Below are 121,896 nucleotides of genomic sequence, written 5' to 3'. Positions count from 1 at the left end.
TTTAAGCAGGAAAAGACCATCGTCCTTTCCTTGCCTCAGAGGAGCAGCTGTCCCATACACCCCAGAGGCCCATGCCCAACAGGAGACTGTACGGCCACAGCAGAGGTGTTAGTGCCAGGGGTCAGAGGGGCCTGGGGCTGTGTTGGAGGGCTGGAGGGCTGCGTAAAAGGAGGGGTTTAGAGCAAGACCATCTAATGTCTCCTGGACCACAGCTAAACGGAGGGACATTATTGCTCAGGATTGTATACAGTTGTGCCTGCAGCCCTAAGCTACAACTGGTTACTTTGGGGAGACACCAGCCCAAACCGCTCCGGTTAGTCACAGCCTTTCTGCGGGACGAGCGCTCGGGCAGCCACATTGCAGTAAAATACTGAGGGAAAACAGCACACGCAAACGCGGATCTCACGGTTCAGGGCACGCTATCTCAGTGCCTTCGCTGTGAATTGAACGGCTCAGCCGAACACCGGCTTCACAGCGCGCAGGGGACAGGAAGGCGACGGCCGGGGACGTGCAGGACTCGGGCCGCCTCCCGCCGTGCCCCGCGCGGAGCACGCTGGGAGCTGTAGTCCCGCGGCCGCACGGCCCCCTTCCCCCTCCGCCCCGCGTTCGCCCGAGGGACGCGGCGGCTGCGCTGGACCCCTTCCCCCGCCCGCGGTTCCCCCCACCCCGGGCAGCCCTTCTCGCCCTAACGCGGCATGCAGCGGCTGCTGCGGCTGCTTCTCCCCGCGCTTTCCCCACGGCGGGCGGCGGCGGCCCGCTCCCTCCTTGCTCGGCGGGTCCCGCGCCTCATGGCGGTGCGGCCGGCGGCGGAAGGGGGCGGCGGGGACCCTTTCCGCGCAGCCGGCGCGACCAGGGAGCACGGTGAGGAGGCGGCAGCGGGTGGGCGTTGCGCGTGGGGGGAAGGGAGCTGGCGCTTGCGAGGCCCCCCGCCCGCCTCCCCCGCCAGTTACCCCGCAGGCGCCCGCAGCCGGCGGGGGAGGCGGGCGCGGGGCCTCGCAGACCCGGGCGCATCCGTAAGCATCTGACCTGGCTGAATACTAAATCTGCCGTTTCTTTTTCCAGAGTTTGGGTGGTGTTTTTTGTTTTGTTTTGGTTTTTTTTTGAATCTTTTTCAGTTCTCTATGTGAACACTCCTGCCAGCACCGGGAGTTCAACATGCCTGGAGAGTTAAGACCATCTATTTCTACAGCAGGTTTCAGTTAAATTTTGTCTCCAAAGGATTCATTCCTTATTAAACATATGAACGTAAACATATTAACACAAACATATTAAACAGGGAGCAGTGCCTGGAGACCTGATCTCATTGTGATCTCTGGTGTGTAGGTGTCAAATAACAGAAGATTATTCTATCTGAAAACTATTATCTGAGTAGGGAGAGAAGAGGGCTGGGAAAGGAGTGCAATCAAATATGGTTTATTGCACCTTATTTTTGTATTTTATGAGCTAGGTTTATAATATTTTTTTTTTTCTGCTGGAACAGATTACTTAAATACTAGTGAAGGTGAGCAGCCACTTAAACAAATACAAATACAGGAATAATGTATATACCTGTTCATATATGAAATTCAGGCTAATATAATTAAGCATGCGTTTAAGAAAAAAGAGTTTATCCTATAACAGCTTGGTGGCCAAGGAGTTCCTATGGAAGGCAGTTTGGTTACTTACGTCTCAGATTATCAGCATTATGTCAGGAATTTTGAAAAATCTAGTTTTCAGGTTGATCTAGTGACTAGAACACAATTCTTGAATTTTGTTGCTGATTCCTTTAATAAACATGTCAGAAAAGATGAGGGATGGAGTTTCTTTGCTTGAGGCACAACCTGTAGAATTTAGAAACAGCACCAGTTCAGTTCAGCTAATTGATTTGGGAAGGGACATTGTTAATCACTAGGTGTGCCTTTGCTATGCCCATCTGTTATTGTGAGCAGATAGAATTTTTCGTAGTGTCACAAGTATGTTGCTTTTTGAGCAGACACAGCAAAGAAAACGTGTAATCTGCAATCTATACCCCTCAGATTTATGCAAGTCCTTGTTCTGCAGCTGGTGCTACCTTAACAAATCCCTTTTGCTCCCCGCTGGTAGTGATTCTGCATTTCTGAATCTTGTTAACTTTCAGCCCCAAACTGACCTACTCATTTGTCAGTTTCATGGATTTCTGACTTGTCCTTCACTTTGAGATCTCTTTGAAGGAAGGATTGTTGTTTTCTGCATGCTTGTGGATCACCAGCAACAATCTGTTTTGTGTGAGCTTTATTTTAATCTATATGTTAAATAATAATTTTGTTATTGCTTTAACATCTGTTTGTTGTAGGTAGTTCTTTGGTGTCTACAGTGGGAACAAGCAACAAATCTAAATACTTTGTTTCTTTTTAATAGCCTCTGGGATAAAGTTAGGTGTCAAACCACAACCAGGGAGTGATTTATGCCTCCCTACTTTAGACTGCAGTGAACTAGCGTTTAATCAGGTTGTTCTTTTACTTATCTTCCCTAGCATAAAGTGATATATGCAAGTAACATTCCACAGGGTGATAATAAACCAGACTGGGTCTGTAATATTGATTTTATACATGTAGTGTAGCTTTGCATGCCACAAGAACATAATATGCACTTTTGCTGCCAAATTTTCCCCTTGGGCCAGATTTGGACTATCTGCACTGGTCACAAGAGGAGCTTTGAAAGCGCGTTGTCTGTAGTAATGAGCTGTCCTGGGATAAACTGCAATTCTGACATAAGGCTTCTTCCACTACAGTAATCCCATTGTGGAGTTGTCCCAAAAGCATATTGCTGGATGCCTGGTTATGTGCACATGTTTTGCTGCTAGAGAAGATTTTACTTTTTCATTTTTTAAGGTATAACTTAATATGCAGATATTAGAGTTTACTGATGCAGAAACATGAAGCAGGCATAAGGAAATGACTCATGCTTAGTTAGTACTCTTGGGGAAAAAGACATTTTAAAAATCTTGTTAGTGGAGATTATTCTGTCACTGGTATTACTCTGAGATAGAACTTCATGCATGTCTTTTTACATGCAAGATGAGTTTGGATTTATATTGATTCCTTCTTTAGCTTAAATACTAAAAATCAGGTTTTAGAACCAGAAGTTCAGATCATTGCTGTCTATAACATGTTATACTGTGTGGGAGATGCAGGAGTAGAATAATCATCTCATTCCTGAATGATATAGTCAGCTGAGAACTCTTTGTTATATGTGGAGTGATAGGATTCCCTTCCTGCTCCTTCATGCCTCATTTTTAGTGTGTTTACATTGGAATTAATTTGCCAATGTTTGTCTGGACTGAATTTCCTGTGCCATTACTGTTATTTAAAGTGAACTTTACACGATGTCTGAAGACTTTGTTTTTTTATACTAGGTTATAAGTATCCTTTTTTTTGCACATAATTGGGTTTACTTAGAACCGAACAAGGCCATAAGTTATTACATATAGAAGGCTGAACTCCCTTTTTTTACTGTTTCACGTAAAGCATTAAAGTATTTTTGCTGATATGTTGACAAGGAAGAAGAGCAGCATTCTTAAGGGAGTTGTATGTCAATATTTATTTGCTGATAATTAGAGAAATGTATACTTAGTATATTGCTTGCGTATAATGTCTCTTAGCTGTTTGTATCAAAAACTAAGACCCGGTGTGTTATTTTAAAGATATTACAGATGGGCTGGAAAATGTACAACAAAAGAAAATCTTTAAAGAGAATAAGAAAAAGGCACAACAGAGAGAAGAGCCATGTCCTGCAGATTCGGTAGACTTTCTGATGGCAGAAATGCCATTTGTCGACACAGATATTGAAGATGAATTCATTAGTAAGTATATTGAACAGAAGTAGTATGGAAGCATAGACACATCATGTACTCGGTTCTTGGTCCTGCATGTTGTCATGTCCGAGCGGGCTGTGCACACGGAACAAGAGTCTCCCTGCAAACAGGATCCTGTCCAGAGCCTCTCTTATTAGTACTCAATCCTGGAAATACTTGATCATATTAAAAATTTATCATTTTGTGATCCATTGCAGCAATGAGTCACAGAATAAAGACATCTTGTATGTCAATTCACATTACTGTATGTGAGCTTGTCAAGTGATGGCTTTTATGAGCTGTCTTCCAATATGTGTATTCCCAGCATGGGGCTAGAAGTGCATCTCTAATTGGACGTGATGTCTGCAGCCTGGTCAGCTTATGGGTATGTATCAGGCCACGTGGAGGGAGAGGGTCTGTAAAGGCTTGAGGAGATAAGCTGGGAGAAAAATAATATATGGTGCAAATGAAGAATTGAGAACACACATTTTTCTTTTGCTATGTTGGAAGGGGTCTTTGGGAAAGGAGGAAGTAGAGAGTAGATCTGGCTTGGATTAAACTTTCTTCTGGGCTGGGTTTGGTCCTTAAACTATAGGTTGGCTAGTCCTAGTCCAATACAACCTTTTCCTTTAATAATCGTGTATATTAACTTGTTTTATATCTCAAAATGCAGTGTGCATGGGATTTTTGAAACTTAGTATTGGCTCTTTTTCTCTAAAGTCACATCCATGTTCAAGTGCAGACAATTGCAGGCCTATTCCACTACAGTGTGAGTCGGCTAAATGAAATACAGTTTGGAAGCTGCGTGTCTATGTTAGCAGTTTATAAGCCCTGCTTAGAGGTGTAGGTGTATGGTACTCCACTTGTGTGACTACATTAATTCAGGTTGGCGTAGGAACCCAATCAGTCAGTTCAGAGCATGGGCAGATCAGGTGACTGGGAAGACATGCTCCAGTCAGTTGACTGAAGTCCAGCTCCTGTTGGCTTGATATTAAGTGTATCTTTGTTTTGATTGGTCTGTATGCTGGAACTATTTTTTTTTCTCTTCAGTGCATGCAACCTCTGAAATAAATATAAAAAAGAAAAGAAAGAGGACTACTGGAAGGGAACTTGAAGAAGGCAGTGAGAGAAAGAAGAAGAAAAAACAGTATCAGCCAAATTATTTCATTTCTCTTCCAATTACTAATCCAGAGGTGATATTCTTTATTATACTAATTTGCTATAACCAGAATTACTTCAACAGCTGCATGTGTTTATAAGAAGAACAGTGTTTGATCTTGAGCAAAATTTTTTTTTTCAGATATTTTTAAAGAAATATTAGCAGCCTATTCAAAGAGTAACTTTATTTTATGTAACATTTTTGTGAATAAAATTGCTTATCTGGACAAGACTAGAGGAAAAATGTTTATCTCTTTATTCAGTTTGTCAGTCCTATGGATTTCACATTATTTTGGCTGAAGCTGGCTTAAATTTCCCCTCTGTGCTGTTCCAGTATTGCTTATTTTGTCATTCACTTAGAATAAGGGAGAGAGACACTCCCATTTAATTTAATAAGAAAATCCCTAGCAATATTTTTAGCTGTCCTTATAGATAGGAATTTAAATTTGATTCTGTTGCTGTTTTAACTGGGCAGTTTGTAGTTTAACATTTTCCAGTAAACTTGATCATCTTATTTAAAATTCAAACAACCTATTGTTTTAGGTGTTTTTCAAATGGATTCAAGAAGTGCAGAGAGCTCTTTAAGAAGTATTTTCTTGTAGTTAGCATGTGTTGTCTCATTTAGACAGTGAACAAGAATGATTTCTTACATGCTGTGGGGTGTCTCTGGTATGGCTTTGATACCTTTTGTGTCTGCAAACAAGGAAAGCAGGCGCATTATGTTTAAGAAGTAAAACACAACAGTTTACCACCATTTCCAAACTAGGGTTTTTTTTTTTAATACCAGGAACTATCTTCGGTGAATTTTAACTCATCCTACATCTGTACCATCTGTTCTCTGTGAAAGTCAAAGACTAAGAGAATCTGAAATGAAAATAAACCAAAGTAGGTTTGAAAATTACGGTGCAATCTTTGATTCTTCAAAACATACTATGTGAAGAAGAGATTGTAGAGACTGGTTTTATAAGATCCAGGATAGCCTGACATGAAAAGTTGTGGGAGATCTTTTGTGCCATCACTCTGAAATATCTTTTCTTCCTGTCTGTTCCATGATTTAACAAGTGCAAGAATAATGTAGGAGTTATATAATCTGATAATTGAGAATTCCTGCTCACAGATGTTTGATGTTGAATGGCTGGTTGAGTGGAAAAGTCTTAACTATGCATGCTTTTTTATATGTCATGCATCTATTCTTATATCATTTACAGAGGTGAAGAAACAACTATATTAAATCTCAGAGCATTTGGGAATTCCAGTACTTCGCTAGAAAGTTTTGTTTATACTTGCCTTAGATGTAGAGTTGTTCTGAACGTAGAAAATACACGTTGGAATTTGTATAGGCAACATTAGCCAAAATTTAGAGTTAAGACACCTGGTTTCTTGATAGCCAGAGGGAATCTGGTAATTACTGGTAGTATTTCAGTTAGTGATGAGAGACCTTTCTTCTTCTGAGGATCTGATTTTATTCCAGTGAAGTGTTTTAGGCGTTAGTACTCTTTCTTCATATTTTATGTAGCATTTTAAGCTTTACACAGAGAACCAGTTTGTAATAAGGGATATCTCTGGAACATTTAATGAACTGTTCATCTTGGAAATTAAACTGTTTTCTTATTTTCAGCTTAAGTACGTTTTGAATCTTCAGAAATAAAATGTGGTGTTCCATTAATTTTGAATTTATATTGAACTTTGCATTATTACTTGTGCAAAAAATAGATGGATGATTATTGTTGTATCTTTTTCTGGTAATTTTTTTTTAAGTTATGTTTCATCTGATGTGTTATCACTTCATAGGTTAGCCTTTCAGGGTCCTCCAGTCTTGATTATAATTATAATTAATCTGTTAAATGTTTAAAGCTTACAGTCTTTATATTCACTTGCTAGTAGTATCATTGCAATGAGCAAAACTAAGTTATTTTATCACTCTTCAGAATAACATATTCCAAGTAATGGGAGAGGGGACCTTGAAATCAGTATTTGAGGCCTTATTTTGGAGCACTTTTAAAAATAATCTGAGGGGGGAATTGTTGAGTATGACCTGCCTTCAGACATTTCTTTTAGTTAAGTTAGGAAATCTCAAGTTAAAAGAAATAGTCAGCATAATAGCAGTTGAAATGTAACACAAAACTTTGTAAGGTAATGTAAATAACAGGTTAAAGAGCAATTTAAAGTTTTTATTTATGCAGTGGGTCATAACTAGTTATACAGAGATGGAGGAACAGTCCTGGTTCACTTAATTAAAATTCAGTGCACTCAACTGTTAATTGCACGTTAGATTTATTGAAGAAAACAGAATGAATCTGAAGTTATATTATGCATTGTGATGGCACAAACACACAGCTGTTGTGTTATGTTTTGATCACATAACTTCTGGGAAGACATATTAGAAATAAATTCCTGAAATTCACAAAAATGTACTTGAAAACTTTTTTTCTTCTTTCCAAATGGTGTAGATTGTGTAGAATATTGTTACTTAGCCAGAGAGAGAGAACGTGCTCAATCTTCTTTCTATTTTGCCTTTATCAAAAAGGCAGCTCATTTCATACTTTCCTGGTGGGTTCAGCAATAGCTTGTCTCTGGAACTGCTAACTGGCCACCTTTGGAATTAATCCTGTTCCAAAGGTATGTTATTCATTAAGTTTTTAGTTTGGTTTTCTAAAGGAGCTTATGCAGGTGTGAGCCTGCCTATCTGTTTGACTTGTTATAACCCCATTGGGTTTTTGTGGGTTTTGAACCTGCTGTGGGTTTTCAACCTGTTGTCCAAATTTGGATGAAAAATTGACATCTCGGAGGTACTAATTTCCTACAATTTTTGTGGAATTGGTGCTTGCGTAAAAGAAAAAACCTTGAAAGAACATGCTTGTGCAGAAGACACTAGTGTGAGTGTGCCAATTACCTATTCTTGTAGACCTGCCAGCTGACGAATGGATGTCTGCATGTTTGTTAGCCAGTCAACCCCTTATAGCGGAAAATCAGCCACAGCATGTGTTGCTTCTTGCTCAGGCCAGAACTGAACTATATGAGGGAACTGGAGGTAGTTTAGGACATGAGCAGGAAGGGACTCAGAAGTGCTACTGAAGGAAACTGTATGGGTAAGGGGATGTGAGGTATTGGCTGCGAATCTGAATGCTGAATAACATTGACATTTTTCAGAGCTAGGATGGTCTTACTGCTATGATTAACACAGTACCACACCTGTCTTCTGTGTTCTGAAGGGAATGTATACTTATGTTTATTTTTTTTTGCCAGCTCTCGGGTGCAAGTTAAATTTAGAAGCAATAGTTGAAAATGGAATAAAATTGTAATTCATATGATAGGTGATTTAATTTTTTTAGTTTGGTGTATTTTTTTTTTTACTTTACGGGGATAACTGCATTTTTTAGTTTATGAAGTTATATAATTATGCAGTCAATACACTGTACTTATCAGGGATTTTGTTTACCAGTTTTTTACTCAAATGGAAACATTTTGGATACAATTTATAAAGCATGTAGAACCGTACAAATAATTTTCAAGGAAGAAAATTAATTCAAATAATTTTAAAGAAAAAGACTGATGAAGTTAGAACTGTATACATGTGGTATGGAAATTCATTAAAATATGTTTGAAGAGAGTGTATAAATTATATCTCTCTATTGGACAGTGTTATCAGAATTGTAAATCAGATGTCTCTACAAATTATTTACTGACTATTCCAGTTTTGTATGTGCCCAATCCTGCAAAGATCTCTTTTCTTTTTGCAGACACTTGTCTGCACATAGCAACATACAAGTTTAGCAGAGAGGGCAGAAAAAGCCCCTTGAAGAAGCCTCTCATTTGGACTACTGGCAGTGTAAAACTGGATGATCTTAATCTGCTTCAGGAATTTATCCTACCTATGGAAGCAAATGTCCAGTGATTTATTAATCACTCCATTCGTACCCACTTTGGGTTTACTCGGGTCAATTAGCACAGCTTTGTCAGAGGATAAAACTTTCTTCTGCTAGAATGGTTTTTACATAAACGTTTGATTTCAGTTTGTGTGCTTTCTTGTTCACTTGCATGATGGGATACAGTAATTGTAATGGCTAACTGTTGTTTCTGTGTCTGTCTTTCTTCCCAGATTACAAGCAGTATTCAGGCTGTCCAAGATGCAATAATACAAAAGGATCAAAGGCTTTCTAAAGCAATGGTTCGCTCTGGCTCGTTGCATGTCACCATGTTAGTGATGCATTTATCCAATGAAAAAGAAATTAGTGTGTAGGTATTTGATGTTAAATTAAATATATACAAGTATTTTTGCTGGAGGAGTTAATAAAAAGACTAGAAGGGGTAACCGATGCTTGATTTTTGTCATCCCTAAGTCATTAGCGTTACTGAACATTTAATTCATATTGTTCTTAAAACGCTAATCTTAATAGCAGCCATTTTCATAGTTTATGGTACGTCATGAGCTCTGAACAAAGTATGCTTTTTTCTTTTGCATTTTTCATACTGTATGGTAAACTTGCATGCACAAATCTCTTGTTTGCTGAAGTAATTATTTCAAAACAAGGTTTTGATATAGTGTACACTAAACAGATTGACAGGGGAATTTTCAGAATTTCATAGCTTAGCAAATATTATAAGCCAAACTAGTAATAGTCACTGAAAGACTAATGAAAGAAACCTTAGCTCCAAGCTAATCCTTGTGCAGTTACAGTTTTTTAATGTCCCTAAATTAATTCATTATACTCAAAATTTAAGTACACTAAAAGAGAGGTGGCTATTAGGCCTTATCAAAGTATAATTTTTATATTGCTTCAGTGATATAGCTGATTTTTTTGATCATATATAAGGTAGAAAATGTGTGGAAAGGCATACGTATTATACAATGATGTGTCTAAGTGTTAGATGTGACTGCTTTATACAAAGGTAGTTCTTTGGTGGGTTTGACTGTTTATCACATGCTGTACTGCTATCTAACAAGCCTACTTGAAGGTACAAGTTCAATGGTTAATATGTAGATGTGCAGAGTTCTAAGTCTATCTATACAGATGTAATTTATGAATGTTCAGAGTAATTCGTGTGTCTAGCTGTAATTTGGACTTGAAATGAAAACATACATTCTGTGTCATAGTCCTGCTTTACACAGGCTTTCTCGACAGTTTCTATTTAGATGTGGTGCCCAATGGGCTGCATATGTGATGTCTCTATATTTGCACATTATAATTGCAGAATTGAGGTTGCAAACACTTTGGTAAGTGTAACAGAGTATTATGTAAAATGCTGATAAATGGCCTGCTGGCATTATATGGGCATCTGGGAATCCTCCATTGCTTATGTGTCAGTTTTGTAGTGAATTGCTAATGAATCAAAATTCATCAGATCCTTATAATTCTGTGAAAGAAAAGCGTCACTCATCTCCCCCAGATGAGTTCTTTCAGGGGTCCTCTGTCATGTGTCTTACTGTTTTTCTCTACAGTGTTAGCAGGCATGCGGTCCATGTATTGAATTATCTAGATCAAATAATGGATAAGTGCAGTGAGACATTGCTTTGGTTGTGGTAATACAGTTACAAAATAATGTGTCTAATAAGTGTGTGTTGAATAATATTTTCCCCCAGTAGGTTTGGCTGTTAAAGTGCAGATTGCTCATAAGAAAGCGAGAATCCAAGACAGAATGTAGGAATCATTTGGTAGTCAAGGGTGTGCATCTAATAAGTAGAAGTATTTTGGCTAAAAACATTTAACACACCTAAACAGAATGCGGCATCAGTATATCTAAATCAATTGCCCTGCTTGTTTTTTACACTTGTTTCCTTGAATGCTATATCCTTGAGGCCTCTACACTTACCTCTCCTGTGAGGATGTGAGTCTGTCAGCATCCTCGTCTCCAGTAGTCTGATCTAAACGGAGAGAAACAGATAGCCAGGAACAGAGACTAGAAAGGAAAGCAAAGGATACTAGATCTGCTGGACTCCCTCTCCTCTCCATGTGCCTTTTGTCTCCTGGGGTAGGCACACCAGCTTCCTCTTGCCCTGGTTGACGAGCAAACTGTGGTAGCACCTGAAAATCGGTGAGAACAACCACTGACTGTGTGCGCAAGATTTTTTTTAAAAAAGGGTTTGAAGCATGAACTTTTTAAAAAGGGAATGTGAGAGGACATCTTAAAGGCAAGTATGCCTCCTCATCAGTATTTTTAGGTCCTAAACTGCATATCAAAACAAATATTCCCAAACTCAGTTATCTTCTGCTACTCCTTGAGCTCCTTCTCAGCTCTCACTGTCTGTCACCTAAGCACTTACTTACGGAGTTCTTCTCTGCCTCTCCCAGCAGAACTCCACAGTCCAGGCACCCAGGAGCTGTCCTCTAGTCAGAAGCAGCTTCCCCAGTGATTCACCCCTTCCCTGGCCAGATGCCTCCTACAGGTATCTAGCTCAGCTATCCTCAGGTATTCTAGATTGCATTTTCTATTATATGGGATTCTTATTTTTTTTTTTTTCATAACTGATGTTTTCTGTTTAATCTTTTGGGAGAACTTGAAGAGTAAAAAGTTGAATTTGCCTGTCTTTGCTTCACCGATTTTTGATAGCAGGTTAATGGAAAGAAACCAAGATCTAGGCTGGCAAAAGAACCTGTGTGTAATGCAGGGTGATAGTAATCACTCAAACAAAGTGCAGTTAGTCAACTGGGCATCTGAAAGTTCACATATCCTTAGGTTTGGATCCATTAAGTTACTTGGATATCTACAGTTTTTCTACTGTGTTTGCACAATAGTGCCTCTGTCTATACAGAAATGAAATGTGTTGAACGCTATTTGAAGTCAAAGCGCGTGATAAGAATGTGCTAAACATAACATTCAATACAGCACAAAGCCCTTTGTATGGTATTTTAGTACATACAGCTTTCACCCCGAAAATGGAAGATCTGTATTCTAAGGGAACCCAGACCTGCAATTCCAGTGCGAGTTTCCTGACTGATGGTCTAGCCTTCGTGAATGCACTTTACATCTCTTTTTGTAGGACTATATGAAATCAAGAATGTGAGATTTTAAAAACCATAAAGAAAGAAAGCAAGCGAGAGTCATGACAGCACTCCCTTCAAGCAAAGGGGTTGTAGTCCATGCTAACTGTGTGCATGTCATACATGGGATCAGGTACTAGAAATCAGGATGTCTGCCTTCGCAGTAAATGCCTTCATTACCAGGCTATAGTGTCAAGTTCTTCTTCCTTATCTGTCAGACTGTGAATCTAACCTTTTCATTATAAATATGAGAGCTGAAAGGATTCAGTCAGGTGTTTTTTGCAAGGTTGCTTTTTCGAACAAGTAATCAAAATTAACAATTCAGAAATTTCTAAAAAGAAACTATATCAATTTTAAGTGCTATAATATTTACATTACAATATAGAAAAAAATAGATGCTGCTTCTATAATCCTAGTTTGTATTCACTTAGAATATGCTGTTTAAGTCTTTTTTTTTTATTTCCTTTCTCCACTTTGGAGCAAAATGCTTGTAAACTTTTTTGTTATCCCTGTGGGTTAGTTGCACTGAGTGTAACTACTATTTGGCATCGTAAATACTGTTTGTTATGGAGTAACAAGAAAACATCACTGTTGAGTTTGTTGCTATTGACTTCAGTGGAAATGTTTGTTCTTGTGCATTATTCTTAGAAAGCAATTTTTAGATGTTATAAAGTGATTGAAAGAATACGAAAATACAAAATATGCTACAGTGAGATGACAGCTATTTTTCTAAATAATTTAGCGTCTACAAGATTATATATAAAAGAAAAAGGAGAACTAAATCTTCAGTGAGCAGTGCTAAACTGAAAACACACTGCACTGTTTGAATTGACCTTTTATAGACCTCATCAGGTAGAAGTGAGCTGGTCAGTGAGTTCTGCAGCACACCCTACAGTATGGAAGTATAAATCTTTGTTCAGCTGGGGAACAGCGTTTTCCATGGCTCTCTGTTTACCAGTTCTCAGAAGCAAAAAATCCAGAGATGGGTTTTAGGTATGTGCATGATTCACTACTTGAAAGCCTGCTGCAGTCTTTGACACAGTGTATTTGAAATATCTGTGCTTGTTTTGGAACAATTTCCAGGTTCATGTCAGTAAATAAATCTACACATGATTACTTGTGAGGTAATCTGACAGGTATAATAAGTATTAGATGGTGTTTTTGAAATGTCTTGAAGTATAGCACATACAGAAGACATAGGAACAGGCTTATCTAATGGTGATAAAAGGGTAGGTAAGTGGCAGAGACTATGCTCAAAGAAAAGTATTTTTGCCAAGGAACAAGTAATGGCACTGTTGTTTAAAGTGGTTATATAGGAGCTAAAGTACTTCTAGGTTGTAGATTAAAGCAGTATAAAAAAAAAACCACCAGAGGACTATATCAATCAATATTTTGTCATGTAATCAGCCTTAACGTCTTAACCTGGCCTAGGTTTCAATTAAATGCATGGTTCTCATCAAGAGTCCATCTTGTTAGACACAACAGAAATGTGTGTAGAGTTGTTGTAATTGTACGTGCTTAAAGAATATAATTTAGCCTGCTTTAGAAATCATGGCAATGGCTTTCATCCAGCTAGGACAGATAAAGTAAAATAAACTCTCTTGAGAGTTTTTAACCTGTCACTGCCATCTAGCGTTTGTAAAGTCAACATTGGTACAGTGAAAAGTTTAAATTCAGTTTTATTGAGTAGAATTAAAAACTGTGAGCATGTGAGAGATCCTTTAGAAGACACTAAGAATGATTATATAGTTTTTGTTTAGCATGTGTATCTCTTCAAATGCAAGTCAAAACAAATATTTCATGTAATCATACATGCATTTAATATGGCTAATTAAAATGATTATTAAAAGGTTACTAGGTTTGCTCCTGTTTCTTAAATTACATGTAGATTATGTGTGCATGCTACTTATCTCTTAATGAAAGTAAGCATCAATTTAGATAGTACTTCTATAACAGTTCTCAATGAACTTAACAGTAATTTCCATGTAATTTTATCATTATATATATATACACTATCACTTCTGTTTATAATATTAAGTAACACTCTGTAGTAACTTTGAATGAAGTAGAATCTTCGAGTGTTCAGTTTAGCTATCAGGAGATGAAAAAAGTGAATTTAAGAACTGAAAACCAAATGCTTCCGAGTAAGCATCTTATTTAAATGGAATGCATGGAGTAACAGAGACACTATCACCTTAATATCTAGTCAGTTTGAAGACTGAGATAAACTCTTCTGAGAAGTTACACCTGCTGCTAGGTCTGCCTTATTATTTCTGTGGTTTTACAGCAGGGTGTATGAACCAATTTACCTTTGTAAAATGGTAATAATAATATTGACTGCATTGATAGGAAGTAGTGCAAAAGTACCTGAGTAGATAATAAATTGATACTAATAAAGCTTTGTGAGATTTTTGGATAGAATGATTAATAGCAATGTAAACAGTATTAATATATTTGGCTTTTACATAGGTATTTTCTTTCCTCTTGACAGGGCAGTTGGTGCTCTTTCAGACAGCAAGGATTTTGTAGATGATCTCCTGAAAGGAAAAACTGTGGATTTGTCTTTTCAAGGAATTGACCACTTCAAAAATGAAGTTGGATTTGTGAAGTTGGCAGAAAATGATCATACAACTATACTTACGGAAATAGCAGGTACAACTCGTCAATCTAGTTTAAGTGCTTTAAGGACTTTTTTGACAACCTAGATGAGAATGGAGCACAAAGATAAGTTGATGCTAACTTAGTCAACATTAATTTACCTTTAACAACTGCAGAGGCTACATGACAAATTTCCCAGCATAGTTCAAAAGGATATTAATGATTACAGACAGTACTGTTCTCTGATGTCTTTTTATTTAGTATATGTAAAAAATGTAGTGCAGGTTTGTAGATGGATGTACAGACTCTGTTGTACCTTGTTTTGGTCCAAGTACTGTATGCTGTTTCTCAGCTGATATTTATACCCCTTTCCATTTGTATATTGATACTGACTGACTTTTAAGAACTGTATCTTTGATGCAACTTACCTGACTTGCAAAGTTACATAGTTCTCTCCTTTGTGCTCATGCTGAGTAGAGCACTGAGAGACAGTGACGTTCTTTCCTCTTCTGTGGTCTGGGGAGTCTTTAAGTTTTGTGTTTTCTATATGTTATACATATCACTCTTAAATCTCAGTGAATTAACTGTAACTTACCACTCCCACATGTATAAGTGCATATACACACACACATATATGCATAGGTATATATATGTACTTTATACATACACTTTGATATATGTATAAAGTAAAATCTGGACTTTCTCTGCACCCCTGGAGGGTAAGGGGAATTCAGGAGAAAGACATGACTCATCTGGCAGAGGAATGGAGTTGGATTCCATGCTGCTTTAGCCTGAAATTTGTTTTGGAACAGTTGTGGAACCATCTGTGGCTTGTTCAATGTTAATTGCCTTCCTTTAGCAATTAGGAAGTTACTGAAAGAAGTGGCAGGTACATGCTACTATGCATATGCACCCACATGTTCACTTCAAGAGCAAAACTCTTGAGTTCTGTCTTAACAGTGGAGCTAAGGCCTTTGCCTTTGCCAGTCAGATAAAATGCATCCAAGGGTACAGTTCAAGTCAGTAAGAATATATAAATTAAAAGGAGTATAAATATCAGCTGAGAAACAGCAGTCAGTACCTAGACCAAAAGAAGGTAGAGTGGAGTTTTTTATCTGTCTGTGAGTCTATACTTAAACTATGTTGTTTACAGATATTAAATAAAAATTCTCAGAGAACAGTACTGTCTGTAATTCATTGGTGTCCTTTAAAACTATCCCGGCAATTCCAACTATTCCTTGTAAAGACTCTTTAAAAGAGTTTTTCAGTATTGATGAATTATCTTTTGTGCTCTGAGGAATGTGAGGTCACACCATTTTTTAATAGTGCAATAACCCATATAGGACATTTTGCAGAGTAGCAAAGACTGTTGCTGTCACGCTACCTCTTCTCAGCCCAGTACAGAGAAAAAAATGGAAAAAGTCTGTATTAATACAGTGCTTTCTCTAGCAATTCATTAGTTTAATTTCTGAAGTGCCTTTAGAAAATGCTTAGTATTTTTTAACTTATATTTTAAAAAAAGGTTGACTAGAAGACTGTGAGCTTTTCAGCTTACCAAATTGCTGATGCTGTTATTGGCTATGCTTTATTATTTAAGCAGCGCTTGATAGAGAAGTATTTCTAATATTCAGTATGGTAGAAATTGAACAGTACTTACAGTTCCAGCGAGGCTTTGGTTGTCAAATAATCCCATAATTATTTCAAAGATTGAGTCTACCAAGTATTTCTTCAGTCCTTTGCATGATATGCTTCCTTATCCTTGTCTTTGAGTTAGTCTTTAGATTTCTTTTAAAGGTGACTGAATATTGTATTATAAATAGTGATGTAATTCATAAACTGTGTTCCCTTTTAATTCCTCTTGTGAAAGGAGATGAATGGTTTCTGTTAGTGACAGTAACTTTTGATTTTGAGAAGTTTATATTTAATTATTAAGAACTCCAAAATAATTGAAGTCGCTAGACATGGAGAGCCAAATATCTTTTAGCTACAGAAAATAAAGGAGTTTGTTACGAGTGGTTTTCTACACATCTTAGACTAGTAAACCAGATTTTGATCAGAATTAGACAAGTAAAAGATGAGATCAGATTTTGACCTTTGTTTTTCAGTTTGACAGTCCTTCCTAGTAGACAAACTCATAGTACAATCAAATTTAACAAACAAGCAACCTACGTTTTCTTTGTAAAGCATAACTACTGATACTCACCGGTCAGCATTCTTTGCTTATATTAGAACTACAGCTGTATATTAATTATTTTCACTTAACACTGCTGTTTAGTAAAAATGCTTCTTATTTCAGTGCTTAATTTTGCCAACCCAATGGATCATTTCTTCGTCTTAGGCCTTTCTTACAGTCTCTAGACTTATACAGTGATGTTTGTTTCATCTGGATTTAGTTCTGAAACAGGGTAGGGAGCTGAACATTACCAGAAGAAAGTGATAAAATGACTGAAAATGTTTAATGGGTATGACTTCAGGATATGCTGTCTTAACATTTCTTACTGACTGTCATAACTGTAACTGCTGAGTTGCTGCTGATTTCAGAGTATCTTTTTGTGCCTTCTTGGAAGTGCTAATATTATTTCATAACGGGTAATGTATAATTCGTGAAAGCAAATTCAGTTTTTGTATTGATGCTTGTGTCAGGAAAAAAAAAGTTTTTAGGTCTGTAATTATGTAACACTGAAGATTATACAAGTTACAAAAGTTAGCTTAGTTACATATTCAATTAGTGGAAAGGCCAGGTATGTGTACGAAGAAAATGAATACACTAAATAGTTCCTACGCATGTCTTCATTAGATTAAATTGCAAAGAACTTAATATAAGTAACCTGATAGAAATAGATAATTTCTTATTACACAGATGTCCTTCAGGCAGTGCAGTTTGGAATATGAAATAATATTAAACAAAAGAATCCAGGTGAACTCTTCAGAACTGATGAGGTGCACAGAGAGTTGTTAGGATTCTCCTCCCTCCCCCAAGCATATCACGGTGTATAATTCCTTTAATGTAAGAGTACACTTACAGAGTTAATTGCAACACAGTTTAGTTTGCATGCAGATTTTGCAAAACATGAGCAGACAGTCTTCTAAGGGCCAAACCTCCTACTGAAGGTGTTGCATTTTGGGGAAAAGACCATCTAGTACTTTCTGGGCTGTACTTGACACAATAAATATGCCTTCTAATGTAAAGAATCATATTAGCAGAAACGTGCCGTTGAGTTTATTTTCTCTAATAGATCTCAAATATTAAATCGAAACAGGCTGTATGTCAAAATTATACCTAGTGTTCCTGCTCTGTGGATAGTATCCTGAATACATAATTTTAGAGACAGCTGCAAGAGAAAATGTTGGAAACTCTTTTCTGCTGGGCTACTATTGTCAGGATCTGTGTGAAGATTGCTGTCAGCTCTTCATATATACTGCTGTGAGGTTATACATGTTTGACAGAAATTAATTGTCACAAGTTTATTCTGGCTCCTCATACAGCTTGCCTGTGGTATAACTTGTGTCCCTAGAAAACTGCAATTTTAAAACTGAAGCTGGCAGAAAGAAAAAAAATACACAGTATTGCTTGCAGGATGTTAATCATTCTGTTGTTGTACATGGAACAGTAAAGAGAGATCACTTCTGTAGCTGGTTTGATTTTTTGCAAGACGTAAGTTTAGTTTCTTACAGAATTACTGTTTTGCTACTTCAAGATTCTGTTTGGTTTCTGCTATGCTTTAAGATGAATTTTGACTTCATGTGTTATTTTGTGGTCTACATGGATGTTGAAGGAGAAATATTGGTAACACAAACAATAGAAAATATATGAAGTTGAATTAGCTTCTTGTAAGAGCACATTTAGTTCCATAAATTATATGGAAATTTGTTTGATACCAGTAACATCTGAATGTGGTACAGCATTATAATGATAAGTGCATGTCTGCTAATACCAATGTAAATATAAGTTTGCCAGAGACAAAAGTTCAGGAAAAGCAGAGCTAATATGGATCTTCTGTTTGTTGTCATTTGATAGTTATTTCCCAACAATCCATTAAAAGACATAAGCATCATATAATTATCTACCAGGAATAGTGTTAAACGGTTATGACAGAAATTTGAGGAGTATTTTAATCACTCTTTGTCCAAGTCTTTAGAAATCCTGAGCTAAAAGTGATGTATACACTTACAGTGATTTTTAAAGAACTCTTCATTTCTGTTGCTTTGCTACACTACAGAATATTTGAAGTACTAAGTGAATTTGGAAAAGGTAATGAATTGTTTGGCTTCAATTTTCATTTTGATAATTATGTTGTAAATGGTATTTGAAGCTGACAGAATTGAATAAGTGAATCTTGTTTTTCACCTGCAGGATTTGCAGGTTTTGGTTTTATGGATGAATGATGCGCATGTTATGGTCTGACCATGAGGGGGAGCTTGTACTTCATGAACAAAAAAGTTACTCTTCTGTTTATGGAGATAACTATTTCATTTGCTTTTGGTCTTTTGTTTTTAAGAAATGTTGATTTGTTGGGTTAAATATTTTAATACAGTTTGGACTGCACTAGACAGACATGTAGTACACCTAACTAGTCACTTCCTTTAACTTTAGTTTTATATACATGATATTTAGTCTAATCTCACCAAATTGTTTTTCCTAACAGTCTGTACTAGAGAGAGAAAAATGGGAAGTGAGTTATACTGCCCATCATCTTTTCTAGGTACATTACAGCTTTACTCAAGCATAAGCTGGCATTGCCACCATACCAAAGCAGCCTGGCCCCTTTTGTTGTGCTGGGGATTTGTGCAGCCACATGGTGAATTCAGCTGTGGTTAAATTAATATTTTTATCTTTGCCAGTTAATTTTTAACCTATTCAGTTTGCCAGTGCAGTTTACTGTATAGCTACATGACTGTTGGCACAAAAGATAGGAGCAGTGGCAGACATGGGGCTGGAAAGGAACAGTCTGTTTTGGCAAGGATGGTGGTTTATGAGCTTCTTTAAAGATTATGAAACCACACGTTTAGCATCTATTTTAGGGCAAGTTACTTGCCCTGACTTCAGAGAGCTAGGGAAATGGTTTAATTCAGTTAATTTAGTTCACTTTAGTTCCAGATGGCTGAAGCTAAGATAAATGTATTTTACCTCTTGTCAGTTATTCGTAAGTCGTCTCACATGATGGAAAAATTGAGAACTCAAAACTGTTGTAATTTTCCATTAAAACAACTGATTTGTACAAAGTGAACAAAAAGCTGCTAGTCCAAATCCATAACAGTTGCATTGAAAATGTACTGCTGTGATGTTGGATTTTCTTCTAGTCCATGTGCCATTAGTTATAGTTCCTACTAATATGTGTAGCAGAAATTTATTGGACTGTGTAGAAACTTGGCTCATCCACAGCAAGAAAAGCATGCTCTAAAGTTGAAAGTGGCGATGTTCTGCTGTCTCAAGAATGTAATTATCTATGTCAGTAAATATCACACACTGTATTGTGTGATGAATATAACCAGTAGAAAAAAAAACCCCAACAATTCTTTTGTTGATTTCATTACAAGAGCCAAGACATTTACCTGCTGATAGTACTTACCTACACGAAGGACTGATTCCAATAGACCTGAGCATTGTTCATGCCTTTTGATATTATGTAGTTTTCTGCATGCAACCTCTTCTAATTCAGCTTTGTGCTACATTACAGTTTTTTTCATTTTAGGCCCCTTGACTAAACAAATGCTGACAACAGGGACAAACGTTTTGGTAAAAAATGAACAGCCACTGTTAAGGCCTAGTATAACACTAGTTAGTTTCATGAGTTTGTGCTTCCAACAGGTAATAGTTACTAAATGCAGTTTGCTCTGGAGCTCAACGTCTTACTAGTTGCATGGGGATATTAAATGCTGTGCTATTGACGAACCTCTTAGCTCACCTTTTTTGTGTGTCACATGACAAGTAGAAGAGGCTAAAGTAGAAATGCAAGAGCTGGGACAGGGGCCTGGCTCTGGGGCACTGTATTGCAGTGTCTCTCCTGCCCTTTGACTCTACTACTCTTCACACAGGGTCTTAAAATTTTGATCAGCTGCGTGGAAGGAGTCAGATAGAATCTTTACAATTTGCTAAGAAAAATGTGATCTGGCTGCATAATGGCATTTTCAGCAAGGTACAGAGAGGGCAGATACAAGGGGAAGAATAAGGGTTTAATAGAAAGGAAGTCAGGGTAGCAGGAATAAGTAGAGGATCTGTTTGTAAGGCAAGGATAAAATACATCTTACAGGAGGATTTTCGCATTTACAGACCGGGTAATCTTTAATTTGCTGTTGTGTAGTCAGGTGGGACTGGAAGCAAAGTTTTAAATTGTTGCAAGGGAGGGAGACTAAAACATTTTCAGTTTGTCACAGTATTTTATCTTTGCACCTTGATGTTTATTATGGTTTTTATTCTCACTGTTGTTTTGTGTTGCACGCCTGGCTCTGAATCTGCCATTTAATTTCTCCTTGATTGCTTATTATGAGATGTGTTTGATTGTTAACATTCCACTGTACAGAACACATGATGATCTGGTTAAAGGCTGCTGAGCACTGCTGTATTATTAACTGAAACTGGACATGCTGTTCACTATGTTCATTGCCTTCATTCCTATAAAACACCCATTAGTGATCTCCACATTTGTTCCTTAATGCTAAAAATGTAAATGATGGTTCTCTGAAAGCAAGGACGGCAAATGCTTTTAGATTTTAGCTTATATTCTTCTTCACGTTGTGCTGCCAAACACTGAATAACAATAAGTTTGATAAATACCTCATTAAAATGAAGCAATAAGATATGTTTTTTGTGGTTTAAAAGAAGGTACTCTCACCCACTTCTTTTTGTGATTGTGACGAACTTTTAGGAAGTATTGGAATGGATTAAAGCCAGTAAAAGAACCGAGTTTCGTCAAAAAGTCCTACCTACATTTCTATTTCAGTCGAGCACTTTGAGCCTTCACATTATCATTGTCTGTCTTGTAAGGCTTACCTTACATGTTGGCATCTGTGTACAAAGTGGGGATTGCTTGGTCCTGCTGCTCCTTGGATCCTGCTTTATGAATGAGCACGTCTTTCTTGTAGATACGTGTATGCCAATGGAGAGAAACAGAACAACCCACACATTCTGCTCATATGTGTTTGAAATAACCACATAGCTCACTGATACGTGATAGTGGTATGGTACACTGACAACTCACTGTAGAAAAGCCTAAGTAATATATAACCAAGCAGCAGTGGAAGAACCATTGGGAAATTGGCTTGACTCTGGTTTACCTTTTGGCACAGTGTAAAGCTGACTGTTTGCAGAGAAATGCTAGTACTGATGGGGAGGAAAAATAGCCTCATTTCATATGGAAAGATGAGAAGCAAGACCTTTCATTTTCTTACATCCTGGGGTTAAAAATCACTAGCACATGAGGTAGTGACTAACCCTGGTTTAGCCACCATTTTTTTTCATCAGAGGTTGGGGTTGCTGAGATGTTCAGGAGTCAGTAGTTTTTATCAGGCAGCAGTGAGGGACGCTCCTCAGAGCGATACTATCCTTCATAACGGTCTTAACTGTAGGATGGTAGGGAGTTTAGTGCTTGATGCAGCCTTTGATTATATATTCCAAGCATAACATGATATCTAAAATATTTTTTTTTAATTTGTGATGCTCACCTCTGGTGACATATAGTTGAGTTACAGTTAAAAAAAACAACTAAGGACTTAAAAATTTTAACATGACTCAACATGTTAGTTATAATTGTAAGTTATCTATGCTTAGCTTGTCTTCAGCTTCAAGTGTAAAGTCAAAAAATTTTCAATAAAGAGGCAGAATACTGTTTCTAAATTCCAAACTGTTTTGTTGGGGCCCGCGCGAGGAAGGAACTACAGCACGCCAATATGGTGCTCCAGTAGCTTCTTTATTTTGGTTAACACACACTTTTATAACCTACATACTCTCTTATGTAACGGTCACACACTAAGCTATTGGCTACAAGTATTGTCCATAATCTGGCTGCGTGCCACCTCTACTGTTCTAATTGGATACTTACTATAAACTTAAGCAAGCCACATCCCTATGCTTTCTTGCTATCTCATGCTGTTACATAACAGTGTACTGGTATGTTCTCTCTATAACTTTCCCACAGTCCAGGCCCCTACATCTCCCCCTTTCTTTCTTAATATAAATGGCAATGGTTCTTGATATCATTCCCGGCAAAACCTTTTATAGTACAGAATACCAATACAAAATGAATAGCAATACTTGCGCCAAGCCTTTCGCTAGGCTGGCTATCCACCCTCCAATTCCCAGACCACCCAACCAGTTCATCCAAAAAACCCATGATGTTCTCGCATCTTCTGTTCTGGATTCAGATTCTGGAGTCACGGCCAGATGATACGTGCAAGGCAATGATCACACCTCCTCAAGGCCTCTGGTGTTAGAGTTGTCTGGTCCTGTAGCGTCGGCTGGTTCATCTAGCCACGGCTTCACCCATTTGGCTGGAACCCATTGGCAGTTATTTCCTGTGGAGACATAAGCATACCCTCTGCCCCAGGTTATTAATTGCTTTGGCCCTTCCCAAGTGCCTGATTCTGGGATAAATACCCTTACTGGTACGTTTGTATTACTGAAGTCTTTTTGATTTCCCTGCCCGTGAGCTACGGCAGGTGGTGTTTGCGAGTTCTGCTTAGGGTTTAGCCAATTTAATACAAACAATGTTTTATGTAGTGCATCCTGTGGTCCCATCTCCCCCTGTTTTCGAATAATTTCTAAATGCTCTTTTAATGTGCGATGCGCACGTTCCACAATTGCCTGCCCTGTAAAATTATATAGAATACCGTGTACATGTGTAATACCCTATTTCTGCATAAATTCTGCAAGCAATTCAGATCGATAGGCAGGGCCATTATCAGTCTTAATTTGTTCTGGCTGGCCCATTACTGCAATAGCTTGCAACAGATGTTTTTTAACAGCCTTAGCTGTCATGGAGGTCAGGGCTGTAGCCCACATGTGACCGGAGCAGGTGTCAATTGATACATGGATATATTTGAGTCAGCCAAAGGCAGCATATTCGGTGATGTCTGTTTGCCAGATCTGTCTGGGTTGGAGTCCCTGGGGATTTGCTCCCGCAGTCTGTAACACAGGTATTCTAGCACAATCGGGGCAAGAAGCTATAATCGCCCTTGCATCAGTCTTTGTCAATTGGAATTGCGATCGCAATGCTGCTGCAGATTGGTGAAAAAATTGATGAGATTGTCGAGCCTCTGTTAATTTTGCCTGTGGGGATTCTGAAGGAAGGTGTCTTTGTTATCAAAGCATCCACCAGAGTGATTTAGCAGGGGCTCTGAATTCTTTGTCCAAGCCCCGTGCATCATTTTCTTCTCCCAGGTCTTGTGGATACTGAAGTAGGAGGTATTCACAATCCGGCAGGTGTCCACTTCCGGATTGTTTCCTCTTTGTGCTTTAGCTCTGCCGGAGTAAGTTCCAGTTCTGCTGGAGGAGCTTCCTGCTTCTCGATAGCCTGTCCGAGAGCCTCTAACCCGCCAGATATCGCCTGCGAGGCTTCATTGTAAGCGAGTTGCCGCGATGTTTCACTAGCTCCTCCATCTAGCCTCTCCATTCTTTTCAATAGTTCCTGCATTTGCTGTTCTTGTCGCTGCAGCAACTCTCGCAAAGGCGCGTTACTGTCCGCTTCAGGAGCGGCGTCTGACTCATTTGTTTCTACTTCCATGGGGAGGGGTACAGTTTCAGGATTCACCGGTGGCCGTTTGCCTCCGTCAGCCTCTGGAGGGGGTACCGAGACCCCAGATGTCACCTCCGGCCCCACTGCATAAGGCATTAACGGGGCTAACGGGGCTGTTGATTCTCCACCCCAAAACTCTTCCTCAATCGCAGGGTAAACAGCTGGCACCGAGCCAGCGGGGGGGGGAAGGGGGGGGCGGTGGAGGGCGCCGAACCGGCGGGGGGAGGGGGGGGGGGGGCGTATCGGAAAGTTCTCGTAGGGAGGGGCTGCCTCTACAGGGTACGCCGGTAACTGCTCTTTTTCTTCTGGTATTAGTGCTTTTTTGAGAGCGGATCGCACTTTCGCCTCAGAGGACATAGCCTCCAGCATATCCCTCACTTTCTTCCAAGATTTAATTAGCTTTCTAGCCTTTTTATCTCCCACCGTGACTAATTTCAAAAGTTCTTGTCCTAGATCGTCCCAGCAAGCTGCAGAAAACAACTGATCGGTGGTTTTTAGAAAACCTCTTTGCTGTCCCCATTCCAGCAAAGTTTCTACTTCTTTCTTTTTATCTTAATCTCAGTTTGCGCGGCTATCTGCAGAATACATTCCATCTCCGCCTTTTCCAGTGCAGATACTGCACCCTCCATCTGCCGTTAATCACGTAGACCTACAATTCCCCGTCTCTCTCGGACGGCCTCCTGCCTCTCTCGGACAGCTTCCCCGCCTCTCTCGGACGGCTTCCCTGTCTATCTCGGACGGCTTCCCTGTCTATCTCGGACGGCCTCCCGCCTCTCTCGGACGGCTTCCCCGTCTCTCTCGGACGGCCTCCCGTCTCTCTCGGACGGCTTCCCTGTCTATCTCGGACGGCCTCCCGCCTCTCTCGGACGGCTTCCCCGTCTCTCTCGGACGGCCTCCCGTCTCTCTCGGACGGCTTCCCTGTCTATCTCGGACGGCCTCCCGTCTCTCTCGGACGGCTTCCCCGTCTCTCTCGGACGGCCTCCCGTCTCTCTCGGACGGCTTCCCTGTCTATCTCGGACGGCCTCCCGCCTCTCTCGGACGGCTTCCCCGTCTCTCTCGGACGGCCTCCCGTCTCTCTCGGACGGCTTCCCTGTCTATCTCGGACGGCCTCCCGCCTCTCTCGGACGGCTTCCCCGTCTCTCTCGGACGGCCTCCCGTCTCTCTCGGACAGCCCGGCTTACCTCTGCCGGCACAGCAGTCACCCTCGTGTCTTTCGTCTGGTCCCCCTTCTCCGATGCAACGATCACGTCGGGGTCACCATAATGTTGGGGCCCGCGTGAGGAAGGAACTACAGCACGCCAATATGGTGCTCTAGTAGCTTCTTTATTTTGGTTAACACACACTTTTATAACCTACATACTCTCTTATGTAACGGTCACACACTAAGCTATTGGCTACAAGTATTGTCCATAATCTGGCTGCGTGCCACCTCTACTGTTCTAATTGGATACTTACTATAAACTTAAGCAAGCCACATCCCTATGCTTTCTTGCTATCTCATGCTGTTACATAACAGTGTACTGGTATGTTCTCTCTATAACTTTCCCACGGTCCAGGCCCCTACACCGTTTAATTGAGGGAACATGGTTTAGAGACAAGCAGAAATTAATAGACTGGAAGAAAATGTACATACATAACAGTTTTCCATATCTAATGAATTTTTGGAAGAGAAGATGCCATTTGTATTACAGAATATGGCTCCATGTGCAGTTTTTCTATGAAACATTCTGTATTGATCTGGTTGTTGAATTTTTGAGCCTTTCCAGTATATAGCTGTTCTGGGTAAGTTTCATATATCACATTTCAAATCTTAATTATGTGGAAACAGTTGTGTAATGGATTCAGCTGCATCCAATGTAAGAGAGGCAGATGTCATTCAGTAATTTTGACATTATAAAAATAATTCTTGTCACCGTCCTCTAATTTCTTTCAGTTCAGGCAATCCCCATCTTAAACTTTAGAGTTCGTGTATTTACTAAATCTTCAAATCCACTTTCATGCTATCCCATAAGCCTGGAACTTTCTCTTGCCCACAGCATCCATGCTTACTTGCCCATTCCTTTTAAAACCCTTCTTGTGGTCACTTCTTCAAAGAGCTGCATGGATATAAATAGCATTACATTGTCTTTTAACTTTCCTGTGCTCTCAGGAAAACATTTCCCTTTGTTTCTTTTTTTCCCCTGTCCATCTACTCAGATTTCTTTCTGTTTTCATTATCTTTGAAGAAGGAAACATTGTGCTAATTATGTTCGTAAGTCACCTTAACCAGTAAAATGTCACACTTCCCCTAAGTGTCAAATACTGCAAAACTGGGGCTATCTGTAGTACCAACAAATGTGGCCAGTCTCTTGAGCCCGTGACATTAAAGCCTATGCCATGACAAAGCTGCGTGAGAAGTCTGATGACCATGAAAACATGTGTAGACACACATACATGCATGTAAATCTATTAAATTTAAAACTGTAATCTCTCTCTGAAGTTATGCTTTCTTTCCTCTGACCCAGTTTTTCAATATGTTTTTTCTTGATTAGAATTGCCAGGTGTGAAAAAAGATGAATTTAGAAAGATAAGTAGAGGCAGACCCTGAACGAAGCTATGTAGCACAAAATGAAGACACGCAGGCCATGTGGTTGCTGTTCAGCAGTGTGAAGTGTAGGTGCCCTACAGTAACGCACATTTATGGTGCCATATGATCAGTCTACCCTGTTGAAAACACTGGGCTTCAAATCCTGTGATCAGATGCACATTGGGAAACCACTGGTCTGACACTAAGCTCTTACTGGAGTTGAGGGGACACTCTTAGAAGTGCAAATCTTCACCAGTACAGATCTTAATTGCAGAGTGGGAGGTAAGACACTGCTTGGCATAAGACATGATGGCAGAAAGATTTTGAGCTTTTAGGGGAGAAAAAAGACTACAACCCACAAGCCTGAGTCAGAATATCATAGGGTAGCGTAAACCTGGTTTTGATAAGACTAATCGTTTTCTGGAACATCAAAGTCAATGAGTCCCCAAATGATGCAGTTCAGAGAACCAAACAAAGGAACCAGAAAATGGCTTTGGTACAGATAATTTCAGTTTTAAATAAATGTAACAGAAAATAAGCAGGCCGTTGGATGCATGGAAATACGTATACACCATAACTAAATGACTTAATTTGAACTTTCATATCCCAGTTTCAAGAAGCAGCAAACACTTATTTGTAGTCTTCTGTTTTGCTATGTTGATTGTTGTTCAGCAGCATTTGTGTGCACAGCTGCACAATAGCTTAGTGGGGATTCGGTGTAAATTTAGAAATGTTTCCCGCAGACCCAATTTAAAATAATACAAGTAGGTAAGCTGTACTTATGTATAGATACATAGCTCTAACTATATAGTAGTCTATAGATCTAGATACATAGACGTATACATTTAGATACATAGATCTATATAGCAGTTATGCTTGTATATACATACATGGAGCAAGGGGGGCAGAGAGAGAATGGGCACACACTGAAACACAGGAAGGTCCCTCTAAACATCAAGAAACACTTTTTTACTGTGAGAGTGACCGAGCACTGGCACAGGTTGCCCAGGGAGGTTGTGGGGTCTCCCTCCTTGGAGATATGCAAAACCCATCCAGACATAGTCCTGGGCAACTGGCTCCAGGTGGCCCTGCTTGAGCAAGAGGGTTCAACCGGATGACCTCTGGAGGTGCCTTTCCGCCTCAGCCATTCTGGTAGGTTATTTTCAGCATCTGTCATAGTAATATGACCTCTATTACCTTTGTGTAAATGATTCGCAAGCTTTAATCTGGTTGTCCTTTCAGCATCCTGTGAGTTAGAATAAAAGATGGGGCTAATTCTTTTTTTGTAAAACGCGTCAGCATCATGTAAGTGGGGAGTGAAGGCTGAAGGAGAATTTTCAAGTGGGCCTGTTTTAAGAGATGGCATTTTGGTCTTTGACTTCCTTGGCTTATTTCAAAATCCCAACTTTAGTTGCATAGACTGTGGAGCCTAAGGTTATAAATCATATGCAGCAGAGAAAGAGAAGTGAATTTTGATCTCCAGGTCCCAAGTGAATACTCTGAGCTTCTTCTAGAACTTTTCTGTTGCAAAGTAATGCATAAACTTGTAAAATCTCTTAAGTGTGATTTCAGAGTAGCTCGCTTAAATAGTTACTATGGAAAACAAAAAATGGTAAGAGTAAGGACTCTGGAATGACATGTCACAGGAGCGTGAACTGGCAGACTGATGCTAGCCAGCTTTATATGCCTATAGTCCTCTTCCTTGGGCCTTCCATATTTTTTTTTTCAGCCAGCTGTGCTGTTCACTTCCCAGTGTAATGTGTTTTCTTCCAGGTGGGAGAATAAAGCACTGGATCTGTCTCTTACAGCTGAACTATCAAGCCAAAAAATAATACACTTAAATGCAAATACATCGTTATGGTAAGGGTTGATTAAATTCATGTGATAGGATTGATTTTATTTTTTTTTCCCCTATTTTGATTTTAGTTCAAGGATAGTATGAGTCAGCTAGAGCTACAGCAGTGAAAAATTGGAAGTTGTATTTGCAAAGGGAAAAAAAAGATTTTGCAGTTTTTCTGTTTTTCAGTAATAGAAATATTCTACTTCCTGGTATTTTTGCCACAGGTTATGTCCATTTTATCTAAACTTTTTTTCAAAACTGTAACAGAAGTTTTTCGTGTAGAGTATTTCAGCTAGAAGAAATATAGAACATAATTCAAAAGTATACTGAAATTATTTCCAATAAAGGAAACATTACATTGGGCAGATGAGTTGGGAAATAGTAAACTAGGTCAGTGTAGTAGAGTTGCTTTGGCCTGGGCTGTAGACAGATAAAAGTGTACATTAAAAATGGGAAATTGGCTTGGAAGGCAACAGTGAAGCTTAAAAAACCGAACAAAACTAATCAGCATACCTGATCTGTTCTCTAATTCTGCCATGTAAATCCGGTGCCAGAACTTATAGCTTTCAATTTCAGATTTCTTTTGGTCTGAGTGGGAGATTACCCAAATACAGGTAGTAGAACTCGCCACAGAGTAGTGTTGTTGAAGACAGACAATTCTGTTACATACTCAGAGTTTTCATGAAGTTTCCAAAACTTCCAGTGAGAATAACTCGTGAACAGTTTTAATGTCAAATTCCTGTTTTGATAGCAAAAGCAGACAGCATGGACAGCTTCTTAATTGCCATTATTTTAGTAAAGCCAAATTTGTGACCTATATTAACTGCAAATATAAGACCATTTTCACATGAAATAGTATGTACCTTTGAAGTTAACTCGAAATCTCTCTGCCTTTTGGTACTCATCATCTTTTTTTTCCATGTGGAGCAGCTGTGACTCATATTACAGTTGAAAGCACATTTTTAAGCTTTCTATCATGTAATATCTTTGTACCTATACATTTTTCTCCCCCCTCAGAGACTATGAGGAAGATATTTCAAGAAAAGGGCATCTTGGCAGGAGAAAAAAGAGCTTTTAAACCACATTTGACCTTCATGAAGTTGTCAAAATCAACACAGCTACGTAAGCAGGTGAGCTCGCATTTCACATAGCTCAGCAGCAATCTAGAAAGTTTAATTTGGAGACGAACAAAGGAGTTGCTTATGCTATAGCATCATACTTTGTAACCAGCTGAAGAGGTAAGACTTGAAAATACTGATTATTTTTAGAAAAAATAATTAGTACATCTACCATATCAACTGTAGTCTTGTACTGTAAGTTACCACTCTTGATATTCTCAGTACACTAATATCATGGTCTGTTTTCTTTTGTGAAACTATGCAAGACCAAAGGATGAAAGTACTTGTTCAAAATTACAGAATTATTATTAGGGTGTAGATTATATGCATGCAGTTTATTTGGATAGTTTTGTTTTGTTACTGTATAGGAGAAAATAAGGAAATAAACAATGGAATTTATATTTGGATTATGCATAATATGCAGACTGTCACTTCCCTCTATTGAATATGCTTTGTCAAATTTCAGAGTAGCGATGAAACACATCTGTATTCTCTCTTGCAGGCAGTTATTTCTTACCTATTTATTAGCTTTTTTGACAAAGTACAGAAATACATAAAAGTAGGTTGTACCTGTGATGATAAATATATAGAAGCAATACTACAATACTAGCATATCTAATTTTCTATTTCATAGTAATTTAACAGTAATACTGTGTTATTTAACATAAGGTATATCTCCATAAATTTTTTTTGCTGACATTTTATAGAATGTTTTATGTGATCCTTTAATACTGACCAGGAAAATAATTTCCAGAAAAGAGTATATTTTTAAGTAAGAATTGTAGTACATAATATAAATATTTTATTTTTTTACCTTAATAGGAAGCATTAAAGAAAAATACTTTAAAATTTCATTAAAAATAACTCTAAAAAATGCTGAAGGTGCATATTTTAATTAAGTAGTATTGTGAAATCAGTTGGAAGAAGGCAGTGAGATTTGTGATACATCAAGAAACTTCAAAGGCACACATATTTGCTCTGAAACACAAATAAGGACTTGTCCGCAGGTTGTAGGTGGTATATTATAGCTGTTAAATTTGTAACCTCACATAAGCTTTTGCTTGTATTAACAGTTGTTTTTAAAACACTCATTTTAAAAATCCATAGCTCTCCTAGCATATCAGCAGTTCAGTAATTCAACTCTTTGGATAAAACATCTGAGACAATCAGGGTGGTTTTTTTGCCATTTTGGTTTTTGGTTGGTTTTGGCTGCTTCTTTTGTTTACATTTATCTACCTTGCATGAGCTATTAGCCAGGATGCATACTTTCTGTGCTCTGATATCCACTGCTGCTGACAGAACCAGGTCAATGTCATTCCAAATCATCTTCTTTAGTCCTCCATAATGCTGGATAATGCATATGGTTCTAAAGATACACTGTATAGAAAGATACTATGTATTAAAATCTGTAAATTTTTGTCTGTCAATCCACTGTCAGGCGTAAGCATTGGTCTTTACTATAATTTTTTGTTTCATTGTGTCCGTGCATTTAGTGAGATGGTTTCATGCATTTACTGAAAACAATAAATAAAAACATGAAAGGAATAACTATTTTGTGGTACATTTTAATATAATGTCTAATTGCATTTTCAGATCATACAACAGTATGAAAAATGAGAAAGGAGGAGTGGATGAAGATTACATAAGAAAGCATGTAAAAGAGCAAATAGAACTAAAGTAGCTGAGTATAGTTCACAGCTATAGCTTTACAACTACATTAATATTTTTTAAAATGTAAGTTTCCTTGTTTGAAGCAATATTCTGCTAAGCCACTCTCCTCATAATGACATCTAAATTCCACAAAAGTTATCTTTTGGGAAGAAAAAAATCTGGTTTTCAAACCTTGATATAGCTACAGGCATTTTTGAAATGCACATATTGTGCATATTTTAACTTTCCCAATTGTTGCTGATATTTACAAAGCAAGGAGTTTGAGAATTCAAAATTAATAAAGATCTCAAGAAATCAGCTTTCCACTTGGAAGGCACAGCATTAAGCTAAAAATGGCAAATGTAAAAAACTTGGAAACAGACATTAGTAAAGGATAAAAATGTGAGATAGAGAAGAGCTATCTGGGTTATTGTACCGCCCTTCAGCTTATCAGGCTGAAGAACGAACTTACCTACTCAGAAGTGGGAGCAACTCGTTCTTCACGTTTAGTTGGACAATTCTGAGATCAAATGTGCCACTGAAAACTTCCCCAGAATAAGGAGATACAGTGTGCCTCTAGGTGTCCTTGTGGAAGGAGATAGAGAGATATAATTTACCTGCAGATATTTAGCGGTTTCCACAATCGATTGGATGATAAGAATCTTGGGGTAGTATCAATATCTTCTATACAAAGAACCTAATGAAACACAATGAAAGAAGCAACTGGAGTTTTGCACTTGAAGCTAGCATTTCTATTCGTGCTAGGTTGCCACAGGTCAGTCACAACCCCTCTGTTTTTCATTCATCCAGACTGCTGTTTATTTCAGGACATGTTGTGAGGCACACTTCATAAATGCTGTATGACATTTGGAGATCCTTTGATACCTAGTGCTGCCAGGACTGCAAATACTGTGAAATGGATTTCATAAGTAGATGACGACTGACAGCTAAATTGCTCTGATGGCATCTGCTATCCTCAGCCTAGATTGTGGTTGACAAGAAAAAATGCCCAAAATATAATTTATGAATATTTAATATATTATATTCTTCTGTACAGTATATCTTTAGAATGCTGTACGTATAAAAGTAAAAGAGAATGTATTAGTGAGAAAAATCCGTTTATATTTACAACACTTGCAAGTGTTGTACAAGGCCTGATTCACTGTTACCATTCAACTTCAATGGTAACATCATCATGTTGCTAGATATTATTTTGCAGACAGTATTATTATGATTGCACTGGAAATAGCAGTAACTGCATGATTCAGTAATTTATTCTTGTAATTTTTAATGTAAATTATGTTAAACTTTTGCCACTATCCTAGTTTCATATAGACATAACATAAGGTACTTATTTTGTAATAATAATAATGATTTCTGCATCATAAAGGAGGAAATTCTACACTGAATTAAACCCAAAGTAGTGTCTCCAAATTCAAATCTTTTTGATGTGCAGTCACATTCATCTTTTTGCTATCTTCAGTTAGATATACCAGATAAGATGTTTAATAGTGATAATTATGAAGGTAATTACTTTTTTCATATGTAAATTTTCTCTCAATTTATGTAACATTAATATTTTTGGCTTCTTGAAATCAAATATAGCTGAAGAGAGATGTAGTATATCTGCTGATGTCTTTTATTAGCCATACTGTAAGCAGTTACAGCAAATTCTGGGAGTCAGACAATAAGCTATCTAATGTCTCTTCTGTCTTACTTAGGTAAAGAATCTCAGGCACTTATCTCGTTGCAGGAAAGGTTATTACTTCTATAGTACTTACATATAATGTCTCCTGCTTCATTAATTTGTTAATGAATTTTTGTTGCATATACATACATCAAATACTGTGTTCAGTAAAGATCCTGTGCATGACAAGAGAAGTGAAAGGGAATCCTCGCCTTTTGGTGTTATTCATTTAATATTTTTTTACTCACTACTCGAAAATAGAATATAAAATGTGAATTTCTGTCTTACATCCCTAGTATAGTTTCCAGTTTCCTAGTTTTGTAATTTTGTTTTTATTTATACCCATATGGTACAGACACATAAGTCGTACTATATAGGACCTTATGAGAAGAGGGTGATTCTCAGTAAAACCAAAGCACTTCCCCTGTTCATCAGTTCCTGCTGATTCTGACCTCCAGCATTCCTTGTATAATAACTCCTGGGATCTCTGGCATTTTAGTCAGAAATGCTGGTGTAAGAAAAGGCTCAGAGCTCATTAAATCCCTCTATTTCCATTTATCAGTCTCCACATCAGTGGTTTGTATTGTGACAACTGTTACTTGCTGGTGTGGGAGTCTCAGGCATACACTTATTTGGCATTTTCATGCTGATCCTAAAATGGCTGAAATGATCACTTTGGCACAATATAAAACAATAAACACTTTGCTTTCACAGTCTTATGAAACCAGCAGAAATGTTTTGTGATTTTTCTACAGTATTTTTTTTAATCTGAAGATCTAACAACAGGGGCAGAAAATGCACAAAGTGGGTGACCCAACAGCTGGAAGACATTCTTGGAATCTCTTCTTTTAGTCTTCCTGCTTTCATATCATACACCGTATTGCAGAGATACGTAACTATAGTACTTGTTTTAAACAAGAAGAAGAAGAAGAAAGGACATACACTATAGACAGTTTTTTACGAGCTAAATGTAGTGTGAGGTGTTTGTCATAGTGATTGTTCTTTAAATTACCAAACTCTCCTACTGAACATGGTAGATGCGATGCAATCCATGCTTTTTACACATGCCCTTGTTACAGAACTGAGGCTGCAGAAGGCAGCACCTCTTTTTGCATGAACTCTTCTAAGTCTACATGTGGATCATCAAGGTCTAGGCAAAGAAACTTTTCCACAACAGACTTGCATTTTTCCATCCGATCTCCTTTTGAAGGATGATCAGTACGTTTGATAGCTTTTCCATTGCGAATCAGTTCTGACACTTCCACTCCCCTTTCAATAATTTTGGCTGGCATTCCTGCTAATGCAGCGATGTTGGCAGCATGACTAACAGTGGACATGCCCTGTTTGATCTGGTAGAAAAATATCAGCTCATCTCCATCTTGATGGGTCTCCATGGTCAGGTACTCCAGAAGAGGTGTGTCAGGCAGGAGTTCTAGCTGCATTAAACTGTGAAAATTAGTGGAGACAAAGACCTGCGGACACTGGGTTCCTCGACTGATCCAGTACCTCAGGACAGCAGCCAGAAGGGACAGGCCATCCAGTGTATTGGTCCCTTTACCAAACTCATCAATAAGTACCAAGGACCTCTCTGTGGCATTGTTTACTGCCTTGGCAACCTGGTTAAGATCAATCATGAAAGTAGAGAGCCCTACAGAGACTGATTCCCTACTGTGGATTCTTGTGTAAATCCCATCAATTACTCCAATCTCTGCCTCTGCTGCAGGGACGTAACTGCCGATTAAAGCCATGAATACTATAAGACCTACTTGCTTTAAGTAGACGCTCTTTCCAGATGAGTTGGGCCCTGTGATGATCTTTATTCGTCTGGTAGCCTCACCACTGTTCACGGGATTGGCCACAAAAGTCTTTGCGCATAGTTCCATAAGCGGATGTCTTCCATCCTTGATGTGGAAGCCATGGCGGTGAGTAAAGCGTGGCCGGCAGTAAGCATTCTCCCTGGCCATCACTGCCAAAGCTAGCAGCACATCTAGGTGTGCAGTATACTTGATCACGGTGTTAAGCACTTCAGACTTCTCCAAGATCTTTGTCTGCAGTTGGTGCATAATAAGTGTTTCCTGGTCCCTGATCTCACAGTGCAAGTCACCCAGCAGGGTGTCTAGCTCCTTAGTCCTAGCACTTCTGTAGTGCAGTTTATCCTCTGACAAGAACATGAAGTCCAAGCCTTCGATTTCGAAGTCACTCTTATCCACCATTGTTGGTAGCCGTGGAATGGAGAGAAGGAACCCAATCAAAGGAATGTAGATCACACAACAGGAGGGAATATGATCGTCCAAGGTATCCAATTCTTTTCGAGCTACTTCTGTAAGGAAGTCTGACAGTCCCATCAGCTTTCGTTTCTTCTCATCAATGGTGGGGTCCACATTGGGTCTAACAGTGAAGCGGTGCTCTGAGGTGCTGCCTTCAAAGTCCACCACTTTGCTGATTAGACTAGCAATGTAGTGCAGATCATCAGTGAAGACACGCGAAATAGTCTGAAAGAGTTCAATAGCGTTGGGCAGAGAACGACATGTGTCTCTAAGGCACATTGCACTGCACACTGTCTTATAGAGTGCTTGCCAGTCACTAACTTTTGTGTGGGAAAGAGTCATTCTTTTTAGAATAAGAGGCACATTTTTAATATTCTTGAGACAACCTTGAAGAGTGAGGACTGTTTCATGGTTCTGAGCCAACAGGAAGAATTGGATAACATCTAGCCGTTTGTTCAGCTCTGTCAGGTTCCGAGTAGGTCGTGTGAGCCACAGCCTCAGCAATTTTTCTCCCCATTTGCACCTGCAACGGTTTAAAATTCCATATAAACTGAATCCTTCTTTTAATCCACTGGACAGCTTGTACACAGAAGGATGGATATCACTTTTAAATATCTGCAGGACACAATAAGTGTCTTGGTCCATATTCACAATATCTGACAGCACAAACTTTTTAAAGGCCAAAATAGGAACTGCAATAGTGCTTTCTTCGAGCTCAACTCCAACCCTTCTCCTATCTAGAAACTTAAGGAGTCCTCCTAGGGCTCGAATCATGAGTGGGCTCTCAAAAGGAATGATTGAGGACAAGTAGAGAATTTTCTCTGTTGCAGTCATATGAGATGGGATAAATGGAAATTGCCTAGATAGGATCCGTTGCTTGCTGACCTCTAGGCCAAAATCTATGTTAGGAAACAGGACAATTTCTGGTTTTCCTATATCTTTATCACCAAGAGTGGCTGTTAGGTTGGCCAGGAATGTGGCAATATTCTGGTCCTGTTTTGCACTGGTCACTATGCATCGAGGATTAACTTCCCCAATCACTTTTTGCAGTAGCTTGAGGTCTTCATTGTCAGGTATGTCAGGCATGAAGTAGACTGAGCAATCTTCTGTATCATAATAAGTAATTGCAAGCTGCCCTGCATACCACAGAACAGACATGTGTGTCTCAGAGCACTCTTGGTCCTCTTGTTCGGGCCTAAGCGGTGGTGGCAAGGCACAACTTGTGGCTGATGGGGCACTCATTCTGTTGGAGAAAGATATTTTTATCCACAAGTCATCCAAAAAGTCCTGAGAAGTAACTGTAATTGACAACAACAGGTTAACACTCACTCTTCCAACCCTGGAGAAACTAAGATGCTACCAGGCATTAAAGATACATGTTACCTGTTCAAGTGAAAAGATGCAGCCAGTAACTACAGCCGCCATCTTGCTTCCAAGCAAGGTGTAACTGAGCTAACTACCAGCAATGTTGGAATAGTTTTACAGTTTTTATTTGTATCCTTTATTTTAGTAAGTATATATGTATGCCTGAATACCCATAAATGTTATGGGTGTATGTACATGTATATACACGTACAAAATCATCCTCGGAGGTACGGGGCACCCATGTGCACTGACCACAGCTCCTCACAACAATGCAGCCACATAAACTGGGCATCGTTTCAGGGTTGTACCCCGGTATTTATGCAGCACCATCACATACTACCAGTTTCTATACAAGTACATAATGTACTGCTGCAGGGATCAACCATACCAAACAGTTTCCCCTACAGAGTCCCCAGTTGCTGACAGCAACCCACTCCTCTTCCACTTCTTCCCCCCTCTATTCACCCTCCTCACCACAGACGGGCAGCTCGTCTCGGCTGCTGCGTCCCCTTGCAGCCCAAAAGTTTTATCTCGACCCCCTTCCCCTCCCTCCCCGGGCAGGTGCTCCGCGCTCCCCGCGCTCGTGCCTCCCCGCCGCCGGGTCCTGTCAGGAAGGCGCCGCGCTGTGGCGCTGATCCCCGTCCCGGCAGCCAGGCCGCGGCCGCCATCCCTCCCCTGCCGCGCTCCCGTTAGCCGCCCGGGCCGCTCCCGCTGCCGGGGCCCACGGCAGCCCTCTCCCGGCAGCAAGTCTCTGCCGTCATTCGGGGAACAGACCCACAACCTCCCTCGCGGCCTCCCGGCTGAGTGGGAGCCCCTCTCTCCTGGGGGCTTAAGCTCCTCCCGCCAGCCCCTGCCCCGTCCCCGGGAGCGGCTCTCTACCTCCCTCCCGCCCTGAGGGGAGGGAGAGGAGGCGGCTGGAAGAAGCCTCCTGAGCAGCCCAGCCCGCTGGCCGGCAAGGGATGCCATGCATCAGCTCACACGTAGCATCTCCATGGCCTGCCTCTGCACCACCTGCCAGTGCTCCGGCAGGACCTGTGGCCATCCCTGCCCACTGCCAGGCTCCCCGCTGCCAGGCTGCCCACCGCTCACCTCTTTCACCCGTTGTGGCTTCTGCAGATTGAATAACGAGCTACTTCGAGCAACTGTAAATGAATCTGCATATGCAGCCCTCACCTTCGGAGAGCTGCATGTGTGGTGCTGGGAGTTGGGCATTTTGGCTGTGGGGGTCTGGTACATGGAAACTGAAGCTGCTTGCAGGAGGGTGTTGGGCCCCTCGCTTTGCAGCCAAGTTAAGGCCTGTCACCACTTGAGCCTTCCTGCCCCTGGTCCCACGAAGGGGCAAAGGGGCAAACGCTGCCTGGCTGCCTGCTGACAGTAGCCACGGGGACTCCATGCAGCTGCAGGGTTTAACTGCGGGCTGGGGACGGCAGGCTGCACCTTCCCTGCCTGCATACAGAGGAGGCACAGACAGAGAGTTAACAGACATGACGAGGCAACCAAGTGCTGTCTCCTTGGTGCCCCGCCAGTCTTGCAAGAGTTCCACATGCAACACCTCTCCAGGGCTGCCTTACACAGCCATGTCCCTTTACAGGCATCCACTCATTACAGTGCTTCCTCAAGAGGCAGGTGTCTTCCTCCTCCCCTTCCAGCACCAAATGCTTCAAAATGGCCTCTCAAGTATTCTTGTTTCTCACCCTCCCCCAGTTATAGCATATATCTGTAATCAGCATCTATAACTTTCCCATGTGCTAACAACTCCTCTCTTTCCTCTCTAGTGCTCCAGACCCTTTCAGTTAAGAAATGAACCGTGACCTTCCCATGCACCTGCATTGTTTCATCTTTTCACATGTCATTACAAACAGTGCTCCAGAAATTGCTGCAAGTTACTAAAAATATCATAGTTTTCCCATGGCTGCTTTTCCAAATATCTTTCAGTAGTGCATCACAAGCATAACTCATTTCCTGAGCATTCAACATTTGATTCACACCTTACTAATCTGTTTTTGACAAGCAACATCCCACCTCTTGTAAACACTATTTTTTGATTGGAGCCTGAAGTGGTGGTTTTGATCTTTTCCTCATTTCATTCCACAAGTACTCAAGGCTTCACATTTTGACAAGTGTTCTCCTGGCTGGGAAGGTCTTTTTTTTATTACTGATTGATGTCTAAATGTATTTCAAAGAAATGTCAGCCAAAAAGCAAAGAATGATGATTTAATTTCAAAATAACCTTAGTACATGAGGACTAATCTAGCCATGGAATATCAAATTTTAAATAGTGAGAGTGAGGCTGCAATAAATGTAGATTTCCAAGGAGGTCGTGTGCCCGAAATGAAAGGCATCCGCCACTAGATGTCATCGCTTCAGAGATTAAGAAAACAGAAAGGCCAACCGTATCCTGGGCTGCATCAAAAGCAGCGTGGCCAGCAGGTCGAGGCAGGTGATTCTGCCCCTCTACTCCGCTCTCGTGAGACCCCACCTGGAGTACTGCGTCCAGCTCTGGGGGCCCCAACATAAGAAGGACATGGAGGTGTTGGAGCGAGTCCAGAGGAGGGCCACAAAGATGATCAGAGGGCTGGAGCACCTCTCCTATGAAGAGAGGCTGAGAGAGTTGGGGCTGTTCAGCCTGGAGAAGAGAAGGCTCCGGGGAGACCTTACAGCAGCCTTCCAGTATCTGAAAGGGGCCTACAGGAAAGCAGGAGAGGGACTTTTTACAAGGGCATGTAGTGACAGGACAAGGGGGAACAGTTTTAAACTGAAAGAGGGTAGATTTAGATTAGATATTAGGAAGAAATTCTTTACTGTGAGAGTGGTGAGACACTGGAACAGGTTGCCTAGAGAAGTTGTGGATGCCCCCTCTGTGGCAGTGTTTAAGGCCAGGTTGGATGGGGCTTTGAGCAACCTGGTCTAGTGGAAAAGTGTCCCTGCCCGTGGCAGGGGAGTTGGACCTAGGTGATCTTTAAGGTCCCTTCCAACCCAAACCATTCTATGATTCTATGATTTCTGACCTTCACTAAATTTAGGGCACCGAAAGTCTAATTCAGTACAGGGGACCAAAAGTTTCTAAATTTAGAATTTAGAGAACCAAATGTGCAGGTACTTCCTCAAGCAAAGTGCTTCTGAAGTCAATAATTTTGTACCTGAGTAAAAGCTCAGTAGACATACCAGCACTGAGCCCATCTTGCATATGAGTAATTGTGAATGAAGCACCAGAAGAAATGCGTGAGTTTGAGATACAAACCTGACCAATACAGGGTAACGGAGACAGTAGCAAGAGCCAAAGCTGGTCAGCCACACAGACTGATAAGGGCATGTGGGGATGTTTATTTCAGTAGGACCTTGTCAAATGGGATGGTAAGGGAAAGGGGCAAGCCATAAACAAAATATACACAGACACAAACCTGTCAAACATAAGACAAAACCTAGAAACAAACCTCATCAGTCACATTAATTGATGGGCTATCAAGAAACCTCAGGCAAACCGGGACTTTGCAACTGTTGGGGATGTAAAACTGAGGGTCCAGGGTGTTGGGGAGGTTAGTGGGACTGTGCAAACGAATGTGGGGTGTGCAAGGGAAGGGGATGGGGAGGAACAAAGGAGAAGTGGACAGAATAGGGTGTAAAAGGGGCTGGTCCTGTGTAAAATGGTGCTGGTGGGCATGCTTGTCTGAGACAGTGTGCTGGGTGCTGGCTGTTGGGGGCAAATGTCTGTATCTTCCCCAAACTGAGGGTGTGCGAGGGGTGCGGGTGTTCACTACCAAACCTCAAGCTGGACCAGCCGGCAAGCGGGGGACCCAGGGGGTGGATAAGGGGGCCTGGGATATAGGCAGCAATGCCAGGCAGACAGAGGGGCCATGATGGTGCTTGGGGGATGCACAAATGCCTTCTTTGCCTCAGTCTTTAATGTCAAGACCAGTTGTTCTCAGGAGACTTGGCCCCCAGAGCCTGAAGTTAGGGACGGGGGGCTGTGTGAACCCCCCGTAATCCAGGAGGAGATGGTTAGTGACCTGCTGTGCCAATTGGACACCCACAAGGCTATGGGTCCGGAAGGGATTCATCCCAGAGTAATGAAGGAACTGGCAAATGAACTTGCCAAACCACTCTCGATTATCTACCGGCAGTCCTGGTTAACTGGAGAAGTGCCAGCTGACTGGAAATTAGCAAATGTAACGCCCATCTACAAGAAGGGTCGGAAGGATGATCCAGGGAACTATAGGCCTGTCAGCCTGACCTCGGTGCCAGGCAAGGTGATGGAACAGATCATCCTGAGTGCCATTACATGGCACATGCAGGACAATCGGGGCATCAGGGCCAGCCAACATGGATTCATGAAAGGCAGGTCCTGCTTGACCAACCTGATCTCCTTCTATGACAGTGTGACCTGCTTAGTAGATGAGGGCAGGGCTGTGGATGTAGTCTATCTAGACTTCAGTAAGGCATTTCACACTGTCTCCCACAGCATCCTCCTAGACAAACTGGCTGCCCGGGGCTTGGATGTGTGGACTCTTCAATGGGTTAAAAACTGGCTGGATGGCTGAGCCCAGAGAGTGGTGGTGAATGGGGCAAAGTCCAACTGGCGGCCGGTCACTAGCGGTGTTCCCCAGGGCTCAGTTCTGGGGCCGGTGCTGTTCAATATCTTTATAGATGATGTAGACGTAGGGATTGAGTGCACCCTCAGTAAATTTGCAGATGACACCAAGCTGGGTGGCAGTGTCAATCTGCTGGAGGGTAGGAAGGCCCTACAGAGGGATCTGGACAGGTTAGATAGATGGGCCGAGACCAACGGCATGAGGTTCAACAAGAACAAGTGCCGGGTCTTACACTTTGGCCACAACAACCCCATACAGCGCTACAGGCTGGGGGAAGAGTGGTTAGAAAGCGGCCCGGCGGAAAGAGACCTGGGGGTGCTGATCGACAGCTGGCTAAACATGAGCCAGCAGTGTGCCCAGGTGGCCAAGAAGGCCAATGGCATCCTGGCCTCTATTAAGAATAGTGTAGCCAGCCGGTCTAGGGAAGTGATCGTCCCTCTCTACTCGGCACTGGTGAGGCTGCACCTTGAATACTGTGTCCAGTTCTGGGCCCCGCACTTCAAGAAAGATGTTGAGCTGTTGGAGTGAGTCCAGAGGAGGGCGACCAAGCTGGTGAAGGGTCTGGAGGGTCTGACCTACGAGGAATGGCTGAGGGAGCTGCGGTTGTTTAGCCTGGAGAAGAGGAGGCTCCGAGGTGACCTTATTGCAGTCTACAACTCCCTGAAGGGGGTTGTCGTGAAGTGGGAGTCGGCCTCTTCTCCCAGGCAACTAGCGATAGGACAAGAGGACATAGCCTCAAGCTGCGCCAGGGGAGGTTCAGGTTGGACATTAGGAAGCATTTCTTCTCAGAAGGGGTCATTAGACATTGGAACAGGCTGCCCAGGGAGATGGTGGAGTCAGCATCTCTGGATGTGTTTAAGAAAAGACTGGACATGTCACTTAGTGCCATGGTCTAGTTGACAGGGTGGTGTCAGGGCAACGGTTGGACTCGATGATCCCAGAGGTCTCTTCCAACCTGATTGATTCGGTGATTCTGTGAAATGTGTGTGTGCTGGTGAACCTGGAGAGAGTCATGTGCACACCTGCACTAGAGACCACCTGTGTCTGCTGGGGGCTGTCCATGCTTGTGTCTCATGTGAGCCATGTATGTAGGTGCTGTTGAAGGCAGCGTCTTGTCGGTCGCAGCCTGTGCAGCTGGCCATGTCCATGTCCTCTGAGCACGTTTATGTGTCTCTAGGATGTGAAAGCAGCAGGTACATCCATCAGAGACCCTCGGTCCCCAGGGCACCGGGCTGGGCTCTAGCAGTTGGGCAGTAGGGAGCCCTGGGCTGGAGCTGCTGGAGGCAGCAGTCGCTCCTAACATCCCTTAGCATCTAGTAATGATTTTTAAAAAGCAAACAGCATTATTCTGAAGATTGAAGGAGAAAATATTGACTTTCTACAGAGATAATCTGTTTTTATTGAAAATACAATGGAATGAGAAGCCCTAAAATAACTACTGAAATGAGCTTTTCTGAAAACAGCCTAATAGAATATTTATGATGTTCCACTTTGTATATGCAAAACTACATAATGATACTGATATTATAAATTACTGTAAGTTTTTAGATTTACTGAGACAAAAAGCCTAGTACTAGTTAAATACCACCACATTTTCATGTTTGGTGATTTTAAAGACCCAGAAAACTGCCCTTGACAAACATTTGAGATTCTTCCTTGTAGTAACATGCCCAGTGATGACAGCAAGAATAATTTCCAGTTAACATGTTTCATGAAGACTGTTGCAAACCATTGGAAGTTAAAGCAGTTGTAGCATTGTGTATGTTCATTTGTTCCTACAGGACTGAAGAGGGAGGGGTAGAAAGGAGGTGTAATGACACTTTTATTTCCTTGTTTAAGTTCTGCAGCAGACAGTGCTTAACTAAAACAGAAGATTTGGCACATTATTGTTTCAGTATTCTTTTTACATCTTGAAGTAGTTTTCCATCCTAATTATACCTCTGATTGATTAAAATGAAAACTATATGAATTAAATACGAAAATTCAGTCTTCTAGTAGAATGCCTAATTGAATTTTATGTTGCTATTTAAAGGTGAAAAAAATTGACTCAAGCCTGTATGAAGATTTTAAAAGTCATTATTTTGGAGATGAAATCCTGCACCGCCTAGATCTTTGCTCCATGTTGAAAAAAAAGCAACCAAATGGTTACTACTACTGTGAGTCCTCTATTGTTTTTGGTAAGTACATCTTCATTTTCCTCTTATATCAATTGTGTTTATAAGTTATATGCCTGAAAAGCAATTTTTTCTGGAATTTATGTTAGGCAATTCTTGGAATAATATCCGTGGAGTCTGACTGAAGTCTGTCCTTCAGTTCTGGCTCTCCAGGAACCTCTGCAATGCTTCTTGCTGACAGCTAAAGTTTATGTTCAACTGTCTGTCCCCAGAATCCCATTCCATTTCTCATCCTAAAACAAGTGTTGAAGATAAATGAGATGTATCGCTCTCCTGAGTTGCTCATCTCTCTGTTGACTATCAAGACAGCCTGTGTGACTAAGTTAGATTAGATGTGGTAATTATAGATGATTAAAGCTAAGTGAAATGTCTCTGGTTTGGCAGAGATGTGACCTTACTTGGACTACATTCATATACAGAGAGAATTTCAGTGGTACAACGGATTTCTTAATAACTGTTCAGAATACCATCAAGACTTTAAACATTGTACAGACGCCTTGCCTACATCATTACAGTGCTAGAAATCACAGTGGTGTCCTCCTGCTTTTTCTGAACAGAAGCTTCATATCCCTATGATTAATATTCCAGGCTTGTCTTCTCGTTTGTGCCACAAGTCGTGTATAGCTGGAACTTCAGGTGGTACACACAGAAGGTCTATGGACTGAGAGACTATGGGATGATTAAGGGAGTGGAACATCTCCCTTATGAGGAGAGGCTGAGGGAGCTGGGTCTCTTTAGCTTAGAGAAGAGGAGACTGAGGGGTGACCTCATTAATGTTTATAAATATGTAAAGGGCAAGTGTCAAGAGGATGGAGCCAGGCTCTTCTCAGTGACATCCCTTGACAGGACAAGGGGCAATGGGTGCAAGCTGGAGCACAGGAGGTTCCACTTAAATTTGAGGAAAAACTTCTTTACTGTAAGGGTGACTGAACACTGGAACAGGCTGCCCAGAGAGGTTGTGGAGTCTCCTTCTCTGGAGACATTCAAAACCCGCCTGGACGCGTTCCTGTGTGATATGGTCTAGGCAATCCTGCCCCGGCAGGGGGATTGGACTAGATGATCTTTTGAGGTCCCTTCCAATCCCTAACATTCTGTGATTCTGTGATTCTGTGATAATGGCTTGTACAATAAACCTTTCTGTGATGGTTAATTCCCAGTGGCTGATAGTGGATCTTGGGGCTGCTGTTAGTCATATTAAGAACATGAGTTAAAACATTCTAAGTGGAATAACTAGAGAATGTTGGGGTTTTTTTCTTAAATGCAGTCACCCCTTTAAATCTAGGGATGTATTGTGTGATGTGTTGGGAATATCTTTAAAAATACCATTCCTGCACCTTCAGATCTTTGAGAAATTATGACATGGAAGACTGTCAAGTAGTAATACAGCAAAAGACAAAGCTTTTTATATTAATTGCTTTTTCACCTGTCCTAATTAGGCTGATTCTTTATACATGTCGTGTTAGAGGTGAGTCTCAAAATACAGGTTTATGGCAGGGAACAGGTCATGGTCTTTGGAGGTCAGTTTATATTTTTTCTTCTCTGTACTGCTACAGCTTGGTTTTTATGTTTTGGGGATTTTTTTTTTCTTACTGCAGTCATGTGAAAGGTTGAATGCAGTAGTGTTGGAAGACGTGGGATACTGAAATTCATACTAAAAGTTCCTGTGAAGACTTAACTTTGTCTTTATTCTTTAGAAATAGAAATCTAGGAATAGAGCAAAACTCTGGCTTGTTGTCAATGAGCAATAGCTCCATCTCAACCAGAATATGGACAGTCTTAATAAATCTTAGTAAAGCAGTCTTAACTTTGACCTACTTAAGGAAAAGAGAACATCTGTTCTTGTATGGAACCTCTAATAACAGGAAAGAAATATGAAAAATCTTTTACAAGTAGCCTCAGCAATAAAATGCTTACTTAAAGACTCTGATAAATTTGTTCTCATATACCTTGCAACATTTTCCAGATTCCTGGTAGTAAGCAGAAATATTAAAAAAAAAGTGAACAAAAATCATTCCAACAAGCAAATTATTCAGTGGATCTAGTGTTTCCCACTCCGAAGCATACTAGCCTTAGTAATGAAAATATTCATGACCAAGGAATGATCATATCCTCAGAAAGAAAGAACAAAACATGAAACATCAGGGAAATCGTCCAAGACCGTTGCCATCCCAACTAGCTGAAAAGAAACATCTTCACTGGAATCTTTTCTCGTATGGACAATTTTAAAGGAAAGCCCTGTCTTCATCCTTAAGTAGTACGGAGTCTCAAAAAGATGAAGGTTCTATTTGTTATGAAGATACATCCTTAAGGACTAAGAAATCTTGAAAAGATGAAAACTTCTGTTTGTTATGAAGATACACTGTTAAGGACTAAGAAATCTCAAGAAGATGAAGACTTTATGAAGGCACTGTGTCCATCCCAAATTCTGCAAAACCTTTAAAGTTATGATGAGCATAAAATAAAAGGAAAACTTCTGATCCAGGCACCTCTTCTAGTTGAGCTAATTTTAATGGAAACATCCCACTTTCAAAGGCTTATAATTGACAGCAATACATGTGAATAATGCATTATATGCAATTTTTCCTAAGTGCACACTGTTTCTTTCATCATCATAAAAACTATACCTGGTTAATAGGCAGGTTATACTTGGTGCCTCATCCGCTGTTTTTCAGCCGCTTTTCAAGATCTGGATTGTTTCATTCTTAATGCTGTAAAACTAAAACTACGTTGGAGACAAAGAGTGTTCATTAACAGTTAGTACTACTAAATTCCTGTTGTTTGGACTAGCTTTACACAAATACCGCTATTAGAAGTTAGGGCTGGTTCCAGGATTCTGTGTAGGGCTTTGGTGATGATTTGGTTTCTGCCTTGTGGTAACTTGTTTCCCTATGCTGCAGCATTGCTGGTGGAAGTGCCCAATGGTCTTGAGGACTGTTTTGAGGAAATGATTAAATACTTACATAATACTTTAAACATGTCAGGCACTTTGCCAATGCTAATTGCTGTTAATGTTTTTGTTTGCACTTTTATTTAGCTTAGGTAGACTGTTACAAAACACATCAAAAGCAGTACAGAGGAAAAAATGTGTAGGATGCCTGTTTAAATTAGTGACAACACTATTGCAAAATCCAGACCAGTCAAAATTAAAGTGAGATATATTTATACATATCTATCTATTATCTAACTGTTTAAATATATTATCATATTTATTACCTTGTGTTATGCATGTCTCGTAGTTATGTTTATATCTGTGTACATAACTATACATTTAATGTCTTCTGTACATGTTTGTACATTCAAATATTATTTATGTGCATCCAAATGCTTAGAGAAGGAGAAATCACAAGATTATTTAACATGGTATAAAATTCTTCTTTTGGGTGAAATTGAGGGTCCACTATTCACAAATATACTTCAGAATATTTTGGAATATGTATCTGATTAAGGAATTTGGCAAATATCTCATTACCTATAAAAGCTGTTTAGTAGAACATTTGGTAGGTATTGACAATATTTTTTCAAAACATTTATTTAAATCTCTCATCTTGAACTTGTTACTGACATCTCAGAATGCTAAAATGAGACAGTCTTTCAGCTGTGTTTTGAGTACGAGTCCCATTAACTGGCTTATAACAGCAGTCAATCAACTGGTATTCAAAGCAAGAATCAGATGCTTGTTTGGCATTAACTCAATCCTGGTGTGACAATGCGTAAAGCATTTACGGGAAGTATCATTTTCACAATCCAAACAGAATTCTCCTCTGAATTATTTTTTCAGGAGTACTACATCTGGCTTTCTCTAACCATAGCATTTGAATGGATGTTCTTCACTGATACCACATTAAGAAAGTATAGTATTATTATCCCCACTTTTCTCAGTCCTATATGGACATAGATGCATCTTGCCCAAATACATGCATTTAATTTTTCTGGCTCTGTACATGTTAATATATATTTATCTAAAACCAATAGGAGAAGGAAAACAGCTACATTGGAACAGAGTTTAAATGACTTATTATTTAATTTCAGAGAGAAAAAACTGTATTTAATGAATTTTGAAAAACTCATTTTAAATTTTTTTAAAATGTGATACAAATAGGGTTTTTAGTAACTATAGGTAGCTAGGACATTAAAATAAACACAGGAGGGAGTTAATGCAGTTCCATCAATACATCAGAAACAGTGAAAATTGAAAATTACTTAATACAGACAAAACACTGTATCCAGCTCTAGTTCTTTCTACATGTACATGTACTCAAGCAGTTATCTTTTTTTCCTTGAATTGCACAGAAAATAAAAAAAAACAGTGTTTACATTTTGTTACCTAGAGTTTGGGTCAGGCTTGAGTGTTATGCATATAATAAGATGAAAAGATCTAACATGGGATCAAAACTAATGTTAGAAACAGAAATCCATACACAACAAAGAATTGCATGCTACCATGTCTAATAAGTGCCACAACACATACCAGCTTGGTAGCTGCGCATTTTAAAAGCATGTTTAAAAATATGTGAAGCATAAAAGCTTGATATGAATAAAGGCAGAGGGGAAGCACCTGCTGAGCTGCAGCAATATGCGCAGCAGGTAAACAGGCTTTGACAATACGTTACAGAGCAGCATCCACTATCTTCAGCAGAGCGTACAGACATCTGCACCAGAAGAGTTCTCTACATCTGCATGCCAGCCCCACAGGGTATGTATCCAGGAGTTAAAATTTGATGTGACAGTGACAATAATGTTGAAGCTCCATCCTCAAAGTAGAGTTCAGTTTATTCTTTAAAGAAAACAGAACAGCAAGCCAACAAAGTGTCCTTCTTCAGACTACCCGCCTCATGGCAGCTGTTGTATGTCACCTCAAATCCCAAAGAAGACCAGTGAATGCTGGAATGAGTTGAGCTTCTCAACATACACTCCTTCACTGGAAGGATTGGTCAGTTCTTTGTATCATGGTGAAGATGTTCAATACACCCTCTGACCACGAAAGGGAGCATTACGTAAATCTTCTTACATTACATATGCCTTTAGCATTAAGTATATAACTTAAATATTTTCAGGATCCAGTCATGAAGATTTTTGTAGACTTGTTTCAAAGAATATTTGTTTATAGTATTATAAACAAATAAGATGAGATTATATACACATTAAAGAAGTTATCACATGCCAAGCTGTATTCAGCCTGTAAACGGTGATAAGGTTCTCCTGAGTGGCTAGTAAGGAGAAGCTTCTATATCAGGCTTCCCTTGTGCTATCTCTGAGGTAGAAAAAGTTCAAGAAGTCTGTTCCTTGGTGGAAAGCACCACCAGGTTACTATTACTTTCTGCACAAATGAACTCATATATCCAGAATGTGTGCCAAGTTGGAGGTTAAAGTGCTATTACAGTCCCCTTAACCCTTGCAATCTAGCAGTAGCAGTATGGAAACTGAAATATGAGACTACAAACATTAGACTCTTCTCAGTGCTGCCCAGTGACAGGAAAAGGGGCAACAGGCACAAATTGTAACATGAGAAGTTCCATTTAAATATGAGAAAAAACTTCTTTACTTTGAGGGTGACAGAGCACTGTAACAGGCTGCCCAGGGAGGTTGTGGAGTCTCCTTCTCTGGAGATATTCAAAACGTGCCTGCACGTGACCCTGTGCAAAGTACTAATACAAAAGACAAAGTTATACTTAGCCCATAGAACAGTGGCAAGTCCCTCCAGGGATAGCAACCAGGGAGAGGAGGGGAGCAAAGCACACCCCCATCCCCCAGCAGCTTTCCCATTTATAGTGAACGTGATGTTAATGTTACAGGATACACCTGTGGGCCAGCCTGAGTCAGCTGCCCTGGCTTTCACTGCTCATGGCCCTGATCACCATACCATGGCTGGCCACAAACTGAAACAAAGTGTAACAGAAAATTGATTCTATAATTTTATCCCCACAAAACAAGGACAGACTATTAGTATAGCATTTTTTGTAATGAGACAGCATTTTTATGTTAATTTTGTAATACCAGTTATAACTTAAAAGCTATATTGATACATTCTATGTGTGGATAAGGAGGAGAACAAGCTGACTGAGAGGGCAATAACCAATGTAAACATGGTTTGAAAGTGGAAATTTTCATTTTAGAATAATACTTCATTGTTTTGAGGGCAAATTCTAATGTCCCCAACTTTGGGCTTTAATGTTGGCAAATGTTTAACAAGTTTTCATTAGAAAGTGACAGGGAGCTTTAAAGACAGGAACATGATGTTTAGAATTCTATCATGCATCTCCTAATACTGAAAGTAAGTAAAACCTTCTCATCACCACTTGTGTTTTGTGGTTCCGTGATTATGAGGCAAGTAGTATTTGCTTTATTGTACAGGGTAATTTTTGCATTTTTCTTTAAAACATACCATAATGTAATTCTATTCTAAAGGCTATTGTCCCTTTTATTTTTCAACAAAAAGATGTTTGAAGTAGTGATGTGTTTTCATGCCAGAGCTTTTATCAGTAGTTGAAAATAAGTGAAAATAAGATTTTCCACAAATTACTTCCAAAAATATCTGCAGACAATAGAATAAAACTGATGAAGTAATTCTGACAGGAAAGCACATAAGCATATTTGACATCGGTAAGAATGTGAATCATGACTGAAAATTTAGCTGAGTATATAAAAAAGGCAGAATTGATTTTTCAGAACATAGTGTGCTATAAAATACAATTTAATAACTTCCAGCAGCTTTTTTCTATCTTAAGTATTTTTGATTTACAGACATTTTCCCTCAGGCAGACTGTTGTGTCCAAACAACTAATTTATTCCTAAATTTAATATACTATGAATACACTGAAAATATGTAAACCATTTATTTCAATATAAGTTAATTGCAAAAAGTAAGCAGACCACCTAGGAGGTGAGGAATAAATTAAATATGTAATATTCTTTCATTGAATAGATCAGTAAAAGATAATTACTTTTTATTCTTAAAATTTTCCTAGCTAGGATGTTGCTTTTGTTGATATATATTTATTGTATAGTCTTAACATCAAACGGAAGCTATGCTTGATTTACCATTATTGAATTAAGCTCTTCTGCAGTTCCTGTGAGGAGTGTTTTTTTAGTAGTTTGAAGGACATGGAGTGAAAGGAAAACCAGTTTTCCATTGTTCAATGTCACCATTTTTCACTTGTTGATGGTTAGTGTAGCTTATTCAGTGTGCTGCATGGTTACAGAGAGAGTCTGCTATGCTTCCTACCTAATCCCTGTGAGGTATTCTAAAATAAGACATGGTTGCAGATCCGTAGAGATCACTACTTCAGGAATAATACAAATACTGACATAAAAATATAGTTGTTGATGAAAAGGGCTTGTTTTGCTTAATACCACAACTTACATTTCTCTTTCAGAACAGTACTCAGCCACGAATAGAAAACAGATGATAATTTCATTTCCAGTAGTTTTCTTATTCTAGACTGTACATAAAATATTTTTGAAGCCCCTAGTACTTGTAAAAGTAGTTTCTTTTCAGTGGAAATCATTTCAAAACACAATGTGACAGATTTTAAAGAAGCATTGTCGATGTGGCATATAGTGTCATTGTCTCCTAGAAAACAGCAATGCGCTGTTTCTTATGGAAGCAGTAGAATGTAAGAGCAAGATTACATCAACCACAAGCTAGAACATGACATTATTGTCTTACAGTAGCCTGCCAGATTACTTGAATTTTTAATCTGTTCTTAAACACATCAGCAAGGGCCATCACAGTACCTGCTGAATACATAGTATGCGATCTTGTGTTTTTCAAATGGAGATCAAATATTTAAGATCTGAATTAAGATTTAATGACAGGAGAGAAATCTGAACCACCCCTCTGTTTATAGGCAGTTACACAGATCTGTTAGGTATGAATGGTTGGAGGGTGTCACTCATGCTGTATAGAGAACTTCCCAGGAGGGTGCAACATACAATTCATGAACACGTTGCTTTATTACATAGGTGAAGAGTTTCTGTTTCTTCTTATGAAGTTTGTCTGAGTTTGCATGTGGGCCCTTATTTGTCAGTCATCCAGCTGGGGACAGTCCAGCACTGAGCTTAATCCCTCTGCCCCACAGCTTGAAAATTTACCAGAGGATGTGGGTTAGAATAGAACCACTGTAGGCAGAATGGTGCCAGACCTTACCATTTACAGATGATGATAATAAATGGCTGAGCAATGCATAAGTAATAACTTTTTTACACTGCCTTTCATGCTATGTGAACCTTCCTCATCTGTTCCATTGCAAGATTAAATATGTTAACCACTCATGACAAACTCTCTGATATTGCTTTAGTGGTTTAAGGTACCCTGCTTGCTTGTGCTGTGCCACAGACAAGGAACGCTTGGGATCAAGTGGAGATGATAATGCTTAATCATAGAGTCATAGAATGGTTTGGGTTGGAAGGGACCTTAAAGATCATCTAGTTCCAACCCCCCTGCTGCAGGCAGGGACACCTTTCCTCTAGACCAGATTGCTCAAAGCCTCATGCAACCTGGACTTAAACACTTCCAGGGAGGGTTTAATGAAGCTGTTCTTCCTACTTCTCAAGTGTTGGCTGCCGTCTCTAGGCTGATGGTGTAGTGTTTAAGAATGTACTGATTTCTACACAAGCATCGGTAGGTCAGGAGACTTACATAGCCAAAGCTGTGGTACCAGGCCTAGGTCAACCATGCATACATACTTATTAGATGTACTTATAGACACCTGAAGTTAGGCTTCCAATTTTTAAGTTTCTAAACCTGCCTACACTGTATTTTCTGAGTCTGTGTGGATTCACATTGCTGCCATTCCGAGTAGATACCTGGGGGTATGCGGTTGGCACAGTGCTGAGCTTGACAGCCTGAGTTGGCCCCACAGACTCTGTTCACCTGGATTTGACTGAGCTATGAGTACAGGAAAAGTGACCTCCTCTTGTCCTCTCTGGACTGCATGGTTTTACTTCAGGTAAATAGCTTGATTCCTGAAGTGCTGAGACACACAGTTGACCCTTTGGCATATACTTTTAAAACGCTCTGCTATAACTTCATGTTTTGCAAAGAACAGATTTGTCTTAAAAAATTCTGAGTAACCATCCACAGCCTACAGATTACAGCAGAAAGTAATTGCTGACTGAAGACTGTTTTAAAAACCTTTTACCTTTGAAATCACTCATTTAAGGAAACAGTGAAAATGCCACAATTGTATTTTAATACACTGTTTCCATAGCTTGTTTCTTTTTTTAAAATGCTTGTTACTTTGAATCAGAAACCTTAGATACTGAACTTTATTGCTTTAGTTAAGAGAACAAACAAAAGGCTTTCTTACACATAAAACTGTTCCTAATTAAATACATTTGGAAAGTGGGTCAAGCTGAACAGGAACAAAGCACTCTTTTCTGAAATAAGAGTGTTCACACATGGAATTATTCAGAAACAGCTCTTAGTACTTTAAAATTCCCATCCAGTGTTAATCTATCTTATCTTTCAAATGCAGGCAAGCCCTATAGTCTTCCTTCCCCATTCCTACCTATTGTGTTGCAAGCACAGAACACATTGGATGTTAAAAATTTGCATCACTTGATTAGGATGTTATACAACCTTTGGCAGAAGATGAGACTTGTTAGGGTATCTTTAATATCAGAAATGTTATTTTTAATACTGTACTGCAGTTGCATTGGATTGATGTGAAGATATAATTTTCAGGATGGAACCTTTGCTTCTTTATAGATTTTTTTTTTGTCAAGACATATATAACCATTCTTTGGTGAAAAAATATACTAGGAAGAGTTAATATAAAATTAAAGAGCAAAAGAAAATTACATGGTTGTCAGGATATGACCATATAAACACATGGAAGCAAGTGAAAGCAATCATTGTTTTACCTGGCAAATATACGTACTTATGGATGTACTCTTTTAGAAGCATATGTTGAATTCTTTGTGATCTTTATTATTGGTGAATTCCATTTTCCATACATTGTAAATTCCTTTCCTGATGTATTACCCAAGATGCAGAGATGCAAATCTCCAAATATCTCAGTTACCATCCATAATCCAGATCAGCTGTTACCTCAGTTATTTACATCTTCCAATTGTCTTGCAGTTATCTAGTCAGAGCTTCTCATATATTTTTTCTTTTCAGAAATATACAAATATCTGGTTTATCTTTCTTCATCATTCTTTACCTGTATTGCTTTGATTGTACTTAGTGGTTATTTATATTATTTGGGATAGCTTTTCTTAATTTTGAAGAACACAAAACACATAAAGGCATACTGTTTTTCCAAATGGAGTTTAAAATTCTTTCTACATAGGCATAACAAACACATATTTCAAAGTTGGTTTTGTTTAGCCCGCACCCAGGGCTAAACAATAAGCAGTTGTTCTATCATCCAATGTCCCCTCCCCAACCAAGAAAAGGAATAGGGAAAAGGAGGGAGACTCATGGGTTGAAATTTGAACAGATTTAATAAAATAAGAAAACCAATATCAATACTAATACAAAAGACACAAAGTTATACTTAGCCCACAGAGTGGTGGCAAGTTGCTCTAGGGGGTCACAACTGTTGAGAAGAAAGGAGAATGAAAGAAGGGAGAAGAAAGCAGAACAAAGAGCCCCCCATCCCTAGGAAGCTTTCCCATTTATAGTGAACGTGACGTTAATGTTACAGAATACACACGTGGGCCAGCCTGGGTCAGCTGCCCTGGCTTTCACTGCTAAGGGCCTTGATCACCATACCACAGCTGGCCACAAACTGAAACAAAATGTAACGGAAAAGTGATTCTATAGATTTTATCCCGACGAAACCTGGACAAAAGTAAACTTAATAATAAACCTTTGAAATACAGATGTGTAAATCCTAATGCCTTAGTTATTTTTAAACTATTGTAAGTAATTTCCTGATAAAGAATCATCTGTATTTTTACTGCTTCTCTGTATCATGGGGCCTTTTTTGGCTTATACTACCAATTTTCACCATGATGCTGTAATTATTCAGGTTGCTTATGAGGAATAAGGGCTAGGAGGTTTTAAAAATTGAGTTCTTTATGATTGTTTGCCCTTTCAATAATTAAACTCTCCAATCACTTTCAGTCCTTTTCTTCACTTCTTTCTCAGTTTGGGACTTCAGTGGTACAGGGCCAGGGGTGGTGAGGCTTACATAATGAAATTCTAAGGAAAAGAACATTATTCTGGGAGTACTGCTCTGTAGTAGGGTAGATTTAAAGGTAAGAATTATACAGCAGAGTGCAATAGTCAAGTACAAAATATTTTTGAGTATTTGAATATTTTTGAGCTTCTACTTAGCATCACTTTTGTCTAGACTCTAGAGGAGTTGCAATGGTCAAACACATGGAATTAGTCAGCTGCATAAAGTTTGTCTTTTGTAGTGGTAGCTATTCTGACTATTGCTTTTTTGTTTGAACACTTTTGTCTTTATTGGTTTATTTAATTTAATGGAAGAATCTGTAAGGGGTTGTATTCTGTTACATTCATACATTTTTTCAATGTAAATTTACATTTGTGCAAATTCAAATGTCCATCAGTGTGATTATATTAATAACTTCATGCTCTTCATGCAATTATAGTAGGAATTCTCTCTACAGACCCTCTCTTACAGGCTGCTTTCCAAACAGATTTTGGTCCACAGTCCTGGTCCACAGTCTTTTGCACCATGAAATATAACACATGGACTGAATGTATGTTATCTACCTGACTGAAAAGTGCGTTTGATAGGGGTATTATGTTGACAAGTCCTGCTGTTTTGTATTGAAGGAGGGGTCTGTTATATGTCTTTGTGCAATAACAAAAATTACAAGTCAAAGAAAGGTTTTAGGTGGATATCTTTTGTAGGAATTTGGCCCCAGAATGAGATGCCTCCATTTCCAATTGTGTGCAGAGTTCAGTTTCTCAGAGTCACGAGATTGCAGGCTGAATGGAGTGCTGCATTGAACAAGCCAGTGGGAAACACCCAAGAACGAACTGTGTCAACATCTCTCTGTCTTTCTTTGATTTTTGAGTTAGGTATCTCACCCTACTGGGATCCAAAGCCCTGTATCCTCTCCTGATGATACATGGGTACTTAAATCAGGTTTTGCTTTTTTATTTTAAGGAGGAAATACTTACTACATATATAGTTTTGTTACAATTCCCACTCAGATTGGACATCTGGGCTTTTTTCTTCTCCCAGCTTGGGGGAATTCAAGCCCCTGAAGGCTGGAAAAGCCACAGCTGGCAGCTTAGCATGGAAGCTGAACAACGCACCTATGTTCTTCAAGGAGCTTCTCCAGAGTAGCAAAGAATTCAGATCTCATAGGGCCAAAGAATGAACCCACCCTGCCCCAAGTCAGACTCCATAATCCTGTTACTGTTTCTTGGAATATCTAGTTTTATGGAGGGCACAGGCACAATGTTAAAATGCCCATTGGACTGTTAATCTTGTGGCTGATTTAGGAAAGTAGAGTATGTGGTTTTTTATTCAGTTTTTGGATGCAGACAGATCACTTCTGTCTAAATGCTCTGTTTGGTGCTTGTCTTTTTTTAGTATTCATTAGAGACTATCAGTATATAGGGTTGATACATACATATATATATGTCTCTGTGTGTGTGTTTGCATGTTTGTGTATATGCACATGCACGCATGTCTACATAGCATAACTCCTGGTATTTACTGTGAGGTAATGCAAAACGTTCCTTTTAAGCAGCTTTTTTCTTGCTGGAAACCTTTTAATCAATTTAGCCACAGAAGTGGGTGGTGTTCCCATGGAGGAGGTTAAGAAAAAGCACACCAGAAAAGCACTGAATATGTATGGTTTTGGACAGCCTTTGATTATGGGACTTGTATGGTACCTTGACATATATCAAAGCTGCTTCCTACCAGTTGCACAGTAGGTTCCCCATGATAGGCTTTGGACTGAGTACAGCCCAGATGTTCTTTTTTTCATGTATTGTAAGCACATGATTCATTGACATGTTCCTTTTCTTTGGAAACATTTTGGAGAGTCTTATACCTACAGACATGTTTATGAATGTCCATTTAAGGGAGCATCTTTTTTGATTGTTGCATGTTGTTACTATCTTTTGTATGTGAGCTTATTTTTCAAGTTATGCTGTCTTTTGCAGTTTTACGTAAAAGCTTCGTTAGCACTTAAATTGAAAGTTCATGTTTAACATTGTAATTAAAATAAATAAATCCTATTTTATCAATTAGTATAAAACAGCAATATAAAAATCAGGGCAGATACTGAAGGAGTAACCAGTGATTTCTGCTATCTCCAAAACATATTTATCATTGCTAAGGATGAAAACAAATGTCTCTTTCCCTTCTCTAGGAGGGAAACACTGTTGTAGTTTGTACAGTACACAGAAGTTTTATGGAAATAAATAGAATCCAGAGCAAACAAAGGAAACCATTTTACTTCTTTTAAAGCCTGTTTATACATGAGTACATTTTGTGAAGAAGTATTTTTCAATACATTGAGGAAAGGAGAAAGAATTTGTTATTTTGCTTAGTAGATATTGTATCCTCTCCTTGTTCTGACAGCAAATGCAGAATCACATTCCCCTTTTTTTTTTTTTGACCTTTATAAATATCACTATGTCCTTGGAGTAAAGAAATATGTAGGAATGACCACTCAATTACTTATGTCGTTGTCGGTTAGTATAGGCATCTCAGCCAAAGCTCCCAATTCTTTAATTCCTTTTTAAGACTGAATGTATTTTTCTCAAAATGATATAATTTTTGTATAAATAGAATAGGTGTTTATATATGAAACTAAAATTCCAGAACACACTTCCCTCATAGTTATAAATCTTAAAAACTGAGATTGAAAGACAATAAGCATGTTTCTAGATGAAGATACAATCAAGTCTTCTATGTGTAGTGGTAGATGGCTTTTTTTTGAGAACCTTCCAGTAAATTACTCCTAGCTGTTAGCTCACTTTTGACTCCACAGACTTTGAGATTATGCACTTTCAGTGTTACCAACTTTATATTAAATAGATACCACTTCTACATCTTTTTATAGAGATGTGATAGAAAATCATAATGCACAAGCTTTGCCTCACTTGTTCTTACTTTACTTTTTACTTTTTCCAGGTATACATAACATTCAGATTAAATGTTGTCTATACTCTTATACATAATGACATACAAAATAGCTTATTGTTTTGAGTTTATTTGAAAATGCATGTATTTTAATTTTAAATCTGTAAGTATATTCTGTTAATGTTTGAGTCTCTTGGGTAAGTAGTATAATTAGGTTTACATTATTTTAATTAACTCTAATATTTTATCTCATCTGCAATTGGAGGCCATTGGAAAATTGGCAGAACCATTTGTTTAAATCAATATTAAAATTAGGAGGCTGTTGATCTGTAGCAAAGGAATGGCTGCGTTCCAGCAGAAGTTTCTGGTAACATTGGGGGAAGACGTAATTTTTGAGTTACTTAGGTTTTTCTGAGAAGAATGTATGAAGGGAATAACAAGAATCTGTGTATGACTAACCAAAAGGAGTTTAGTTCACAGTCATCTGAGAAAGAAAAAGCTGGCTGGCATTCCCAGTTCTTTCCTTTCTATTTAGAGTGAGTTTTCTGCTTTGGTCTCATGAAAACCTTGGAGCAGAATACTGTAAGAAATGAGTCAGTGTTACTGCCTGTCCTGATCTTTTAGTAGAAACTATCTGGCACTTCTCTTCATGATGATGAATCTGATAGATTCACACACAGGCAGCCGTGGCAGTGTAATACCTATTAGTTAAAATTAAACCAACAGTTATCCAACTAGCAATCCTTCGGCAAGGTGTTTGTGCTGTGTTGGTAGACCATATGCTAAAGGGTCACCTGCAAGTGTTAAATGCAGATTATTCAGTACACTTGCTGCAAAGATATATTAATAATGAATGCATTTTTTGTGCCTGTTTGTGAGAATGAACATTTCAAATTCCATGCTGTTTTTCCCTTCCTTTTCATAGTTCAAATTAAAACAGCAAGAAAAAATTGTAAAAGGAAAGGAACAGCTTTTTAAAATTACAGTCAATAAGTCATAGCTAGACTAAATGTTTACGATATTCTAGGATACGTGGGCTAGATCCTGAAATATTTTGCATTGCCCCATTTCTGTCTTTTTAGGAAGGACTGAGAGCAAAGTTGTTCCTGAAATAAGTTTGTTTTAACCAGTATACTCAGAGTAGACCTTAACAGTTCAGCACATTTGCTATCTGCAAAAGATTGTACTCCGTATATCAGTTTTAACTGGTGTAGATATGGGCTTAAGCTGTACATATTGCTTTAAATTACATTGTGCATCTCAGATGAAAGCCATGGTGCTACACATGAATCAGATAAAAAAATTCAAACAAAGGGTCCATACTTGATTTCTGTTTGAAATTCAAGGTGGAGACTGCTGAATTTCTGAAAAATAGCTGTCAAACCTGCATAAAGTATAAAGCCAGAGATGGTTCCATAGTCCAGCCTGACCTCTGCTGTAGCGTGGGCTGTTAGCCCACCTGGCCCTTTGCTTAGATGAATGAGTTTAGGTAGGCTGAAAAGATGATGCTCCTATGGAGTCTGGCAGGTGCGTGGTGCAGATATGGAACAAGGATGGTTTGCTTGCTGCCAGTGGTCAAAGCCCTGGCAATTGTGGAGAATTAACTGCTTGGAAGATGAAGCTGCTTTCTCCTCTCATTAGCGTGGAGGAAGCTAGAATTCCTCTGGGCATCAGTCTTGGTCACCAGTCTGACTTGATGCGTGCTTCATGTGTGTGTGCCAGTCAAGTACTTAAAATTGAGGATTCTCTGTACTGAACCTGGTCACAGGTCAGAGCATCCTTCTCTCTTCCTGCGCCATTCACAGACCTTCTTCCCACTCTGGCTGATCTTTTCGAAGGACTGTTGGCTGTGAAAGAAAAGGACGTATTTAAGGATATGTTCAAATCTAGAGATTCCTTTTCTGGAAAGCTAGAGGAGAAATTTGCTGGTCAATATCTTTATAGATGATCTAGATGTAGGGATTGAGTGCACCCTCAGCAAATTTACAGATGACGCCAAGCTGGGTGGCAGTGTCCATCTGCTGGAGGGTAGGAAGGCCCTACAGAGGGATCTGGACAGGTTAGATAGATGGGCCGAGACCAACGGCATGAGGTTCAACAAGAACAAGTGCCGAGTCTTACACTTTGGCCACAACAACCCCATGCAGCGCTACAGGCTGGGGGAAGAGTGGTTAGAAAGCAGCCTGGTGGAAAGAGACCTGGGGGTGCTGATTGACAGCCAGCTAAACATGAGCCAGCAGTGTGCCCAGGTGGCCAAGAAGGCCAATGGCATCCTGGCCTCTATTAGGAATAGTGTAGCCAGCCGGTCTAGGGAAGTGATCGTCCGTCTGTACTCAGTGAGGCCGCACCTTAAATACTGTGTCCAGTTCTGGGCCCCACACTTCAAGAAAGATGTTGAGCTGTTGGAGTGAGTCCAGAGGAGGGCAACCAAGCGGGTCTGGAGGGTCTGACCTACGAGGAACGGCTGAGGGAGCTGGGGTTGTTTAGCCTGGAGAAGAGGAGGCTCCGAGGTGACCTTATTGCAGTCTACAACTACCTGAAGGGAGGTTGTAGTGAAGTGGGAGTCGGCCTCTTCTTGCGGGCAACTAGTGATAGGACAAGAGGACACATCTTCAGGCTTCGCCAGGGGAGGTTCAGGTTGGACATTAGGAAGAATTTCTTTACAGAAAGGGTTATTAGACATTGGAATGGGCTGCCCAGGGAGATGGTGGAGTCACCATCTCTGGATGTGTTTAAGAAAAGACTGGAAATGGCACTTAGTGTCATGGTCTAGTTGACAGGGTGGTGTCAGGGCAACGGTTGGACTCGATGATCCCTGAGGTCTCTTCCAACCTGGTTGGTTGATTCTGTGAAATGTGTTATTTAAAATGAAATGGAGTCAGGGGTTAATCCTTTTCTTTCATAATATTTTTTTTCTTTATAATCTGAACAAACAGATTGGTTAAGGTGTGGTCCTTGGTTAGCTGTACAGTTTACTAAAGCAAATGACAAAACACAGGCAGATTTCAGTGAACCATATTAAGGTGCAGCACTCTAGCAAGTGCTATCAGCTGACAACATCAAGACTTTACTAATTGTGTTTTTTAAAAAAAAGTTTTACATGGATTCCTTTGCTGACTTTACTCTACTTTCCTTTTTTCCTCCCATGAATCATGAAAAGCCTTTGATACAATCTTAAAAACATAGCTGTAATGCACAGTAACTAGCATTGGTCCCTTCATTTCTGTTCTTTAATGCTAAGTATTTATTTGCACAGCACCAAATACCACGTTCTCACTGGCATGACAATAATATGGCAAAAGACTGAAAAATTACCTCAAACGCTGGGGTTTTTTTCTCACTAGAGTCAGCAGAAATACCCTATTACTACTGATTTCAAGAACTTCAAAGAGCATAGGGCATCTGTCTATTCAACATTGACTTTCTCTTCAGACTGTAAAAATACGTATTTAAGGAGCCTTCTGCTGTTGTACTGTCAAGCACCTCTTGAATAAATGAAAGTTTTGTAGAAAGGACTACCTTAATCTCAACTCTGTCCTGACTTGCATTCTTACCAGTAGCTTTAACAAGCAGGAGAAAAGGAATTTTGTAATATTCTCAGAAAATTAACAAATCTGGGCTCTGGAGCTCCAAATGTAGAAGACTGGGGAAAAGTTGCAATACTGAGGAATGTTGCAACAGGAATGGAAAGGGGGCTGTAATCAGGGCCTCCGTGTGCAGCCTTATGCCAGCTAAATTTTGAGCACATTCAGTGGGCCTATTTATATGTGTGTTCCAAATCCCAGAAGAATTCTAGTATAGAATGATAATGAAGAACAATACATCAGCAATAAAATACTGACTGGGGTCAGCGGCATTAGCAGATCTGACACACAAAACTGTGGGACAGTTTCACTGACTTTCTTGACAAATTTTGAAGGGAAAGAGTATTAGTAGTCACCATTTATTTCAAGGTTTTTTTTTCTTTTTTAAAAATGTTATTCAATTTGCTTGCTCTAGTGGAAAAATAATTTTGATTTTTTTAAAAAGAATTGTTCTTAAAGGCTGTGCACAACCCTCAGTGTTTCAGAAAGCAAGTTTTAACATAATGTCATTGTTAATATATGTACATTGCAAAAAATATCTCACTGTGCTGTGTTCATATTGCATTTTATTTTAAATGTAAAAATCTGTCATGTTTGAATGGAGAACAAGGGAAGGAAGTACAAGAACAGACCTCGAACTGCTTTTTCTTGATAGCCAAGTTTTCCTGTTCATCAAAAGAAGCATTTAAAAAAGCTAAATGTAATCAGGAAAGTAAAGAAAATATTCAAAACAACATTTGGGCAAAAAATAGAAGTCCTCTTAAAAAAAAGGCGAACAGTTTAGTGATAATTTGTTGGAAATTAAGGTCTACCAATTTAGATATAAGAACATAGTTATTAGAGCCTTGCCACTGCCACATCTTTCTCTTGTTTAATTTATATACACATAAGAAAAAAATTATCATTGTTTTACTATAGCAAATAAGTTGAAAGTAAGGGAAAGTTTTTATGTTCTCCTTAAAACTTTTTTGGTGTCCTCACAGTCAGGTTAACTCTCAGTAAACCATCATTGGACAATGACAGCTGTCTGTAGCTACTTACCACTTGGCAGAATCATTGAGAGACTGCCAGGCTCTGAACATAACTCTTTTCAAGCCTCATTATCTCAGCTTTTCAGTTCTCCTTTGAAATTTTAGAAGGAAAAAGTATATAAGTACCAACATTTTTGCCTTGACTTAAATTGCACTGTTTTTTCACACCTGGCATTTAATAATTTGTATTAAGCTAAGAGATTCAATTTCTTCTTGTCATTTTGGAGGGGTCTTCCCCTACAATAACTAATGTATCCTTCAGTTTCTGGTCCCCCTGCTTTTATACATTCATTAATCTTTCTTTTCCACAACAGCAGGAACTAGCTGAATATTGAATTAAATGAAAGCTTGATAGGTCTCAGAGGCCTAGGCTTGTAAGGTGAACCTTGGGAAGACCCTGAAGCCTGAGATGTACTTTGCCCCAGCTTTTCACGTTGTCATTGTCTGAGGATGTATCTACAAATCTCATATGTCAAGGGGGACACATTCTCATATGCTGGCATCCACTGTGAAGTCCATCTCGTACACTCACCCTCAGTCAGGCAAAATCACTGCAGGAATAGATGGGATACCTCAGGACATACACACCACAGATTGACACGTCCACTCTGCAAAGAAGGATGCCGTGAGTACTCTGCAGAGCTTGAATATATTTTGGGTTTTCACCCAGAGGTGCTGTATGGCTTAATCTAAACACAGCTCTGAATGCATTCCTGAGGGTAAACAGTCTGGACAGTTGGCAGATTTGGTGTTGAGCCTCACCCTGAGGTTGCACTTAAAATAGAAGGCAGGCGTGTCGGTGGCTGGCGTCCCAGCCTTTGCTGAAAAGGTACAGTGCGTTCAGCAAACGGAACTCACAGAAACAGTGACGTACAGTGAATAGGAGCAAGATTCTCTCTCTAGAAGGCAGTGTTGTAAAACACATTAGTGGTGAGATTTCCCTGGAAGTATTTCAATGTGGTTTTAAAAAGCATAGCTAAAATAGGCTCTTCTGTTTTAGAATGCAAATGCCAACTCAGTATCATTTTTTGATTTATAATACATATTTCTAGGAATATTCTTAAGCCATTGAAGAATAAGAAAATAATATACTTTAAAATTAAATTTGTCTAATCATTTAAGCTTTTTCTCCAGAAAAATTGAATGGGAAGTGTTTTCAGAAGGACACAATTGAAAATTTGATAGAATTACACATTACATTACAAACCAAGTATCAGAAATAAATGGGAGCACAGTCTGCACTGTCAAACACAGCAGAAAAATGTTTGCATTTTGGGAAGTCCAACAGATGATTTGTTTATCCCTAGTTTTTCTTCTAGGTGGGGATTGTAATTCTAATTTGGTAGGTGCTCCCAAAACAACACTTAGAGGGATACACTGTCTTCTGCACTCTTCTGTGTGTGTGTATGCATGTTTATATACCTAGGCTTGGGAACAGCTTAAGTTCTGAGTGCAGAAATACTTTTAAGTTGAAATGCAGATCAGCTTTTCTTCCTCACCCACTTTTTACATAATTTGTACCACAAGCATCATCTAAAAAAAGCTTTGCTAGTTTCCTTCTGGGCCAGCTGAACAGTATTCAGGAGCATTAAGAAGGCTGAAACTGCCTCTGCTTAGAATGAATACCTTTTAGTTTCTCTTAGTCTTTGTCTGCTCTGAAGAGAGACACTTTCCAAGGTTCAAAATTGTAATTTCTGCTTGGTGGAGGCCAGTAGTTCTGTTTGCTGGTTTTGCACCAGTCTCTCTTGGCCGATCTAGGCAACAACCCTTGATAAAGGATGGCACCTTGCCATCCCTTACGTGGAAAAATTCTACCCCTCAGCTTCAGTCCCAAGGTGCCCTCCAGCTTCCCTGCCTCCCAACAAAATGCATACCAGTGTCTCCTGGGGCTTGTTCATTTTTGATACTACTTTGCCTGTTTAGGCCTTGTATGGCTAGACTTGCAATGATTCTATATCCCGTCACACTTACGTGCCTGAAACAGCTGAAATCTTTGCCGCTCTGCTATAACTTCTGTCAAAATGTACTTTGTGTGTCTCACCAGAATTTCAAGAGATGTCAAAACAGAACAAACTACAGGCCTTGAGATAGCAAAGCACTGAAAATGTGATCAGGCCCACCTTTGTCATGGAATATATGCCCAAATACTTAAGATGGAACGTATGCCGCTGGGGAGGTTTCAATTGACTTCATGGTCCCTACCCTCATCTTGCAAGTTAGAGCACGTACACTGATCTGGCCAGTGTTAGAAGGCCAAGGTCCTCCTTGAATCCTCTGTTTCTTTTCTGCATCTGGATTTGTGCTTATGTGCTTTGTTAGTTTTGGCTAAGAGATGGCTTGTAGATGGATGAAAGAGGTCTGTCACTGGTTGTGACTATTCCAGAACTGCTTAATAGAGTATTGTCAGCCTGACATCCATGGATTGCCAGGACTGCTTAGAAAGCAACCAGTAAGAACTATGGTTATTGCATGTTTTAATAGAAGGATGCTTGGTTTTAAGTACAAGAGGACTTTGTGCTTCTTATGCTGCTTTGTAAAACATGCTTGTCAAAAGATGACAGCACCAGGAGTTTTGTATTTATTTAGGTACTACGTAGATGTGATCTGTCTATTATGGAAAGAGATTATGCCTACATAAGACTGAAAAATACATGTTATTTTTTGGTGTATTACTTGAACATTTCTGATTTTTTTTAACTTTTCCTGGTGGAGAATATTTAGTTTCTTGCCTAAAATGTTGCCTGTGTTCTTGTTTTGATCCTGAGCAGAATGAAGGATACTGCTCACTCTTGGAAATAGTCTCTCTGTGCTTCTATGACTCGCTTCACATATGCCCTGTAGTATTCATGTTTAATTCACTTATGTTGTAGAATATGGGTCATGTTCTTTTCTTTTTGCTCTTGGTTAGGCTGACAGCATCTGCTCAAGTGAGGCAACTGCACAGCTGAAATGAATTTCTATGAATATAGAACTTAATAGCTGTTACAGTTATTTTTAAAACTTGTATACCATCCTGATTTTTTGTTTCTGCTACTGGAAGATAATAATTCTTAAAACAGTAAATGATTTAATTATGGCTAATAACAGAGTAGTAATGGAAAAGAATTAAAAATATTACGACCTGGCAACCTTATTTTAATGCATTTTAGTTTTGGAATGGTACTTACCTTAAAGACAATTCTATTTTCATAAGAAACAATGCCTTGCAAATATGTTAAATATATTACACTTGTTCTTCTCAGATAAGCTGACTTATCTCTGTAAGAAATATGAAATATTCATAGAATTCTCCAGTCTGAGATTCGTACATGTAGGAAAACAAACATATAATGTCGTGAATCAAATAGTAGTTTGAATATGAAGCACTAGACATTTTTGTGGAGAATTTCTGCCACTGATTAAATTACTGGTTTTCTGGAAAGCGTGTCATACTAACTAGAACACTTAAAAAGTGCAGGTTAATAGTAGCAGAATTCATACCCTCGTGTTGTGGTAAATGGATTCTTTTTCCAACTGTAAATATTAGTCTTTAGAATATGAACAAGAATATACAAAAAAAGTAATCTAAGCCTCATCATTTATTTTATCGGTGTGATAAGGAAAAAAAGTGCATGCTTTATCCATCCTTCATATTAATATAAAATGTTAAGAATAATTGCTATCACAGGCTCTCTTTTATATTCAATGGCTACTCAAAATGTGTCAGTGACTGCAGGTATTACCAGAGAAGGTGTGCAAGATTAGGTCTTTTAATAGAAAGTATTTATGGATTTGGTTTCTTCTGATTTTTTTTTCACATTCTGAATGTAAAAAGATTACTTTCAAAAGCAAAGTGACTGCAGCCATGAAAGTCTGCTTTTCCAGTGCACACAGATGATCTTGTCAGTGAAACACCATGGTTTTCCTGGATCTCCTGGACAGGAAATTGTGTTCAGACTTTCTAGACTATAGTCCCACAATTTCTGTGTATACCTGCATTCCTTCATCATTAGCCTAATGATAGAAGGCTTGTGGGATCATGCTTTGCGTATGAGTATGTGCGTGTGTTATCTGTACATTACAACAATAATTTGTTGGCAAATTTCTGGTTAATTCAACAGATGTAGAAGTCTCAAAATATTAAGTATCTACATACTAGCGGAAATACACATCCAGATAGGAGAGAGAGATTTTATTAATTCCTGCAATGAAGGAAAAATCGTAGAATGACCTCAACTTGTAAGAAACACAGGGCATCCAGGGACTGTTGTCATTACGAATGGCTTACAGTGGGTCAGTCTTCAATATGAGTTCCTTGGACACCAAAGAGCTAGTTCTCAGCCACGTAGCTGACATACATTCTTTGTCGTCACAAACAACAGTTTGTGATGACAGCTCTTTGCAGTGAAAGCTGGGATATTTACAATATACTTACCCTGCAACAATGCTTTGATAGCTAACAGTGTGTGAGCACCCCGACAGTGTTTGTCTAATTCCTTTAAAAATTCAATGCACCACAGGACAAAGGAGGTAGGAGGCTGGGCGGTTTTGGTTCTGGTGAACGCGGGAATACTTAAACAAAATATATGTCTTTCATTTGGTTTTATTTACATACTTTGGCTGTATAGACTCAGTTTGCCAAAGCCATAGAGGCTGTGCTCCTTTACTATCCTGTCTCGCTGTGTATGCCAAACTTTCGCTCTTAAGTGTTTTATTACTTATTTACTTTCAAGTAATTAATGACTGTGACTGAGTAATGTTGGGACTAGTACTAATCCCTGTAGGCCTGCCTTTGATTATTTTTCATCTTTCATCACTGACTTACTCTTTACTGATGTTGCATCTCATTAAGTTTTTTATTACCTTAGAAAAGCCTCAGTTTATGATGTCCACCAGGTGACCTTCATCACCTACACTTGTGATACGTACCCTGCTGAGAAGGCAGGCTAGTAACCTGGAGGGAAGGTGACCAGCTCTATTCCTACCGAGGCTGGTAGCAAATCCCCACCGAACTGAGAGGAATAATCCCAGTTTGTTTCTCAGCATCTCTTGCTAGGGCTGCTGCTCCTCCAGCTGCTCAAACAGCTTTTTTTCCTTGCTTGGTCTTACTCATTTTTGCTTCTGAAGGAAAGAAGGAGAGCCCATTTATTAAGTATAAATACTTAATATATTTACTTAATATATCCTTAACCACATTTTCTCCCCTTTCTCAGCACACTTTTGTGGAGAGAAGCTGTGGTGGCTGAGGACACGCAGCCACACTTTTTAAACGCCCGGTGCTTTATTTACGGCGGCCAACTTGTGCCTATTTTTTTAAATGTCCTTTAACATAAAGACGAGAAGAGGAAGATCGGGCAATTCTCTTTAAGACAAATTGCGTGGCAGGGAGGAAGGTGCAGGGTGCGAGTGGCGGTGCCCGGACCCCCGTCCCCCCCCGGGCCGGGGCCGGGGCTGCCGGGGCGGGGCGGGGCGGGGCCTGCCGCTCACGGCCGGGCGCCCGCTCGCTCCCACAGCGGAATAAGCAATTTCTTCACGGCTACAGTCTGATCTGCAGCTTTCGCTTGAGGTGCGCGCAGAGAGGAGGAGAAGGAGGAAGAGGAAAAGGAAGCGGTAGATGCCATGGGCCAGCTCTGCTGCTTCCCTTTCGCCAGGGGGGAGGAAAAAAACAGTAAGTGGGCAGCGGCGCCGCGGGCAGTGCCGGGCTGTGCCGCCCCGGGGGGCAGAGCTGCGGGGGCGGGCGGGCGTTCCTCGGCCCTGTGCTGTCCTTTCGGAAAATTAACCGATTGCTTTTTAGAGGAAGGATGCGGATAGGTGGAGGCGAATTGGGCAACGTTTCTACTAAGTAGATTAAGATTTCTTCGTAACAGAGATAAGTAATTATGTCTGATCTTGTTTATGAGCATTCTAGCAGTCCGTTTCTCTATGCAAATGTAGCCGAAGTATTTTAATTTTCCTTTTTAGCAAGTGTGATTTAGAGTAAGAGATGATAAAAGGCTGAAAAGCAAGTGGGATTTTAGGGAGTGCAATTTAGAGTAAGAGATGAGAAGGTTGTGCTGTTGATAGCATACACGTTAATGGTAATACTCATTAGCAACAGATACAAAGAGTGGAGATTTTCTTGGTGGCAATGTGGACAGGTGATGAAGGAAATCATCAGTTCATTCTCCATTTGGGTGTTGGTTGGATGTGTAGTTTTAAGCTGACTGAGGGAATAGCTGCACTTCATGTATCCATCTGGTAGTGTCTGGAGTGACTATCAAGTATGTTTCTCTGGCTTTGCTTTTAGTTGAGGGAATCTAAGTTGAATAAGAGGAAGCAGTTCTGATTGCCTCATCCTTTGGTGCGCCGAGTCAAACTAGCAAATTTGACTGGAATGTTGTTTCTGTTAAATTATGTGCTGAAAATGATGTTTGTCCTAAGTTTGGTTACACAATAAAATATTTACTCTTGACTTCTTGCTCAGTGAAATATTTTCAACCTTTCTTCTAGAAGATGCAGCCAAATTTCTGTCACACTGTCTCTGAAATCAGTTTTAACTAAAGTCACACAATTCATTAGCTGTAGGCTAGAAAAATCCAGTTTTCTGATCTGGTTTCTATTTCATTCTTGTTACTCAGGAAGCTGTCTAAGCATAAATAAAATCAGAGTTTATACCATCAATTAAAACATAAATGTGTGCACCAATAGTGCAAGAAATCTAGAAGATAGCCTCAAGAAAATGAGTTGGCTGTTTTAAAGCGTTTTTCCTTTAGAGGTCATGGTATGAGGATAAACGCTGTAAATTTTGCCTGGGCAAAATGGTTAGGAATATTTTGTATTTCAAAACTCTTTTTTTATCACATAGCCAGTACAGACTGTCTTTATGTGAAAAGCAAGTAGCTAGTGCATCTCACATCTAATATATAGAATAGATGGAGACAGGCAGCAAATACAAATTGTTTTTAAGATTGTTCTGTTTACACAGAGCAAAAGGTACAAAAAAGCGATAGATACTTCTGTGTCCTGCTTCTTCTGATCCCCTCACTTCACTGCTTTTCGACTTTTCTTGTGTCATTACCTGTCGTGCACCAGCTTTCTTCATATGTGCTCCTGTGAGCGAATGGAACATATAGTGAATATAAAATTTAGCATGGCGTAACCTGGAACTGCTTGTAGTCAAACAAATCATTCGGGAGATGTTCTTGTGTACAAAGTCACAAAGGCTTTTGAAAAAGGTGGGCTTTTGGCATGTAGCAACTGAAAGGTGTGGCACAAACCCCCGAGAATGAGGAAGGGACAAAAAAAGATAGTTATAGGACGATGGGAATCTGAAGCAAGGAGATGTGGCTATGGATGAGGTAAGAGGGCGGTGTCTGAAATGAGGAGGAAAAAATAGATGCAGCACTGTTTTACCATTGTTTGTGGGGGAGTAAGATAGACTGAGGCATCTTAAAAAGGGAAGGATGAAGGAAGTATGTGACGAGTGTGGTGCCTATGATTGGCTTTTCCCTCAGTCCAGCACAGTCTGGAGAAATGAGAGAGAAGAGAAAGGGCTTTCCCTTCCACTGGTCCCTTGGCCTCCCTTCCTCGCTCCTGCCACACCGGGGTCTACCTCTGGGCGGTGGGAGGAAGCACTGCGGCGCGTGGCCGCCTACCTGGCGTGGCCGTGCCCCAGCTAGACGGGCGGTTTGAAGCTGGGCGCATGGAACAGGCAGGAGGGAATGACTTTCACATTCATTTGTCATCTCGCTGTGATATTATCATGGTGGCCTTTAGACTAATTGTGTTGGGAAATTAACCTGGGCTTTTTATTGCCACTAAATTATCCTGGTTAGCAAACATGCAGGTGCAAATCACGATCATGTGATTGTTGCATATGGGAAACAAAAGGTACATTAAATAAAGGCAAGCACTGGCAGTAAACAGCAGCTCACCATGCTACTTGACTCACTTCAGTCACAGTGAAGATCACAGAATCACAGAATCAACCAGGTTGGAAGAGACCTCAGGGATCATCGAGTCCAACCGTTGCCCTTGCACTACCCTGTCAACTAGACCATGGCACTAAGTGCCATGTCCAGTCTTTTCTTAAACACATCCGGAGAGGGTGACTCCACCACCTCCCTGGGCAGCCCATTCCAATGTCTAATAACCCTTTCTGTAAAGAAATTCTTCCTGATGTCCAACCTGAACCTCCCCTGGTGAAGCTTGAGGCTGTGTCCTCTTGTCCTATCGCTAGTTGCCTGGGAGAAGAGGCCGACTCCCACTTCACTACAACCTCCCTTCAGGTAGTTGTAGACTGCAATAAGGTCACCTCTGAGCCTCCTCTTCTCCAGGCTAAACAACCCCAGCTCCCTCAGCCGTTCCTCGTAGGTCAGACCCTCCAGACCCGCTTGGTTGCCCTCCTCTGGACTCACTCCAACAGCTCAACATCTTTCTTGAAGTGCGGGGCCCAGAACTGGACACAGTATTCAAGGTGCGGCCTCACCAGTGCCGAGTAGAGAGGGACGATCACTTCCCTAGACTGGCTGGCTACACTATTCCTAATAGAGGCCAGGATGCCATTGGCCTTCTTGGCCACCTGGGCACACTGCTGGCTCATGTTTAGCCAGCTGTCGATCAGCACCCCCAGGTCTCTTTCCGCCAGGCCGCTTTCTAACCACTCTTCCCCCAGCCTGTAGCGCTGCATGGGGTTGTTGTGGCCGAAGTGTAAGACTCGGCACTTGTTCTTGTTGAACCTCATGCCGTTGGTCTCGGCCCATCTATCTAACCTGTCCAAATCCCTCTGTAGGGCCTTCCTACCCTCCAGCAGATGGACACTGCCACCCAACTTGGTGTCATCTGTAAATTTACTGAGGGTGCACTCAATCCCTACGTCTAGATCATCTATAAAGATATTGAACAGCACCAGCCCCAGAACTGAGCCCTGGGGAACACCGGTAGTGACCGGCCGCCAGCTGGACTTTGCCCCATTCACCACCACTCTCTGGGCTCGGCCATCCAGCCAGTTTTTAACCCATTTAAGAGTCCACCCATCCAAGCCCCGGGCAGCCAGTTTGTCCAGGAGGATGCTGTGGGAGACAGTGTCAAATGCCACTGATGACAATGTCCAAGCTTTATTATGGTCTTCCTATAAGTTTTGTTTCAGCTGAGGTGCCTCAAGTTAGACACAGCTGACAAATGCCTGTTATTGAATTGCTGAGAGTTCATTACTTAGTAAGGAAATGTTTCCATTTCATATATAGTGTAGTTTCAAAAGGTGTGAACTATATTATCTGGTACTGTTACATAGTACCTATTTGTGCTGAGTGAGGTGAAAGCTCACTGCTTTCATGGCATGCTTTTTAAATCTGAGTTTAGATCTGTTTCACATCAGCTCTGAATTGAATTTAGCTTCAACCCATTGCCTAATCTGTATTGCTTAAAAAGTAAAAAAGAGAAATTTAACCTTAGAAATTAAGAGATGCATATGACTGAAATGCACCAAAGTACTGACAAATGGAAGCTGAGTCGTTTTATTAAGTTTGAAGAGCCACTTGCTTACATCTTGTATCCACACATGGTACCTATTTCACATTCCTCTCTATTCTCTTCAAATACAGGTGTAACCTTGGAAAACACTTAGCCAAATTTTATGGTTATGGTAAGATCATAAGAGTGGTTGTTCTGGACCAGATTTAAGATCCCTCTCCCCAGTATCATAGGCACAGGGTGCCTAATAAAACCATTGGAAAAGGGCAAGCCTAAGAAGGTGTTTCTTCAAAATACAGCTCCAGTGCTGCAGCAGTTCAAGGCTTATGGACTTCGTGGAGTAGCATCTTTGACAATGAAAAGTCTTTAATAAATTTTCTTCCAAGAATTTTTCCAGTCACCTCTTGAATCCACGTAAACTTTTAGTAATCTGTACTATCTTCTAGAAAGGAGCTTTACAGCTTAAGTACATATTTTGTGAAGAACCTTATTATCCATGCCAACAAATACAATTTGGTTCACTGAGTACTACCTAAACAGTTTTTCTGCCACACTTGATAGAAATCAATTCCGAGAATGTTCTCTGGAGAACAAAGAGCTGGGGTGTTCTACAGAGAAGGGAAAGAAAGTATCTATCCTGACCACTGGTTGTGGGACAGAGATATAAGTAAAGCATGAATAGCAGCTGTTATAACTTAGGCATTTAGCACCTTCACAACCTATTCTTTCGGTTGTCTCAGTGAACAATCATGTAACCACTCTAAGGCTGGGGAGCTTTCTACAGGGATGCAGACACCTGACTCAGCATCTCCAAATGCTGCTTTTATGTATATTCATCTATGCATCTTATGTCGAGTCCTTTACCAGACAACCCTTTTTAAATAACCAGTGGCTTAACTAGTTTTTTCTTCATTTTTAAGTAAATAAAATGAGACCATATTGATATTATTACCCTGATCTTGCACAGGAGATCCCTCAGTTTCCTATGAATTTGAAGGCAGTTATGCTTGTGAATGGAAATAATTGTTTTAGAGGTTACATAAATTTTGATTAAAATTTAGGAAGACTTTTTTTTCTAAATTAAAAGTATTCGGGTGAAAGTTTGTTTATTTAAAAAACAATGTTAAATTCCAGTGAATTTGGTGGGTGTTTCACAATTTGGCTTGCTATGTTTAAGGAGAGGCTTTTGAAAGAGTATACATTCCAAAAAAAACCCTAGCGTATAGTCTAATAATTCTTCATAATTCTGAGATCATGAAGGAATTCCCTGTACGATAACCCTGGAGTTAGACCTGGTATTGATTTGCTTATGTCAATGCTCAATAAGTTTTTTTAATTTTGGAAATGATCTCAAATGATCTTTGACTACTTTTTGAAATTATCTTATTGGAAGCTTATTTCTGGTCTGAAGTTGTTTGTTCATTTTGATTTGATAGCGGGACACTTTTTAATGTGGTGTAAAAAAAGCATTTTGCAAGATAAGTATCATTACAGTTCATTTCAGCTGTATATGTGTTAGTCCATTTGCCACCTGGTTCCAGATAGAAAACCAAGGATTTCAGTCTTTGTTATACTGGCCAGAAATTGTTAAAAAAGGCTGTTGAATACTGAATGCATACAAAATTACCAGGTCAGACAATTAGTGATGTGAAATAAGGCTGGTCATATCAAAGTAGATCATGAGATTTGTTTGCATTCGAAAAGATTTGATTCACAACTTGTGAGGACAGAGCGTACCAACATGAGCACTCTTACATGTTTTGATTTATTGAGATTAAGCACCTAATTCGTTGTTTGATAGCTATTATACACCATTACTTATGGAGCATATTGAATATAACACATGCAGGAACCAGGCAAGCTCCAGCACACAGCCAGGCCAGCGGCACTCAGTTCGGATCTTTCTCTATTGGGCCTGACCAAAAATTGCCCAGCTGTATCAAACTAGGGACTGGTTTTTGAGGGTAAAGGAAAGTTCAGTGAATGAAATGCAACTATTTTATTTAGGTCTTAAACTGATTTTGAAAATCCTGAAAGTTATATTTGCAAATCAATGACTTGGTCAAATTTGCAGTTTCTTATAAGTTATCGTGAATTATTTTGCATTTGTACTATAGCCACATAAAAGATGCATTGTCTGGCGCTCTGTCATGAGAGACAGGACAGGTTTGCCTACCACAAATATTAAGTCAATCCTCATTGTTAAACAGCCCTTGTACATTTGCCAGGCTGTCTTAACTAGTTTCCAGTATTGATAGCTCCCTGTCGTGCAGGTTGTCTGTCCTTTTTTTTTTTTTTTTTTTTTGAGGTTTTAGCTCTTAGTTGCTTAAAGTGGTACCTGCTCTGGTACTATAAAGACACTACCCTTTCCCTTCTTCTTCCCTAAATGTGAAAACACACACTTATCAGCTGAGCTGGGTGAGTCCTACACACTGTTCTCTCATGCTTATATTCTTTCCTGTCTTGCCAGTCTCCCTGTGTAATGTTTCTTCACTCCTACGCATACATTCACTCATACGCACAAGATATACACAGACAACGAAGTGCATGATGTGGGTGAAAAATAGCTTGAAGGAAAGGTGCATTCCTCAAAATGACATTTTGAATAACAGCTAGGTGTAACTTGTCTTTTTCCCTCATAGAACTTCGAGTGCCTTTGATTAGGTTGCTAATATTGCTTCCATTCTCTATTGGAAGAAAAGAAAGAAAATTTAGTGGTCCCAAGCAAAACTGAATGTTCAATATTTACCATGTCAAAGTTGAAACTTAGATACAAGTCTTTCTCCTCCTGCAACCAACAGCGTTAGGTTTGATGACCAAGGCAATAAGCCTAACCAAGGCCTGATGACAGCCAAGACTGTCGTTACTGTTTGTGAATCGTGAGTATCTCTACTTGTATGTCCATTCTTGGGACTGACGTTGGCTGATGAAAATAATCCCTCAGTAATGAGGCTAGACTGCTAGAAGAATTATACACACCAGTGAAGACAAAGAGAAAGCAGAGATTTAAGGAAAATCTTGGAGAGAAAATAAGGGGGTTAGATGAACTGTTAAGTTCAGCTTCATTGCAGAGTATCCAGGAGGGGATGATAGAAGAACAGGCTTTTAAATAGGAAGAAGGAGATTTTAAAAAGCCTTCAGCAGTGGATGCCTATTTGTGGCTTCAAAAAATGAAGAAATATAGTAATCTTGAAGTAAAGAGAATAAAAATAATGGTGACTGTGAAACTGGGGAGTTTTTGAAATGATGTTAGATGTATGCATATGCCTTAGGCGATCATTTTTGAAATTAAAATGTCTCTACTTTTTTGGTTTGTTTTTTTTTTTTTTTATTAATAACTGCTTTTAGAAAATAGTCCTTCATAGTATGAGCACATATTTCTGAACTTCCTCCGGTGTCTGATCTATAGTCATTTCAGATGTATTTGACTTTTAATCGAAAAGTGAAATTCAATTTTTTTTTCTCCCTTTATGTTTAATACAGACATATGTAAGTCCAAATTTAAATCCTATCAGCATATATGGCCCGTGGAAAGCAATTAAATTAGCTTACTGAATTTGATTTTTGTACCAGTTTTTATTTGGATATAAGGAATTTTTAAGCACAGAATCATTTTTAAAACTAGGGTACATTTTACTATTTCACGAGTATGCAGCAGACTGTCTTGCTCTATAATCTATTAGATTGCTGATGTTAGGCTCCCTTCCACCTTCCTGGCAGGATGTTTTGTGTAAAATGAATTGCAACTAGAAATTTTGGAGATGAATCAAGTCAAATGTGATTGCCTTGCTATTAAGTTATGTTACTGATGGGGAGAAAAAGCAGCAGTGTTTACTACATAATTTATTTAGAGATATGGCAGAACTGCTTTTTTCTTGAAAGGAAACATGAGCAAAGACAGGGAGGTCTTTGGTTCATAACCAAAAAATGTCCAAGTTAATTTGTAACTGTTCTAAAATAGTGAAAATTGTCAATTCGATTAAAAGTCTAATCTTGATGTAACATGCACTTCTGTATGAAATGAAGACGTATGTAGGGCTGAAGGCATTACTTGGGAGTACTTTGGACCATATTGATCCATAACTACTGTACACTGAGAAACTTGAGCAAAGCCCTTAACCAAACCTGTTTGTATTAAAGGACTTGAAGTCCCATGAGAAGTTAGGAAGAGATTTCATTTCAGTTCAGTTGTAGCAAGCAGAAGACCAAGACTAGCTAAATGGTATCGATGACTAGTTTCATGATAGGACAGGTACCGACACTTCTTCTTGACTGCACTAGGAGAAGATGAGAAAGAAAAAGAGTAATAAAAAAAGTTCAGAAGACCCTGATGAGAAACTTTGAAATGGAGATGAGGTTGCTAAAATTGACTCCATGTTGATGGAGTTGGAACTTTACTAAGCTTAATGATCACTTTTCAAAAAGTATGTTAGCAGAGAACCAGCCTCCAGTGATTTGTGACTGCGTAGCAAGATGAGAACTACCCAGGTCCCTGAGTGCAGCCTGCTGTTACTACAATATATTTGTTGTTTTCTGTTTTCCACCAATGCTGCTGGGAGCTGATTGCAGAAAATGTCTGCGCTGATGGTTAAGACCCTCTTAAAACTTCCCTCCTGGATATTTTTGTGGGCAGTTTGTTCCTGTCTGTTGCATCTAGACTGTCCATTAGCTCAAGGGTAAATAGCTTAATGTCCATCTTACGATCAGCATAATTGCCAAACCATTGCTTTGTGTAGGTAGAAAAAATAAGGACCTTTTCGGCTATCAGATGAGACAATATTTTGCAGAAGTGTTTGCATAGTTTCCTCCTATATTGAAATTGCATTTATTTTCCATATTGAGGCCAAGTGCACCATCCTGTATTGGCATGCTGCTATTACTTTACTAACAGTACCTCTGCAACTGTATTGGATCCCAAACACAATGGGAGAGAGAAAATTATATCTATCATTTATATCCATTTAAATGAATGGCAGAGGGGGCATAAGATAACTCTTGTCCATTGATTTGACCTTCACTACGATCACAGTCCTCATAGTACCCGCTATGTGGGAGTTGTGTGATCTTTGGCGTGCCTGCCTCCCTGACAAGACTATCAAGGTGAAAACTGGTCGTGCTTTTGGTAACCCTGCCCGTGCTTTGTGGTGGGCTGCTACAAGCTGCCTTCTTTCATAGTGAGTTCTAGCGAGAAATATGTGATCATACACAGTACTAATTAACCTCACTTGTTACAGATAAATGTTGATAGAAACAAAGTTACTATGTGGGAAGTTGTTAAATAAGCAAAACAATAATGGCTCTATGGCCATAAAACCCATCCTCTTCTAGATTGAAAAGTGCAGACAGAAGAGGCTGCTGATCCCATGCAGTCGTTGCTGCCACAGTTCCCGGTCATGCACACCGTGCCCTGGTGGTGCACGCTGTGTACACTGATCCAGAGCAGAGCAGGTTGTGTGAGCACTCCTTTAATGCAGAATCACGCTAGTGAGGTTAAACTCTTCTCCATCACTGGCTGACTAAGCTGGCTAATTTTGCTTGAAGTGAATTAAGAAATTCCCAGAAGCCCTGTGGCAGATGATGGTAAGCATCACCTAGCCACAATAACTTCTTCCACTGTATGACTGGACCTAGTAAAGAATATCTGTTGCTTCAGAAGTGCGTGGGCTCAGTCTTGTGAAGTGCTGAGCAGCCTCGATCCTGGGAAGAATTAGCAGTGCAAGGGGAAAGGATATTGACCAGAACAGGTTGGTTATGGTGTCTTTCTCAACGGACTACATTAGTAACATTTATATTGAGATAAAGTAAAACTGTACTACTTCCTTGGTGCAATGAAAGAGATTTTACTGTCTAAAGTAATAAGCTCTGGTTTTGTGCAGATTGACCCACTGATACTTGTGGATCAAACATCAAATCATGTAGACATCAGATGGGTCAGCCTTCCCACTAAGTTCAGGATTCTCAGGACAGTGAAATGGTGTCTCTGCACCTACCCTGGACTCAGAGAGAACAAGCAGGACCCATCGGGTTATAGTCCGATGCTTTTCAAGAACTGCAGCAAGAATAGTTGGAAGGTCGAATCTCTGAGAGGTGTATGGACTATGTATCTCCCTTTTGCCATCCCTCCCAGTTGTATTGCCTCATAGGGCTGCTGCCCCACAGGATACAGTGCTGTAGTTCTCATTGGTTGGCTAACTTCCAAGGTCCTGTAGCGTTTATCATGCTTGTATTTCACAAGAAGTTTATCTTCATATTTGTATGCTTCCCCATCCTTTTCTGACCTGCAAAACCATAATTCCCTGTGAATTCCAGAAATGAGTTTATTGACAAAGAAGTGATAGTTAGATAATGGCAGTCTGGGAATGTTAAGAGCCATGGAAGAAAATGAAACAACTGATGTAAGTGTACACCTCATTCCTGCTGTGAAGGGCATTGTATGAGCCATTTGTTGATTTTTAGGAGAAAGTCCATTTAATTGTACCAGAGTAGATTCTTCACTGTTTAGTCATGTTAGTATCACAGAGGATAACTCTGTTATGGGATTTTTCATTGAGCAAAGATGAGAGACAATATGAAAATTGTTTTGTTTACAGCTGAAGGCGTCTTTGCAGATTATGGGAACTGAGCCTGTGATCTCAGTGAGCCCATGCAAAGGTCACCACTGCTGGAACTATGCAGCACGCTTGTCAAACTAACAGAGGCTGCTGGTTGAGGGGGGTTGTGAAAAATGCACTATTAGTGATACTATGGTTATGCAATTCTTTCTGGGTGGAAATAAAACACAGTAAGAGATGATGATCAGTACCATGCAGTATTTCTGCTATCACTGTAAAGGAAAGAAAAAAAAAATACTCCTCTGTCAAGGAGAGGGACCTTCCTTAAAATATTTATTTTACTGCACGTTGATGCAATGAATTATTTCTGTCATTTGTTTTCTTGCTTTTGCTCTCTATTTTAAAATTTATGGCCAAGTAACTTTTTAATACGCTTTGCTACAAGGTCAGGCAGTCCACGTGGAGAAATAATGTACTGGAAGCTTGCTTATGTGGAGAAGTTTCTAACTGTGACATTAGCCAGACATTTTATTCGTTGTTTGCGGAAGGTACTTCATTCAAAGAACCACATGAATAAAAGAGCAGATTCCAAAGGAAAAGTAGTATTTTCTTGATCTCCTTACTGAGCACACTGATGCTCCCTCAATTAAATTGATTGGCAAATGTTTGGGGAGACAAGAAGCTTCAGTAGATACAGAATTGAGCCCTGTATTTCTTAGGTTATATAGATAGCAGTTTAAATTCCATCCCCCATAGGTCATTTCCTTGCCCTGTTAGGAGGGGGGAAAAGGCCCAAGAATATTTCCAAAACGTTCTGTATGGCACTTTAGGAAAAAGGAAGCTTTACGATGATTTGGAATATGAGGAAGTTCTGCTGAAATAGCCCTGGGCATTTCTGCGGGCCACCAGCTGCAGTGGCAGATTACAGTTGAAGATTGCATTTAATATTCCAAATTGTGCTGCTTCTTGGTTCAAAAAACCAAACAGTAGTACAGACCAAAGAACGGTGAGTACCATTTCTCATGGGGCCAAATCTTTCAAATGCAATCAGTTTGTTTTGTAAATCTCCAGCATAAAGTTAGAGGAAAAACTTGAATAGAAATGAATAACTCTTTTTAAATGTACTGTAATGGGTAATAGCTTTTCGTCTTTTGTAAAGGGGAAATAATTGGCAGTTAACTATTGTCTATCAATTTGCAACATAACATAAATAAGAATACATGTTGCTTTTGGCCAAGAATTTATTTCTGTATAATAAAAATTATATTTTTCTGGTCGCGATAAAATCTCTGAAAATTCAGTTTCCAATGTACAGGAACTGAACTGAGAATTTTAATAATGGTTATATTAATTAAAAAGAATAATTTAAATAATAATTTACCATTTAGATACTGCAGTGCTTGGAAACTGTCTAAAAGGACACTTCAGTTGGAATATTCAATTAGAAGCAAGCTAATGGTGCTTAAGGATTTCTACTAAACACACAAGTAAAACCATGAAAGTGAGACAGATTATCTGGGGCACGAATCAAGCAGTACTGAAAATGTCAAGTGAAACCCTTAGCAGCAGTAAGCAGGAGTAGTGCTGATTTATACCAACCGAGGACCCGCCTGCCAAGTGTCGTGGCTGTGACAGTCCGCTGGCAGTCCTGGAGTCAAGGGCTGCAGCGAGATGGATGAGAATATCAGCTAGCCCATTTAAAAGCAGACCTTCTATAAATAATATCAGAGAGATTGGTTCAAATGGCAAGCCAACAAATTGCCAGTTCCATCTGGAATCCTCTTTGTAAGTATGTACATAGCAAGGGAAGGAGCCTGGCTAACAGACTGTTCTTGCAGCCCTGAGCATTAGAAATCAGGCTGGTAGTCTGTTCCCATGGCTCTTGCAGGAGACTTCCAAAATAATTTTTTAAAGCAACAGTGAACCTGGAAGGAAAATAAGATCACACTTAAATTTTCTGCTTTACACTAGTTTGCTTAAGCAGTGTGTCTGCTGCTGTCCCATATCCTTTTGGGTTTGAAAGGGAGAATAAATGGCAAAAGACAAAGTAAACATACATAAACATGTCTTGGATGAACTGAAGAAAGTAACTTCACTGATTGTCCTGTATGCAGATGTTCCACTGAAGAGGAGGAAGTGTTGGATTAGGTTCTATGTATTAGATTATATTATTGTTCTATGATTTCTCATACTTTTATAAGTATGCAGGTTAAATATTATTGCTCATTAGTGGAAAATATGTTTTGTATTCACCCCATATATACCTCAATATGAGATATTCTGTATTTTAAGCTGTTGAGATGATTTAAAGGTTATCTTAGTAACACCATTGCCACAGCAAAAGGAAGACTGGGTTCTCAGAGGAACTCTGCTTGCTTTACCCTAGCACACTATTGAATAAGACGAAGGCTACAACATTATGTTTTTATTGATTTCCAAAGGGTAAATTACAGGCCGTTGCTATCAGATAATATTAAAAGCTGCCCTATATTCCCAGTGAACAACATCCAAATACCTTATTCTGTATAATGGAAATCCTCTTAGTACTGTTTCTCATATTCATATTCATTATTATATACTCGTTTCTCAGTTTACTGAGTTTTATGTATTACTCTGGCACGGTGCCTCTCAACTCACTGTATAAATTGCGCCACTTGTTACTCACCAAACAGTAGAAGGAGCAGCGTGGTTTTCTGAAGTGCTGTAAGACCTACTCTGAAAAGTAGAAAGCATTGGAAAGTCTAAATATTTAGAGTTATTAATTTTACCTTTCAGTTTCCTTACTTCTGGAGATTAAATCAGCACTACAGCAGTAGGATTTCATTGCAGTGCAAGAGGAAATGGAAATTGTGTTGTTCCCATAGCTTTACTGGAGTCAGGAGCCAAATCCTGTCCTCTGGCACACGGGTTACTCCAGCGACTACTGCATTACTCTCTGAAACTGTTCTTAGTTCATATTTCTGTTTTCATTTGTGCTGGGCTGCTTTAGAATTACGAGTCAAAACCTCTGCCAGTAGAAATCCACAGAAGTAGCTGTTTCATTAATATGGAATTTGGCTCAATGTTCTTCTCAGCTTTGCTACCTACAGACACAGCCCGGCACTGCAGACCACTCTGCGTGTCCTGGGCTCCTGTGTACTACACGAAGGAGTGTCTGGGGATGCGCCTGGGCGCGGAGACTGCCTGGCCCACGCTCATCAGTCATTACTGTGGACCCTGGCATAGTTCTGGCCCTGGCAAAAGGGCACCTTCTGCAGCAACTCCTGGGCACTGGTTAGGAGTTAGCACCAACCCAAGTCCAGCCCCAGCAGGCCATTTCTGAGGCTAGCAGAGCTGGATAGGATGGACCTGAGCTGCTCTGTGCTAACTGGCCTCGTAGCCAAAGAACAAGTACCGGCATTGTGGAGCTCACCTGTGTAAACATAGCCTGGTACCTCTGAATGAAACACTGGGTTTCAGAGATGCTCTTCATGTTACTGTGAGGACAGGCATCTTGTCTAATGTCAACATAGAACCTAAGTTGAATTTTCCTTCTTCGCTCAAAAGCGGTGTGTGAGCAAATCCATGTTACAGCCAAATAAGAAGCGTGACATGCTAAACATGAAATACCATTCTCTGTTACTATATGTGAACAGCTACCCCAGTTTAGATGATAGTCATTTGCTTCAACCTGTTGTATTGCTGTATGACAAGTCCTATGGTAACCTAATCCCTGTGAGTTTAGACTGGAGCCGCTCACAATGTAGAAACTGTAACATATGGGAAAAAAATCTATTACAGAAATAGAATAGTCAGACTGGGAGTGGGAAAGTGCTACACAACCAAAATGTGGTAGTTGTCTACCTCTTCCTAACTTGATGTTTTAAATGTGCTTTCTTCTCTTTTACTGTCTTATTTGTGATGCTTAATGCTAGCCGAGTGCTTTGTTTTCTAATGGACAGTGGTATTCCTGGAAGCAGGTAGGCATGTTTTAACCTTTATTGCAGAAACCATTAAAATTAAAAAAATATATAAAATTAGTCTGCACAGCCTCTCTTAAAGATACCATATAATTAAGAAAGAGAAAATAAGTAATTTTATTTTGTTTCATTAAAGGTCTCTAGAAATCAAAATCTGGACAAATAATCAGGCTCAAATTTGACATTACTTTACTGACCTGGAATGATCAGGAGGCTGTACTCAGTCCTCTTTGAAAAAGGAAGATAAACAGGTTTCATCTATGGAAAACGTTCACCACTAGGAAGGAAAAAAAACCCCACCCAAGCGCTATCTGTTTTTTGCCTCCAGCAAGATAATGTGCCACCAGACCTACAACTTGTTAGCAGAAATGGCTTGCATGCAGTGCTAGCTGAATCTGCACTGGGAAGATCAGTGTAACTTTCGTCCTAGAAGCTCAAGAGGCACAATCATGGAGCAGAGGAGGAGGAAGTTTGGAGGAAGGGTTACATTTTCAAAAGAAGATGATGCTCCAAATGCAAAGTAGGAGCCCAGGCTGCACTTCCAGAAAATGCCTGGGGAGCCGCGGAGCTCCATCCCGGGGACAGCCCATGTGCTCCGAGAGTAGGAACTGGCTAGTTTTGAAAAAAGAGAAGCTATAAAGCCAGAAGGCAGGAGGAGGAACTGGTTAACCTGATTAAGCAACTGTTAAGATAGCATGGGATTACTTGTATTGCATCATGCGAAATAAGAACAAAAGAGAACATTTTGTATATATTTCAGGGAAGCTTCCTGTCAATGACAGATGCTGGGCTGCAGAGAGTCTCTACGTTTTGCAATGTTGTGACCAAGATTTTCAGATTAATGCGGACAAACAAAGAAAACAAGGCAAACAAACGTCCTTAGTCCAGTGAGGGTTTGTCCTTTAGATGACACTGGTCTGTTATTATTTGTGGAATTATTATAGGCAAAGTGGAAAATAAGATATTTTGAAAAGTACTGTAGTGAGGCATACTGGCACCTTGTTCAGCAGCTGATTATTGCTGGTTTCGTAGCGTTTCATAGCTAATAATTTTTGCTGTTCCTAAAATTTGAGTGATTCTGTTTCCATAAGCTTGAACTGCAGAATTGATGGAAAGGACTGAGATTTAGAGGAATTTGGGGTATAGGAGAAGGGTCGTATATGCTATGGAAGTTAGCATGGAGAAAGGGCTAGGAAATTAGCCTGCCTTAACAAAAGGAAAATGGAATGGAAGCCACAAACATTGTTTAAAATTTAGATGCCTTCCATTGATAAACATTTGACTACACATTAATCCTTGGGCCTTAAATAGCTAAAAATGCGCTGTACCAGTGATGGATTTGGCACTGCCAAACTTTTACAGTAGTTGGTGCTTTTAGACTTGTAATTCTGATGTTAGCATACACAGCTGAGCTTTTGTCAGGCTCCTGACTCTGCCTGTAACTCTCATGAACCTTAGGGATTGCTGTCCTGAATTGGTATAGAGAAAACTCACTCTTTATTAGATATCTCCCCTCGATGCCAATGCCCAAAAATCTCAAAATCCACCATTAACTTGATTTTTTCTGCTGATGACTTAACCCCTTTGAATATCTGCCAGTCCCAGGTGAGCTTCATCTGAGCGCTTGCTGAGTTTCCTGTGAGTTAAAATCCTCAGGCATGGATAATTCATTTGCTCTCGCTAGGAAACTTGTATCCCTTTGCTAAGAGGAGAAATGTCTTATGCCATGGTCTATTATTGTGTTACTCATTCTGTTTCACATCATAGCAATAATTTTTAAATGGCATTTTATTCAATTTTCCACTTTAGCACAAAGTGCAAGGATTGAACAAAACCCTATTATCAGGCATGTTTTCTGCAGCATTTACTGTGGCTGAGGAGAATCAGCAAATGAGTAACATTTTTTGCTGTCTTAAAAATCCATTATCATCCAGTATAGCCCAATGCAATCAAAAAGGTTTTCCTTTCTTCCTCTCTTCTCTCAGCTCCCCTTTTACTTTTCACATATGCATTGTTAATAGAATGTGAGAGGTTTTTCCAGCACAAAATGAAAAGTTTATTCTTGTAGTTGTACAAAATACAACCTGTGACTAAGGTGATTCTAGTGATTGAAAGCCCTCCTAAAGTTTGGGATTACCTTTCTCTTGTTAAAATGAAATTTGGTGTAGTGTTTGCATATTTTGAAACACTGTCAATCCTCTGATTTAATGAAATAAATGTTACTTTCTGTTGATCCCACCTGTGTGCCCTATTCGCACATTGTGTGTGTTCTCTGTTATAATTAGACTGAAATATTTGGAAGGAGGGCCAGGTATAATAAGGACAGAGGGCTTGGTATAATGCAGCCCAGATCATAGAGGCATTGCTTGTAACGCCTGCTTCAGCACAAGTGAATAATAATACTAACTCAATTTCAAAAGAAGCGCATAGTTTTCCTTTGAAAGATTAATTTCATTCCCTTAGTCCTTTTCTAGCCATAATCTCTATAGAAGGCGTAAAATAAGAAGAGATAACAGGATTAAACTTTGGATAAAAACACATCATGTGGTAAGGTGTGTCCAAGTATAAGCTCCTACATGAGCAACAGAATGGCTGGATCGACATGGTGCTGCACCCAGGCTGTGACGACAGGCTAATTCTCAAATGCTCCAGGCTCCTGCTTCTGGTCCCCATGTGGTAACAGTGCATAACCCTCTGATGTGTAGCTATACCTGCATTCTTGGAGTTAAAAACACTTTGCATTGTGCCATGCAACTATCGTATATGTTTACCCATCTTGGGAAATCTTAAAATCATGAATGATACAATTTGCTCTTAAGGGGCATCGTTGCCCATCTCATTCCTTCTCCTCATCCTTAATGAACTTTTCTTGGCCCAAATATACAAGTGGAAGAACTTTCCTGTGTGGAAAACATAAAGGCAAAGGGAACTATGGAATCAAATGCATCGCTCTTTAGCTGAAGTGAAGAAAATATACCTGCTTTTGATTTCACGGTTGGTTCTGAATGTAGTGAAGAGAAATGCAAAAACTGTTTTTGGCATGAATATCTAACCTTTATTCCCTTACTCTGAGTTGGAGAAAGACCGAGAAAAACATTACTTTAAAATACGAGGGGATGAAGAAACAAAGATGAAACTCCAAATTAGAACTGTTTAGCCTGATGATAGAAATGAAGCACCAGAAGGCCAGCTGGCATAAATAAGCAGTTTTCCATTGATGTTAATGGGACAGAATTAGAATTATTAGGATGCTGAAGAGGAAGGGATGGAATTGTAAATACTGTGTAGGTAGACATAACAAAATTTGCAAATGGAAAAATGAGTGAAAAGATAAGAGAACCATCAATTTTAAGGCATGGTAATGAGCAATCCATTATGGTACAGAGTGTAAGTTGCTAAAAGTTGTGAGGATTAGTTCAGTTTTTGGAGTAGCAGATGTATTTTTCTGGATTGATTTCATTGAAGTGCTACTAGAATAGGCTTTGACTCACTGAGTTTGAGGAAGCAGAAATATTGGGGAAGAGAGAGATGTTGTTTTGCTAGAGTGCAGTGTAAGAGCTGTAGGGAATTACTGTCATGAAAGAAGTGTTGCTATTAGGTAGGGAAATGTTGGTTATGTTCCTAAGGAGTTTTATGTTGTTTCACAAAGAAAATGGTTTTACAACTATTTGATGTTTAGCATAAGAAGAATGTGAAAGTAAGGCCCACAGGTTTAAACAAATAATCAGGACTCAGTTATTCCTGATTTCTAATGGTGAAGCAGACTCAAGAATGATGTTAATTTTGATTACTAGGTGCTTGTTCATCAACTTAAGTTATATGCACTATTCATAAAGGAAATAGGATGGGAAAAAAAGTGTGTTGTCCTCTAGTATTATTCTTTCATTTTTTCTTGTCCTACATTATAGTCTGCGTATTTTATGTGAAGGATTGATTGCATTAAATTTAGTTTTATGACATGGTGGTGTTTCAGTTTTTTTTCATCCACAGATTTCATCAAGTGATCTTTCTTTACACTATGCTCTAGCAACAATTTTTAGATTCCTGTGAATTAGATTAAGTGAACTGTAGTCATACCTTCAGCATTCTTAACTCTTTAACTGCAGCTACTCTGATTTCATATGGCTGAGGTGACCAAAAACCCCATGACACAGAGCGATTTAGTATGACCAAACATGTGTCTGAATTTGTTTCTTATCTTATCTGAATATTTTTCTTTGGACATCAAGATTCACTGTTCTTGCAAGTGAGTATATTTGGGCTTTTAGAGAGAGATTAAAGTTGAGGAAAAAGATCCTGAGCAGTAATTTTATGGGTTCAGAGAGGTCTAAACTTTTATGAACTAATCTTTACAAGTGTCAAAAATAAATTTTGTATTTACAAATCTTTCATAAACCTATATGTGATAGAGAGTGAACACTTATACAGCTACATCTCTACAAAATCAGAGTGAAAACTTATGTCAAATTATAGCTTTAAAAAAACATTTAAAGTGGAGGTTATGTGGCAAACAAAAGGGAGAGAAGAAAGAATAATTCTAAATACATTACTTAAGACAAAATATATCATAGATAAAGGGGATTAAGATAGGAAATGCCATGATAAGTACTTAATGATTTTTTTTTTTAATGACATTCAAATTGACTTAAGGGTGTTATGTTAGTTTTCCCAAAGCTGTTAACAAATTTGGTCAGATTCTGTAGGCTTGATCCATGAAATGAGAGACATCAACAATACTACTCTTATGTTCAAAAATACATAACTTCATGGTTTGCCCAAGAAGCTGATGAAGTGTGTTCTGTTCCTTTATGCAAGATTCTGGGGAAATTTATTAGACCCATCTATTTTGACAACCTTAGAAGGTACTTACACTACCAGTTGAAGCCTATGTAAGGTGCTCCTAACCTTCTTCCACTAAATTTAGGGTCTAATTAAGTATGATTACAGAGATGTTACAAACACTTTGCAAATGACATTTTTTCATAAAATTGCACCTTATTACAGTATTTTATGGACACTGTTGGACATCCTCTTGAACTGCAATTATACTTACATCTTAATCTTTTTTGGACAAGATTTCATCTTCCTTTTGCAGTTCAAATAGTATGCATCTGTGTTTCACAACTCATGTTACTGCAATTGAAATAATTAAATGAAAGTGCATGTTGATTAAAATTTGACTTTTCTCTCCATAATTTACAAATACATTCAAAATTGCTTTTCCTGAGGAATGACACATGCTATGTGAGAGACTGTTTGATAGCATGAGTTCGTATGGAGTAATTTTCTGAGCTCAGGAGCAACAACACAGGATCAGCTTGTTAAGATTCACTTATTAACACTTGTTGAACATCTGTCTTAGTGCAAAAAAGGTTGCTTTTTTTAGTCTGCGTGACAGTAGCATGAAGAAATCTCAGCCAAAATAGTGTCCCATTGGAAGCTGTATAGTAACAGATGAATCCTAAAGAAATGAAATTGAAGTTCACAGAGAATATAAGAAAGATAGGAAACAGTAACAAGAGGTGAATGTATATTAAATCACTTCCCTCATCACACTTGTGAGTAAATGTTCCATTTTCATGGTTGACTGGTCCATAAGCAGGGACTTCTAGGATTTGGCAGCACATTTGGACTTTCGCCATTAAAATCTGTGTATATCCTATTTTGGTTAGCTGCTGCATTTCTTGGCCTACACCCCCCTCAGTGTAGTGACCTAGCTGGGTGATTTTCTGCCTTCAAGACCATCCAGCTCAGTCTGTGGTCACTGGCAACCAAGCTTGATGGGAGAGCAACCTACGCTGTCTCCCACGTGCGTTACATTCTCAGTATTATTTCTGGAGGGCCACTGAAGATGAGGGAGTGCTGGGTCTGACCTGTTCCAGAACTCAGCTTTTCCCTGGGAAGCCGGGAAGCCTGATCTCTCTCTCTCGGGCTCCGAAAACAGCAGGAGGTTCCCCTGTGGCTGCGTCCTGAAGGGACGAGGAAGTCTCCCGCTCTCCACACTAGCCCTGCTGGCTCCTGCTCACTGTTTCCCTTGAGCTGCTAGCACCAGACAGCGCTGTGGATGGACAAGTGGGGTGAATAATTCTGCCTGGATGTGTGCTATCGCAATCTGCCCGGATATTTTGGTTCTCCTGTTGTCAGCGTGCACGGTGGATGTTCCTGTGGTTATGTAAAACCACTTTTGTGACTTGGGCTGTTTTCTCTACCTGAGTATCGGTGAGAAAATTGAGTAAAACTCACAGCTTTTTAAGCCACCTTTTTTCCTTCAGCCATTGTGTTATCTTTGTTTCCTGTTACACTAGGCTTATAAATTCATTAAGTTTAAGCATTAAACTATGTAAAGGGAGTCAGGAAATTTCTCTGTCAGCACATCTCTTTTAATAGGAAAATAAAACCAAGATATTTAACAGAACTCCCGGTATGCCAGGAGGCTCACATCCTTCAGTGCTCATAGAAGGAAGAGTAGGTTTAGCAGAACACATCCTGTTTCTCCACTTACGGTTAGAAGTGGTCAGAAATTTATATCACTGAGCTTCAAAGGGTTTTTTCTGAATCAAAACAAACTTTTGTCACATTTGCCAAGCCTCCAGCTTGAAGGGAGCTGCAGGTATTCCTGCTGTCATCACTGAAACTGGCAAGAGCACCATTTTCCCGGGATAGCTGCTACACCCTTAATTTCCTCTTCACTAGAAATTCTATTTTTGTTGGGTTTATTCCATGGTGGGCCAAATCAAATAAAAAAATCTTTCCAGCAAACTAGAAACCCGTGTATTCAGCATGAAGGACAGGTTGGTATTGCCTGTATTGCCTTTTTAGACAGTCCTGTATTTACAGAACAAGATATGTAAAACTGAAGAAGTTTGTTAGATTTCCAAGAGGGCTAAGCTATACATGCTGCTTAACATCAGGTGGGAACATCCAGCAACACAAATATCATCAACATCATGTCATAATGAAATTATAACCTCACCCTTCCTCTCAGTGCCTTATTTGTGCCAGTTCCTTAAGTGACCACTTGAGACGTTTCATGGAAGTCCTTCCTAATTAACGAGGAGATGTTCAGAGTTGTGACTTTCCTGTCAATGCTTATTGTGTTGATTAGATATGGGCACATGCTCATGTTTGTGTTCATTACTTCAAAACCATGATCTTGAATGTGCTGGCTCATTCACAGTCTGTTGCAAAGAAGGAAAGCATACGGTCTGGTGGCTGGTTATAGCTTGTTTTCAATTTATTATGGACTGTAGACTTGCTGTCTTTGCAGGGAAAGGGGAGATGGTGTTTCTCTAATGCTATAGTTCTGATAATATATATGACCTACCAAATTTCTCTGCAAATCCTCAGTAAAGAAAATGTTCAACACATTTGTCTGATGCATAGGATGTTGCAGTTCAGTATGTAGGTGTGGGAACCTCATCCAATTCCCGTGGAAGTCAATGAGATTTAATTTAATTTTCCATCAGATTCTGTAGACACAAAGGTCTAATGTAGCAAAAACTAGATGTTTCCACAGGCTGTAGCTAGGCATGGCAGCCTTGCAATAGTCTACATCTTCCTGGGTGTTGTGAGTATAAATGATGTCTTCACTCTTAGGTTTTTTCCTGATAACATAGAGGTAGTGAACCATGATAAAGGCACAACCATTGATGTCACAAACTGTATGAATTCACACGCTGACATCTGTATGGAATTTGTTTTATTGGCCTTTGTTTTCTTCAACCCCACCATTTTCAGAAATAATTGATAGTAATCTGTTGAAGGTTTCTTAGTCCATCAATAGTTAGGGTAGTTGTCTCCTTCCTTCCAGTCCCACTCTACTGCACACCAGCAAAGCTTTTGCCCATGTATGGAGGGGGTAATAATCAGTTATCTTATAGTGAGGGATTATTATGAGTGGGAGCCACTGAGGAGTCACCTGTAGAAAGGTAGTCTTGTGGTGAAAGCTTTGTGTGTATGGAACAGCGACTTGGCTCGCCCTGCTGGTGTCAGTGAGAGGCACAGTGTAAGCAGAAAAATGAAGTTTTCCAGCATTCAGAAGGAATTTCTTAACAATTAGTTTTTGAAAGATTGCCTGAGTCCCTTGTTTCTAGATTTTGTAAAAACAGTATTAGAAACCTGATGAACCACAGGGTAGAGAGAGGCATGTCTGTTAGCACAGCCCTCCCCAGGGCTGTAACCTTTGCTGCCAGAATACAGGCTTCCCAGCTGGTCTCAGTCACCTATGCAAAATACCAAGGGTCTCTTTTATAATTTTCCCATGTTGGCATTATTTTGTTGTGATGAAAGGTTGTTGGAAGAAAAAACAAAACCCAGTGTGTTGAGGCCATGAGGCAAGGATTGCAGAACATTGTCTTGGAGTGTAGCTGGTAAAAGGTTGTAAAACTGGCTTTTCCTGTAAAGGGGATCCACTATTGGTTCCTTCAATTACATCTCTCTCAAAAAATGGACTGGTAGTATAAACAAGAGACGGATCCAAGTAACTTTCCTGCCTCTCTCCAAATCTGAGATATTCACATGGACTCTAAACCAGGCTGTGTCAGGACCATGAAAATGCTGTACCAGGACCATGCAATCTAGTTTGTTACAATGCAATATTTCAAAACCCAGATCACAGTCTTGTAAAGTGTAAGGGGGTATAGACTTGGAGAGTAAACCTAGCCCAGCAGAGAGATAGAGCAGTGAATTTGAATCCAAACTTGTACGTGGTTGCAGGGATCTGGTTCATGTCCATAACTGCTAGCAGCACACTGTGGGATCATAAAGCCCCTTTTGAATAATTCTGTGCCATTGATAGTTCCCTTTTGTAAAAAATGGTGGTCATTTCAGGACAATGGGTATGCTTCAGTTTCCGTAATAAAAATCACTGCTTAGCATGGATGCATTGAGATACATTCACAGAGTATGAATTTGTTTTCATCTTTTGAAAATTATAGAAGAGAATTCTAGGATAAACAAAATGAAAGGTTTTTTCATTTTTATTCTGAGCCACATGCAGGAGAAGGCAGTGGAAGTTTTTTATTCACAGGCACAGAAATAAAGTAGTGGCACAGTGCATACTGAGAGGCACAGCATAGATGCAAATACAGTGTGCGTGGTATGTCTGTTCTCTTTTCAGAACAGAGTTTACAAACAAAGCAATTCTGAATTTTTAAACCTCCCTTTTAAATCTAAAACATTCATATCTACAATGACTTTTTACTGGTATTCTGATAATTCCAATAATGTAGGACAGTCTACACAAAGAAGCATTTGCCTGCTGCAAAGGAATTGTATACATGTAAGAAGCAGGCAAGCAGGAGATGCAGCATGGAGAGAGAGAGATAAACAGGATGTATATGTGTGTTAAATATTCAAGTAAATATAGATGATCAATACCTGTTATTATTACATGACCTATTTCTTTTTGTCAACAGCCATGAATAGGAATGATACAATAGCTTACAACTGCCTTGCCAATGAACCTCAGCACTGCACAGACACTCGCACAACTGCTATTTAGGGAGTCTGAGAATATAAACAGAGCAAGAGTGAATCATATAGCCCCATGTGCCGGTCCACCGAGGTGGCCGGACGGATAAATCCAAGGCTGCTCTTCATACAGGAATGTGCACGCATTCGCGTTCACACGTCGGTCAGATCCCGTGCATGCTCGCTCCAGACTGTTGGTGAGCCAACAGTCTCAAAATATTAAAAACAAACAAATAACAACCCCAAAACATTCTTCTGTAGCTATATAAACTGTACTTTTAAAAGGCTCATTTTAAGTAATATGACTTTTTTCATGCTTGAGAAATTACTTGCACAGTGAGCTAATTAATCTGAAGTTTTAAATGCAATAGTAGATATATCAATTTTATACATATATATGTAAATGAGAACTGTTTTGCAGAAAATATTTATGAGAGAAGAGCCTTGTCCTTTTTTAGACTGTAAGAATGATACATAATGTACTACAAGTAAAAGTACAGTCTGAGTAAATATAATCCCTACTGTTTTGTGGTATCTGGAAACCTCTGTGACTGATTAGTCATATTCTGCATATTAAGTACTATAGGGTCAAGTGTCAGAGTGGCTGAGCACCGTATTTCCCATTCATTTTGTTCAGAGTTGTGTGGACAGATCATTAGAGCTGTGTAACACTAGCAATTGTGAAAAATAAGAAATGCTCAAACTGGAAACCACAGTGTTATTTTTTTCTGGTGAATAAATAGACTAGGACAACCAAAGCATTTTATCGAGCATCTTTAATAAAAGCAAAGGAAATTTGGAATCAAAGGGCTGCGTTCAAAAGAGCATGTGGGATCAATTCGTAAAAGCTGGGAGGAGATGCTGCTCATATATATCAGGTCTCCTGAGAGATAAGAGCCTGAATTAAGTCCCTTCTCTAAGTAAGTTAAAGGATAGACATAAACCCAGGATTTACAGATAGGGAAGGAACATGGTAAGCAGTGGTCCAGAGAGCGTGGAGTATGTAGCTGTTTGAATGGTTTTCGGAATAGTGCCTGTGCCTCCCTCGGTCTCGCGTATTAACCTAAAATGTTTCTTCTTGGAAATGCTAAACCTGTTTTTAATGTTTTCTCTTATTTTTTTAATTTTGTTTTAACCAAAACTATTCCCATAGCTGCCTTTTAAAGATTTCTTAGAGTATTTTTCCAAACTTTTTCCAAAATGTAATGAAACGCTTTACTGAGGTCTAGTCTCAGCTGGAGAGTGCAGTTCTTCCTTCCCCACAGTAACAGTGCTGTGGAGGCCCAGAACTGGAAGAGTTTGGTTTGTCTCGTCGTTCCAGAGCGGATTGCTCATATTAACAGCTAATAAAGGCTCTGCCTCTGAAAATGAAGAATTTTGTTTACCTCTACCTCTCCCCCTCGAAACCCCATATAAGTTATGTTTTATCAGTGAAATCACTCCCAGGTTGTGCAATCCACTAGGAAGAGTAATAAAAGTCTTTTATAGCTATAATCTGTATGTGCTAGCAAACTTGAATAAATTTACATATATGAAAAAGAACAACTTTAGGTAATTGAACAGTACAGAGCTTTGTGCTGAGGCCATACAATAGTATCTCTTTTCACCAGAAGTGTGTGACTAAGCAGCCTCTTATTACTGGCTGCAGAATGCTAACTCCAGAAAAGGACATTAAAAGTATGGCCTTTAAATATAGATGGAGAGAAACTGTTATTTACCTAGTGCAAGAAATTGCAAAGTGGCAAATGACATGGCCAGTGGAAATGGGACAATAAAATCTGCTTTTCCTGGATTACATTGTTCGTAAGAGGAGGATGCTGCAGTAGGCTAAATAGTTTATTATGAAAATGATTCATGGAAAAGTACAATTTTAAAATACATATAATGTTGTAGGAGCATCCTCACTATGTATACAGTTATTTCATTGTATATGTTTATTCATGTGACCTCTTAACAAAACAGGGAATCATTTTATCAGCAGGTATCTAAGAATAGACTGCTGGAGCTTGCATTCCTTCGATGTCAGAGCTTTACGTTAGAAGACAGAAGAGAGACAGGGAGGGAGTATATGGGTTTTCCAAGTTTTACGCTTTGTTTGGAAAAAAATTTCTAACCTATGCTTAGAGTATTTTAATAATTTTGCCCTCTCGGGGATTTTAGATTTATTAAGCAAAATCACAAAACAGGGGTAGCTAAATTTAAGAATGCTGCTAAAATGTAAATTTGTGTGCAATGTTTTTCATCTTTGCACAGATGGCACAGGTGAGTGTTGGCCAGAAGAAATTAAATTTGCACGCTTGCTCTTCTAAGCTGAGTGGGTGCTCATAGTGTTAGCCAGTGGCTTTTACTGGAGTGTTACAATAAAGATGAGCAGTGAAATATTTTCGGTCTGATATACTGTATACATCTTCATGAAACACTTTTGATTCAGAGCTTGAGGAGGGAGAAATTACTTTTTACAATCAGGAAGAGGCAGCTGATAACTTAAAACCCATCTCAGCCAGAGGCTCCTGATACAATTACAGCTCCTATCTTTCCGTGGCAATGAATTCCTTCTCTTGTCTGTTGTGACACGTAGGTGAAAAGCACACAGCAGAGCCAGATGATGCAGAGCTGGTGAGCCTCAGCAAAAGGCTGGTGGAGAACGCGGTGCTGAAGGCTGTACAGCAATATTTAGAAGAAACGCAAAACAAAACCAGACAGACTGATGGAAGCCCCGTGAAAACTGAAGAAGCAGCAAGCGGCAGTAAGAATGAGAGCGACGGTGATAACAGCAAGTGAGCACTGTGCAAAAAGCCCGGGAGCAAATATCCCACCGAGAATAACCACAAAAACATGTCCCAGCTCCCTGCTGAAATTTGCTAAGTGGTGCTGGGTGACAGGCACTCTGCTTTGTGAGTCTCTTATCAAAAGTTTGTTCTGAATCGAAGGACACTGTCTACTGGTTTAATAAGTGCTTGCACTGCTGAGAATCTGTTGAATGCTGGGAGGGATGGACGGTGGAAAAAAGACAAGAATGGTGAAGCAGGTGGCTCCAGTCTTCACTGACTCTTGATACCAAGAGTCCCTTCCTTGCTTTTGAAGAGAAACTGAACCCTTTGCGTTTGCCTTTCGGATTGTCATGAACGACCATGGAAGAGGCCTTGCCATAAGTGGAAGCGATGCCCTTCGCCTGAGCGTCTGGCACTGCCGCAGGGCTGCTTACTCCATGTGAGAGCACGTGCTGTTTCCTAGTCAACAGCAGTCAATCCCAAGCTAAAAATTACCACTACAGATATTCATCGCAGATACTATTACACAGTATGTAATATGGCAGGAGTTTCTTTTAAATGTGACACTGTACTGTTCTTTACTTTTTGGTAGCATTTGTTGATGTAAATTATATTTTTTTGACAAAGTACCTTTTTATAAAAAATCAATATGGGCAAAAGGCTGAGTATTTAATACTGCCCAAACCAGATATAATCTCTTTATCTCCATGCGTTAATGATTCTAAATGACATTAGTTGTTATAAAATGTATTATATTGTTCTTTTCCTCTAGGAAAGAGCCATGAAGCAGACTTAGTAAAGGAAGCTTTGCACAGAGAAACACAGGCCCTGTTATCCAGACTGAATCAGCTAAAGGAGCTATTATCCAGTCCTGACATCCGCAGGAAAATTAGCAAAGAGCTGTTCGAAGATAGGCACAACTCTAACAGTAAATGGAAAAGTTGTATTGACTCTGGATCTCCAAATGCATGATAGTAAATTGCCATGATGTAAAATCTCATCGGGTTGTTTAACGACAAAATTTCTTCAAGAAATTTTCCTTTCTGTTTCTTTTTTTTTACTGAAAATATGAATGGGTGTAAATGACTCATGAGGAATCATGCTGAAATACTTGCACAGGAGGAGTATATTTCATAATGATGAAGTATAGCCACTCTTCAGCACTGCTTTGAAACAGGCTTGAATGTGCAGGTATATGTCATGACTCCAAAGTGGAAACATACTGTTTTCAAATAAAACTGAGCAAACACTGTGCCCTTCCTTTATCATTGCAAATAAGTCAGATTTTTCTCATAGATCCCTTCCTTAGCAATGATATACAAATATTAAAAAATGGATGCTTTTAAGTACTTTAAAATGTATATTTGAAAAAAAAAAAAACTTTTAATTATCTGCCTTTTGGATATGTACTGGCATTTTGGGTTAGCACTGTTTTTTTTTTTTTTTTTTAAACAGCACTTGAATGCTTGTATAGATGCTGACTTGTTGTTTCTGCTGATGTTTACACTAACGCAAGAATGTTTTAAATTTCAGAATGAAATTCAGGCTCCACTGATCTCAATGGCAGGCACTCATTGGCTTTAATGGAGTCAGGATGCTGCAATTAAGATTTCTCGTTAAAATAATAATATTCCTTGGGATAATATTTGCCTTTTTACTTTTGTAGAACTGTGTTTTTGTCTTTTGTTTTTGATGTTTCCTCCATCTCTACATTCTGCTGCCTGAGGGGGAGTGTCAGTTTGCTCTCATTGTTCCCTCCACACACCTGCAAAATTCACTGAAGCTTTGGATGTACAACAATGAAGGTGTAGGTCCAATATTTGCGTTTTTTATAAGCACTGTTTAAAATTGCCTCTGATAATAAAAGCTATATAATATATGTTGTGATTGGTATCAGAATTGTGCTGTTAGAACAGCTGTGTGCATATTCTTCATTGGTCTCAAGCACTGGTCATTTATCTCATGCGTCAGAGCTTATTTTTTTTTCCTCATTTGAAAAATAACGGTATATTCTGAAATGCATCTCATACATGCCATGTTCACAATAAAGTGTTTTTTCCTTTGCACTCTATGTATGTTTTCACCTGTCTCCAAATCGACTTTAATAAAATGAAGTACTTGCAAGTAACAGGATTGACAGAAACAGTGCTTGTGTGAGTCATGCCATTAAGTTAACTACGGGTGTTGTGCCAAGATACTGATCTAGAGCTTAGGTGCTGAAATCATGTGTAGAAATCCATGCAGATAAGCTAGTCCCAAGTCATTATTGTTTTACATGGTGAAATGCTAGGGATTAATTTGTATTCTGGGCAGCGTGGGTTTAGAAGGAAGTATTAGTACAACTTCCTAGAGGTCCATATCCACTGTTCAACATCAAAAATTGAGTTTGAGTTTAATGAGTAATCTCAAATTTGCTCCAGAATAATAAAAAAAATTTCTTCTAAGGAGAGAAGTTTCTTTGTCATATCAAACATTACTGAGTACTAGTTCATTCAGAGATAGCTATTCATATGGTATCAAGCAGTTTAAATCCAGCTTACAAATGACAACACAAAAACAGACAATATCAGCTATGAAAACAGCTGAATCTCAGGTTGTCATCTATCTATCCTCCATACAAGTCATTACCATGATTCAGTGCCTTTTTATGTCGTTCAGCTTGTAACAGTCATTATTCTCAAGTTTCAAGTAAAACTGTAGAAATTAATCACTGAATTTATGTCCAGACACTTTGATAGGTGACCTGGTTATTAGAGACTCTGCTCATTCACAGTTCTTAGGGATGGCATCAAGAGTAGCAGCTCTGAGAAAATAAAGTATAGGGAACTTAATGGCCTGAACATCGGCAGCTAGTGTCGTCTGAGATGCTGTAGAGTGGGCCTGGCATGGATCTGGCACATACGACACAAACCCTATAGGAGACGTGTTCTTCTGTATCAGGAACTGTGGGTTAGAGGATACCCCAGGGCCTCTAAAAAGATACTGGATACCTATGTTTAAGCAACTAAAACCCATCTTTGATTTTCAGATGTTTTGACCCATGAAAGTCAACAGAGCTTCTGTTTCTAAACCATTCACATTCTTTTAAAATGCCAACTATAGCCTTTATTTCTGGTTTTGACAAGATACCACTATTAGTTTACTTGAAATTGAAAACAAAATAGGGTAAAAAATCCTGCATCTGGATTCATTCTCTTATGACAAGCCACCTTCTTGCTTTCCCTATTTTTTTTTTCCCACTGGTAGTGAAGCCTGGCTGCCGAGTTAAAGCATAAATCTCTTGTATGGAGCTGTGAGATGAGCACTGCAGAATGCAGATACATAGAGACAGAACCTAATATAGGCAGGTGTGAAGCTCTGAGCTGCACACACCAGAACAAACATGTTGCCTTCCTCACACTCATAAATCATTTTCAGACAATAATTCTGTTTTTTAATTAGGCGTTTCTTTGGGGGAATGTCTTGAGGTAGTGATGCACAGGTTGTTCCGGGAAAGTGGTGGCATTTCGAAACATGGTACAAGCTTGTCCGTGTTTTGTTTTTAGTTCTGCATTCTAGCTTGCTCATACTCAAGAGTATTTCTACACTGCTGTTTGTAGAGATGTTTGTGACAGGCTTAAAAGCAGTAGCTCAGCTTCCAGGACTAGGCTAGCTGGAAGTCTTTGGACTGCTGTGACCTGCTGAGAAACTGTTCCTGACCTCTACCCTTGGTCTAGGCGTAGAGCACAAATGTTGCAGAAGCCATACATTTGATACCTGAGCAGTCCTTGCCATAACTTGTCTGCAGTGTTGAGCTGTGCATCAGAGGTTTTTAAGAGTTGACAGAGTAACCAGAGAGATCAGTAAATCCGTGTGAGTCCTGACCAACACACCAATTCTCTGATGTAGGGAGAGAGACTGTTGTAAAAACCAATGTCTCCAAGCATGGGTGAACATGGCATAAGGATGCTCAGTCTGGTAGCTAGATAGTAATGCAGCAGATGAATGTGCATCAAGATCTTTGTGAAAAGGAAACTAGTGTTTCTGTGTTGACTGAAAGTGATATAAATCTAAAAAGAATTGGAACTTAAGGTCAGGTTCAGACACTGTATCCAGATATACAGATACTGGGACCCACACTGGATAATGCCCTACTGAAGTAAGTATGATGCTTTGAGTGGTAAAATACTACTTCATGGCAAGGTTATACAATCTGGAAGTTAGGATTCAAGAGGCTTCATGTTCTGTATTTATAGAAGTTTCTGATTATGACTGTGCACCCTTTTCTGTGTGCTATTTTAGCCTAAAGGCCATGTGAGTGTGTCATGGATCAGAGAGTGTCAGCCGTGCTTCATTCTGGTGACAAGAATGATACTGTGTCATTTTTATGTCAGTCTAGACATGACTCATATATTCTTGTTAGAATGCTGATTTTATAAAAGTCTTGAGAGATATCCTACACATTTATGTAGTCAGCAAGCAGGAAAAATGGAAGAGCAAAGCCACTGCCCTCAGTAGAGCTTGTAAGTTGAAGTCTAGTAAAAACACACATTTACTTTTAAAATTCAGCTATGTCTGAGAATACGCTCGTGAAATGAAGTGTAAACTGAAACTTTTTCACTGCAGATGAAATACTACCTGCAGAGCCAGCTGCAGCCCTGGGGAGGCCAGGGAGGAATCTGGTTGCCTCAGGTGGAGCCTGGTAGCCAGACACCTGAGAGTTGCTTCACTTTGTTTTTGCATAATCTTTCTCAAAGCAGTCTTTTGTCTGTGAATGCCCTCTCCCTCTGTTCAGCTGTTAATGGCATATTGTCTTGGCCTGAGAAAGTGAGGGACTGAATCGGTACTGTAGCTTTCAGCTGTTTCCATCCCTTTGGAGGAGGGGGGAAGTTGTCACTGCAATCCCAAAGAGGCTGATGTCTTTGCAGAGACACCTCTGGTCTCACTCAAACTGCCGGAGGTCAGAGGGCCTGCATGGCTGTTCGCTGAAGCCTTCACCTAGAGATGACTACTGTCTGCTCCTGAGGCAGCAGAGATGGCCCAAAACCACTGGACAAAAGCAGTTCCCGAGGGACGCACCCTCCCAGAACCGAGATGGTGAGTGGGTCAGCTGCATGATTAGCAGGCAGTTGGATAAAGTAAGTGTTGTTTTAGCTTTATGAAAGTTGTTCTAAGTCATGGTCATGTGGTAATTTAGTTTGTGAAAACCTTTTGGAATTTTGATTCTTCGGTAAGTTTTCACACAGTGATAAGGGGTAATCTGTGAAACTGATGAAGGTGCATTTGCTTTCAAAGAGCTCATTAGTGCCGTACCATAATGTTCTATAGAAATGCTTTGCACTTTTTATTTCAGTATCAAAATCATTACAATGACCTAGTTTCAGAGGCAAGGAGTCACAGTGTTCTTATGGGAAAGGAAACTGTTTGAACCCTGGAAATAGGCGCACTTTAATGCTGACACGTGTTTTACTCTGCTGTTCCTTTGATCAATACAGTTTCTGTATAAGCAAGTTCTTAGCGTGCACTCATCTTCTTATTTATATTCTCCTCACGTTAAGTCTTTATAATGAGAACATTTGTACTGAATGAAAGTCAGTCCTGAGAGACGGCTGGGCTGAGAAGTAAAACGCACTCATGGTGGAGCGATGATTAGAACAGTACATAGGAAAACAAAAAGTGATATGCCTGCCATGCCTGGCATAGCAGAAGGGGCACTCTGGCATTGATAAGCAAATATTTCTGCAGCGAGAGGCTGGAGTTTGACTGCTGCATTCTGGTGTCCGCTCCCATTGCTGTTTACGTGCTTTGTTTAGTGACTCTTGGACACAAAATGCATTAGCAGAGACGTGGAACTGTTTCTTTCAAGGGACTCTCCTCATTGCTGGAAAATAAAGCCCCCTTTTGCTCTTGGTGATTAAGGATTAAACCAATCAAAAATGCAGAATTAGGGTGGTTAAAAGGAGTTGATTAAGAAACACTACCTGGGGATTTCAGCAGAAGCTTATTTGAAGTAAAAGGAGTTTTTCAGATAAGAAAGACAGAGATGTTTTGAGGTCAGGATTGACTCTAGAGATTCTGGTGGGGGTTTTTAAGCAAAATTATGATTTGAATTAAAAGTCAGGGAAAGCATAGCACTTTCAGAATCCTTTTCATTTTTAATTCTTTCTTTTCCGCAGCCATACAGAGAACTTCAGACATGGAAACAGTCAGAAGAGAAGAAGAAAACATGCTGATATGATTTAACTTCAGTCATAACTCAGACAACCAAAATCTAACAGAAAAACAAAGCCCAGAAGAACTGCCAGCAGCTACTGATAAACGTTCAAAAGTAGCTGCCAGTGTAAAAAAGATGTAATAAATGTTTAGAAGAATAAAGGATGAAATGAAGCAAAACGATAGTGTTCTCTGCATCTGGTCAGTCAAATGGTGCACACCTGTGTTTGTCACTCAGCGGTACTGCACAGGCAAATGTCCCGTTTCCCCGTCACATTTTCCAACCAAATACATCCTAGAGGGAAGGCTGGACAAGCATGTGGCTGTGAATACCGCTCTAGCAGAGCACTGATGTGAAGCGCTACAAGAGATATTGCAGGATAGAGGCTAAGTGAAGGCAGAGTCAAGGCAAAGCTCAGGGAGATGATCTCCAGAGGAGCAGGAAGAAGCAAAGAAACAAAGCATGCATATGAAGCTACTTTTGCTAATGTATTTTGTCGTTGTGTAGGTCCACTGAACTTCTGTGTCTAGAAATCAAATGGGACTAAGTAGTTAAATCCTTAAGTGAGCACAGAAAGCTACAGAAATTAATTGCAAATAATCTTAAATTCTGGGGTATGCATCCCGCCAGCCAGCGGAGCGGAGTGGGAAACAAACCTCCCTCCTCCAAAAACAAATGGGTGACAGAATCCTTGCAAATGGCTGAGTGCGATGGCTGCAGCATTGAGCTGCTGGCTGCCTTGCTTTATGCTTGTGAAGTACAGGAAATTGGAATACAAATCATGGGTAAGAGGAAATGAAATGCCTGTTCTTTGTACAGGTAACGTCAGCAAACTTATTTAGGTTAATTACAAAAAAAAAGATCCACTGCAAAACCAGGCAGAATCATCAAGCAAATATGATAACTAGATAAATTAAAAGCTGCTTTACCATTATGCTCTAAAATGAGACATATCACTGCACTGGGGTGGATACTTTTGTTTGTAGAACGATTGCTAAGAAGGGAATATGTGGAGAATGGCTAAAATAACATCCTAAATTAATAATCTGCAAAAGTAAGGAAGACGCTTCAAAAGTGAAGGTGCAAAAAGGTAAAAGCAGATTAATTTTTTAGTAAATCCAGATATTTTTGTCTTCACCCTTCCCGGCAAAACTTCAAGTGCAGGACAGGTCTCTAGTATGTATAGCTCCATTATACTTAAACCATTAAAAAATGTGTTAATCAAGGAAACACATAACTGAAACTGCTTTTAGTGGTAGATGTAGCAGACACATAGGAATAGATTCATTGCTCATCAAGCTAATATTTATTGTAAACTACCTGGCATTTTTGTTGCATATGTATTCTGTAATTTTCCATGTAGACATAGTAATAATTTTTCTAGAAATACAGGAAAGGCACTGAAATACAGAGGACACCCACTTAATTTGTGCCTTAAAAGAAGATTATAAAAAAGGAAATGAAGTTACATACTTTTTTGAGAGACTGGAAATTAACTTAATTAGTTACATTCTAGACACTTTCTGCATTTTCAGTATATGAGGATTTATTACTTTCAAAATAACACAGACTAAGTACATGTTACTGGACATAATTGGATTTAGTGAGTGACACAAAAGACATGCTCAGAGAAGCCACAGATCAAGTTGTGTCATTTTTTCTTGTTTCTATCCTATAACTTCAGACTATTGGAAGACCACTTTCTTCTGTGGTAACTGCGGAGATACTCCTTCATAATTACTTATTAAGCTTCTGCATTTTTTACTAGTGTAGCATTTCTGGACCATCAATGCAAATTAATAATTTATATACATTAATAATTTACACTAGGGAGTCTGATGGAGTAACAGAGGCTGAAGGCTATGGGATCAAAGGGAAGGAGGATCTTCTCTGTAGTCAATGAAGTCACTAGGGTCATGAAGAGAGACTAAAAGACCATTTATGGGGAGTCTCCTGTCTTTGTGGAGAGGAGCAATGTACTCTACCAAGCCGAGTGAACAATCTATACCCACCAGCACAAGAAAACCTGGGATGTGAAGGTGAACACAAGTAGGTCCTACCTCAAAGCATGTTATGGCCTCTCTTTCAGGTCAGTTTGGACATCTTTAACCAGGTGCAAAGAGTCTCTGCAGACAAGACATGCACAACTCAAAAACATGAAGTGATCATTTATTACACAACACACATAATTAAAAAATGGGATTTGACAAACTACTAAGCCAAGCATTAGCATGCTCCCCACCCCAAAGTCTCTCTGCTGGCCAGGTGGGCATGGGACAGGAGGAGAGGGATTGGTGTCCACAGTCCCCTGGACCGGAGCCTCCCCAGTGCTGAGCTGCCGCCTGCCACCCCCTCCATCAAGGCTGGTGCACCGACCGTGCGACACATCGATTCCCGGCATGGTGATTTCGCATTGCTGACCTCCTGCCACAGTGTCTCACATCTTTCTCGGCAGCCTGAACAAGAGTTGCGCAGAGGGGCCATGTCAGAGCAGGACCTTGGCTCCAGGGCAGGTGAGCAGCTAACCCCCAGCCGGAGGGAGAACCATTAGAGGGCCTGACCTAACTTTGCTGTGAGCCAAAGGGGAAGTCACAGAAAGGGATGAGGAGCTAAGACATGGTTGTAGGTGGCTTGTTCCAGGCAGCAGAGCCAAGTCCTGGGCACTGTCCCAGGCAGGCAGGGGCAGTGCCAGCCTGTGGGTCATGGCATCCTCCGTACGGCCTTGGCTGGCCCTTCCTGTGCCATGTCACCCCCATAGCCACAACTCGGCCGGTGACCTAGCCACCTCCACAGTGGTCATGTGAGTTGCTCCCCATAACAGCAGACATTTCCATCCAAATACTACATTAGCTTATGCATGAGTGGATTAATGTTGCTATTAATATTCCAGACTTAAACTGGCCCTTGCAAGAATTAGAAAAAGGAGGTTTCAAAAAAGTGTTAGCTAACATCTGTTGATCATTATTCTTGAAAGAAATCCCATAGCACTTGGCTCCACCAAAATGTTTGGTGTTTTCTTACATTGACTCCTTTTCTGCCTCTAGAGAAATCCAAAGAGAAGATTGCTTTAGCTGTGGCTGGCCCCAGAGGGTTAGTCACAGAGGCACAGGAGGCATATGGCCAAAATCAAATGAAAACCTAGGGAGACGGACACTGAACACACAGATAAAATCTCCATATTGCATGTAGAATTTTCTTTTTCTGTTTTTCTTGGGAGTCATCTTGCAGTGCTCCTCTGGTGGGGGCTATGCCACATGGAAATGCTTGTGTTCGGCTGTTTTGTATAATTCGTCCTTCACTATCCATGTTATTTAGATTTGTAGATTTGTGTAAGACCAGTTTAAAAATAAACATGAGCCCGACAGAGACCTAGAGCAGCCTGGTGTGAACATGTTGCAGCAGCTGAGTTACACTCCCCCGATATTAAAGAAACTTCGTGTCCTACCAACAATTACGCAGGAAATCATACAAATAAATTAAGAAGCTTTCAAAAGAAACCATTTCTAAAACCAGGGAGAAAAAAGCTTACCAATGTGTTAGCTGCTATTCAGACATTTTATTAGTTGTACAAGTGGGCACGCAAGGTTATGCACAAAGCACAGGCCAAAGAGTCTCTCCCGGTGGCTACGGTTGAGACTCCTGTGTGGTCACCCGTGGGCCTGGGCTCACATAATCACTTGTATTCCCTCCACATCCAACTGCAGCTGCAGAAGCCCATGTCACATAAGTTACCTGTATGATGAGAGGGGTTTTGCCCATACATGTGAGCACCATAAGGTGCTTTACTGGAGAGAAAAAGCAGCTCAGACTGGCAGCACACCCAGAAGCTAAGCAAGCCTGGGCTAGGAGACACCAAAGTTAGAGAAACTGATTTCAAATCACAGTAACCTTCAGGAGGGTCTTTCATCCCCCAGATTTCTGTATTGAGAGGACAGATGTAGAAGTAGAATCCCAAACCTGAACCAATAAACATTTATTAGGCAGTTGTTAAGAGACTGGGCTCTGGTATGATGCGTAAAGTAGCCCTAGTTTTAATCAGACTACTTGGGAGTGTGTTTAAAAACTGAAAATGCCTCTGCTACCCAGCTGAGGTAAATTCACCTAAGATCTACAGGAAAAACATACCCAGGATGGGACATTTACATTAACAGAAATTAAAGTAGACTTAGGCCAACAGTGAATGCTTTTGAAACTCTTGTTCTGGAGCCTCTGGGATAAACACAGTTAAATAATGGCAAAGTAAACCTGTGAACATGTACAAGTTCATTCCACAAATCACATTATTGCTTTTTATGGGCTCAAAAATCATTATGCATAAAATTACACAAGAATAATCAGCCCAGTTTTTATGACAAACAAAACATTAGAGAAACTCAGCATTTTTTGTCTGTTTTTGACTGTTTGCCTTCCTATTTTTCATTTCCCTTTTTCTATTTCAGAGCCAGTGAGAATAGGAAATTTATCCCCTGTCTTAACAGGTATTACACATATCAAACTGCAGTTTACATGAGTAAACATATAACTTCAAACCAGAAATTTTCTCTATCTATCTACTTCACTCATGTGAATGTAAGAACTGAGCTAGAGCAAAGATCTGTGTTGCTGGCTTTTAAGAGCAGCCAGCAGTGGCTGCTTAAACAGGGGCAGCGGAGTGTTCCTCTCCCTGGCCAATCCTCCCAGTTTCCAGTAATCTGGAAAGGGTTCTTCAGGGATTTTGTGAGTGGGAACTTGTGTCTGGAACTGGAGGCTTTGATTACCAGCCTGATCACCAAAAATGAAAACCATTTCCGAAGAGCAGAGAAGAGACATGAGAAGGTTATAAGAAAAAACAGTTAAAGTAATAAGTGAATTAATGAGCGAGAGAGAAACTCAGTTCTATTTAACAATAATGAATTGAGAGTTATTTGGTATAGTCCCAGCTCTCACAGAAGTAGAGGTAGGCTGCAAAATGCTGAGTGGCTTGGGTTGCTCATATGTCCTGTTACTATGGGCTATGAACCTGTACACATAGGGTGCACAGGGAATGGCAAAGCACATACTACACCATGGTTCTTAGCATCCTGCAGCAAGACTTGCCCAAAGCACTTAAATACCGAGATTGACAGCTGTCCTTTCATTGCTGTGCTGAATCAGAATGTTTGGTTGTTGTGGTAAGGATAATGTTCCCAGCAACAAGTTGGTGGGCAGCTCTGTTTTTCAAACAGGACACTGCAAACCCTTGACACCCGGGAGGCCCAGAGGCCATGGCCACCAGCCGAGAAGGAGTCATGCGGCTCTGCCTGGCATGGACGTGGTGCCATTAGCAAGATCTCCTTCTCACAGGTAAGCAATTTGGGTAATTTACACCCTCCTAGGGCAAATGTTTTACAACTAGATCAGAGGGTCAAATGCAATAGGTTAGGCAAAATAGGTAATGTATGATTGATTTGTGGCTGCAGAAGATAAAGACACATTTTGAAAGAAAATGTTCATACTGTGCTATTAGGTCAGGAGAAATGTTGCCTGCATAATAATTACAACTGGAATTACTCTTTTGTTTTTCCACTTGGTTTGGGGGTGAAATAGCATTGCCACAGCTAGCAGAAGAGTCTGGTTCTTCTTAATGCACCAAACCTGCTAACTGGAGAGACAGTATTATTCATATTCCTTTTCAGTTATGCTCCGTTCCTATTTATGTTCTTTTAAATTATGGTCCTTCTCAAATACATGACAACAGGGTGGGTGCATAGCATTATTTGGTGCTTCGACAGCCTGGATCCATTCAATATACTGTGTTGCGGTGAGACGCATCAGAAGCAGCTGGCAGGACACAAAACAGAAGGAGGGGTTTGCCGCGCAGCAGATAATTGACCTGTGGAACCTGTTGCAGAAGGATCTTGTTAGTGGAAAATCTTTACATGGCTCAGGGGGACGAATGGATGAGTACTTGGAGGGGAAACTGATATGGAAACCATATCCACTTCAGGAAAGCCCCAACTGTAAAGCTATTTCTGTCTTTTAAAATATGAAATTATTTATGTTTTTAATTCAGCTAGTCTGTAAAAGCTGTGAGCTTTGTTACCTGTATTTCTTGGGCTTTGGAAAGTTGCTGTACTATACATTGGATCATATACAGGAAAAACATTGTTACCAAGCTGCGATCAGATTACAAATAAAAATGTAATCGTAGACTTGGTAAATTCAGGACAGCCTATTGGAGGTGATAAGATGTGCCGATCACTCTTTTATAGCCCGAGGGGTTTTTCATGCTTCAGCAATATCTTTCCCACCACTGGAATTATCCTCCTTCGTCCTTTGCCCCTTAGTTCAATTTAGAGCTCCTTACTAACACAAATAACCTACTTGCTATTTCTCTTATTTGGGAGTGTGTAAAAAAAATCTTTTTACAGCTCTTGATTCTCTTAGCTTTGACTACTGTGAATAATTCAGTGTCATGAGCAAAAAGTGTCTCCTAATTCTTCACGTTCTTTACATGATCACTTACAAACACTTACGGAGTTCTACAGCTATTCTATTTCCTATTACTCTACTAATATTATACTCATAATTGCTTAGTTTCTCTAATGCACTTTGAGGAGAGACATTGTAAAATGATTTGGTGATTAGGTCATCCTTAATTGTATGTTTGTTGCTACCTTCAAATAACTCCAATAGATTTTACTGTAAAAACCATGTTGATTCATTCCCTGTATAATATACTTATCTATTTTTTTATACTTTTTCCATTAATCTGCTCTGTATATGAGGTAGATTCATCTCCTTGTAATTCCCCAGGGGTCTTATTAAATATTGATACCACATTCACCATTTTCCAGTCCATGAGAACTGAGGTAATTTTAAGCAATAGGGTACAGTTTGGTCCTTTCCAACCATCCTAGGGCTGAGTCAAGCAGAAATTACTCATGGTCTGGTAGCCGGACTTCACCGTGTCTGCTTTGCTGCATTGCTGTGGGAAATTTCAGAGCAAAAGCAGTGCCACGCTGCAGGCTTAGCACCTCATCCACCTGCAGATGAGCACACCTTTCATTTCTATTAGTTGCTTTCAACTCCAGGACTTTTTTGATTTGTTAGATTACTTACAAAGGCTCGACAGAAAGTAGTAAGAAAAGGCACTTGTTGCCAGTGGCCTTAATTGAGTGTACAGTGCACTTCCAACAGAAATGTTTTAGTGCCAAACTATTTTTGGCCTTGTGCCAAAAATATGCTGTGAAAACTGGGTTAGATCCTTTGTGATAACAATTTTAACGAAACTGGCTGGATTAGTTAGTTTTGCTGTATGAGAAGCTCAAATAGTTGAGCTCATGTGCAATTACCTACTTTTCAATTCAACAATAACTAGAAGAACCTTGGACCATATATGGCCTCACAACCAAAACGAAAAAGACTGTTTCTTCTCTTTGAGATGAATAGTTTGGCTAACGAAAGCTCCCAAGCGAGGTGAGCCTCAGGGAAGAAAATGGAGATACTGGTGGAGATGAAATTGCATGGGCCTCCCCGTTCATCCTTCTGCCAAGGCTCATGCAGGTGAAACTAGGGCACAAACTCAGACAATAGTTTGTTGTAGGAAGGAGAATATGGGAGATCTTCCAAGCATTTACAATAGCTTTGGTGTAGACTTGTTTCCCCTTGACTGTGTTTAGATTTAGGCAGTTTGAGGGGTAGGAAATAAGGATCCAAGAGAGAGAGATAATTTAACAAAAAGAAGAAACCCCACATGCTGAAGTTAATAATGTTTCATACAAGAAAATTTATTTTTGGCCTTCAAAAAGAAAGCTGCTTTCCATTTTCTGTCATGCTAAAGCCATTTTGCACCATCTGGACTTCTGTTCCAGTTTTCACGCAGGAAATATTTTCATTCCTGTATAAGCTTCATATCTTGCAGTGATCTCTAAAACTCAGTTGCAATAATAATACTGCATAAGTTAGATTAAATATTGAGCATCAAATACGAGATTCATTTTCTCTTCAGATATTAAATTTCTTTAATGTGCAAGTTGTTACATCCTTGCAAGTAGCCTGTTAGAGCACTTTCCCTTCTGCTAGTTCTAGAAACAGAACCAGAGTTCACTCCATGCCTTGATCCCAAACCTATTCAGTATAGTGGCAACGCTGCCTGCTCTTTTAGCGCTACGGAAAGCAAACTTGAAAGACTCAAGGTCCCATCAGCCTTTTGAGGCAAGAGTAACAGATGCAAGAATCCAATTTAAGTCTTCATTTTCAAATGCAAAACTCAGCACTGCAGAAGATCTTTGGCATATGTCATTACAGCTTTATTGACTTGAGTTTATTCTAAGTTAGGACAAACCTACCTAAAAATGTACCGTTAGGATTACGTTTTCCACAATGACAGAGAAACAGATCTATCCAGACAAAAATTTTCTTGTATATTTAGACATGATCCACATCGTATATCTCCTCATTTGCAAGAGTACAACCGTTTGAACTTTGGTTCACAGGATATGTCATCTTAATATTTAAAGTAATTTTAAAACAAATGCAACAGTCTCATGCTCCCAGATATCACAACTGCCATTGATAAGTAATCCAGGAAAATCCGCTTAGAGATAACAGCAGGTGTTTAGATAAGTAACTTAAAAAGCACCTAAACCTTGTGGCTGGATTAGAACAAAGTTTTCCTTATGATTACTGGGGTTTCATGTTTCTGTTTGGGCTGGAAATACTTTGGGAACAGTCTAATACAACTATGCAGCAGTTCCAGTCCTAGCAGCATCTGTGAAACACAGAACAAAACATTAAAGAACAAAAATGAGCAAAAGTCTTAAAAATCCCATAAAATTTGTTTGACATCAGTTATTATTTTGAAACGAAAAGCTGAAGTGGAAACCTTCCTTTGAGGAAAACCTGCTCACACCTTCTTTTTCTTGAAATGATCTCTCTTTCCTCAGAGAAATGCTGAAAATACCAGGAAACAAACATAGGTTCTCCATAGGTTTTTCCAGCTGGGGGTCTTTCTTCAGTTAAAATAATCTTAATCTCTTAAATGTGATCTGATCCCACTTTGATTCTATGATTCTATGATTCTCTGCATGCTGCGTGAGTCCTCTTCTGACCTTGTAAATTGAGTTTTATGTGTACACTTGTCTACAGCTCTCATTTTCAATGCCAGAGGCAATGTAATTGTTCAGTGCTTTCATTAGTCCCCTATTGATCGGTTCCTTTTCCTCCCTGCTGCACAGAGAAAGGTACATTTCCTTTTACTATTTGCTATTTAATAAAACCTTCTTACCATTTCTTTGGCATTTCGATGATATTTGATGGTAGTCTTGCCTAGTGGTACTTAAAGCAACTTTTTATTTAACATTTTATTTAAAGCAACCTTCTAAGCAATTTTCGCTGGCCCTGCACGCTGTTTTACTCTGAACTCATAGTAAATCACTTCTCTTCCCTGCCTCACTCCCACCATCTATTAAACCAAATACTGGGCTGGGCTGTGGGAGGCTTTCCTCACCTAGCAGAAGGCATTCATGAACTAGTATTGTAGCGGGCCCTCTAAGGCTACTCTCCAGCATATGCTGGGAAGTACAGCACCCTAACACAATGTGGGTGTCATTAGCCGGGACATCAGGGCCTCTAAGATCTGAGAGAAGCATCTGCGATTGCTGTGCGACCTCGTGGGAGCCAGGTGAGAGAGAGCAGCCATTGGAAAACCCTGACCTGCCTTGTTCCAGCCAGGGGATGTTACATGAGATCACTATGATACATTAATTTAAAATACAGTCTTTTATACAGACCTAAGGTTTCTTTCATGGCATAAAGCCACAGCACTCCCATCCAGGTATGTCCATTTCTCCAGCAGGTGACTCCTCTCTATTTCTAGGACATTTGCCGACACCTGGGAAGAGAGTTCTTCCAGCTTGGCAAAGAAAGTCCATGCCTTTGGAGACCGTGTGCTCATGGCAGCTGGGGCTGCACCAGGCTCCCTGGCTCCCCATGGTCACGATGGGATGCCTCTGCCTTGTGTTTTGTGTTTCACTCCAATTCTGTGGTCTTTGAAGAGTACGACTTTCTGGTTTCAGTTTTCAAATTGAAAATCTCATTCATTTCAGGTTTTCTGAGATTGATTTTGTTTGATTTGTTTTGTTTTAGTTGGGTTTTGAGCTTTTGAAACAGCTTAGACAAGGTCTAGGAGAATGTGTTGTTTAGGTGCTCACTAGCACAGGGGAAAAATTAAAAACCTCTTTCACCTTTTTTTTATGGTAAACCCCAACAAATTCATACTATGTCTTCTAAACACTTTATTTTTAAATTGTTCTTACTCGGATTTAAAAGTCTTCAGGTGAGTTACTGGAGCAGTGACCAGCTCTAAGGCAGGAGCTGAACATGGTCCGAAAGTTCATGTAGCTACTGAGGAACCAACTTGCCCCCTCAGAGCAGCTGTTCCCCCAAAGTCTGGACATTTCAGACAGAGATCCCCCTCCCTCCCCACCCTCTTCCTGCTCTTAGTGGCAAGGGACAAAGGTTTCTGGGGGTGGTGTGGTCTCAGAGGCCTCTTTCAGGTGTCCCCAGGGAGCTGCTTTCTCCCAGTGGAGGAGGAAGTGCCTGCAGCCACCCCAGTTCTGGCTGAAGGGCCCAGGAAGAGCTCCACCAGGACCAGAGAGGCTGGACCTGGTGTTGAAAGAATGAGAACAGTGGGGAAAGAGAGCAATATATTCTACCAAACCACCCTAAAAGAGCTAAAGATACATACATATGTTTTGGTACACACAACATGCCCCATTTGGTGGCTCAACACCAAGTACTGCAGATGGGGATGAGCTGGTACCTATAGGATGTTGCCAAGAAGTCCTGCAGTTGCTTCTGCTGCCAGACACAGCCAGTCTCCACTGTGAGACGGACACACGTGTACAGGGACACCATTGTGGGGCCAGTGGTTACTCATGCTTGTCCCAGTCTGATATGACAGATGCATCACAAGACAGCAGGCAGCTGGTATGTCACTGTATGGTAACTGCCAGCAAATAAAAGCGCTGGAGTTGTTTGACAGCATCATGGTCTTCAGGATGTTTTACAGATTTATTAATTTACTGGTTTTAATTGGTTACTGTGATCCATAATTCTCATCATAGTAATCTTAAGTTTCCCGGGCGAGAAGCAACACTGAGACTCACCACATACGCTTTGAAAGGTGTACTAAGACTTACGGACAGAGGACAGTTGAGCTTGCTAGTAAGGAAAAACTGTGCTAAACTGCCACATCTGTGTTTTCTCATGTCCCCTGGCCTGCACAAAACAGGACTGAAAGTCATCAGCACTGAATCCTTCTGCCAGAACGACTCAACTTCAACCAGATGTTATTTAAGAAAAAATATGAGTAAGCATTGACATTAATTTATGGTTTGAAAGATCAGATCCTGAAATTTAAATTGTTGTTACAAACTTTTTTTTTATCAGAAAAGTAATAAGGCAGTAATAATAAGTAATAAAAAGCTCTGGTGGTGAAGTTCTCTATTGCAAAGGCCTTTCCTGATGCTAGTGGAAAATGTCAGCCAAGTTTCCATCCTGGTCCAGCAGAGAAATACTCCTACCAAAGTTCCAGGTTCCAGCATGGAAATCCCAAGCATAACACAGGTACATCGCTCAGAGTTTAACATCAATATGGAAACTATTGATCCTTTTTTTTTTTATTTCTGGCTCTTGCCCATGCTTCCCAGCACTTTGCATTTGTCCACGAGGTTTGTTCCCACAGATTTCTTCTTATTCTTCTGTGCCCTCCCGCCTGTCGTGGTTCAGGGTGAGGCAGGCAGGCAGAGTTGTTCTTGGCCAACCTCCAAGCACGTGCTGGAGCATCGAGCACCCCTCCTGCCAATGTCTGTCGTGACAGAAACAACTCTTCCCACTGCCATTGTTAACAAAACCATTGCGTGGTGCCCATCATATGGGAGGAAATATGAGAGTAACGTTAGAAACGGTGGGAGGCCGGGGGAAGGACTTCCAGCACCTGGCCCTTTTGGCTTGTCTTTGCCCCCAGTGACACAAAGGAGCAGCCTGGCGTGCTCGGGGCATCTCATTGCCCTGGACCCAGCGCCACTGGCCATCTCCTTTCCCTGCCAACACATGATGCCTAATGGCCGCCATGCTGGGAGGACAGTGGCTGCTGGGCTGGGGGGACAGCAGGCTGTCCGGAGGCAGAAGACCTCCTGCCTGGCCAGGATACCCCATTTCAGCTCGGGCTTGGCCAGGAATGTTTTCATTCAGTGCAAAGTTCTTTCCCATGAAAACAAAGTCACTGACCTTGTCTTGGGACAAGTTCTTCATCTTCCTTCAGGGAAGTCGAGCAACACATGTGAGCCACGGCCATTCCCAGGCTGGCCGAGGGCCCTCCAGCCCTGCCGCGTGTTACACACCCACTGCCTCCATCCCTGAATATCCCTGCAGAGCCCCTTAGTGCCGTCCTGTGCATTCAAAATGCCATGCCAGGAGTCTCCAATCAACCAAGTGCTTGGTGGTCTGTGGGGCCCGGGGGATACGCCTGGGCGTACTTACCTGCATGTTTTCAGGTGATGGCCACAAGCAGGATGGGTTACAGCCACATAGTCCTCAGCATTTCCAGTTCTTAAAACAAACACTATCCTCTCTACTGCAAGAATCCTCAATCCTCTTGCACAGATGAGGAAGTTTTAATGGCATTCAGAGAAAAAATGGCATGCTCTTTACCTCTGTGAGCGCTCAGATTTTTGCAGTGCAACCCCTTTCCTTCAGGCCCCTGGGCCAGAGTTGGGCTGCATGTGCCATGTTGCAGACCTGCTTGGGGGTCCTTCAGTTTCTGTCATCTGCACTTCACTCCACAAAATGAGGGCTCAAAGCCCCCGAGGGCAAAGGCTAGCCAAGACAATGTGGCTTCTAGCTTGCCAGATACCTGGCACTGAGCATGGTGAGCGTTTAGTGTCGCACGATTGGTTTGGGAAGCAGCTAACTGAGCAGAAGAAATCACCAGGGTTCATTTGGCACGGGATGAACACCTGGGCTCTGAGGTAAGGTGTCATTAGACCTTCAGGGGCCACAGATGGTGCGGGTTATGTTTTCGCACTTCTGTCCAGTCCACATGACCGTCTGTTGGAAGCGCGATGACAAAACCAGAACTAAAACAAACAAAGGACCCAAATCATCTCCTTTTTGGGAGGCAGCACTGAAAGGCAGCTTTGAAACTGTCTGGTTTCTAACAGGTTGAAACAACAACGAAAATACGATGCTGTGGTCACTGCACACAAGCACTGGCTTTGTAGGAGTGCTGAACTGAAAGGGACCAGCTTGCACAGAGGTAATGGGTGGCTAGAAAGGGCATTTACTGAAGCCATTCCCAATACCTTTACATTTGTAAAACCTACTGCAAAAGGTCAAATCCAGCAAATATAATGTGCTGGAGAGGAGAGCAGGGGATCGTAGGCATTGCCCATGTTTTAGGTTCACTGCTGCAGGAAATACATTAAATGAAACTCCTAGACAATCGCAAAATATGGACCATACCCCAGGGAAAGATGAGAACCAAGCCCAGAACAGTCAGTGCATTGAGTCTTGTCACACTGACACGTAGGAAGGATGCCCCAGACAAAACCAGTGTGCTTCTGCATGGGCATTTGTTACTGCCGAGGGTACCAGGATGTCCATGTCCTCCCTCCGGGTGTGTAGTCCCTGAGCAATGGGGAAATTTTTCCTCTGAAGTAAGCTACAGCTCACCGAAGTACTCACCTGCAGATATCTAAAAGCATTTAGATTTCAGCCACTGCATCTGAGCTGAAAGGCAGCAGATCAGATTTTAGGATGTGGTGATTTTTCCCTCTCCAAAGAGCAGAGGGGCAGCTTGCCCGTGCCCAGCAGTCTGGTGCAACAGGGCTGCTGGCACCGTCTCTGTCTCCCTGCCCCACATAGTCCAGCTTGTTTCACATGGTCAACACCTGCCGTGCATCCCAGCCCTGTTCCCTATAAATGCAGCCAGCTTTCTCTGGAAAACATCAAGACATGGCAAATCCTTCATTCCTGTAAGCAACTTGGCCCCTTAAGTGCTCTTACTGGTAAGAATGTGATCCTAATTGCTAATTGAATTCCTCTGGATTATCTTCCAGGAAGGTTTTTAAATTATTTTTTCTGATAGACTAAAGAAGTTCTTTGTATCTTTTATTTTCTACCTAGAAAGATACACACATGCTGCAATCAGGCCACTGTTCATCACCTGATAATGGAAATGGACTGAACAAATTCTATCAATCAATCAGCAGTGGTTCTCCATTTTTATTTTCCATCATTATATTTCCTGGGTTTTGTGGCAGGTTGCTATATACATATATTGCATTGTTCACATTGATAGTCTTTTAAAAACTGTTGACACTATATTAACACTCTTCCACGTCATCTGGAACTTCTGTGCTGTTAATGGGGAAAAGCCTTCTCAGCAAATTCTTTTAGGAGTTGGGAATAGATTGGTTACATCTACTGAACTGAATTTATTCCCTGAATTTGCTTAGCCTCCTTAGGAGTTGCTAGTGGCATCCTAATAGGCTATAGGTAGTTTAACGTATTTCCAAATACAGAACAAAATCTGTATTGAACATGCAGGATTTTTTAATTATTCATAGAAATGAAATAGTTGATTAATTGTCAATGGGATCCACAGGTAGGTGCAACCCCTTTTGATAAGTCCCCAGCTTTTGCTATTAGGTGGAAATTTCGACAGCAGTCAGAAAGTTTAAAAATCACTAATCTTCTTGAACACCGTCAATGGGGTTTGTGTCACTTTGAGCAATACAGCCAGCATGTGGGAGACCAAGCAGAGGTGATGCTACTGCAGCTGAGGGAGCCTAAGGGCTGTCAGCAAAATGTGCTCAGAAGAGAGAAAAACTCATTTACAGCCACTTTCCTCTGGGACATGAGGCTTACATTGCTGACCTGTGGGCAGCATCCCTTGCCAGCCAAGTAGTCCTGCTGTAACTGCTGAGCCAAATACTGGCACTTGTGGATCTCAGTCGTACAGCTGGTTTGCAGCAATGAGGTGTGGCACAGTGGTGGTGACTGCATCAAATGTCAGAGGGACGATTTCTGGGGAGAGGCCAGCTACGAATGGCACGAGAAGCATTTGTTAGTGAGAATTGTCTGGTTTTTAGCTGCAGGAAAAGCTCTCTGGGAGATCTAGTAGCCAGCAGCACTGTGTGAGATGATATCCATGGTTATTGATGTGGTGGTTGCTATGGGAAGTATGTTTTGAGAGCAGCGTAAAAGGGCAGGGAATCTCATCAGAAGAAAGTATGAGCTGATTGCACGAAGAGGAAGGCAAGGTCACCAAACCAGAAGGTGCAATGCAGCCTGGCTGTGGCCTGTGGAATTCAAATAGCTCAAGAAAAAGACATGGAAAATCCCATGAGGGAAAAACTGGGGCCTTATGAAACCAAACCTGGCTGTGTGACTTAGCCTCCTCCTGAAGGACGCACTTGAGGTTGTATCACTGGCCCTACCAGGTATGTCAAAGGCAAAGCTGAGGGTGCTGCTGTAGGAGGCACCAAGGGCTTCTCTGCTTGGCAATGGGGCTGCCCTCCCAGGAGACAGCCTCCCTGGACGGCCCCAGCCAGCCAATTACAGTGCATGGCAAGGAGATAGAGAAAAAATGAGCCATCTTGTACAAATAAAATCTGTTTGGGAAAAAAAAAAAAAAAAAAAAAGAGAGAAGGAAGGAAAGAAAATAGGCAGGAAACAGGGAGGGAAGAAAGTTTGAAAGAAAGGAAAAAAGAGAAAGAAGGGGTGGAAGAAATTAAGAAAGAAAGAATATTTTTTAAAAAAACAACAAGCAGAGCTAGTTTCTAAAACTATGACTTTAATAAATAACTATATAGTGTTTGTAATATATTTTTAATTCACTAAATGAATCTATTTATAATGTTTTATTTTAAAACAAAAAATACTTTAAAAATAGTAAGATCATTGTATAACTAATGGATCCCAACCACAAGAACACACAGAGAGGTGTGTGCTTACAGACACAGCCCACTCAGAGCACTCCAGCTTGGCTGAATGTGAGGCAGGTCCAGTCTAGACACCATGTAGAACATGAACATAAAATAAGCATGCAGATTTGTCCATTAACACAAACCTTCAGTATGCTGTCTCAGTTTTGCTTCAGTCTCTTATCTGGACTGAAGTTGGGTTTTTTTTGGCTTTAATGGCAAAAATCTAAACCAGAATGTGTTATTGCAGCATTCATTAATTCAGCCTATTTCTTTGATAATAATAGGAATCTGGACCCAATATGAAGACTGCTAAAATGAAGAGATCCTATTTGCAGTAAAAGTCGATCAAGCTTTTAACAATTTCATTGATATATTTTAAGATCATATTTAACAACATCAAAGGCGAAACAGATCTTTGAACACACATATCTCTGTTAGACTAAACCATTGCTTCGAGCATTGGAAGGAAAATATTGCAAGCATGATTAATTACAGGAACACTGTGCAAATGGCTTTCTTTGTTGGTTTTTTTTTGCCCTGGTCTGTTTTCTACATTAGAAAATCCATATAAAGCTTGCTCAGTATTTGCACAATTGTATAGTTTAATATGCATATATATATATGTAATATATATACATAAGTAATATAAAGAGTGCATATCCACCTCACTACCCGATCATCCAGACCACACTTCCTCAGTTTAGCTGCGAGGATGCTGTGGGAGACAGTGTCAAATGCTTTACTGAAATCAAGATAGACCACATCCACAGCTTTACCATCATCTATCCACCGGGTTATGTCCTCATAAAAGGCTATCAGGTTGGTTAAGCATGACTTCCCCTTGGTGAAGCCATGTTGAGTGCCCCTAATGATCCCCCTATCCTTGATGTGCCTAGAGACAGCACCAAGAACAAGTTGTTCCATCACCTTTCCGGGGATGGAGGTGAGGCTGACCGGTCTATAGTTACCCGGGTCCTCCTTCTTGCCCTTTTTGAAGACTGGAGTGACATTCGCTTTCCTCCAGTCCTCAGGCACCTCTCCCGTTGCCCACGACTTAGCAAAGATGATGGAGAGTGGCCTAGCAATGACTTCCGCCAGCTCCCTCAGCACCCGCGGGTGCATCCCATCAGGGCCCATGGATTTATGGACGTCCAGATTGCTTAATTGGTCCCTGACCCAGCCCTCATCTACCAAGACAGATTCCTCCTCTATCCTGACTTCTGGGGCCTCAGGGGTCCGGGGCTCCTCAGGACAGCCTCCAGCAGTATAGACAGAGGCAAAGAAGGCATTCAGTACCTCTGCCTTCTTTTTATCCTCTGTCTCCAGGGCCCCCACCTCATTCATCAAAGCAGTGTGCCCTTGTGGCCAAGAAGGCCAATGGCATCCTGGGGTGTATTAGAAGGGGTGTGGTCAGCAGGTCAAGAGAGGTTCTCCTCCCCCTCTACTCTGCCCTGGTGAGGCCGCATCTGGAATATTGTGTCCAGTTCTGGGCCCCTCAGTTCAAGAAGGACAGGGAACTGCTAGAGAGAGTCCAGCGCAGAGCCACGAAGATGATTAAGGGGGTGGAACATCTCCCTTATGAGGAGAGGCTGAGGGAGCTGGGTCTCTTTAGCTTAGAGAAGAGGAGACTGAGGGGTGACCTCATTAATGTTTATAAATATGTAAAGGGCAAGTGTCATGAGGATGGAGCCAGGCTCTTCTCAGTGACATCCCTTGACAGGACAAGGGGCAATGGGTGCAAGCTGGAACACAGGAGGTTCCGCATAAATATGAGGAAAAACTTCTTTACGGTGAGGATGACCGAACACTGGAACAGGCTGCCCAGAGAGGTTGTGGAGTCTCCTTCTCTGGAGACATTCAAAACCCACCTGGACGCGTTCCTGTGTGATATGGTCTAGGCAATCCTGCTCCGGCAGGGGGATTGGACTAGATGATCTTTCGAGGTCCCTTCCAATCCCTAACATTCTGTGATTCTGTGATATTCAGGAAGGGAAGCTTTTTCAGTTGTTATGGGTATCATGTAATCTAAATACACAGCAGTGAGATTTTTGTAATCTTTCATTAACATGGTTTCTATCCCGAATATGAAAAGAAAACTCATTTTGCTGGCAGTGCTCCCAACTCTTTCTGTGAGCAGGTGACACAAAAAGCACAGAAAATGCTCAGAACTTCCTAAGAGAAGTCCTGTTACTAGAAACCTCCTCCCATGCTGTGCGTTTTCCCAGTTACATAGTTTTTATGCTTCCTAAAGATGTGTAAGTTTCAAAGCCTGGAGAAGAGACTCACCAGAGTCCCATATTTCCAGCAAGCAGAGCAGAGATGCCTGCTCTCTTGGCAAGTGGAGAGGGGATGCCAGGAACGGGAGCGAAGAGCCACATCCAGCATCTCTGTTAAACTGTGGGAAAAAGAGCTGCAGTTGCTGTTTTTCCAGTTGACCTCTGATGGTTCATTAGTCTATTCCCACAGCATGATTAGATCAGTTGGGTCAGTTTTCTAAAGTGCTCCAGATGATTGAATTAGCCAAGGAGCAGTCAGATTATTTCTGCCTTACTGCCATCATTACAGTGCCGTAAACATATCAATTAAAAGAGTTTGCTCTGACAGGATTCCTGCTGTTACTAATTCAAGGGCTCCTATTGTAAAGAAAATCACTTGGTGGTAGCCCTGAGGAGAGTGTGGCAGCTGAGTGTGGTGGGTTGCCCCAGCTTGGAAGCCAAGAAATATCTTTCCTTGTCCTGGGCAGAGCCCACGTGGCTGGGTGTGATGTAGAGGAATGGGTGCTACAGGGCCAAGGCCCCATGTTTGAGCGGCAAAGTGATTGTTTACCCAAGCAAAAAAATTTAGCTGAGCTTGCTCTTGGGACTCTGCAGACTCCTGAGTTTGGGGGCATTGCCCAACACCCTGGGCTTGTCTCCCCCCACGCAAGTTAGATCCGTCCCTTTGACAGTACTGAAGCCTACTGCCATGACTCCCTCCCAGGCTGGGATTTGTTTTCCTGGACACTCCAGCTGTATGTTGCAAAGATGCAGTCACGCAACAACAGCCAACATGGCTTCACTAAGGGCAAATTGTGCCTGACAAATTTGGTGGCCTTCTACGACAGGGTTACAGCATTGGTGGATAGGGGAAGAGCAACTAATGTCATCTACCTGGACTTGTGCAAAACATTTGACACTGTCCTGCATGACATCCTCGTCTTTAAATTGGAGAGACATGGACTTGACGGATGGACCCCTCGGTGGATAAGGAATTGACTGGATGGTCGCACTCAAAGTGTTGCAGTCAACACCTCAATGTCCAAGTGGAGACCAGTGATAAGTGGCGTTCCAGAGAGGTCGGTATTGGGACCGGTCCTATTTAACATCTCTGTTGGCAACATGGACAGTGGGATTGAGGGCACCCTCAGCAAGTTTGCTGATGACACCAAGCTGTGTGGTGTGGTCAACACACTGGAGGAAAGGGATGCCATCCAGAGGGACCTTGACAGGCTTGAGAGCTGGGCCTGTGCAAACCGCATGAAGTTCAACAAGGCCAAGTGCAAGGTCCTGCATGTGGGTCAGGGGAATCCCAAGCACAAATACAGGCTGGGCGGAAAAAGGATTGAGAGCAGCCCTGAGGAGAAGGACTTGGGAGTGATGGTTGATGAGAAGATCAACATGAGACAGTAATGTGTGCTTGCAGCCCAGAAGGCCAACTGTATCTTGGGCTGCATCAAAAGAAGCATAGCCAGCAGGTTGAGGAAGGTGATTCTGCTCCACTTGTGAGACTCCACCTGGAGTACTGTGTCCAGCTCTGGGGCCTCCAACATAAGAAGGACACAGACCTGTTGGAATGAGTCCAGAGGAAGGCCACAAAGATGATCAGAGGGCTGGAGCACCTCTCCTATGAAGAGAGGTTGAGAGAGTTGGGGCTGTTCAGCCTGGAGAAGAGAAGGCTCCAGGGAGACCTTCTAGCAGCCTTCCAGTACCTGAAGAGGGCCTACAGGAAAGCGGGAGAGGTACTTTTTACATGGGCATGTAGTGATAGGATGAGGGGTAATGGTTTTAAACGGAAAAAGGGTAGATTTAGATTAGATATTAGCAAGAAATTCTTTACAGAGAGGGTGATGAGACACTGGAACAGGTTGCCCAGAAAAGTTGTGGATGCCCCCTCCCTGTCAGTGTTCAAGGCCAGGTTGGATGGGGCTTTGAGCAACCTGGCCTAGTGGAAGGTGTCCCTGCCCTGGCAGGGGGGTTGGAACTAGATGGTCTTTAAGGTTCCTTCCAACCCAAACCGTTCTATCATTCTGTGATTTTTATGAGCCATGGTGTTCACTGGGTTTTTGGGATTTAATGCAAACCTTATATTTTGTAGGAAAAAATTGATACGTTTAGACTGAAAAAGTTGCATCTGTATTTCCTGAAAGCAATAGCAAGGTCAATGCTGTGGGACAGCAATGCTAGCATGAAAGTATTATGTACCCTGAAATCCTTACCTAAATAATTGTGGATGAGTAAACAGCTTGCTGATCACCTATTAAGCTTTTCAAGAACTGGAGAGCATTTCCAAATACTACTTTCCAAAGACTTGTAGTTAAGCTGCAGATCTGTGCTCTGACCTTGGGATTATGAGATATTGGAACTTTCACATCAGTCACAACACCTCAGGAATATTTTGTGTGGGTTAGCTATGATTATGATAATTTGCAAAACCAAATGCTGAGTGGAACTCTTATGTTCTGAATACAACAATTATTTGCATCAAATACATACCTTTCTTAAAGCATGCTAGGAGTTTTCACATGGAGCCTGCAGAGTGGGTGGATCTTTTTCCCTAATGCCTGAAAACTGTGAAATTCACAAAGCAATACTCAGATGAAGCCATTGTCAACATTGCATGGCTGACACCCTAAACAAAAATTGTGGAAAGAGATCTGTTATAAAAGGGTGGCTGCTGTAGCCAGAGGAGGTCTGGGCTTGCTATCCCTGGCTGACTCCAGCTGATGCCTTACCAGTTCGTTATGCAGCACAAGAAAGCTCTGCCAAACAGCTCTGCCCATCCAGTTTGACATCGTCACTTCTTGTACATCTTGGCTACATGGGTCACTCTTGTGACTTAAAGAGGACTACTGCCTATCACATCGCCCTTCCTTGCAAAGCTTCCTCTCTCTTTGCTCATTCTTGTGCTCAGAATCAGTCTGCTTTTATATTAGATATTTCTGCTACCTTTATTTCAGTGCACTATGCCAATGCAATGCTGGAGCATGAACCCAAGGTTACATTTCCCAGAACAGACCTGTCTGGTTGTGTCATCCCTGTTCCTCTGCACACTGCTAGCCAGGGGCTTTCAGCCAGACTGTGCAAGCCCCTCGTGCCACTGCATCACTTCATCCTACTGCATGGCATACAGTGGCA

The 121,896-nt window shown here is 40.3% G+C and overlaps 2 protein-coding genes across 6 annotated transcripts; one reads left to right on the top strand and one right to left on the bottom strand.

Annotated features, from left to right (window-relative positions):
• The first annotated feature begins 581 nt into the window (after positions 1–581).
• On the top strand, positions 582–95,218 carry AKAP7 (A-kinase anchoring protein 7). Of its 5 annotated transcripts, XM_068412609.1 has the most exons (9): positions 582–861; positions 3,662–3,820; positions 4,862–5,004; positions 9,069–9,205; positions 14,441–14,601; positions 29,702–29,814; positions 43,393–43,537; positions 94,165–94,796; positions 95,130–95,218. In XM_068412609.1, the coding sequence occupies exons 1-8, from the start codon at positions 696–698 to the stop codon at positions 94,365–94,367; spliced, it is 1,227 nt and encodes a 408-aa protein (XP_068268710.1). In that variant the 5' UTR covers positions 582–695; the 3' UTR covers positions 94,368–94,796; positions 95,130–95,218. The 5 variants fall into 5 exon arrangements, with proteins under 5 accessions (XP_068268710.1, XP_068268719.1, XP_068268727.1 ...); XM_068412618.1 differs by lacking the exons at positions 94,165–94,796; positions 95,130–95,218 and adding an exon at positions 67,369–67,430; XM_068412626.1 differs by lacking the exons at positions 94,165–94,796; positions 95,130–95,218 and adding an exon at positions 45,649–45,705.
• Positions 34,213–36,648, bottom strand: MSH5 (mutS homolog 5). The gene has a single exon (XM_068413528.1). The coding sequence runs from the start codon at positions 36,646–36,648 to the stop codon at positions 34,213–34,215; it is 2,436 nt and encodes an 811-aa protein (XP_068269629.1).
• Positions 95,219–121,896: the final 26,678 nt, after the last annotated feature.

The sequence above is a fragment of the Nyctibius grandis genome, chromosome 1 (genome assembly GCF_013368605.1).
Source record: "Nyctibius grandis isolate bNycGra1 chromosome 1, bNycGra1.pri, whole genome shotgun sequence".
NCBI lineage: Eukaryota > Metazoa > Chordata > Aves > Nyctibiiformes > Nyctibiidae > Nyctibius > Nyctibius grandis.
The sequence above is the reverse complement of the archived record's forward strand: the minus strand, read 5'-3'. Positions and strand labels throughout refer to the sequence as shown.

Excerpts from the sequence above, each read along its gene's own strand:
- AKAP7 (XM_068412609.1), top strand. The coding sequence starts at position 696 with ATGCAGCGGCTGCTGCGGCTGCTTCTCCCCGCGCTTTCCCCACGGCGG. Across the intron at positions 862-3,661 it reads CGGCGCGACCAGGGAGCACG|ATATTACAGATGGGCTGGAA; the intron begins GTGAGGAGGCGG and ends GTTATTTTAAAG. Across the intron at positions 9,206-14,440 it reads AATGAAAAAGAAATTAGTGT|GGCAGTTGGTGCTCTTTCAG; the intron begins GTAGGTATTTGA and ends TCCTCTTGACAG.
- MSH5 (XM_068413528.1), bottom strand. The coding sequence starts at position 36,648 with ATGAGTGCCCCATCAGCCACAAGTTGTGCCTTGCCACCACCGCTTAGG.